General features: G+C 47.3%; 2 protein-coding genes across 2 annotated transcripts; both read left to right on the top strand.

The window, feature by feature from the left end:
* Positions 1-5,881: 5,881 nt before the first annotated feature.
* On the top strand, positions 5,882-19,438 carry LOC142213490 (hatching enzyme 1.2-like). The gene is made up of 13 exons (XM_075281840.1): positions 5,882-5,950; positions 6,904-6,931; positions 7,987-8,040; positions 8,607-8,747; positions 8,832-8,949; positions 11,364-11,542; positions 14,430-14,517; positions 14,668-14,795; positions 15,112-15,212; positions 16,703-16,913; positions 17,052-17,170; positions 17,839-18,041; positions 19,369-19,438. The coding sequence occupies exons 1-13, from the start codon at positions 5,882-5,884 to the stop codon at positions 19,436-19,438; spliced, it is 1,509 nt and encodes a 502-aa protein (XP_075137941.1).
* Positions 19,439-22,487: 3,049 nt separating this feature from the next.
* Positions 22,488-117,293, top strand: LOC142212756 (transmembrane protein 263-B-like). Its single transcript, XM_075280785.1, has 3 exons — positions 22,488-22,599; positions 26,548-26,632; positions 115,093-117,293. Exons 1-3 carry the CDS (start codon positions 22,594-22,596, stop codon positions 115,377-115,379), a joined length of 378 nt encoding a protein of 125 aa, XP_075136886.1. The 5' UTR covers positions 22,488-22,593; the 3' UTR covers positions 115,380-117,293.
* Positions 117,294-120,457: the final 3,164 nt, after the last annotated feature.

Below are 120,457 nucleotides of genomic sequence, written 5' to 3'. Positions count from 1 at the left end.
TAGTTGATGTCACAGTACAGGTATAATACAACAGTGATGTCAGCAGTACAGAGATAATACACACAGTGATGTCCACAGTACAGAGATAATACAGCACAGTGATTGTCACAAGTACAGAGATAATAACACACAGGTGATGTCACAGTACAGGAGTAATACATACAGTACAGTGATGTCACAGTACAAGGATAATACACACAGTGATGTCACAGTACAGAGATAATACACACAGTGATGTCACAGTACAGGATAATACATACAGTACAGTGATGTCACAGTACAGAGATAATACACACAGTGATGTCACAGTACAGGATAATACACACAGTGATGTCACAGTACAGAGATAATACACACAGTGATGTCACAGTACAGGATAATACACACAGTGATGTCACAGTACAGGATAATACACACAGTGATGTCACAGTACAGGATAATACACACAGTGATGTCACAGTACAGGATAATACACACAGTGATGTCACAGTACAGGATAATACACACAGTGATGTCACAGTACAGAGATAATACACACAGTGATGTCACAGTACAGAGATAATACACACAGTGATGTCACAGTACAGAGATAATACACACAGTGATGTCACAGTACAGAGATAATACACACAGTGATGTCACAGTACAGGATAATACACACAGTGTAGATAATACACACAGTGATGTCATAGTACAGAGATAATACACACAGTGATGTCCACAGTACAGAGATAATACACACAGTGATGTCACAGTACAGGATAATACACACAGTGATGTCACAGTACAGAGATAATACACACAGTGATGTCACAGTACAGGATAATACACACAGTGATGTCACAGTACAGAGATAATACACACAGTGATGTCACAGTACAGAGATAATACACACAGTGATGTCACAGTACAGGATAATACACACAGTGATGTCACAGTACAGGATAATACACACAGTGATGTCACAGTACAGAGATAATACACACAGTGATGTCACAGTACAGGATAATACACACAGTGATGTCACAGTACAGGATAATACACACAGTGATGTCACAGTACAGGATAATACACACAGTGATGTCACAGTACAGGATAATACACACAGTGATGTCACAGTACAGGATAATACACACAGTGATGTCACAGTACAGAGATAATACACACAGTGATGTCACAGTACAGGATAATACACACAGTGATGTCACAGTACAGGATAATACACACAGTGATGTCACAGTACAGGGATAATACACACAGTGATGTCACAGTACAGGATAATACACACAGTGATGTCACAGTACAGGATAATACACACAGTGATGTCACAGTACAGGATAATACACACAGTGATGTCACAGTACAGGATAATACACACAGTGATGTCACAGTACAGAGATAATACACACAGTGATGTCACAGTACAGGATAATACACACAGTGATGTCACAGTACAGGATAATACACACAGTGATGTCACAGTACAGGATAATACACACAGTGATGTCACAGTACAGGATAATACACACAGTGATGTCACAGTACAGGATAATACACACAGTGATGTCACAGTACAGGATAATACACACAGTGATGTCACAGTACAGGATAATACACACAGTGATGTCACAGTACAGAGATAATACACACAGTGATGTCACAGTACAGGATAATACACACAGTGATGTCACAGTACAGAGATAATACACACAGTGATGTCACAGTACAGAGATAATACACACAGTGATGTCACAGTACAGAGATAATACACACAGTGATGTCACAGTACAGGATAATACACACAGTGATGTCACAGTACAGAGATAATACACACAGTGATGTCACAGTACAGAGATAATACACACAGTGATGTCACAGTACAGAGATAATACACACAGTGATGTCACAGTACAGGATAATACACACAGTGATGTCACAGTACAGAGATAATACACACAGTGATGTCACAGTACAGGATAATACACACAGTGATGTCACAGTACAGAGATAATACACACAGTGATGTCACAGTACAGGATAATACACACAGTGATGTCACAGTACAAGGATAATACACACAGTGATGTCACAGTACAGAGATAATACACACAGTGATGTCACAGTACAGAGATAATACACACAGTGATGTCACAGTACAGAGATAATACACACAGTGATGTCACAGTACAGGATAATACATACAGTACAGTGATGTCACAGTACAGGATAATACACACAGTGATGTCACAGTACAGAGATAATACACACAGTGATGTCACAGTACAGAGATAATACACACAGTGATGTCACAGTACAGGATAATACATACAGTACAGTGATGTCACAGTACAGAGATAATACACACAGTGATGTCACAGTACAGGATAATACACACAGTGATGTCACAGTACAGAGATAATACACACAGTGATGTCACAGTACAGGATAATACACACAGTGATGTCACAGTACAGGATAATACACACAGTGATGTCACAGTACAGGATAATACACACAGTGATGTCACAGTACAGGATAATACACACAGTGATGTCACAGTACAGGATAATACACACAGTGATGTCACAGTACAGAGATAATACACACAGTGATGTCACAGTACAGAGATAATACACACAGTGATGTCACAGTACAGAGATAATACACACAGTGATGTCACAGTACAGGATAATACACACAGTGATGTCACAGTACAGAGATAATACACACAGTGATGTCACAGTACAGAGATAATACACACAGTGATGTCACAGTACAGAGATAATACACACAGTGATGTCACAGTACAGGATAATACACACAGTGATGTCACAGTACAGAGATAATACACACAGTGATGTCACAGTACAGAGATAATACACACAGTGATGTCACAGTACAGGATCAGTACAGGATAATACACACAGTGATGTCACAGTACAGGATAATACACACAGTGATGTCACAGTACAGGATAATACACACAGTGATGTCACAGTACAGGATAATACACACAGTGATGTCACAGTACAGAGATAATACACACAGTGATGTCACAGTACAGGATAATACACACAGTGATGTCACAGTACAGGATAATACACACAGTGATGTCACAGTACAAGGATAATACACACAGTGATGTCACAGTACAGAGATAATACACACAGTGATGTCACAGTACAGGGATAATACACACAGTGATGTCACAGTACAGAGATAATACACACAGTGATGTCACAGTACAGGATAATACATACAGTACAGTGATGTCACAGTACAGGATAATACACACAGTGATGTCACAGTACAGGATAATACACACAGTGATGTCACAGTACAGGATAATACACACAGTGAAGTCACAGTACAGAGATAATACACACAGTGATGTCACAGTACAGGGTAATACACACAGTGATGTCACAGTACAGAGATAATACACACAGTGATGTCACAGTACAGGGATAATACACACAGTGATGTCACAGTACAGGGATAATACACAGTGATGTCACAGTACAGAGATAATACACACAGTGATGTCACAGTACAGGGATAATACACACAGTGATGTCACAGTACAGGATAATACACACAGTGATGTCACAGTACAGAGATAATACACACAGTGATGTCACAGTACAGGATAATACACACAGTGATGTCACAGTACAGGATAATACACACAGTGATGTCACAGTACAGGATAATACACACAGTGATGTCACAGTACAGGATAATACACACAGTGATGTCACAGTACAGGATAATACACACAGTGATGTCACAGTACAGAGATAATACACACAGTGATGTCACAGTACAGGATAATACACACAGTGATGTCACAGTACAGGATAATACACACAGTGATGTCACAGTACAGGATAATACACACAGTGATGTCACAGTACAGGATAATACACACAGTGATGTCACAGTACAGAGATAATACACACAGTGATGTCACAGTACAGGATAATACACACAGTGATGTCACAGTACAGAGATAATACACACAGTGATGTCACAGTACAGAGATAATACTCACAGTGATGTCACAGTACAGAGATAATACACACAGTGATGTCACAGTACAGGATAATACACACAGTGATGTCACAGTACAGGGATAATACACACAGTGATGTCACAGTACAGGATAATACACACAGTGATGTCACAGTACAGGATAATACACACAGTGATGTCACAGTACAGGATAATACACACAGTGATGTCACAGTACAGAGATAATACACACAGTGATGTCACAGTACAGGGATAATACACACAGTGATGTCACAGTACAGGATAATACACACAGTGATGTCACAGTACAGAGATAATACACACAGTGATGTCACAGTACAGAGATCCTCCTCTAGCGCCTCCTGGAGTCTCTGGGTTGTTGGTGTATTACTGGATGGATCTTCAGGACTGAGAGCCTTTAAACCACTTTCCCTTTATGAGGGACAGAGTTTCTCCTTCTAATAGCTCAGAATTCACTAATAAGATGTACGGTGATGACGTTTTCTACACTGGACAACCCCTTTATAACCAGTAAGACACAGAGTCAGAGTCGGCGGTTCCTCCAGAAGTTCCGGTTTCCTCGCAGTAATATAATCTGGAGATGTCCCGGCCCTTCGTGTCTTGTACAGAGGTGACAGAATGTTCTTCGTGGTGCCATCTGGGGCGGTCATTGTCCCCGTTGTTTACTTATAGGCTGCCCGGGGCGATGTCCTTGTCCTTGATTCTTCTATTGTCCCCCCACCCTAATCTGTAGGTGGCGCCGTTTTCTGTTCCTTCTTTATCTTTGGATGAGTAAAACAAGAAACTGGTGAATCCCAAAGATGCGTCAGATCTGTAAAGCCTGGAAGTGGGGGCCAGCATGGAAAGGGTTAAAGGGAATGGGGCGCAGATACCAAAACGTGTCACTGATTTCTACTGTTGACATTTTCTGATTTTTTTATTCTATTTCCTGTACTTTATTATGGGGCGGCCATCTTGCTTGATCTTCTCCAGGGTCCAGGACTCAGCTGAGGACTGGAGACATCAGTTTTGTTAATAACACATCTCTTTCCTTGCTATACTCCCCGCTCCACAACCCCCGGCGGCTCCTTAAGTTTCCGCTCTCTGACCTCTCTGTGGTTGGCGTCTTTTCCAGGTGATGTATAGAACTTCTGTGACTGACCTGGACAGGGGCGATGCGAGTGGTCGCAGATACGTGATAGATAAGCAGGGAAAGGTTCAGTCATTTTTATTAGATGGGTCCGCTGTACATTCTGTTCTGTCCTGAGACTTGTAGTTCCTCGGCCTTGTCTAATATTGCTGAGTCCATGGCAGAGTTTCTAGATGTTCTGTGCAGAGTCCTGCAAACCTCCTCCATGTGAGTCACCCCCTAGGATAAGTCTAAGGGGCTCTTGGAGACCCCGTATTCAGGTAAGTTATGTCCTATCCAGGGGACAAGTGTCTGAGCCCCGGAGCCCCACCCGAGACCCCCCATCCATGAGAACCTGACCAGTACTGGACTAACTGGTTTACTGGCCAGCAGGACAAGCTGCAGGGACTGGACAGAGTCCCCATAGTGATCAGCTACTCCCTAGGAGGATCCCCCTTAGGCTGTCCTCACACATGGCAGCCATGGCAGGGATACAGGAGCCGCCTTTTTCTTTTCGGTGTTTGCAGATAATGGCTCCGTTCCATTTCTGTCACCCCGAGGTGAAAATGTGGAATGTAATCTGTCCCGTGTGTAAGGCGAGCCGCGGCTGGTGTGTCCCGCGCCGGCTCATTGGACGCTTTTATGTTTTGTCCTCACATTATTGTTACGCTCCTAAAATAGGTTAATGTAAAACAGAGATCGGAGGATCCGGAGAAGATGGAGGCCGGCAAATACCTGACAGTCCTGTCCTATCTGCTGAGAGCCGGCCTGTCCTTACCCTACCAGGTGAGACGCGGACCAATGACTTGTATAGGGTCTATATACTCCTTGTATAGGGTGTATATATTCCTTGTATAGGGGTGTATGGACTTGTTGTATAGGGTCTATATACTCCTTGTATAGAGGTCTATGGACTTGTTGTATAGGGTCTATATACTCCTTGTATAGGGTCTATATATTCGTTGTATAGGGGTCTATAGACTTGTTGTGTAGGGTCTATATATTCCTTGTATAGGGGTCTATGGACTTGTTGTATAGGGGGTATTTATGGCCAAAGGGAAGGTGAAACATCAACTTGGGAGACCCTTTTGTGAGGTGATCCCCAAGGATTGAGGTCACGGCAAAAATGGGAATGTTCTTTAAATGGGGTGTGGCTAATATTATAGAGGGCGGCTCAGGCAATGGCATCGAACCTCAAAGAGCAAATCCAAAAACATTCCTAGCAGATCCATATATATTATATTAACCCCTGTGTCTGTCTTTTCATTGTGATGATCCCTGTGTCCCCTATACATTGTAATAACCCCTCTGTCTCTCTGTACATTGCAATATCCCCTGTGTCCCCATACATTGGAATAACCCCTCTTTCTCTGTATAAATTGTAATAACCCCGTGTCCCCTATACATTGTATAAACCCTGGTGTCCCCTATATATTGAGATATACCGTGTCCCCTATTCATTGTAGAAATTCCTGTGTCCCCTATACATTGTATCAATCCCTCTGTCTCTCTATACATTGTAATAACCGCTGTGTCCCCTATACATTTAACCCGTGTCCCCTATACATTGTATCAATCCCTCTGTCTCTCTATACAGTATAATAATCCGTGTCCCCTATACATTGTAATAACCGCTGTGTCCCCTATACATTGTAATCACCGCTGTGTCCCCTATACATGGTGTTTCCTATATTTGATAACACAGGTCGATGCTATAATGTGTCTGTTTTTCTTCTTAGACCGCAGATGAAATAGAAAGTCCCAATGGTGAGTGCTGACCTTATACAATTCTATAGGGTACAGGGAGCCAAAACACAACATAAAGGGGCCGAATCACTGAGACCTGCGCACAAGAAAACTGGCGAACAAGCCTGGAAAAATTAGGGAGATTTTTTGCACAAGTCTGAAGTTTTGTGAAAGTTTTAACTTTTTAAGTTTTGTGTTCATACACCACTTTTCACGGAGAGGGCACAGAGGGGGTGTGGAGGGACACAGAGGGGGTGGGGAGGGGGCACGGAGGGGGCGTACAGGGGCACGGAGGGAGCGGGGAGGGGGCGTGCAGGGCCACAGAGGGGCACGGAGGGGGCATGGAGGGTCTGTCAGATTTATAATACTGGAAATCTACACTAGGAAGGAGATGGCCTAGATACCGGCTTAGACGCACCAATGTATAAGGAACCTCATCAAAAACGAGGCACAAGATCCCAGCGGGAATATCAGGAGCAGAAGCGGAAACTCCGGCCTCATAAATCAGCCCCAAAGATTCTGAATCCTATAAAGACCAAATGAAGAAAAAAATGTAAATGCCCTCAATATTTGGTGTGACCTTTGCTCTTTGAAGGAGGAGTCCTGGAATTGATGATCCGGCCCCCACAGAATTAGTCCAGTCTGTCTTGGATGACAAGAAGAGAGAGACGGATTGGAGCAAGCAACATCCAGAGAAGATCTGGGCTTAGCTCTCCAAGATGGCGGCGGGAACAACCTCTCGGCCCAGGTCTGCCAAAAACGGTCTGTATCAAGAAGAAGGCAAAGGGCAAAGGTCACACCGAATATTAATGGGATTTACATTTCTCTTTTCTTCATTCACTTCATAAAATAAACTATTAACCCTTCTATTGCTTCCCGATCAGCATTTTAACCCACACCTGCCTAAAACTTTTACACAGTACCACATAGTAAAATATGGTGTAATCAGTTACCGCAGGAGTCCCCGACCCGACCCACTCCATGCAAGCACAGACCTTCTGCTCCGGACCCGAGTTGTCAGACTGGTCACTTGTATACACTGTAACCTCTTTGATACCTCTTGTCTGTTTCTGCAGGGTCTGAGAATTCGGAGGACGACATCTTCAGTATAAACATCAAACAGGACAAAGGTAACACCGAAAACACCAAATACCGAACCCATAGAACAACCGCCGGGGTGTAACGGGGTAAAAGACAATAAACAAGAGAAAAAACCCTCAAATATCTATAGAACTATTATACCCATCTATAGGGTCAGCAGAGAGGGCGATGGACTCAAATAATAGTATGGGGTATGTATGGGATATATATGGGATGTATTAGATATATATGGGATATGTTTGTAGCGTATGTGATTTATATGGGATCTTTGGGCTATATATGGGATATGCATGGAGTGTATGTGATTTATATGGGATATATATGGGATATGCATGGAGTGTATGTGATTTATATGGGATATATATGGGATATGCATGGAGTGTATGTGATTTATATGGGATGTCTAGTATATAGGGGGTACGTCCCACTCTTGTATATTCTTAGGACACTATTCGATCTTGTATAGTCTCCTGTCTGTCTCAGTCCCGTAAGCCTGGCCCATCCTATACGTACCTCTCCCTATAGCTGCAGCTCATGCCCTGCTTGATCTCCTTATCTGTCCTTCTAATCTTTGGCTTGGTCTTGTTATATACAGGCAGTAAGAGGCTGCTCCGCCATGGAGATATCGCCGTCCCCTTGGGCCGCAGTGCCCTGGGCTGCCCGGGTCTAGGATGCTTCTGGCCAAAATCCAGCTCTGGAGTAGTTGCCGTCCCCTACACGTTGTCTTCTGACTACTGTAAGCTGTTGTAGATATCTATGAGGTGGCTCCTAAGTCGTTGTACCTCTGGACTGACCTCTCTACCGTCTCTTGTTCCCGCAGCCCCTGCCAACGCCGCCATCATCCAATCGGCCATATTGGAATATTCTGCCCTGACTTGTATCCGCTTTGTGGAAAGGAAAACGGAGACAGATTATATCCAGATCCGCTCAGTGGATGGGTGAGTAATATGGACGCTCTGCCGAGCACGTAGGGGCCCTTATTAATGGGAGATATATCAATGTTTAGAATGATACATGTATATAGGTTCCTATTCGGCACTGTATATATATATACAGTTAGGGCCAGAAATATTTGGACAGTGACACAAGTTTTGTTATTTTAGCTGTTTACTAAAACATGTTCAGAAATACAATGATATATATAATATGGGCTGAAAGTGCACACTGCCAGCTGCAATATGAGAGTTTCCACATCCAAATCGGAGAAAGGGTTTAGGAATCATAGCTCTGTAATGCATAGCCTCCTCTTTTTCAAGGGACCAAAAGTAATTGGACAATGGACTCTAAGGGCTGCAATTAACTCTGAAGGCATCTCCCTCGTAAACCTGTAATCAATGAAGTAGTTTAAAGGTCTGGGGTTGATTCCAGGTGTGAGGTTTTGCATTTGGAAGCTGTTGCTGTGACCAGACAACATGCGGTCAAAGGAACTCTCAATTGAGGTGAAGCAGAACATCCTGAGGCTGAAAAAAAAAGAAAAAAATTCATCAGAGAGATAGCAGACATGCTTGGAGTAGCAAAATCAACAGTCGGGTACATTCTAAGAAAAAAGGAATTGACTGGTGAGCTTGGGAACTCAAAAAGGCCTGGGCGTCCACGGATGACAACAGTGGTGGATGATCGCCGCATACTTTCTTTGGTCAAGAAGAACCCGTTCACAACATCAACTGAAGTCCAGAACCCTCTCAGTGAAGTAGGTGTATCTGTCTCTAAGTCAACAGTAAAGAGAAGACTCCATGAAAGTAAATACAAAGGGTTCACATCTAGATGCAAACCATTCATCAATTCCAAAAATAGACAGGCCAGAGTTACATTTGCTGAAAAACACCTCAAGAAGCCAGCTCAGTTCTGGAAAAGTATTCTATGGACAGATGAGACAAAGATCAACCTGTACCAGAATGATGGGAAGAAAAAAGTTTGGAGAAGAAAGGGAACGGCACATGATCCAATTCACACCACATCCTCTGTAACACATGGTGGAGGCAACGTGATGGCATGGGCATGCATGGCTTTCAATGGCGGCACTGGGTCACTTGTGTTTATTGATGACATAACAGCAGACAAGAGTAGCCGGATGAATTCTGAAGTGTACCGGGATATACTTTCAGCCCAGATTCAGCCCAGATTCTGCCAAGTTGATCGGACGGCGCTTCATAGTCCAGATGGACAATGACCCCAAGCATACAGCCAAAGCTACCCAGGAGTTCATGAGTGCAAAAAAGTGGAACATTCTGCAATGGCCAAGTCACTCACCAGATCTTACCCCAATTGAGCATGCATTTCACTTGCTCAAATCCAGACTTAAGGCGGAAAGACACACAAACAAGCAAGACCTGAAGGCTGCGGCTGTAACGGCCTGGCAAAGCATTAAGAAGGAGGAAACCCAGCGTTTGGTGATGTCCATGGGTTCCAGACTTAAGGCAGTGATTGCCTCCAAAGGATTCACAACAAAATATTGAAAATAAAAATATTTTGTTTGGGTTATGTTTATTTGTCCAATTACTTTTGAGCTCCTAAAATGTGGAGTGTTTGTAAAGAAATGTCTACAATTCCTACATTTTCTATCAGAGATTTTTGTTCAACCCTTCAAATTAAACGTTACAATCTGCACTTGAATTCTGTTGTAGAGGTTTCATTTCAAAACCAATGTGGTGGCATGCAGAGCCCAACTCGCGAAAATTGTGTCACTGTCCAAATATTTCTGGCCCTAACTGTATATATATGACAGAATACGCCATTGTGTTGCCGCACAGTGTGAATAGGCTCCTCTTCCCATTCCTGTCATGTTGCTTCTATTTCTGATCGGTTCGAGCTTCTTCCGTCTTCACTTCTTTTGGAAATTTCCCTCCTTGCCTTAGAGGCCACAAGATAAGGGTAAAACGAAGACAGTATAAGGAGTAGGGGGCCGAATCCTGGAGCGGCGGTGGCCATGGGCTCATAGGTTACCCAGGACTTGGGGGTCACGCATAGAAAACAATGGAGTCGGGGGATGGTGTGAGGTGTGGAGAGCAATAAAAAATTATGTTTGGAATGTTCCCCTCTGCCCCGGCCAGTCAGGACAGTTGGGTGGAGGCCGAGCCCAGCTGGTCTGGAGTATCATGGAGAAGGTTATGTGTATCTGGAGAAAGCAGGGCCAATCATACGGACAATCAAGAACAACAAGTGTTGAGTATTTTTCTGGGTCTACCAGGGTCCCAGCAGGTCTTCTCTCCTCGAGGTTCTTCTTCTAGACGTCTTCCTTCTTCCTCTCTCTCTCACGTTCTCCCTGTTCTTTCTTTATCTCTCAGTTTCTTTCCATTTCTCTCTAGAATTTTTCTCTCTAGAAAGTCCTCTGATGATTCGGATGCTCCTTCAGATGCTGGTCCTATCTAGGCAGGATTGGAGGACCCCAGGACCTTTCTCTACTCAACCCTGGCTGTCTATCCAAAGGGATTGTACAACACGAACTCAACCACGTCCTGGGACTTGTCCATGAACACATGAGGAGCGACCGCGACATCTACGTGGACATAAACTGGATGTATATATCAGACGGTAATGTCACATGTACGGTACATATTATATGGGATGTACTTAATGTATGTACACAGTGACTGTACCAGCAGAATAGTGAGCGCAGCTCTGGAGTATAATACAGGATAAGTAATGTAATGTATGTACACAGTGACTGTACCAGCAGAATAGTGAGCGCAGCTCTGGGGTATAATACAGGATAAGTAATGTAATGTACGTACACAGTGACTACACCAGCAGAATAGTGAGCGCAGCTCTGGAGTATAATACAGGATAAGTAATGTAATGTATGTACACAGTGACTGTACCAGCAGAATAGTGAGCGCAGCTCTGGAGTATAATACAGGATAAGTAATGTAATGTATGTACACAGTGACTGTACCAGCAGAATAGTGAGCGCAGCTCTGGAGTATAATACAGGATAAGTAATGTAATGTATGTACACAGTGACTGTACCAGCAGAATAGTGAGCGCAGCTCTGGGGTATAATACAGGATAAGTAATGTAATGTATGTACACAGTGACTGTACCAGCAGAATAGTGAGCGCAGCTCTGGGGTATAATACAGGATAAGTAATGTAATGTATGTACACAGTGACTGTACCAGCAGAATAGTGAGCGCAGCTCTGGAGTATAATACAGGAGAAGTAATGTAATGTATGTACACAGTGACTGTACCAGCAGAATAGTGAGCGCAGCTCTGGAGTATAATACAGGATAAGTAATGTAATGTATGTACACAGTGACCAGCAGAATAGTGAGCGCAGCTCTGGAGTATAATACAGGATAAGTAATGTAATGTATGTACACAGTGACTGTACCAGCAGAATAGTGAGCGCAGCTCCGGAGTATAATACAGGATAAGTAATGTAATGTATGTACACAGTGACTGCACCAGCAGAATAGTGAGCGCAGCTCTGGAGTATAATACAGGATAAGTAATGTAATGTATGTACACAGTGACTGTACCAGCAGAATAGTGAGTGCAGCTCTGGGGTATAATACAGGATAAGTAATGTAATGTATGTACACAGTGACCAGCAGAATAGTGAGCGCAGCTCTGGAGTATAATACAGGATAAGTAATGTAATGTATGTACAGAGTGACTGCACTAGCAGAATAGTGAGTGCAGCTCTGGGGTATAATACAGGATAAGTAATGTAATGTATGTACACAGTGACTGTACCAGCAGAATAGTGAGCGCAGCTCTGGGGTATAATACAGGATAAGTAATGTAATGTATGTACACAGTGACTGTACCAGCAGAATAGTGAGCGCAGCTCTGGGGTATAATACAGGATAAGTAATGTAATGTATGTACACAGTGACCAGCAGAATAGTGAGCGCAGCTCTGGGGTATAATACAGGATAAGTAATGTAATGTATGTACACAGTGACTGTACCAGCAGAATAGTGAGCGCAGCTCTGGGGTATAATACAGGATAAGTAATGTAATGTATGTACACAGTGACCAGCAGAATAGTGAGCGCAGCTCTGGAGTATAATACAGGATAAGTAATGTAATGTATGTACACAGTGACTGTACCAGCAGAATAGTGAGCGCAGCTCTGGGGTATAATACAGGATAAGTAATGTAATGTATGTACACAGTGACTGTACCAGCAGAATAGTGAGCGCAGCTCTGGGGTATAATACAGGATAAGTAATGTAATGTATGTACACAGTGACTGCACCAGCAGAATAGTGAGCGCAGCTCTGGAGTATAATACAGGATAAGTAATGTAATGTATGTACACAGTGACTGTACCAGCAGAATAGTGAGCGCAGCTCTGGAGTATAATACAGGATAAGTAATGTAATGTATGTACACAGTGACTGCACCAGCAGAATAGTGAGCGCAGCTCTGGAGTATAATACAGGATAAGTAATGTAATGTATGTACACAGTGACCAGCAGAATAGTGAGCGCAGCTCTGGAGTATAATGCAGGATCAGTAATGTAATGTATGTACACAGTGACTGTACCAGCAGAATAGTGAGCACAGCTCTGGGGTATAATACAGGATAAGTAATGTAATGTATGTACACAGTGACTGCACCAGCAGAATAGTGAGCGCAGCTCTGGAGTATAATACAGGATAAGTAATGTAATGTATGTACACAGTGACTGCACCAGCAGAATAGTGAGCGCAGCTCTGGAGTATAATACAGGATAAGTAATGTAATGTATGTACACAGTGACTGCACCAGCAGAATAGTGAGCGCAGCTCTGGAGTATAATACAGGATAAGTAATGTATGTACACAGTGATTGCACCAGCAGAATAGTGAGCGCAGCTCTGGAGTATAATACAGGATAAGTAATGTAATGTATGTACACAGTGACTGCAACAGCAGAATAGTGAGCGCAGCTCTGGAGTATAATACAGGATAAGTAATGTAATGTATGTACACAGTGACTGCACCAGCAGAATAGTGAGCGCAGCTCTGGAGTATAATACAGGATAAGTAATGTAATGTATGTACACAGTGACTGCACCAGCAGAATAGTGAGTGCAGCTCTGGAGTATAATACCGGATAAGTAATGTAATGTATGTACACAGTGACTGCATCAGCAGAATAGTGAGCGCAGCTCTGGAGTATAATACAGGATAAGTAATGTAATGTATGTACACAGTGACTGTACCAGCAGAATACTGAGCGCAGCTCTGGAGTATAATACAGGATAAGTAATGTAATGTATGTACACAGTGACTGTACCAGCAGAATAGTGAGTGTAGCTCTGGAGTATAATACAGGATAAGTAATGTAATGTATGTACACAGTGACTGCACCAGCAGAATAGTGAGCGCAGCTCTGGAGTATAATACAGGATATAACTATACATAGCTAATACAATGTATATACAAAGTGATTATTATATAATTTTCCTTTTTACATATACACAGCCTACAAAAGCAACTTTGAGAAGTCGCAGCCAGACACCAATAACCTGGGCTTGCAGTACGATTACACGTCTGTGATGCATTATGGAAGGTAATTGAACAAGTCATTAAGTCCTTTACGTACTGACCAATCAGAAAGAGCCTCTCATTGTTATAAAGCTCTTTGGGGAATGAAGTCTGATCTGATTGGCTGCTACCTGGATGTTATCCCCTTGTTTTGTATCTCCCTCTATATGGTCAGATTTGCCTTCACCAGTGTCCCCGGACAGCCCACAATAGTACCAAAGCCGGATGCCAGCGTCTCTATAGGGCAGAGGAACGGACTGAGCAGCCTGGACCTGATGAAGATAAATCGTCTCTATCAATGTGGTGAGGAGGTGACACCTTTACTATGAGATTATATACACACCTCTAAGCGCTCGGACCCCTCCAATCTGTTATTTCCTATCCTGTGCACAGAGGGGTAACTCCTTTAACCATTTGGACCACAGATCAGTTTTCCCCACCTAACATGTCTGAGATTCGTTCAGGTCTCATCCACTTTCCTGCTGTTCTAGTCCAGATATCTGACCAGTAAATCAGCAGCGTTTCCATCCAGTGTGAACGCCCCCCCAAGTCACCGGTGTTCATGCCGTTCACGTTCTTGACCTCTCTACATTTGTTATCTCCGTGTTTTTTCTCATAGACGTCTGTAGTTTTCTTCTCTGTGACACTTCGGGGACATTTCACCCCCCATCAATGAACCGGCCGGACTGTGTGTGGCTCATCCGTGTTCCAACAAACAAGGTATGTCATGGACATGTGATCCGGTGCCGCATGTCTGGGGCGTATTGACATATCATGTGTATATTTTAGAGACCTCCTTGTGGCTCCAGCGCCTCCATTATTATACTGAACCCGGTCTATGTTTGTCTCAGTAGAACCTCTGGAGGATCCTAAAATGGGGTCCTGTTATAGTCTTGTAACCTACAAAGGGTTTTCAGGGACTTCTTAGTGGTGACTTGTCCTTCTCTTCTTCCATCTTAGTGATGACTTGTCCTTCTCTTCTTCCATCTTAGTGGTGACTTGTCCTTCTCTTCTTCCATCTTAGTGGTGACTTGTCCTTCTCTTCTTCCATCTTAGTGATGACTTGTCCTTCTCTTCTTCCATCTTAGTGATGACTTGTCCTTCTCTTCTTCCATCTTAGTGGTGACTTGTCCTTCTCTTCTTCCATCTTAGTGGTGACTTGTCCTTCTCTTCTTCCATCTTAGCGGTGACTTGTCCTTCTCTTCTTCCATCTTAGTGGTGACTTGTCCTTCTCTTCTTCCATCTTAGCAGTGACTTGTCCTTCTCTTCTTCCATCTTAGCGGTGACTTGTCCTTCTCTTCTTCCATCTTAGTGGTGACTTGTCCTTCTCTTCTTCCATCTTAGTGGTGACTTGTCCTTCTCTTCTTCCATCTTATTGGTGACTTGTCCTTCTCTTCTTCCATCTTAGCGGTGACTTGTCCTTCTCTTCTTCCATCTTAGCAGTGACTTGTCCTTCTCTTCTTCCATCTTAGCAGTGACTTGTCCTTCTCTTCTTCCATCTTAGCAGTGACTTGTCCTTCTCTTCTTCCATCTTAGCGGTGACTTGTCCTTCTCTTCTTCCATCTTAGTGGTGACTTGTCCTTCTCTTCTTCCATCTTAGCAGTGACTTGTCCTTCTCTTCTTCCATCTTAGCGGTGACTTGTCCTTCTCTTCTTCCATCTTAGTGATGACTTGTCCTTCTCTTCTTCCATCTTAGCGGTGACTTGTCCTTCTCTTCTTCCATCTTAGCAGTGAATTGTCCTTCTCTTCTTCCATCTTAGCGGTGACTTGCCCTTCTCTTCTTCCATCTTAGCGGTGACTTGCCCTTCTCTTCTTCCTTCTTAGCGGTGACTTGCCCTTCTCTTCTTCCTTCTTAGCGGTGACTTGTCCTTCTCTTCTTCCATCTTAGCGGTGACTTGTCCTTCTCTTCTTCCATCTTAGTGATGACTTGTCCTTCTCTTCTTCCATCTTAGCAGTGACTTGTCCTTCTCTTCTTCCATCTTAGTGATGACTTGTCCTTCTCTTCTTCCATCTTAGCGGTGACTTGTCCTTCTCTTCTTCCATCTTAGTGATGACTTGTCCTTCTCTTCTTCCATCTTAGTGGTGACTTGTCCTTCTCTTCTTCCATCTTAGTGGTGACTTGTCCTTCTCTTCTTCCATCTTAGTGGTGACTTGTCCTTCTCTTCTTCCATCTTAGCAGTGACTTGTCCTTCTCTTCTTCCATGTTTTAGGTGTTTTTGCAGTTTCTCACCTTCACCATGTCTGGCTCCTGCTATAGCGACTACCTGGTGGTTTATGATGGAGTCAGCAAGTCCGCCCCGATCCTTCTGAATGCGACATGTCGGACTGGAGCGCCCCCACCAATGGTGTCTACTGGGAACACGATGCTGGTGGAGATGTGGAGCAAGGAGAAGACAAGTTTCTCAGCCTCATATCACACAGGTAGAATGAGAGGGTCGAAATAGAAATTATAGCCCAATATCGGGAGCACATTTGGGATCTGCTTGAGATGGATCCAGGGTCAGACTTTATTGTCTCCCTTATTGTGGGTTTATTAAATCCTTTTACTTCTTCTTTAAGTGGTTTGTGGAGAAACTTACACAGCAGTTAAAGGGACATTGACGTCTCCAGGATATCCCACCAAGTATTTTCCATCTACTGACTGTAAATGGTCTATTGTGGCCCCTCCGGGGTACAAGGTGAGCAGCTGTAATACACAAGTTCTAATACACCCCCCCCCCGGGGTACAAAGTGAGCATCTGAAATACACATGTACTAATACACACCCCCGGGGTACAAGGTGAGCAGCTGTAATACACATGTACTAATACACACCCCCGGGGTACAAGGTGATCTGCCCTAATACACATGTACTAATACTCACCCCCCCGGGGTACAAGGTGATCTGCCCTAATATTTTCAATGATGATGTATGTAATAAAGTGACCTCCAAATATAAAACCACTTGTCATATATAAATAGTCCAGGTGAATATACGACAGTTTTTATAGATCTTATTAAAGAAATCGGTTTCCTTCTCCACTTATCAGTTACTTTTTACATAGAAGTGTCTGGAGAGGGAGGGGGACCTAGAAAAGACACAACTGCACGCAGCTCTCCTGACACTGCTGTATGTATAAGATACGACTACCTGCAGCGGCTACAATCTGTATACTGTGACTAAGCTCTCCCAACACTGCTACATCTATAAGTTAAGACTCCACTTCTGCCCAGAATGAGGCAATACATCATCCTCCTCCCACTCTCTATAGACTTCTATGCAAAAAGGAAACAGATTTCTTTCTAAACTTTCATCTATTCCCTTGGACTTAATAACTTGATGATTTGGACCTAATACCCCCCATAGGTGCAGCTGAGTTTCACCTCCTTTGCCCTGGAGCTCTCCCGTAACTGTATCTACGACTACCTCTCCGTCCTGCACGGGGACTCCTCAGCGTCAGCAAAGTTTTGTGGATCCAAAAAGATGCCGCCGATGGTGTCTCCAGGGAACTGGGTGCTGCTAGAGTTTCACACTGATAGATCGGTGCAGAGCACCGGCTTCCAGGTCAGGTATATTTGGGGTAAGTGAGGAACCTGAAGACTAACAAGACCATTGGCAAGTGACAGATGAAGCAGAGTTAACGTTGTTGTTTATTCCTTAGCTTGAGGTTAGAGAGGAGACAAAGATGGAAAAGTGCCCAAACTCTAATCTATATACATATATTCATACCCTTCCTATAGAAGACCTACTGAAGTGCCTGAAGCTTCTCCTATAACTTCAAGATCTTGTTCAGCTGACAGCTATTCCTGCTAATCCCTTTTCTATACCTGCACACTCATATATATAGGCAGTCCATGAATTATAGCAAACTCTGGGGCAGTCAGGGTGGGCATAAAGCAGGAGACCCCATCATACTGACCTACCCCAGCAGTGCGTTGTACAGTCCTGCTCCTCCGTCCCCTAGGGTAGAGGGGCTGACATGGCTGCTGACCTCACAGACACCGATGACATCACTCACATACATCACCTGTGTCCACTAAGGCCTAAGGTCTCAGGGTTATGTGAGCCCCTCCACTCCCAGCCTGGTAAGTCCCAGTACAGGAGATAAAAGGGGACCAGGGCTGTAGATCAGGGGACCAGGGCTGTAGATCAGAGCACCAGGGATAGGTGAGGGGGGCTTTATTCTGTTTTACACCCACCCTGAACACTCCTACATTTGCTTTAATTCACAGACAACCCCTTTAAATACATACTGTTGAGTAAAGCACAGCCCAGACTCCTCTGACATGGGCCTAACTCCTGGGGGTAGAAAGGACCGTGCGTGCTAAAATACGTACACAAACCGCTCCCCACTGTGGCAGCTGTGATGTCACATCCCCTGTATACAATCTGTATACTGCAACGTGCCATCACTGCTAAAGCTGATCCGTGCACAGAGCGGTGGAAGTGATGGCCGGCCCAGGGCAGGAATGGAGGGGAAGGGGTGCAGGTCAGGACCAGGCACATTTAATGTCTAACCCTGCTGCATACAGTAACATGCCCAGACACCTGTATAATGTAAGGCTGGGGTCACAAGGGTCGGGCACGCTGCTGAACTTCCATCAGGATATTCCGAAAACCCATCACAGCAAAAACTTCCAACCTGCAGGAATTGCTGCATTGCAAATGTTAAATCTGCCGGTGACACCCCGAGAGCCGGAGCGCAGGAGACTTTGTGTATCAGGATCCAGTTTGCAGCCTTGGGGCCTTGCAGTAGGATGGCCGCGGTGCGCTGACTGACTGTGACTACTGTCCAGTGTCCCCGACCATAACCTGTATCTCATGTATGACAGTGAGGACAATATGGAGGACACGGAATGGACAATGCGTCTAATGTGGTCTATTTTATCTTTGTAGTCTGAGTGGAGACCTGAGGACACACCTGTGCGGGGACCACAAGACGCAGCCTCTGTACTGTACCCAATAAACCCAGTAATGAGAAACCGCTGGCGTCTGTCTCTGCTCTCACTCCTGGCGGCGTCCCCTGGACTAATATAATCTATATACAGATATACAGAGACTGCTGAATATACAGCCACCACTGAAGGGTTAAAGGGCTAGTCTCATCCTTATGACACATCCACAGCAGCGTATACAAGAGATAAACTGAATACACACAAAATAAGCCGAGTATACAGGAAGTAACAGGAGTATACAGGAGATAAGCTGAGTATACAGGAGGTAACAGGAGATAACAGGAGTATACAGGAGGTAAGCGGAGTATACAGGAAATAAGCCGAGTATACAGGAGATAAGTGGAGTATACAGGAGATAACAGGAGTATACAGGAGGTAAGCAGAGTATACAGGAGGTAAGCCGAGTATACAGGAGATAAGCCGAGTATACAGGAGATAAGCGGAGTATACAGGAGATAACAGGAGTATACAGGAGGTAAGCAGAGTATACAGGAGGTAAGCGGAGTATACAGGAGGTAAGAAGAGTATACAGGAGGTAACAGGAGATAACAGGAGTATACAGGAGATAACAGGAGTATACAGGAGGTAAGCAGAGTATACAGGAAATAAGCAGAGTATACAGGAGATAAGCCGAGTATACAGGAGATAAGCGGAGTATACAGGAGATAAGCGGAGTATACAGGAGATAATAGGAGTATACAGGAGATAATAGGAGTATACAGGAGGTAAGCAGAGTATACAGGAGGTAAGCGGAGTATACAGGAGGTAAGAAGAGTATACAGGAGGTAAGAAGAGTATACAGGAGATAAGCAGAGTATACAGGAGATAACAGGAGTATACAGGAGATAAGCAGAGTATACAGGAGATAACAGGAGTATACAGGAGATAACAGGAGTATACAGGAGGTAAGCCGAGTATACAGGAGATAAGCTGAGTATACAGGAGATAAGCAGAGTATACAGGAGGTAAGCCGAGTATATAGAAGATAAGCAGAGTATACAGGAGATAAGCGGAGTATACAGGAGGTAAGCCGAGTATATAGAAGATAAGCAGAGTATACAGGAGGTAAGCCGAGTATATAGAAGATAAGCAGAGTATACAGGAGATAAGCGGAGTATACAGGAGGTAAGCAGAGTATACAGGAGATAACAGGAGTATACAGGAGGTAAGCAGAGTATACAGGAGGTAACAGGAGTATACAGGAGATAACAGGAGTATACAGGAGATAACAGGAGTATACAGGAGGTAAGCAGAGTATACAGGAGATAAGCAGAGTATACAGGAGATAACAGGAGTATACAGGAGATAAGCAGAGTATACAGGAGATAACAGGAGTATACAGGAGATAAGCTGAGTATACAGGAGGTAAGCGGAGTATACAGGAGATAAGCTGAGTATACAGGAGGTAAGCAGAGTATACAGGAGATAAGCAGAGTATACAGGAGGTAAGCAGAGTATACAGGAGATAACAGGAGTATACAGGAGATAACAGGAGTATACAGGAGATAAGCCGAGTATACAGGAGATAAGCAGAGTATACAGGAGATAAGCCGAGTATACAGGAGATAAGCAGAGTATACAGGAGGTAAGAAGAGTATACAGGAGGTAACAGGAGATAACAGGAGTATACAGGAGATAACAGGAGTATACAGGAGGTAAGCAGAGTATACAGGAAATAAGCAGAGTATACAGGAGATAAGCCGAGTATACAGGAGATAAGCCGAGTATACAGGAGATAAGCGGAGTATACAGGAGATAAGCGGAGTATACAGGAGATAATAGGAGTATACAGGAGGTAAGCAGAGTATACAGGAGGTAAGCGGAGTATACAGGAGGTAAGAAGAGTATACAGGAGGTAAGAAGAGTATACAGGAGATAAGCAGAGTATACAGGAGATAACAGGAGTATACAGGAGATAAGCAGAGTATACAGGAGATAACAGGAGTATACAGGAGATAACAGGAGTATACAGGAGGTAAGCCGAGTATACAGGAGATAAGCTGAGTATACAGGAGATAAGCAGAGTATACAGGAGGTAAGCCGAGTATATAGAAGATAAGCAGAGTATACAGGAGATAAGCGGAGTATACAGGAGGTAAGCCGAGTATATAGAAGATAAGCAGAGTATACAGGAGGTAAGCCGAGTATATAGAAGATAAGCAGAGTATACAGGAGATAAGCGGAGTATACAGGAGGTAAGCAGAGTATACAGGAGATAACAGGAGTATACAGGAGGTAAGCAGAGTATACAGGAGGTAAGCAGAGTATACAGGAGATAACAGGAGTATACAGGAGATAACAGGAGTATACAGGAGGTAAGCAGAGTATACAGGAGATAAGCAGAGTATACAGGAGATAACAGGAGTATACAGGAGATAAGCAGAGTATACAGGAGATAAGCAGAGTATACAGGAGATAACAGGAGTATACAGGAGATAAGCAGAGTATACAGGAGATAACAGGAGTATACAGGAGGTAAGCAGAGTATACAGGAGATAAGCAGAGTATACAGGAGATAACAGGAGTATACAGGAGATAAGCAGAGTATACAGGAGATAACAGGAGTATACAGGAGATAAGCTGAGTATACAGGAGGTAAGCGGAGTATACAGGAGATAAGCTGAGTATACAGGAGGTAAGCAGAGTATACAGGAGGTAAGCAGAGTATACAGGAGATAACAGGAGTATACAGGAGATAAGCCGAGTATACAGGAGATAAGCAGAGTATACAGGAGGTAAGCAGAGTATACAGGAGTATACAGGAGATAACAGGAGTATACAGGAGGTAAGCAGAGTATACAGGAGATAAGCAGAGTATACAGGAGGTAAGCAGAGTATACAGGAGTATACAGGAGATAACAGGAGTATACAGGAGATAAGCAGAGTATACAGGAGGTAAGCAGCGTATACAGGAGTATACAGGAGATAACAGGAGTATACAGGAGGTAAGCAGAGTATACAGCCGGCAGGAGCCGCAATCCCTGTCCATGGTGCTGAAGACTTCTCTGCCACACACAACATGGTCGCCGCCTCCGTGACGTCACTTCCGCCCTCCACTAAATCTGTGTTTACATGCTGAGCTGTGCATGAGCGACCCCCGAGGACACAGGAGGGGCCCCTGAGACAGCCCAGCACCAGGAGCAGAGCCAGGGGCCACACTGCGGCCATGAAGGTGAGACTGGGGGGTGTGGGGAGATCTCCTCATACCAGGTCCTGTCTGTGAGATCCCAGCAGAGAAGCCCAAGTAGTCAGTCAGAGCTGTGAGAACTACAACCCCCAACATGAGAGGAGAAGTAATATACCACAGCGGGGGAGACGGGTCTGATGTCAGCCAAGCCCACATGTACTAAAGGGGGCATCTAACTATAAGGCCTGTATGTACACATAGGTAATGGGGTGATAGAGAAGACCCCTATATATACCCCTATATACCATAGAGCTCAGCTTCTCTATTATATACACCTATATATCACACAGCTCAGCTTCTCTCCTATCATATACCCCTATATATCACACCGCTCAGCTTCTCTCCTCTATTCTATACCCCCATATACCACACAGCTCAGCTTCTCTCCTCTCTCCTATACCCCTATATACCACACAGCTCAGCTTCTCTCCTATTATATAACCCTATATATCACACAGCTCAGCTTCTCTCCTCTATCCTATACCCCTATATATCACACAGCTCAGCTTCTCTCCTCTCTCCTATACCCCTATATATCACACAGCTCAGCTTCTCTCCTCTATCATATACCCCTATATACCACACAGCTCAGCTTCTCTCCTCTATCCTATAACCCTATATATCACACAGCTCAGCTTCTCTCCTCTATCATATACCCCTATATACCACACAGCTCAGCTTCTCTCCTCTATCCTATACCCCTATATATCACACAGCTCAGCTTCTCTCCTCTCTCCTATACCCCTATATATCACACAGCTCAGCTTCTCTCCTCTATCCTATAACCCTATATATCACACAGCTCAGCTTCTCTCCTCTATCATATACCCCCATATACCACACAGCTCAGCTTCTCTCCTATTATATAACCCTATATATCACACAGCTCAGCTTCTCTCCTCTATCCTATACCCCTATATATCACACAGCTCAGCTTCTCTCCTCTATCATATACCCCTATATATCACACAGCTCAGCTTCTCTCCTCTATCCTATACCCCTATATATCACACATCTCAGCTTCTCTCCTCTATCCTATACCCCTATATATATATCACACAGCTCAGCTTCTCTCCTCTATCATATACCCCTATATATCACACAGCTCAGCTTCTCTCCTCTATCATATACCCCTATATACCACACAGCTCAACTTCTCTCCTATTATATAACTCTATATACCACACAGCTCAGCTTCTCTCCTATCATATACCCCTATATATCACACAGCTCAGCTCCTCTCCTCTATCCTATACCCCTATATATCACACAGCTCAGCTTCTCTCCTCTATCATATACCCCTATATATCACACAGCTCAGCTTCTCTCCTCTATCATATACCCCTATATACCACACAGCTCAGCTTCTCTCCTATTATATAACCCTATATATCACACAGCTCAGCTTCTCTCCTCTATTATATAACTCTATATACCACACAGCTCAGCTTCTCTCCTATCATATACCCCTATATATCACACAGCTCAGCTCCTCTCCTCTATCCTATACCCCTATATATCACACAGCTCAGCTCCTCTCCTCTATCCTATACCCCTATATATCACACAGCTCAGCTTCTCTCCTCTATCATATACCCCTATATATCACACAGCTCAGCTTCTCTCCTCTATCATATACCCCTATATACCACACAGCTCAGCTTCTCTCCTATTATATAACCCTATATATCACACAGCTCAGCTTCTCTCCTCTATTATATAACTCTATATACCACACAGCTCAGCTTCTCTCCTATCATATACCCCTATATATCACACAGCTCAGCTCCTCTCCTCTATCCTATACCCCTATATATCACACAGCTCAGCTTCTCTCCTCTATCCTATACCCCTATATATCACACAGCTCAGCTTCTCTCCTCTATCCTATACTCCTATATATCACACAGCTCAGCTTCTCTCCTCTATCCTATACCCCTATATATCACACAGCTCAGCTTCTCTCCTCTATCCTATACCCCTATATACCACACAGCTCAGCTCCTCTCCTCTATCCTATACCCCTATATATCACACAGCTCAGCTTCTCTCCTCTATCCTATACCCCTATATATCACACAGCTCAGCTTCTCTCCTCTATCATATACCCCTATATATCACACAGCTCAGCTTCTCTCCTCTATCCTATACTCCTATATATCACACAGCTCAGCTTCTCTCCTCTATCATATACCCCTATATACCACACAGCTCAGCTTCTCTCCTATTATATAACCCTATATATCACACAGCTCAGCTTCTCTCCTATTATATAACCCTATATATCACACAGCTCAGCTTCTCTCCTATTATATACCCCTATATATCACACAGCTCAGCTTCTCTCCTATTATATACCCCTATATATCACACAGCTCAGCTTCTCCCCTATTATATAACCCTATATATCACACAGCTCAGCTTCTCTCCTATTATATACCCCTATATATCACACAGCTCAGCTTCTCTCCTCTATCATATACCCCTATATATCACACAGCTCAGCTCCTCTCCTCTATCCTATACCCCTATATACCACACAGCTCAGCTTCTCTCCTCTATCATATACCCCTATATACCACACAGCTCAGCTTCTCTCCTATTATATAACCCTATATATCACACAGCTCAGCTTCTCTCCTATTATATACCCCTATATATCACACAGCTCAGCTTCTCTCCTCTATCCTATACCCCTATATACCACACAGCTCAGCTTCTCTCCTCTATCATATACCCCTATATATCACACAGCTCAGCTTCTCTCCTATTATATACCCCTATATATCACACAGCTCAGCTTCTCTCCTCTATCCTATACCCCTATATATCACACAGCTCAGCTTCTCTCCTCTATCCTATAACCTTATATATCACACAGCTCAGCTTCTCTCCTATTATATACCCCTATATATCACACAGCTCAGCTTCTCTCCTCTATCCTATAACCCTATATACCACACAGCTCAGCTTCTCTCCTCTATCATATACCCCTATATATCACACAGCTCAGCTTCTCTCCTCTATCCTATACCCCTATATATCACACAGCTCAGCTTCTCTCCTCTATCCTATAACCTTATATATCACACAGCTCAGCTTCTCTCCTATTATATACCCCTATATACCACACAGCTCAGCTTCTCTCCTCTATCATATACCCCTATATATCACACAGCTCAGCTTCTCTCCTCTATCCTATACCCCTATATATCACACAGCTCAGCTTCTCTCCTCTATCCTATACCCCTATATATCACACAGCTCAGCTTCTCTCCTCTATCCTATAACCCTATATATCACACAGGTCAGCTTCTCTCCTCTTTGCAGTTTTCTAGCACATTCTCAGTCTTTCCTTCTTCCTGACGCATTGTGTAGATTTTATAAAGGTGAGAATTTCAGTTTGTTCTGGGCAGATGAAGCCGTCGTCCATCTCTGTAAAAGTAGAAATAAATCCGTTATGTCAGAGATAATAATCATTCTTATGGACGCGCGACTCCTCCTTCATGTGCCAGTTCTAGACTTTTGTTACCGACACATTGCAGGACTTAGGCTCTTGTCCCAGCATTTCACCCTCGGCTATAAGTGAGAGCTTCAGTTTCTGCCTGCAGATCAGGCCCCGCCTCCAGTGCACTTGCAGGCTGATTTGCATGACCATAAAATAATGAAACTCTCTCCAAGGCTTCATCAGTTTGTGGCCACAAAGGTCTATTTCTGCCCCTATTCAGGGCCCCTGTATGGCCCTATTATTGGTTTGGGAGACATTTCTGTCCTGACACATTCCCTTTAAAGCAGTCTTCCATTTTTAATTTCAGTAATCCCCGCACCTTTAAATTGTTAGATGTAAACTTGTGACATGTTCCAATATGTCAGCCCTTCGTTGTATTTTTTTTTATATTTACTGTATTTTTTTTTTTTATATTTTTCTTCAAGGGATCAACATCTGAAATATTGGAAGATGAAACTGCAGTGACAGATGAAGAGGAGACTCCAGGCCCCGCCCCCGAGGAACCTGCAGGTAAGACGCAATGAGATTAATAAGTCATCCTGCTAAAACACAGTGCACCGTTCCTTCCTTTCCTCTGTCAGTAGTTACAGGGCTAGCGCCCCCTGGATTTGTCTGCTTGAGGTTGTGTCTCAATGGTAACAAACTGCAAACACTTTGTAGTCAGACTCGGCCGTGGTAATTCCTTATGTCTTTCCCCTACTTATACTAATGCAGATGGGCGGACGTCACGGAAGGATGTGTGACCGCAGGATCAGACAGCAGAATTTGCTTGCAGGTTGTTACCGTGCGGACACATAGGGTGGAATATTATCTGTATATGGAGAGGGATCTGATATTTGTAGCACCAGTTTAGGTGCACCGGAGCAGTAAAATATCCAGATTACTGGCAAGGTTTGATGCAGGGTCAAGGGATGGACGTTCGGCAGGTTTCGATTGTGGGGTTCATTGTGATGTGAATCAGGGGTGCATGTGGTCTGAGAGTCGTGGTCTCTATTCTGGGGTGAGGGGGTTGAAGTCAAATTCTAATCTTATACATATCTACCCTTATACATACAGTCCTATGAAAAAGTTTGGGCACCCCTATTAATCTTAATCATTTTTAGTTCTAAATATTTTGGTGTTTGCAGCAGCCATTTCAGTTTGATATATCTAATAACTGATAGACACAGTAATATTTCAGGATAGAAATGAGGTTTATTGTACTAACAGAAAATGTGCAATATGCATTAAACCAAAATTTGACCGGTGCAACAGTATGGGCACCTCAACAGAAAAGTGACATTAATATTTAGTAGATCCTCCTTTTGCAAAGATAACAGCCTCTAGTCGCTTCCTGTAGCTTTTAATCAGTTCCTGGATCCTGGATAAAGGTATTTTGGACAAACAATTCAAGTTCAGTTAAGTTAGATGGTCGCCGAGCATGGACAGCCTGCTTCCAATCATCCCACAGATGTTCAATGATATTCAGGTCTGGGGACTGGGATGGCCATTCCAGAACATTGTAATTGTTCCTCTGCATGAATGCCTGAGGATTTGGAGCGGTGTTTTGGATCATTGTCTTGCTGAAATATCCATCCCCGGCGTAACTTCAACTTCGTCACTGATTCTTGAACATTATTCTCAAGAATCTGCTGATACTGAGTGGAATCCATGCGACCCTCAACTTTAACAAGATTCCCGATGCCGGCATTGGCCACACAGCCCCAAAGCATGATGGAACCTCCACCAAATTTTACAGTGGGTAGCATGTGTTTTTCTTGGAATGCTGTTTCTTTTTGGACGCCATGCATAACGCCTTTTTTTATAACCAAACAACTCAATTTTTGTTTCCAAAATGAAGCTGGCTTGTCCAAATGTGCTTTTTCATACCTCAGGTGACTCTATTTGTGGCGTACGTGCAGAAACGGCTTCTTTCTCATCACTCTCCCATACAGCTTCTATTTGTGCAAAGTGCGCTGTATAGTTGACCGATGCACAGTGACACCATCTGCAGCAAGATGATGCTGCAGCTCTTTGGAGGTGTCTGTGGATTGTCCTTGACTGTTCTCACCATTCTTCTTCTCTGCCTTTCTGATATTTTTCTTGGCCTGCCACTTCTGGGCTTAACAAGAACTGTCCCTGTGCTCTTCCATTTCCTTACTATGTTCCTCACAGTGGAAACTGACAGGTTAAATCTCTGAGACAACGTTTTGTATCCTTCCCCTGAACAACTATGTTGAACAATCTTTGTTTTCAGATCATTTGAGAGCGGGCTGTCCATGCTCGGCGACCATCAAACTTAACTGAACTTGAATTGTTTTGTAGAAAGAAATGGTCCAAAATCCCTTCATCCAGGATCCAGGAACTGATTAAAAGCTACAGGAAGCGACTAGAGGCTGTTATCTTTGCAAAAGGAGGATGTACTAAATATTAATGTCACTTTTCTGTTGAGGTGCCCATATTTTTGCACCGGTCAAATTTTGGTTTAATGCATATTGCACATTTTCTGTTAGTACAATAAACCTCATTTCAATCCTGAAATATTACTGTGTCCATCAGTTATTAGATATATCAAACTGGAATGGCTGCTGCAAACACCAAAATATTTAGAACTAAAAATGATTAAGATTAATAGGGGTGCCCAAACTTTTTCATAGGACTGTATATACCCTTATACATATACACCCTTATACATATACACCCTTATACATATATACCCTTATACATATACACCCTTATACATATACACCCTTATACATATATACCCTTATACATATATACCCTTAGCCTTGCACTTCCTGTTCTGCAGAGATCACTTCTCAGGAGGGATTACAATGGCTGGTGACACTTCTGTATAGCAGCAGATCCACCAATAATAGTAAGGGATTCTCAGCTCTCCTCCGACCCCTGCGCAGGTCACAGAGCATGCCCACAACACCCTCCTTAGTAGCCAATGGAGGGGATTTATCAGGAGCAGCATGTTCCACTCCAGTCTTTCTGATCCCTGCACTGGCGGTGAATATGGCCAATGTATTGATTTACTTTTGTGTCTGTAAATGGACAGAAAGGGATTTTTTTTCCATTGATCTCTATGCAAGCAGATGTCCGTGGCGTCCAATCACATCACATACGTTTAATGGATCTGTCAAACGGGTGTAAAATCTCAATGTGAGTGGACCCTAAATCTGGCAGGGTTGATGGCTCCGCCCGCCGCGAGTCCTCCTCACACCCCTCGCTGACTACAAGTCACTTTTGCTGCCACATTTTGTCACAAATGGAGTTTAAAAAGTTGCATCTTAAAGATATTGGGGGAGGGGCACTCTATAGGGCTGGGACTAAGTGAGGGATCCATTTATACGGAATCGACATTAAGTAATGGGGTATCGTGCGCCCCCCTCGGATTCTCTGAGCCATGGGGTGGGGGATGACATAAGAAGTCCCATTACTGACTGAGTAAATTTAATTTTTATACTTGGCCCCCATCTAACATGTGACTAGTGATTGGCTGCGTCTCGGGGACCCCACAATCCTAGGTGAAGGTAGTGATTGTACAATAACTTAGGTCTGGGGTCCTATAAGGACATATTGTTGGGGTCTGTAATCCCTTATTGAATAGTGACTGTCATTGTATCCGTTAGTGGGATAGTAACACAGTCACAGTGTCTGATCTCTGGGGGTCCTGTCACAGTGTCTGATCTCTGGGGGTCCTGTCACAGTGTCTGATCTCTGGGGGTCCTGTCACAGTGTCTGATCTCTGGAGGTCCTGTCACAGTGTCTGATCTCTGGGGGTCCTGTCACAGTGTCTGATCTCTGGAGGTCCTGTCACAGTGTCTGATCTCTGGGGGTCCTGTCACAGTGTCTGATCTCTGGAGGTCCTGTCACAGTGTCTGATCTCTGGAGGTCCTGTCACAGTGTCTGATCTCTGGGGGTCCTGTCACAGTGTCTGATCTCGGGGGGTCTTGTCACATTGTCTGATCTCTGGGGGTCCGGTCACAGTGTCTGATCTCTGGGGGTCCTGTCACAGTGTCTGATCTCGGGGGGTCCTGTCACAGTGTCTGATCTCTGGGGGTCCTGTCACAGTGTCTGATCTCTGGGGGTCCTGTCACAGTGTTTGATCTCTGGGGGTCCTGTCACATTGTCTGATCTCGGGGGGTCCTGTCACAGTGTCTGATCTCGGGGGGTCCTGTCACAGTGTCTGATCTCTGGAGGTCCTGTCACAGTGTCTGATCTCTGGGGGTCCTGTCACATTGTCTGATCTCGGGGGGTCCTGTCACATTGTCTGATCTCGGGGGGTCCTGTCACATTGTCTGATCTCTGGGGGTCCGGTCACAGTGTCTGATCTCTGGGGGTCCGGTCACAGTGTCTGATCTCTGGGGGTCCGGTCACAGTGTCTGATCTCTGGGGGTCCTGTGCACAGGAGTGGGGGGGTCTCGGGTCTCCTTTATGAGGTTAGACATACACAGTCTATGGCATTCAGTCCCTACATTCTTGTATATATGATTGAAGTGCCATAGAGTTGCATAGTATATAGTTATATACTATACAGTTACACTATAGACAGTATACAGGCATAGAGTGACACTATAGACAGTATACAGGCATAGAGTGACACTATAGACAGTATACAGGCATAGAGTGACACTATAGACAGTATACAGGCATAGAGTGACACTATATACAGTATACAGGCATAGAGTGACACTATATACAGTATATACAGGCATAGAGTGACACTATATACAGTATACAGGCATAGAGTGACACTATAGACAGTATACAGGCATAGAGTGACACTATAGACAGTATACAGGCATAGAGTGACACTATATACAGTATATACAGGCATAGAGTGACACTATAGACAGTATACAGGCATAGAGTGACACTATATACAGTATATACAGGCATAGAGTGACACTATATACAGTATACAGGCATAGAGTGACACTATAGACAGTATACAGGCATAGAGTGACACTATAGACAGTATACAGGCATAGAGTGACACTATATACAGTATATACAAGCATAGAGTGACACTATATACAGTATACAGGCATAGAGTGACACTATAGACAGTATACAGGCATAGAGTGACACTATAGACAGTATACAGGCATAGAGTGACACTATATACAGTATATACAGGCATAGAGTGACACTATATACAGTATACAGGCATAGAGTGACACTATATACAGTATATACAGGCATAGAGTGACACTATATACAGTATACAGGCATAGAGTGACACTATATACAGTATATACAGGCATAGAGTGATACTGTTTATACAGGCAGAGGCGCCCGGCTGTCCCAGCTTACTATATGGCGGTTTTTCTTTCCTCGGCTCCATTGCCGTCACTTTCTTATTAGTCTTATTATAAAACAAACATATTGGGTGAGTGCGAGCGCGGAGATAAACGTCAGGGATTATTAATTGCTTCTGGATTAAAAAAGTACAAATCCTGTGATTCTGAATTAATTCCTTCTGAAGCTTAGAAAGTAAATTCTATAGAAAGGCAGAGCCGGAATTAACTCTGAGCTCCGAGACAACAGAAGATTTACCTCCGCCCCGTGAAATCCCACATATCATGTCCCTGGACCGAGTCACAAACCCAGCTCTGCTACATCTGTACAGAGGACATGGCGGCCTGTGCGGCAGCGTGTGACCAGCAGAGGGCAGCAGCACTCCATATAGGACCAGTCACCGGAGCGGCTCCGGCAGGCCGGGGCATTGACTGCAGTCAGATATCAGATCAAAGTCTCATCAAGTACCAAGATGGTGTTTGCTGGCACGTACGTGTAGTTCAGGGGCGACCTCCACTAAGACATGGCTGCCGCATATCCTGCACCCCAAAGGCAGGTCGTTTATTGCCGAAATTATCTCTTTTAAGTGATTTTATAGTCCTTTGTATGCGGCACAATACGGGATTCCCTGAGCAGAGCGGCCGATCCCTGCCCGCCCATTCTACTAGGGAATGGCGCGGATACAAATTGCATGTACTTAGGTGTGTACAAGGGAATGACATCGATTATTTGGTGACAATGGCGCAGGCGAAAAGTGTGAAGTCACTTCGTGAAGATGATGTGTAAGGAAAATCCGAGCAACCGCGACAAGGGCCAAAATGTGATGGTAACGCCCGGGGCAGAGAAGTTCCAACATGGCAGATTGTGGGGTGTCAAATACAATACCTTTGAATTTCCCTACAGCGCCTCCGCAGAAGAAATGAAGCATTACACGCAGGATGATCCGCTCTGTATTTAATGTGTGGGGCCCCCTGGAGTCATTGCACATGTTATAGTCTTTATTATTAAGCTCTTACCCTGGCGTTCCATATAACAGCGACGGCAACACTCAGAGGCTGTTTTTGTTCGGAGGACTCCGGAGCCCGGGATGAATTTTACAAGGGTTGAAGCAAGATAAATTCTATCACATTTACTGACCGCTTTATGAAAGGATGAAATTGTCATTTTGTCTTTTTATTGAGGTTGTCGGGAGGTTTTGGATGTTTGATAGTCGCGGCACATTCTGTAACACTCAGACTCGCAGAACGGATACAAATTGTGTAAAATTAATGGCGCCATTTTATGTTAAAACAATGAAATTTGGCTCTTCAGATCCGGAATAAAAGATTGTTTTTATGCTGCAGTTATTTTTAGAGCGGCGGCGACCAGGACTAAGGTCTTAGCAGATTTTTGGCGTAACGTTTTTAAAGCGGTTTTCCTATCGAGGAGGCCACGTCCAGATGTCCTATTAGGGCGTAAGAATGAGTCGTCTCCCCCCACCACCACGGACCAAAGACCTCTAATGAGCCAGAGTTGACAAGCAATGGAGTTCACTATGGAAGACTGAAGCCGAATGGCCCCCCGTAATGCTACTACAACAGCAGCGGCCTGCCGGGGGTCAGCCTTACAGATTAACCCTTTCCTGCTTTGTACTGTGCCACTGTAATAGTACGAAGCAGATGTGAAATCCCCCCACCAATGTGATGACAAGGTGATGAGGAGTTGCTATAGCAGGTTGGAGCCCTGACAATGGCCGCCAGGATGCCTATTAGACCCAGCTATACACAGGACCTAATGGGCACCTGGAATGTACAATAGACTGCAATACAGAAGTACATTGTACAGGCGATCAAGTGCTCATATAGTCACGTTCCCTTGTAGTGAAGGCTTTTATGGCGGCACATCCGTGTAAGGGCATCCTCGCCAGCATTGGGGGACGGGTGGTGCCACTTTCCAATCCAACATAGATATGCTAAAGAAGAACTGAATTTTGGTGGTATCGGTCAGCTCTGTTATGTGTACGAAGACCTTTCCACTCTTACCCGGTAGCCAATCTTGGGAGAAGGAAAGATCGGACATGTTGAATGTTCTGCCGATCCTTGGTCCCACTCTCGAGCCAAGTGTGCATGTGTTTAGGGTTATCAGGAGGACAGGCAGTTGGCCATCAGCCATTGATGACGTATGGGCACCTATAAAGATAATGGATGTGTAGATATATATACACCTAAGGTTTGTATTCCGTATATCTGGAATTTTTTGGCGTTGGTGTTAGTTTTGGCCTCCTCCTGGACACGGAGCCTTGTCCTCTGGGTCTTCAGAATGGAATTTTACGTGAGTTTGGTGTAAGCCGCCGTTAGATAGTTGATCTCTAGCTGCAATATGTGGCGAGTACATGAGACGTCCTCTCACATAACGCTGGGGTTTTCTGCGCTACGTCTAGGCTGGTGGATCACAGCTACTTCGGGCAACTAAGGTTTCTGCAGGGTGTCTCAGATACCGGTCAACATCCAGAATCCTTAAAACAAGCCTTGTTCTGTCTTCCCGGAGAGGCCACGGCGGAGCCTGAGACAGACGCGCACGGGGAGAGACACATAAAGGGACGTGAATGGAGAGCAATCTGATCCAGGCCAAAGTCTCTTGGCTTCGCCCTCTACAAAGTTCATTGCCACCCAGGACCAAAGAGAATGAGAGAATCTAAAAGGGATAACCAGACTTCTAAGGTGCCCGGCTGACCTTTTAAAGGGCCACAGATTTAATGCACCTTCTTCTCCCGTTCAGCTACCTGATCCACCGACATGATGTCCTCTATTGTCCGCAGGTCACCCTGTTATCTTATTATCTGGTATTGGGTAACATTCATGGCCAGGGCAGAAAACAGGACCTTAAATGAGATCTCTGGGAACATAACAACCCCCTACTGGTGCACGACATTCATCTCCACGGCTTCTAGATAATATCGGGACCAATCTGAAGGACCTTGGAGTTATGTTTGGTGAAGGTCACCATGTATCTGACACACGCAGTTGTAGGCATAGAGTATACGGGTGCTAATAGGATAAAATTCTTCAAGACAGTTATTCCGTATGCACAGTTAGGGGTGAACTTGCAGATCACTGGGGTCCAGATTGGGTGCTCCCACTAAAATGAATGGAACAGTGTGCACGCTGTCTGACCATCGCGCCATTCAGAACAGAACCTTGCCAGCCCGGGGCTATCAAGGTTTATTTCCATGTCTTCACTCTGAATTGTGATGGTTTTCACGGTAAGTGATCTGCGTTGCAATTCCTCGCACAGTACATGGAAAAACCGTGAAAAGACCACAGGACTGAATCTTCATTTCTCAATGTCCATAGGGCTCCTAGCAGTCTGACCCCACAGATAAAGAGATGGTCTACCCTTGTGATATTCCATTACCTGGTTCATCCGTGGGCCCACTGGGTCACCAATGGATTGAGTCTAGACTAAACGAGAGACAAAGGGGTGTGCAACTTCCCACCAGAATCACTGTACCCTTGGTTAGTCTCCAGGACGCAGTACAGGTAGGGAATGGGATGGTGGATGTCTTATATTGTACTGGTGGATGGCTGTGGTAAGTGATCCTACTGGCCTGAAGCCCACACACAAGGCCGGTGATGGAGAGCTGAGTGGTGGAGGAGATAGGAGGTTGGACGGTGTCACGAATCCCTTCAAGTCCAGTAGAAGCGCCCAGTAAGTGGGTTACTAGATAAGGAGATGTTAAGGTAAGAAGTCCTTATCTCTCGCCACTTCTGTTGTTGCTGTACAGTGTACTGACGTCTTTTCCCGTCTTCATTTTTGATGCGTAGACATTCTCTCACTAATCCTCAAACTGCTCGGGTCCCGAGGAGTTCTAGCCGCAGATTACAGACTATTGAACCAAAGTCCAGAATCACAAAGTGGATGCACAATGTGTCTGTTCTCAATCCTAACCGGCAACGTCTTGGCATCTGCTTACTACAGATTCCGTCTCCTGTCCTCCGGGACTCGCTATGAATAACTTGCTTCCAAAATTAAAAAGCAATTAGAGAAAGAAAATCCTCCAATAAAGAAAGATTTCAATAAAATATCAGCTCCTGCGACAATGTAAATACCCAGGAGATCACAGTTTCTAAGTAACAAAAGAGAAAATATAGATTTAATACCCATGTTTTTCTTTCGTTGCGATGTGTATGAATGTATTATCCGTATCAGCAAATATTCATTAACGTCTCTTCTGGATCCTGAGGTTTGATGTGTTGAGTGAAGAAGAGTCAGCCCTGCGTGAACAACAGTCCTCCATCCAGGGATGTAGCCGGGCTCCCGTTACGACTCAGTTGGATGTCCATTGGGGCAGAAATGGCCAGAGTACGAGAATATTCTAGAAATGTCCAGAATACGAGAATATTCTAGATAATGTGGGGTCCTGGATTATGGCTGGATCGAGCACCATGACCCAAATGTCAAAGCAGAATGTTCACCCCTCATAAGAAAGGTCTGAACAATGTGACCACCTCTACAGACGTCATAAATGGCCAACTAAGAAGACAAGTCTCTGCCAGACACTTATGACAACAACTTGGTATCTCAAAGGTCAGACATTATGTTTCCAAATTGTGCGATTTCCCTAACATCTACCATGGATGGTTGGGTGGCCGCTATATGATCCTGCCAATATTACTATCATGTTTATGGGCAGGTACTCCATGATCTGCACTTGCTTATGTTAACACATCGGGCTGCTATACCCCTCATATGTTGCTCCTTCCGGTTTCTAATTTCTTGTTTGTTCTGACCCAAGTCACTAATCTCAGATCCCAACATTACACCAGCTTTCTTTCTTTACATTTTCATAAATGGGTCCCCTAAAGACAGTCATACGATGTCAGGATGGACTTGTTGGCTCGGGGCCCAGATTGCACCCCTACAACAAGCTGTCAGAAAATAAGAGCACTTGCAGAGTAAGGAGCAAACCAGAAACATATTGAAGGCAAAAGAGTAATATACAAGCCAGGGTTAAAAACCAGGAGAGACCGAGTATGGCCAAAATGAAAGCAGAGGAATATCGGAAGTCCAGGACATGGTCAAGTCCAGGCGGTCAGAGATAAAGCCAGATCTACAAGAGAAGGGTAAACCAGGAGAGATCGAGTATGGCCAAAATGAAAGCAGAGGAATATGGTCAAGTCCAGGCGTTCAGAGATAAAGCCAGATCCACAAGAGAAGGGTAAACCAGCAGAGCAAGACAACGTCAGTAAGTGTACACATATCTGGACATCAGGAAAGGTAAGGAAGGACCGGTGAGCAGGGTGAGCCCTCAGAATCCCAAGGAATCAGTCCGACACTGCCTACAAGTACTTGTTATTCTGGATTCCAGACTTTGCCGTCCCCGTAAGCCCATGATCTGTACAAGGAGTCAGTCTAAGTCTGTGGTGCGATGGTGCAGCCTCGGGGGCGCTGTCCTATTATAAAGCCCCTTTGATCACACAAACAACAACACTTTATACATAAATCCACTTTGGTCTGCAATAAACAAGACATGCTATCGCGTCCAGCAGCAACTATAGATCTGGAGAAGAAAGCCGCCGTTCCTTGCCCAACGCTAATTGCTGGGCCGGGTTTCCATGGGTGACATCCCCTTTAATGTAACATAGACACTTCTTTATGCCTTGTGGAATTTCACCTATAAGGCCATCCTAATAATCTTCTTAGAACAGGAGGGATACATGATACAAAGTTTCAAGGAGAAAGAAGATTTTTTTTTTCCAGCAAAGCGAGGATCAAAACAAAGGCAATGTTTGTCCGGACCTTTCATTTCCATTTTTTTTGCAGTGAAGAGATATCGGCGCCGACTTTACAAAGGCAAGAAAAATCCACATTAAAAGTAATCAAAGTTCTTTCTTTGATGCATGGACTGCTGATTCCTACAGTGTAAAAACTAGGACAAAATGTACTTAAGGCAACTTTCTCCACAAGCTGCAACCTCCTGCGAGAAACAAAATGCGGTATACAGATGGAGCGGAGTTGGCGGCGGTCAACATCCTCCGTGGTTCAAAGGTCGTCTGTGAAGAAGAGGATTAACACAGACTGACCCACATCTGCATGGGGCACCTCTGGAATATTTCCGTCTGCTCAGAGTTTGCTCCTTGGTATCTGTTTCTCAAGGGTTTCTCCCATTATCAAAGCTAGCTACCTAGATGATATATGTCTGATCGGCGGGGGTCCGAAGACTGGGGGCTCCACTGATGTGCTCGGCTGTCTTTGGTGCTGCCCTAGAATTCCACTCCATATAAACCTGGGGATATGTTACTCTCTCACTCTTGTGGTGGGTTTAGGTCCCAACCATTGGATGCCACCGATCAGCTATTTATCCGCTGTCCTGTGGGGGGTGATACATTTTGATGATAGGACAACCCTCTTATGTGTTTGCGACTTTGGACTGATACTTACTATTACTTTGCTTATTGACCACTGCCTGCCCTGATCTGTATCTGTCTGATGTGCTGCACAAACTCTGCCTTCCCTGATCTGTTACTGCCTAATGTGCTGCACAAACTCTGCCTGCCCTGATCTGTATCTGTCTATTGTGCTGTACAAACTCTGCCTGCCCTGATCTGTATCTGTCTATTGTGCTGTACAAACTCTGCCTGCCCTGATCTGTATCTGTCTATTGTGCTGCACGAACTCTGCCTGCCCTGATCTGTATCTGTCTAATATGCTGCACAAACTCTGCCTGCCCTGATCTGTATCTGTCTATTGTGCTGCACGAACTCTGCCTGCCCTGATCTGTATCTGTCTATTGTGCTGCACGAACGCTGCCTGTCCTGATCTGTATCTGTCTATTGTGCTGCACAAACTCTGCCTGCCCTGATCTGTATCTGTCTATTGTGCTGCACAAACTCTGCCTGCCCTGATCTGTATTTGTCTATTGTGCTGCACGAACTCTGCCTGCCCTGACCTTGCATATGTATGACCACACTTCTGAACGTCAGTTCGGGTACAGTGTTTTGGAATATCATCTTCCATTGTTGCTATGAGAGTACTGAATACTTGTCATACAGTATTATGGCTAGAAGTGGCGTCACTTCTCATGTAAACACACACAACAGCGTACCCTGAAAAGGTTAGGTGCACTTTATTTTTCTAGTGACAAATGATTTTTGATATTTTGTGCAAAAATGCCTGCCGCTCCGGCCTAGGGTAGCTCCAGTCTCCATAAACATGTCCACTTGGATCGGACAGACAAGTCTGCCATTCTATATTCACATATATGACACAGCTTATGTTGGTCAAAGCAAAGATATCAGAGCAACCCACCCGCCTCCTGTTTGCGTCGATACACAAGATATCAGGAGCTGATCTGTTTACCATGGACACAAAATTAATGATCACCCAACAAAAATCGCATGTCAATGTCTAGGCCAGAATGATGGGCATTACAGATGTCCTCAGATGGTTGGTGTTCACCATAGACATTAATTCATTGATGGACCCTTACCAAAATCAGGAGACCTTCCACCAAATATCAGACGTTGAGCCATTAAAGACACTTTGTAGGATAGGGGATAAGTATCACATCACTGGGGGTCCGACCACTGGGTCCCAGAGTGATCAGGACAATGGAGGACCGAAAGTCGGCCATGTGTCCTCCTCGCTTGTGTGATCGGTACTCCATTCACTACTATGGGGTTGCCACAGATTAATGGGACAGACAACCCCCTTTAAAGGGAATGGGTCACCAAAACATTTTTTAAAATCAACTTTTTATATGAAACCTATTTTGTAAGAACTTTTGATGGTTTTGCTTTTCAATAAATTGGTGGTAAATTGGTTCCCTTTTAAGATGACTTGAATTATGGCTGAGATGTTGCGGGAGCATCGAGCCCCAAATCTGAGTAAAGGTGGGCGAATCTCTCCACCAGATACAAGTTCTGCCGAGCTGATCGGCCCACCGGGGAGAAGCGATTGTTGGGTCGTCGAATCGCTTTGTGCAAATGAATCTGAGAATTTAGCACATCGGTTCTCCCTTTGCACCCCTTGCCTTGGCAATTTGATGGATTGAGTTGGATGGGTTTGCTCATTTCTGCCGCTCTCGGCCCGGTCTGAAGGTCACATCCCAAGCACAGTAATAACCAAATGAGCTGCGGCTAAAAATGGAAAAGTGTCTGAATGAATTGCTCCCTTTAGCCCCAGAAGCACTTACCATCGCGCACCCTTAAGAGACTGAATTGATTAAGTGAAGGAGCAGACGCGAGGCACAGCTTGAAAATTAGGCCAGTGTGTTTAAGATTCTTCGCCCGTTTGTCAAACTCAGTTTGTTCGCGACCCTGCCATCACTTTCCCTGCATCCTGCTTGCTTTGTCATGTAACATTGCACCAGGGAATTGTGAATGAATGCAGCAAGTCTTGTCTAGAAAAAAAAAAAAAGTTGGAAGCGGTGACATCCCGGGCACTCGCAGAGCGAGCATCACATTCTTCTTTCTCCTTTTTGTTTGTTTTCTTATTTCACAACATTTTGATCGTCTCTTGTTTGGCGATCCCTCAGGGTCATGTATTTGTTCAACACTTATACAGCCCAGAAGGGGAACGTAGGCGACAGCATTTATGGAGGTGAGGTGCAGATGGGAAATTGGCAACATGAGAGGAGAAGCTTCGCACTGGACGGGATTGATGAGGGAAGAAGAAGCTGTGTCGTTTTGTGGGCCAGTGAATTGTGGGAGAGGTCAAGGTCAAGATCTTCTGATGTTGGGTAGAAGCAAAAGTAGAGGAGCTCCATGGAAACCAAGCTTTGGAAGGGCCGTCTTGGTCTTCGAACCCATTATTATCGAGCAACATCCAAGAACAAGACATTGTTGGAAAAACAACTGATGTTAAAGGCAACGGAGAAGCTGCATTTCAGTGCACTGAGGTCATGTTTACCCTTAAAGGGGTTGTCCAGACATGTCAATTTGGAAAAATACAACTTGAACCATTATAAAATAATACATTAAGTAACAGCCGTCAACTTATCGATCCCCGCCACTCCGATTTCGATGCCTCTGAATCTCCACTGGTCTCTGGCTCCAGTAATGACATCTTGGCTCGGAGATGTGACCATAGGAGTCAATCATTGGCCGCATAGGTGACCTCAGTGGTGTTGACCAGTGTGAATGGCTGTGGCCGTCACGTGTCCTTGTTGGGATGTCCTCATTGGAGGTGAGGACCCAGTGCCTGGCAGGAAACAGCATCAAAACATAAGGGTGATCTGGATGAGATTCGGTAGCTTCGGCCTCCCCCCACTGTTTATCTTGCAGACTATGGTCAGTAGCTGTTCGAGACCTGTTATGTGCCGGACCAGGTGCAGATATTTTTGTAGACTAGGACTTTCCACCAATGTCCAGTTGGTCTGAGTCCGACATGAGTTTTTTGCTGGAATAAAGGGGCTGTAGCCCACTACTGTCAGTGGCTCGCTACATGACCTAAAAACCATAGACCAGGCCCAGATGTGCGGGGGGAACACCCCACCATTTTGTTTTAGATATCCCAGGTTGGGCAAACTGGACCACCCTTATCTATATATCTTGTTAGGACCAATTGACACAAATCCTCACTCAGGACAGTAGATCGAACCATTGGATTTGCATGTCAGAAGTAGCGCCAAGTCTGTCCATAGGCCATAGGTGGTATTGCAGCTAATAAAGTGTGCAAAAACTGCACTGTGTGAGCAGGTCCCTTTAAAGAAAATAAAGACAGACACTGTCTCCATGTAAAGGATCTTCCAATAAGCTGAACTGTCTCCGGGCCGGGTCCGCCACGTTTCTCTTTATAAGTCCGTCCAACATCACCCCTGACCATGGCGGCCGATCACTACACACCTCATTGGCGGTGACCTTCCATTTTTGGCCATTTCCACCCTCTGTCTAAGCCTTTGTTCCCCTGGCTATTTGCTGTACGTTGTAAAGCAGGACGGAGTATTCCCCTGGTCTGACTGTAACATTAAGTACAAAAAAAGAAAAGAAAAAGAAAATCTGCTGACGTTGGCGAACTCGTCGCCATCTGGGGAAATTAGGAGTTTATCAAGAGTAAGGCAAACCTTAAAATCTCCCAACCCTCAGTAAATCGTCCCCCGTGTGTTGGTGCACGCTCGAAGACAGGAATATCAGGCTGAATGGCAAGCACAATTGGCTGGGGCCGGAGAGGCGCGCTCCATTAGTCAGGATGTGACTGCTTTATCTTATTACCTCCTGACAACCTGCAACAAAAAACATCAAGCAAATAATCTCGCCAGTTTTCTGCCATTTTTATCTTGTCACAGATACTTTATCTTTCTCATCTTGTGACTCGGTGGCGCTGAGGTATCGCGCAGGATATTCTGCAGACAGTCCCGGGTTACGTTGTCGTCATCACCTTTATACTTTACGGCTTATCTTGTGATCAGGTTTTTTGTATCAATAAAAGATTATCAAGTAATTTTCTAGTCTTAGCTCCTTCTGTCTGTCCTCCTAAGGGTCTGTTCACACGGAGTTTTCTGACAGCAGATATTGACGCAGAATCCGCCGGCCAAAAACAGCTCCCAATGACTTCAATGGAGCCGCTCGCTTCTTTTTTCTGCTTTCTAGTATCGGAAAAAACAAGCGAGCTGCCCTATCTTGCCGCGGATTTTGCGACTGACTCAGCTATGGCATACGTGGCACGAGTCTCCCTACTAATGGGCCCCTTCATTCGGGTCTAATCCGGAGCAGAATACCGCGACACTGGCATCCCATTGTGCATAGCCGCGCAGATTGTTCACACGCAGAATGCAAATTCCGTCACATGTACATACCCTAAGCTTTACAAGTAGAATTTGGAGTATGACCGCAGGATCAGACTACACGGGGTTTGTTTGTAGTCTGTTGGATATACTTAGGGAGACTACGCACCTGCCATGGATGGTCCTGTATTATTGTTGCGGCCCCCGTTCTTGGTTTTTGGTTCTCTGGGGTCCCGTTCACTTGTCCGTACACAGTTAAAGGGTTTGTATTGTACTAACATATCACTATAAGAGAATGAAGTGACTGCAGATAATCTGGTAAATATTTCCTGCCGTTACGCGTTTCCAGCTCCGGTGCAGGCCGCCGCGTCTTCCCATCTGTCCCCTAATATTTCTCTTCTAGACAACATATGTAAGTGACATAGGACAGAAAGGGATATTATTTGGAGCGCGGCGGCAGGGTCAGACTACACGGGGAGTGTCTGTAGTCTGTTTCCATGGAAGCACAAAAACCAAACACTGTGAGTTATTTAATCAGATGTTTTAGCGCCGCAGCTTTGGCGGCATCTGTGGCGTCCGCGTGCACGAGAGAGACTGACAACACCTCTGCTTTATTGGGACTATATTAGGGAAGGGCTTGTTGTCAGACGATGGCCCCCTTAAAGGGACATGACCGACACAGTGTATACCACGTGTTATGTCAGGCACAGGTTTGGCGAGGAGTGGTGTGTGATGCGGTGACCCCATTTTTAGTGTCTTTGAATCCCTTATCCCCCTCCTCAGACCCAAAATAACACACTGGGCAGGTTTATTAATAATGTCTAGAGGACCCATCGTAAATGTCAAAGAGACGAACAGAAGACGCGCCAGATTTACCGCCATGGTAGACGGTTTCCATCCGTTTTTCAACCTTGCGCCCCTTGGACAGCTATTTTGTGCCTAATATATAAAATTTGCCAGCTACATCCGAGAGGTAATCCAAAAAATTCCACGATAGTAATAAAATATTATTTTATTTTTTATTTATTATTTTATTACTATCATGGAATTTTTTGGATTACCTCTCGGATGTAGCTGGCAAATTTTATATATTGGATACATTTCGTGGACGGCGGGTTCTGAAGTCACCTGCGAGCCGGGCTCCCTTGAGGCTCCTTGTATACGTGTTGATACGGTGAGCTGAAATTTTCTTCTTTTGGTTTTTTGGATATTTTGTGCCTAAATTGTGACGCACATGTTACAAGTCTACTTGGCCACGCCCCCTTGTCTATACACTTCTGAGTCACAAATATCATCTAACACAAGTCCTACATCCGCCATGCAGTCTGGTCGCCCCTTTATTTGGCACAGTAGTGACCAGAAAGCTTTGCCAATCTGCACTGGTGCTCTTCTCTCCTTAGAGTGCTCCTTTAACCCTGCGTTGGCTGTTTGCTCAGATGACAGATGGTCAATCGATCGATGAAACTTTTTGCGTTGCGTTTCTGATTTGTAAATAGGCCTTCGTTGAGCGTGGATCTCCTCGCCTGCTGCCGGCCGCCATCCTGGTTGTTTTTCCATCCATTGACTCAGAGATCATTTAGACCCCTGCTCGTCTATACCCATGAATATCCAAAAGTGTCGGCCGCCTCGTCAACAGCAGCCGCGAGATAAGCAGCGAATGTGAACGCTTTACACAGTCAGGAAGGAGAAAGCAATCTAGAATTCACAGCAGAGCCGAGAGAGCGCTCCCAGCTGTGCGGGCTCCAGTTCTTGCCTCTACCTGTAGACCCCCTCCCCATTCATGCTCTATATTCTCATCACGCCAGCCTATCACCCCCTCACCCCCCCGCTCCCGCTCCATTCTCCCTGCCAGCGAGGCCAGCTTGTGAATTGACTCATCAAACTGCTGTTTCTACTGTTGCAGACGGGAAAGTGAGGATTCTGCCTCGGACAGTTCCCCAGCAGGGAACTGCTCTTTGGCCGCCTCTCCTGCTCACTATGCACTCCCCATGCTAATCACATCCTCGGCAGAGTTACCGATTTGCCAGTATAGGTGCCTCCCGAATACTAGTGCAAAACCCTGCCCAAGCTGTAAATGTTCCTCCGCTATTCGGGGATATTTTCTCCAAAAATGAAGGAGAACTAAGAGGGCCGACCTTCCCCGTCCGCCCTTCATGTCCATGCTGGCACTTTTCATCCGGTTATTTAAGATTATAGAGGAGACTTCTCTGGTTCTCTAGAGCCCGGGAGGTCACTCCTTCTTCTGGGAGTATACCAGATGTTTTGGGAGACTTGGAACGTAGGACTATAGGAAGGACCCAAAGCTAAAATTCTACCACCTGGACAATTATCTCGATCCATTAAGCCATTTAAAGGGAATATTTCATCACATCCACAAACTCCAACTCTGTACATCCATCAATAGCCACGATTTCACACATTTTGACACAGTTGGAATTTTTTCTCTAGCCCCCACCATTCCTAAGCAATTGACACTGATATCTTCAGCACCAGATCTCCTTGTAAGGCTCTCTACTCTCATGTGGGCGGTCCCTGACTCTCTCCTCCACTCCAGCACCGCCCACCTGAGAGTAGAGAGCCTAAGTAGCAGAACTAAACTAAGAGCACCATAGCTCAGGAACAATGGGGGCTAGAGAAAAAATTCCAACTGTGGCAGAATCAGTGGGGTGACACCTATTTAAAGATGGAAAAGGTTGGAGTTGCTGAAGTTAGTGAGAAGTCCCCTTTAAATGGCTAAATGGATTGGGAGGACGGCCCATCTGCTATATGGTTACCCTTGGCTCCTCCTTATAGTCAGACTTTCCATATATTCCAGAATCTTCCAGGACTGCGTAGAGAGTTGGAAGATTTCCAGAGAGCAGGAGAAGCCTCTAAATTCTTTAGACATTTTATATGAATGGTGGGTTGGAAGGGCAGTGCCATTAAGGTGTGACCCACAAAAGCAGCATGATGTGTTTGATCTCTTCTCTGGTTATGTTGGAATGTCAGCAGATCTAAAACCTTCTAGAAACAGCACCACTCGTATCTCCAGGTTGTGTCTGGTATTGCAGTTTATACTCAGCTGAGCTGCGATACCAGACCCAGCCCTTGTATATAGAGTGGCGCTGTTTCCATATAATAATGCAATGACTAATGTCCTACGTCCTGCTCCATCTGTGTGTCGGTTGCATCAATTCCATTGTCAGCACTCGCCACAGATCTGAGATTTACAACGTGGCATGGCTGAGCCTTTCAGTTGACTTTTTGTTCCGCTGCGCTGCCCCTGGCATTTTCTTTCTCCTGAAATTATTTATCTGCGCCCTTCAAAGGGAACGATGGAAAAACAGAGAGGTGAGGTGCATTAGCCGGAGAGTACAGCCTGGGGGCGCTATATAATGATTGCTGGTGTGGTATTGGTAGCGGAGGGTTATCTGAGGTTTCTTCAGCGCTTTGTATCATCCACCTTCAATCCTACGGACTGGATATTCACCTCTAGTGGTGTGTCAAGGCCAGTGATTGGCTGTGGCAACCACATGGGGGGGGGGGGGCAATGACCTCATCCATGGAGTGATGGAACCAAAAACGAGTCCTGAGGATTGGAGAACAACGGCCGGGATGGTGGGGCAAAGGATAGGTCGGGAGGGGCAAAGGACAGCTCCTTCTTTCCTGGTATTAATATTTTGGGGTGGCTGGAAATCCCCTGTAAGATGATCACCAGCCGTCCGTGTTCCATCTGTGACGTTCGGAGACGAGGAGGGAAACTTTCCACTTTTTCGAGTGCAGTCATTTGCAGTAATGAGTAGAGATAATATCCATTATAGAAATCTCCTGAAAGTCCCGGATTCTGACCATTTTGGACATCATCCCATAATTTACTGATCCTCTTGAATTCTGTCTCTTCTGATTTTTGTACTTCTTACGAGGTGACAGTAAGAGGACATCGGAACGTCTTCAGCTCAAGTGTTTTTCACTTTATACTTAGTCTTGAGTTTTTGGGTTTTTACGCACTTCTAGATTTATCCTTTATAAACTCTTCCTGCTCCTCGGAGGGTTTAACCCTTTACCCCTCGTGGTCGGCTGTTTGTCTTCAGATGCCAGAGCTGTGTAACAAGGAAAACATTGGCCAAGATGTGGCGGTAACTTCTTACAGGGGCAAATTTTTGCAAGGCAGGAAACGGGGGAAATTTGCAAAGATAAGGCATTGGCCATACACATTAGATTTTTGTTGGGTGTCTAACACATAGATGTTGTGAATGGTGTCTTCTTCTCGAGCATTGTTGTGTGAGCTCCTGGACCCACTGGAGGATCTTCTGGTGGGTCACTCCAAGATTGCTGGGCATCATCAATGAGATCACCAGGCAAACCTGGGCAATCCCAAGATGTTGGATAAACATGAAGTGCTCTGGTCAAGCCAAAGATGGGAAGGTTAAAAGTTGAATGGAAGATGCCAATGTGTCCAAGGATCCTCTTACATCTGGAGATGGAAAAACAAACTTATTGGGTCGTAGGACATCCCAGTGCTGTGATTGATGCCTATACCAAGGCATCCCCAAAATACATATTACGATCATTTATGATGTGAAGCAATTTATAATAATAAAAACAAGTAACAAAAACCCAACGATGAAGACATTTTTGGTGAAACCTCCCTTGACTTTATGGAGTTAAAGGGATCCTATCATAGAAACCCTTTTTTATGAGTAACACGTCGGAATAGTCTTAAAGGCTATTCTTCTCCTACCTTTCGTTGTCTTCTCCGCGCAGCTGTTCGCCTACAATCCTGGTTCTTGTCGGTATGCAATTGAGTTCTTTCGCAGCACTGGGGGCGTCCCCAATGCTGCGAAAGAACTCTCTCCAGCGCCGCCTCCATCTTTGTCAGGAGCGTCATCTTCCTCGTCTTCTGCTGGCGGTGGGTTGTAACTTCTAGGCCTCGGGCCTTGGGCAGAGCAGACTGCGCATGCCCACAGGCCACAAGAAAATGGCCACTTCCAATACTGTGCGAGCGTCCATTTTCTCGTGGCCTGTGGGCATGAGCATTCTGCTCTGCCCGAGGCCTAGAAGTTACAACCCAGCGCCGGAAGAAGACGAGGAAGATGACGCTCCTGACGAAGATGGTCCAGGCGGCGCTGGAGAGAGTTCTCTCGCAGCATTGGGGACGCCACCAGTGCTGTCTGAGTGCTCCTGCCCGCCCCCAGTGCTGCGAAAGAACTCATTTGCATACTGACAAGAACCGGGATTGTAGGCGAACGGCGGTGCGGAGAAGACAACGAAAGGTAGGAGAAGAATAGCCTTTCTTAAGGCTATTCCGACGTGTTACTCATAAAAAAAAAATGTGTTTCTATGATAGGATCCCTTTAATAATCACTAGTTTACTATCACAGAATTTTTTGGACTTGGAGTGTTGTCATACATCAACATTTGTGTCCTGTGTGGTCAATTTACAAGAGGAATCACAGCGGAGAAGCCTGAGCGCCGGCCGAGGAGTCTTGTTAGTGGATTGACAGACGGATATCTAATTGGTGCGATCTCACGTATTTGGCCAGAAAACAACATTCTGCAAATAATTCAGATTCTAATTGGTTTCCCTAAAGAAATCTAATTGTGCTAATAGCGGAGGCCTCGCCTGCTCTCATTTCTCTAGAAATTAATTACCGGCTGTATTTCTCAGGGACAAGCGAGCCGGAGAGCGTCCAGGGCTTTCCCTTTTAACCCCGTGATTGGTGACCTTTGTTACTCAATCTCTTTATCAATTGCTAATGACCCTCTGCATACAGATGAGGGTGTCGCTGTTTACCCGTCCCTGAGGCTGGGCATAGCCATGCCAATTTTTACTAGAATCTAAGGGTGACAACTTCGGGACTCGAGAGACGTGACCAAAACAGAACCTCGGTGTACGATTAGAAACATGGTTGGTATCCATCAGGATGAGACCACATGGTCCAGGCTAGGATGGAGCCAAAACAACACCTGCTGACTGTGGCCAATGGATTACCCTCTAAATCATATGGTCATTGGCCGCTTCAGGTCTGCAGAATTCTGTTCACACGACTGGGTAATTTTACTCCACATGTCCAACTTGGTCCAATTCCTTGCCATTGACTTTGTGGTAAATGTTATGGGTTACCAAAAGTGATCTACATCAAGAGTTTCTTCCAAGTTTCTCCGTGATCACTATATCGGTGACTTGTAAGGTGTGACTTGTAAAGAACCTCCATTATGGCGAACGTAGGGTATTTATGCACCGAAGATAAGAAAGTGCAATCTCTTTGTCACAATCAGATTGGGATAGAACAATGATATGGAGCCTCCGGATCTTCTCCCAACTGCAGGGATCGAGGGAAGAAAGACTAAGACTGTTGAACAAAGGGATCAGGATCTGAGGAATAGTATAGAAGGCGGAAATGGTGAAGATGTGGTTGTAGGGCATGCATAAAACTGTACATGTAAAGAACTTGTCTGATTGTCCAGGGTAGAGCATTCCAGAGAACTGGTGCAGCACAAGGAAAGTCTTGGAGACTGGGATGGGAAGTTCAGTAAATGGAGAAATCCAGACTTGGGTCAGTTGCAGAACATGACATAGAGCATGGACATGGTGGCAGACAGAAGGTAGAGAGGAGATATAGGGCAGTAAAGCTCTGCGGAAAGCTTTGTGTATGACAGGCGGGTTGTCATAAAATTATATGGGGCTGGGAAACCAGTGGCACGGAGTGGAGACATCAGTGGAGCTGACAAATAGATGAGCCTGGCTGATTCAGGATCAATTGGGCAGAGGAGAAGACCAACCAGTAATGAGTTACAAAGATCAAGACGAGCCAGTCAAGTCAACAAGAACTAGAAGTTTTGGCCGTTTCCACAGTAAGAGAATGGCAGAGGCTGAAGATGTTTCTGAGGTGCAGAAGACACGAGGGGGCAGAGAACAAATCTGAGTCAAACATAAGCCCAAGACGATGGACATGCTGCCCGGAGGGGTGGTGGTACCACACACTGAAAGGGAAATCGGTTTAGGTAGGTTCATAGATAGCGGAAACCCAAGAAGTTCAGTTTTGAAAGATTCATTTTCGGATAGAAAGCAGACACAAGATAGAGACGTGTGATAGACAAGACTGTGGGCTGGGCTACGTGATAGATACGTGACTACCATCCTACAATCCGCATCTAGTCCTTGGGGACAGACAGATGCTGCTTGTTGGTGGACGTCGTCATCGGTGTCTTCGCCTCTTCTGTCTGACTGTGCTGATATAAATACTCCGCAGATACGTCTCCGTTAATTGTGTCATATTACTCATACTTAAAAGGACACAATCTGGAGCTCTGAGGGAGGTGAAAGATCTTCGACTTCACTTGTAGGCATCTTATCTCCGCACCTTCCACGCGGACCTGACACCTTTCTCAAGAATTCTTCCCTTGCAGCCGTTTATTAAAAACATTCTTGTCGGCTCCACGAGATGACTCCTACACAGAAATGAGCAAGACTTCCGCATGACGCACCAAGACGCCGACAACAAGCCTTGTACGGGGGACAATTATTGGGGATTTACCTCCGGGAGGGACAAAACTCATTTAGAACTTTTTCTTGTGGACGGTTATTAAAGTCTTAGATGTAGTGAAGTGTCGCGTTGTTGTTGTTGTGTCAGACGTGCTGCTGTGGTTATTTCTTATTGACCTGCCTTGTATAGGCCGAGGAATCTTTCTGTAGATATGAAGGGTTTACTCCGCTCGTTTCTCCAGTATTCCACTCTCCGATAGAGATGGCACGGCCACCAGGGGAGACAAAGATCCCTCCATATTGGAGTCCTCTATACCCAGTCCTTCTTTCTCTGCTCTGCCGCCATATTGCCCCTAGACTCTAGACTGTCGGATAAGACCTAATGTGGACAACCCACAACACTTTCTTGTAGTTTGCATCAATCTTTGGGAAGTCCCGGCACTGGACACCATTTTTGCCTGGTTAGATGATTGTTGGATCCATTAATGGTCCAGTAGACCACCAGCTGTCTTCTTGTTATTTTCTGTTATGGCGGTATTACATTCCACCATTATTGGTTGATGCATTGTATAGTTGCCCAACGTTGCTGGTGTTATTGTAGCTTATAAGGACATGATCAATTATCTGCTCTCGACAAGAAATGAACATGTTCATCGGTCACCTGGTACAGCAGTCCAATGACAATGAGTAAGGATGAGCTGCAGTACCAGATAGGGCCACTGTATAATGTATGGCGCTGTGCTTTGTATTCAGTGATGATTTTACAGCACTCACTGGAACATTGTGGCCTCTTTAACCAGCTGACCCGTGTGGGGTAATGTAAAGTCCCTGGACGACTCTCTTAAAAACAGGTCATCAATATATTAGTCTCGGAAAACCCCTTAAAAGGGGGATGTGGGGGAATCGAAAATAAATAAAATCTTCCTCTCACTTCCCTAACACTCAATTACAGGGGTCCTCGCTGCTCTTCACTCCCTGGTGTGTTTTGCCTGGAGATGCCCTCACACATACCCTCTTTAAAGAGCACCTTTCATTGCCTCCAAATCTCCAACTCTTTACATCCTTCAATAGCCTTCTTTTCACTGATTCTGGAACAGTTGGAATTTTTTCTTTAGCCCCCACCATTCCTGAGCAATCAGTGCTGTTACTTTCATCACAGTTCTGCCCCTGCTGTCGGGTAGGCGGTCCTAGACTGGAGTCAGGGACCGCCCACGAGTAGAGTGTCCACTTGTACTGAAATTATCAAAGGATTGCTCGGGAATGGTGGGGGCTAGAGAAAAAATTCCAACTGTGCCGGATTCAGTGGAGCGACGCCTATTAAAGGATGCAAAGAGTTGTGGAGGTGGTGAGAGAGCCCCTTTAAGTAAATTTTCATTTCCCTTACTCTTGTAGTTTCTTTGTATTCGGACAACCCCCTCCTCCCGATACGGATCTTATTAGTACACAATGTTCACTTAGCACATCCCCTATAAACGAGGACTTTGTATCTTGTAATATTCCCAGGTTTTCTTAAGCTAATAAATAAAATATGAAACAAAGTGACTGCGGTGAGGACCGCGTGTTCCCCAGGAATTCGGAGAGGTCCATTCATCATAGTCACAGTGGAAGTAACCGCTTGTTCGGCTGCTTTTGTTTTTTTGCCCATTTTCCGGTGTTTTTTACTATTAATGTGACTTTGCCGCTCGGTTTGTCGCCGGATCGTTATTATTATTATTATTATTATGTGTTTGCTTTGTTGGATGAATTCTATAAGATCTGATGAATCGCCGCTTTTTTCTCTCTTTGCTTCTACTCCAGACTTTAGTAGAGCGGCTGAATATATTATGGTGCGTCTTAAGCTCTGTTCAGACTTGGATCGGGCCGGAGCTTCTTTATAACATTCATTATGTTCATTATTTTATCTTCATACCGAGGCCTAAGCTTCTGGACCCCGATGCTAAACCGGTCACAGGACCCCCAGTGACCGTGTACCACTTATAATACTCCTGTCTACGTACTAGGGAAGAGCGCCCCCGCATTGGCCTGGCTGACTGCTGGCCCTGCACCCCGCAGCATACCAGGGCCTATGTTGAATACAACACAAGTTTTCGGTTCTATTGTGCCCTAACCCTATTGGAATCGGACCTCCCGAGCCTGCACTGATAGAGAATGTCGTCAGGACCCCGATCCCTGAAACCCCGATAGGAGGAAAGGCAGTGCTGGAGACGACTGTGCACCGGACCTCACATGGAGCATTCAGGGGCGCACAAGGAGACGAGACAACCCCTTTAAGGACCCGACCAATGAGCACTCACTCCAGGGATCAAACTACTTAGATGTCTCAGGGAGCACAGACCAGGGCAAGGGGTTAAATGGCCAAAATTTTAGTTATTTCAGCTCTTCTTTTACACCGTTCCATAAATCTCCCCCATCAGTTTTGCATTCAATTTCCTGATTGTAGATTTTTTAAAATCTATTTTCTGTCCCTGGTTATGGGGGCGGCCATCTTGTCTGAGCTTCTCCTCTGCTAACAGCATTTAGTCATCTGCTTTACAGCACAGTCATGGCCATAGGCAGTACTAGACTGGATCCGACTCATTAAGGTCTTTGGAGAGTTTTCAGCATATGCTCTGTGCAGGGAGGGGGAGGAGCTAAGCTATGACATCATCTGTTAGTTCAATGGTGTTAGCTATATAGGTGTTATCTTTAATTGTAATCTTGTCTGTGATGTAAATAAGGTGACTGCTGCCAAAAAAGTCCTACAGAATTGGCAAGCGGTAGTCTAATTTTAGGCTTAGTGGTCAGAGTGAAAATTGCAGGAAAGTGTAAACTATATCAGAACTATGTTTAACATAAAAACTTGTTGTCCATTGTGAAGCCCCTCTCAGCGGTCATGGCCGGACCTACAGGGCGGTACTGGAATATGGTGAGTCCGTTCTGCATGATTGTTCCACTGATCGGTCCCTCCGCCCATATTCGCCGCTTCTTATAATTGATTGTTCTCCGTCGCCATCTTAGCGCTTCTCAGCTCGCTGCTTTTTCTGGATTCCCGATAATTTCAGAAATGTCAGGCTTGTTTTCCGGCACCCACAAGCCGCTAAAAAACACTGACATTTAGCGAGATCGCTCACCTGACAACGTAACCCGTGATAAATAAACTAGAGATGGTGATGAACGAGGCCGCCAAGCGCTCCGCACACAAGGCTCCGCACACAAGCGCTCCGCACACAAGGCTCCGCACACAAGCGCTCCGCACACAAGCGCTCCGCACACAAGCGCGCCGCACACAAGCGCTCCGTACACAAGCGCTCCGCACACAAGCGCGCTGCACACAAGCGCTCCGCACACAAGCGCTCCGCACACAAGCGTTCCGAACACAAGCGCGCCGCACACAAGCGCTCCGAACACAAGCGCTCCGCACACAAGCGCTCTGCACACAAGCGCTCCGTACACATGCACTCTAGTTTTTAAAGGGCCCTCTAATGCCCTGACACCTGGTGGTATATACCTCCTGAGTCCTCCAGCACCCTGACACCTGGTGGTATATACCTTCTGACTATGCCAATGCTCCTGGTTTCTCTTTGTTGCTCATCATTACATAATGACTACAACCAATCACTGGCCTCACTGGTGGACTGTCCATTGTGACGTGACCACTACAACCAATCACTGGCCTCACTGGTGGACTGTCCATTGTGACGTGACCACTACAACCAATCACTGGCCTCACTGGTGGACTGTCCATTGTGACGTGACCACTACAACCAATCACTGGCCTCACTGGTGGACTGTCCATTGTGATGTCACTGCTGCAGCTTTCAGAATCCCCGGAGAACCAAAGTGCTGAGGCCACGACCATGAGGACCAAGTTCTGAGTGTGAAGGCCCAGCGGTTGGAGTATGACGCTCACAATGACCCATGGGGATAACGTAGTAGGAGCTCGGCCATCCCTACAGCCAGCCCTTTTTGGGTGTAGGCCTCTGGACAACTCATGTGAATTGGCCAGATGTGACAAGACCTTGTGATGGAGATCTTTCCTCTTATGACTTGTCTGTGCTTTCTGGTGGGTCGTGCCCCGATCTGCCCACACCGCGGAGGAACCGACAACATATGGAAGATTATAGAATAGGGATGAAACATTGGCTGCATAAACGTCAGAAATATTAGAGATAAAGGGCGAGCCCGGGGGTGCCGCAGACACGTGCGGGAGGCTAAGAGAGGGTAACGTGGAGGTGGCCGAGGTCTCCAGGACCCGTCAGGCTGGAGGTGAACAATACCCCGTAAATGTTATCTCCGAGGCGGACAGAACTGTGCACAGCCCAGCAACATGGATTCAGTCATTTCATTTTGCAGCAGAGACGTGACTCCCCCGCTGTGCCGAGGTGACTGCTGCAGCAGGAAGGAAAATAACGCGCACGCCATCGGGCTGGAGGAAAATTTCATCTTCGTCTGTGTCAACCTTCTACAGATACAAATTGAAAATATAAAGTGGCCTCTTTGTAGTTTATCGCCAGAACTTCTACTGGTCTATTATAATATTCTCCACGAGGTCAGGACTGGGGATCTTTAACTTGGGCTCCGCTGTCTGGAAGACGCAAGATCCCCGCTGGAGGAGCGCGGTGTAATGCTACCAGGCTGTCTGACTACACCTCCCCCACTGTTGTCAGAGGGGGGGGGTTATATGGTATATAGTGATTGGTATATTCCGGGGGAAATGGTCTTTAAAGGGAACCTGTCAGGAGAAATTGGGGCACTAAACCCCCAGCACGTCCTTGTGGATTAGTGTCCTAAATAAGTGACAGCGTGGGCCCAAAGGAGTCTATGGGGTATAGAGGTATGGTATGGATACAAGTGAGTCTATGGAGCACACAGAGGTAGAGTATGGGCCCGGAGGGGTCTATGGGATATAGAGGTACGGTATGGACACAAGTGAGCCTATGGAGCACACAGAGGTAGAGTATGGGCCCGGAGGAGTCTATGGGGTATAGAGGTACAGTATGGACACAAGTAAGCCTATGGAGCACACAGAGGTAGAGTATGGGCCCGGAGGAGTCTATGGGATATAGAGGTACGGTATGGATACAAGTGAGCCTATAGGGCACACAGAGGTAGAGTATGGGCCCGGAGGAGTCTATGGGATATAGAGGTATGGTATGGACACAAGTGAGCCTATGGAGCACACAGAGGTAGAGTATGGGCCCGGAGGAGTCTATGGGATATAGAGGTACGGTATGGATACAAGTGAGCCTATAGGGCACACAGAGGTAGAGTATGGGCCCGGAGGAGTCTATGGGATATAGAGGTATGGTATGGACACAAGTGAGCCTATGGAGCACACAGAGGTAGAGTATGGGCCCAGAGGGGTCTATGGGGTATAGAGGTACGGTATGGATACAAGTGAGCCTATGGAGCACATAGAGGTAGAGTATGGGCCCAGAGGAGTCTATGGGATATAGAGGTACGGTATGGATTCAAGTGAGCCTATGGAACGCACAGAGGTAGAGTATGGGCCCAGAGGAGTCTATGGGATATAGAGGTACGGTATGGATACAAGTGAGCCTATGGAGCACACAGAGGTAGAGTATGGGCCGGAGGGGTCTATGGGATATAGAGGTACGGTATGGATACAAGTGAGCCTATAGGGCACACAGAGGTAGAGTATGGGCCCGGAGGAGTCTATGGGATACAGAGGTACGGTATGGACACAAGTGAGCCTATGGAGCACACAGAGGTAGAGTATGGGCCCGGAGGAGTCTATGGGATACAGAGGTACGGTATGGACACAAGTGAGCCTATGGAGCACACACAGGTAGAGTATGGGCCCAGAGGAGTCTATGGGGTATAGAGGTACGGTATGGATACAAGTGAGCCTATGGAGCACATAGAGGTAGAGTATGGGCCTGGAGGGGTCTATGGGGTATAGAGGTATGGTATGGACACAAGTGAGCCTTTGGAGCACACAGAGGTAGAGTATGGGCCGGAGGGGTCTATGGGGTATAGAGGTACGGTATGGATACAAGTGAGTCTATGGAGCACATAGAGGTAGAGTATGGGCCTGGAGGGGTCTATGGGATATAGAGGTACGGTATGGACACAAGTGAGCCTTTGGAACGCACAGAGGTAGAGTATGGGCCCGGAGGAGTCTATGGGGTATAGAGGTACGGTATGGATACAAGTGAGTCTATGGAGCACATAGAGGTAGAGTATGGGCCTGGAGGGGTCTATGGGGTATAGAGGTACAGTATGGACACAAGTGAGCCTGTGGGGCACACAGAGGTAGAGTATGGGCCCAGAGGGGTTTTTAGCACCTTAGGAGCCCATAGTAGTCACCATATTATACACAACCATAACACGCCTGTGTACCAGAGTTCCTCAGACTCTCCCCTTATGTCCAGTGTCCTGTAATTCCTGTAATATACCGTATGATGTGGTCTTTGTTATCACAGGGGTGTCTATGAGATACAGGCTCAGTCCCCTCCAGTCAGTCCTGCAGCGATGGCGTCACATGGATCAATCACGTGACAGCCGCCATTAGTTCCTTCCATACCGTCTATTTCCACATCTGGCGGTATAATAGTGTTTTGTGTTGTCAGGTTATTATAAATGTAATAAACCGGTGACCAGGAATAAAGTCATTAATAATAAACCCCCCATCACCTTCCACCCCCATCACCCTCCACCCGAGGACCAGGAGACTTCAAGAAGACCAAATCTTAGATAAGCCCCAAAGAACAGACAAGTAGTGAGAAGTATAAAAGCCGTAATTCTGCAGCTCCCGGCTGTGACTCACTGACACTGTCTGAATAATGGCCGTGTGGGGGGGGGGGGGGCGACCAAACTGGGGAATCCGTACGAGATAATGGAGATTCTTAAAAAACATTCCAAACTCAGAAGTCGAGAGAAAATCTTTCATTGTTTTTCATTTCCAATCAAAATGATCATTAAATCAAGTTGTTTCGTTTTTATTGTTCTGGGAGAAATTTATGTGAATATGTATAAACCGAAAACCTACAGTAGTATGACCGGGCCAAAAAGCAACGTAGACCCCCATGTGAGAGTACAGAATATACTGCCATACTATGCTGTATAGGCCTATGCATAGTACTGCCTATCAGTGCCCAAAATATACTGTCATACTGTATGCAAATAATATTACCATACTGTGCCAATATAATACTGCCATATACTATGAAAATAATACTAAATATTGTGCCAATATAATACCGCCATATACTATGCAAATAATACTACTATACTGTGCCAATATAATACTGCCACATACTATGCAAATAATACTACTATACTGTGCCAATATAATACTGCCATATACTATGCAAATATTACTAAATACTGTGCCAATATAATACCGCCATACAGTATGCAAATATTACTAAATACTGTGCCAATATAATACCGCCATACAGTATGCAAATATTACTAAATACTGTGCCAATAGTATGACACCATATACTATGCAAATAATACTAAATATTGTGCCAATATAATACTGCCATACTGTATGCAAATATTACTAAATACTGTGCCAATATAATACCGCCATACAGTATGCAAATAATACTAAATATTGTGCCAATATAATACCGCCATACTGTATGCAAATGCTTATACAATACTACCATTTATTAAATTCTTATACAGTACAAAAATAATACTAACACTGTGTCAATATAATGCCGCCAAATGTCTCCATGATACAGAATTGACGCAGAACAATATGTAATGCTGATACAATGCTGCCATTTATAGTATTCCTATACAGTGCAAAAATAATACTGCCATACCCTGCGTATATAAAACCACCGTATACGCTGCGCTCGCCCCATCACATACTACACAGGACTGTGCAGAAGTTATTCCATCAAAAGACCTTGAGGTCTTCCAGAAATGACTTTGACTCTGTAACTTTCCGGCACTTGCAGACACCGGCGGGTCCTGCTCTTTGTAATAGAAGGTGCACACTGAGAAAATGAGTGATAGTTAGCGGCGGCGACGGCTCTGTTGGCTCTCGAAATGGAAACCGCCATTTAAGGAAGACGATGACTTCACGCACCACTATGTAGAATAAAAAGTACCGTCGGAGAGAGAATAAGAGCCCTGTGTTACTGGCGGCCGCTCATGTGGGGGGGCCTAGACTTGTTTTTACAAATATCTACATATTCCCCGTCATAGGGAGGGGCTTCCGTGTCTCTGTTTTCTGTCATGTCCGCGGTTATACATACACGTTACGTTACACCGTCCAGCTGGGTTATGTCCGTCTTTATTTCCATTTGACGGTAAACAATCTGTCATTGCGGCCCGTTACATTGTAGCTGTTTTCCAGGATTGTAACATTGATGACTTATCCCCCAATATAAAGGGGGGTCTAACACCCAGGACCCCCACAGACCAGCTGTAGAAGACATTGCAGCGTTCCGGTGAGATCTGCTGCCACTTTAGTGAATACCAAGCACAGCGCCCTAAGTTATATAGTGGATGTGATTGGTATTGCAGCTTGGGACTGACCTGTGAAGGGGAATAGGTGCTCGCCCAAGTGGTGGTGCCACATTGAGCAGCTGATCTGCGGGGTCCCCACTGGTCAGATATTGATGACCAGAGGACAAGTCATCAGTATGCAAAACGTCAGACCCCACAATCTGATATCCATAGGCCGGCAGGACCCCAGACTGAGGATGAATCATCCCCCAGATATTCAGCTCCGACAATCTACAATCCGGCGCATTAGGGGATTGCCGATCGCGAGGCGAAGGTTAATTATCCGGATAATTCCCAGTTCTGTTTTATAACCGGATATTGAAATTTAATTTTAGTAATTTGATTGTAAGAAGAGAAAAGATTCGGAACTTCAGTCCTGGAGACGGTCACAGAACGGGCTGAAATCTCTGCAAATCCTCCACAGATCACAAAGGTTAATAAGAGCCGTGAACAGGAGATAGAAAGAAAATATCCCGGAGCCGAGAGCATTGATGGCCCCTCTAACCCCCCCGAAACCTCGCATAATGGGACTGAGCCTGATTACCGCTGGAGAGACGAGGACGGAGAGAGAAGATCAGTCTGCACCTTATAGTTACCTATAGGATGTCTGGGAGATGAAGGGGGGGCATAAGAGTCAATCCCCAAAATATCAGCACCTGCAAAAAGTCCGTCGGGGCCTCTGACAACCCTTCTGGTCACTCTCCCCAACTAGGACTATGAGCACGATGTAAGGAAACCCTAGAAGAGTCTGAGCATCCACAAATAGTTGGCTTGGGGGGCTGCAGCCACCTTGTACCCCCCTACCCCGCCCCCAACTTCTTGATCGGATGGATAACCCCCTTTAAGGCTGGCCGTGTAGCTGAAGCAAGTGAATGGCCGACCTTGGAGGTTTCGCAACCAGCCTTGTGTTCTGTGGCCCCTTCCAGGCACACAAACAGTTAACCCAAAGCGGATGGAACGCCGCGCAGACGCTAAGTTGGTTTATTCACTTTCGCAGCGTTGACCTAATAGATGAAAGACACATTTAGTCTTCCCCAGTGATCTGACAAGCTGTGCGTTGCGGCGCCTTGTACAGACCGGGGCACTTTGTAGCTCGCAGATTTGCATAAGGTTATTTTTACACCTCACTAGTTTAAATATTTATTACTCCATCTGCACCAAACAATCGCTCGTCGTCTCGGGGATCGCAACTTCTCCGGGGCAGGAGGGAGACGAACGTTGTAGCATCAGCGTAGGAGACGACTCCCTCACCGCAGTGTCGTTGTTTGTTTCGCTTACCTGGAGGTAATTTTTGCAGTAAGTGGCTACGTGATTGGAACACGTGGCCTTCACTGGCCTACACTCAGATGTGGCCACCACTCAGGGGACTCGTGGACCCCAATTTCTCATTCTGTAATCCACAACACAACCACTGAGTCACCTGGTGTAGACACAAAGTAGCCATCTCGTGACAGAGTATCACAGAATCGTGTTGTTTTGCATCGTTGGTGGTCTCATGACACAAATATCTGGACACGTCCAGCCAAGAGGTAATGGAGGGAACGTTTATACTGAATGGGACTGAGCTGGATGACGAGACACAACCCGTGAGCAAGAGCGGTGCTGTCAGTACATACAGGTACTAGTACGACCGGTCCTTCGCTATCCGATAATTATACAGTATCGATCATTGTAGAATAGAATTACAGGCATTTGTCATCTCATTTTGTAGCCGGAGTTGGTCACTTCTTACCAACTGGTCCTGACTCCGACCCCAAGAACCTGACTACGACTACACCGCACTGAGCATGCCCAGGTGCAGGTCCATGTCCGGGGTCGGCTTCTGTCCACTTGTGTTTCCATCTGACTACTTTTTGTTATTTGGCCGACCCTTGGTCAGATTATAGTTTGGTCTGTTCGGCGCCCCTGATGGACAGTCGTCCGTTCTCCTATCACTGCGGCCGCACACTGGGCTCCTCCTCTGTACACAGCAGACTCCATTGTCGCCGGGGCGTTCCGTCCTCTTTAAGACCTTATATTACGCTCTAATCTCTTCATTTCAGAGCTCTGTGCACCGGGCGTCCTCAGGGACCGCGGCAGAGGATGAGGTTTCAGGAACACCTGTCTGGACTCAGGATTTAACTCTGTCGCTGCTCTGCTGTGGTTTGGAGAGACCTTAAAGGGAACCTGCACCATAAAGAAGCCCTCCGGTCTCCGAGGATCCGGTTCTAGAGCAGGAGGAGTCGGATCTATAGATTTGTAGGAAATACTGAGAATTACTTGTCATTTATTCATTGGAATTCCTGCTTTTTGGGGGTTTAGGAGTCCAGTGGGCGGTCCTAATCAGTGACTGGCGGCTTCTCATGTATGAGCATGCATAGAGACAGCTGACAGTCACTGATTAGGACCGCCCACTGGACTCCTTCTGGTGCGGACAGGGTGATAGGTTACCTATAAGTAACTTATTAGGGAATTGCAAAAAATATATACATGGATGGAGAGGATTTCAGCTCTGGGGGGGATTTGGCCACAACACAACTTACACAATGGGGCCTCAGAGATCAGGAGAACAAAAAGAGAAGCCATGACACAACCCAACAAGTAACAGGATAGACTCTCTGATCCCCGGGCAGGCCTGACTCTGCTATGGCCATCGAGACTTATGCGGCGCCCCCTGGAGGACAAAGAGGAGGTGTCTGGACTGGAGTAGTGAATATCTGCCACTGCTTGTTGGATTATTCCACTAGGTGGAGGCCTAATGTGTGGGGGCCAAAAAGGGAATAGTATACCATGTGGGGGCCAATAATGGAGGATTTTTGGACCTGAAAATAGGGGGAGGCTCTAGTAAAGAGGGGTGCGGCCTAAAATTTTCGATTGGGATGAGCCCCAAAATAATTTTTGTTTGGGACAAGTCCATTCCCTGGGAATTTTGCATCAAAAAATGGAAGCTCAAGGAATCCATATCCCAAAACTGTGACACGATTTTCGGGGGGTTCTTTTCATTGCAGGAGCCTCGGTGTCGTTGCCCTGATGGGACATTTTTTGTAGACACGTCCGTTATACTCCACCATCCCAATAGGCGTCTTGATCCACTCTCAGAACATTGAAGCAAGTAAAGGGTTAAACAGCAATGTAAATAATGCGAAGTGGAAATGGGCGAGTGGGCACTGAAACATAAATAGCTGCAGGTCCCCCTCGGGCGCAGGACGTTGGCAGCCGGGCTATAGGATTAGCGAGAGACACAGCCGCGCCGCAGAAGCGCTAATAATCCTGATTTATGTTTTCATTTTAACAGACCCCGAGCGTCGTTACAACGAGAAAATTGTGCGTTGGCACCGCGGGGACCCTCAGGTTATTAAAGCCATAAATCGCTTTAGGACACGGCTCTGCTGGAGCAGCTGAAGACTTATTTGAGGGGTTTGGTTCAAGTACCCCAATAATGACACGCTGCCAAAAATATCCGCCAGCTTCCAGCCTGGCTCCGGAGCCGCCCACACTGGAGCGCCGCCTGCCTGCTGGATGGGCACAGCGGGCGGCTCCTTTCTTCGCTTTCGTCCGCTTCTCTTTTGTATTAACAAATATTTTTTGTGTTATTCACTTGACATTTCGGCCCATTAATCTGAAACCTCGGCCACTTTTAACACATTTCAGAATATATTTTTACGCCGTCTCACGTTTGATTTATATTCTGCTTCCGTTCTCCGCTCCTCCACTTATCCTGTGGGATGAATGAGGAAAGTGATGGACGTCAACCCTGACCCCCTGGGGGAACCGCGAATACATTACTTGCTGAATGGCAAGATATCTGCAAAGTCACATGACCTATGGACACCCCATAAAGCCGACCATTCCTACCTGTACAGACTGATGGGACACAATGACTTTGTGGGTTCAGTTGATGATTTGGGCTGAAATCCATCCAAGGTTGGTAACTTCATTTGGAGTGTCATGGCCCTATGCCGCAAAATCACGGGCGCAAAATAACGCGGCGTATACACTCCTAACCCATTGAAATGAATAGGAGCTTTTACGGCACGCAAACTCTGGCATGCTGTATACATGCCAGATCACGCTGCACGTTACATTGTGTGAACGCACCCTAAAACGGTGATACTAACTCATAAAATGACCCATCTCTTGGTAAGTCCGGCCTCTATAACCTGTAGATAGGACACTATATACAATCTGCTCTATATAACCTGTAGATAGGACACTATATACAATCTGCTCTATAACCTGTAGATAGGACACTATATACAATCTGCTCTATAACCTGTAGATAGGACACTATATACAATCTGCTCTATAGCCTGTAGATAGGACACTATATACAATCTGCTCTATAACCTGTAGATAGGACACTATATACAATCTGCTCCTCTATAACCTGTAGATAGGACACTATATACAATCTGCTCCTCTATAACCTGTAGATAGGACACTATATACAATCTGCTCCTCTATAACCTGTAGATAGGACACTATATACAATCTGCTCCTCTATAACCTGTAGATAGGACACTATATACAATCTGCTCCTCTATAACCTGTAGATAGGACACTATATACAATCTGCTCCTCTATAACCTGTAGATAGGACACTATATACAATCTGCCCCTCTATAACCTGTAGATAGGACACTATATACAATCTGCTCCTCTATAACCTGTAGATAGGACACTATATACAATCTGCTCCTCTATAACCTGTAGATAGGACACTATATACAATCTGCTCCTCTATAACCTGTAGATAGGACACTATATACAATCTGCTCCTCTATAATCTGTAGATAGGACACTATATACAATCTGCTCTATAACCTGTAGATGGGACACTATATACAATCTGCTCTATAACCTGTAGATAGGACACTATATACAATCTGCTTCTCTATAACCTGTAGATAGGACACTATATACAATCTGCTCCTCTATAACCTGTAGATAGGACACTATATACAATCTGCTCCTCTATAACCTGTAGATAGGACACTATATACAATCTGCTCCTCTATAACCTGTAGATGGGACACTATATACAATCTGCTCCTCTATAACCTGTAGATAGGACACTATATACAATCTGCTCCTCTATAACCTGTAGATAGGACACTATATACAATCTGCTCCTCTATAACCTGTAGATAGGACACTATATACAATCTGCTCCTCTATAACCTGTAGATAGGACACTATATACAATCTGCTCCTCTATAACCTGTAGATGGGACACTATATACAATCTGCTCCTCTATAACCTGTAGATAGGACACTATATACAATCTGCTCCTCTATAACCTGTAGATAGGACACTATATACAATCTGCTCCTCTATAACCTGTAGATAGGACACTATATACAATCTGGTCTATAACCTGTAGATAGGACACTATATACAATCTTCTCCTCGTTTTCGCTCCCTGCCCAATATCCATGGCTCGCCCCTCCTATACCACATTGGGGCACTGCTTTATATTCTCTATGTCTCCTGGCAGATCTTCTTGAGCGTCTCCTCCTGAGTCTTGAAACTTCTTTCCTTGCTTTAAACTCGGCTCTTCGCTCTTCGGAGTAGAAACACCATTAACCTTCAGTAGATGTTCTGACATGATCACAAGATGGCACAGGCGAAAATCACAGCCGCGTCTTCCCCCCATCAAACTAGTTCTCATTTAATTCTCTCTTGAAAACAATAAGAGGTGTCTCGTACCTTCCTTGAACACCCCCCCCCCCCCCCGGCACCACCAACCCCCCATCTCAGGATGACAAGACACGTCTTTCCTATAATTCACTCCTTCTAAGATGAGAATAAAATTGCCACTCATGTACCCGTCTGACAAATCCTCGGCTCTTGTCTGTCTTTCTAATTGCGAGGTGACACCCAGTCGGCACCGGCGAGATTTCTACCCCCTTGACACTCGGGGAAGGCGCACACAAGGTTTTCACTGGCACTGATTGAGATCGCTGACTTAATTAAATTTTTCGAATGCTGAGAAGCGACAAGGGCTGCGGCGGGGTAAGAGGAGCGATGGTGGAGGACAGGGGGGCGATGGGTGACAGCTGAGTGTACCGCCACTAGACAGCGCAGATTTCAGGTGCCTTGACAGCTATGTGGGTGCTGTACTAAAGAAGGCGACGCTGCGCTCCACGTGACAGCTGTGTGGGTGCCGGAGACAACGGGCGACGCTCATTGACAGGAGATGAAATGTAATTAATATGATCTCTCAATGTGTCGCCCCTCCAGCCCCATTCTGTGGCCCCGAGTCCCGGGGGATGGGCGCGCTAGGACTATTTTAGACACCTGGTATTGCTTCTGTGTTGGAACTTCTGGAAAGAATCCACCAGACAGCACCATTCCCCTATAGGACCCCCCTTGACTGAGGTTTGGGACTTCTCCTAATCATAGTCCACAGGGCAGGGGTCAGGACCAGCGGACGTGCCCCTCCTGTCATCTCTGCCCCCTCCACCGGCGAGATATGACATTGGAAGTGGCGATTTTTATATCGTAGATGACGGTCATCAGGTGTCCCAATGACAAGTGTTTTATTTCATCTATAGCCACCTTAAAGGGTGTGTATACGTTTGCTACCATTTCTTAAAGGGGTTGTCTACTTTGTCAATTTTTCTACACTCAATAAACCAGTGTCCCACCAGAATGGTAGAGGTATCTCCAGTAGGCGCCAACACAATTGGGTCCATCCAAAGACTGGATACTGTGGTGGGGGGGCCCCAGAATCATTCCAACTGGTGGGTCCAAGGAAACTCAGTGCGACAGTCATACCGTGGTGTGTCAAGGGTTAGGGAGGTTTGCAGAGCTTCAAGGTTTAGTTCACACTTTGCAACTCCTTCCTTGGGGGTCTGTGGATTCAAGCACCATATCCATAGGGTCAGAAGATGGTGGCGGCCATTGCTACTACTGAAAGTGTTCAGTGCAGGTGCAGGTATAGGACATCCATGGTGCAGCCTCCTTGTCTGTTGCCGCCTCCCTGTGCCATTACCAGTAACCGGCCTTCATTAAATTTGGTGGAGAATGCGGAGCCCCACTTTAACTGCTCCAAAATGTATGTAATAAAAACTGAAGTGACCTTCTAGATCTTCTACATTATAATATTAATATCTGACCCCGCAGTCTTACCTCCATATGTCACCTATAGGTGCCGGGCATTATATCTGATGTATGGTGATATTAGTGACCCGTGATGTCATATATATCTATAGGTGCCGGGCATTATATCTGATGTATGGTGATATTAGTGACCCGTGATGTCATATATATCTATAGGTGCCGGGCATTATATCTGATGTATGGTGATATTAGTGACCCATGACTAGTCTGCGGCCCCGGCTGTATACTGGGCATTGTCATATGGTGCCTGTATATATATCTATAGGTGCCGGGCGTTATATCTGATGTATGGTGATATAAGTGACCCGTGATGTCATATATACTGTATGTATAGGTGCCGGGCATTATATCTGATGTATGGTGATATTAGTGACCTGTGACTAGTCTGCGGCCTCGGCTGTATACTGGGCATTGTCATATGGTGCCTGTATATATATCTATAGGTGCCGGGCGTTATATCTGATGTATGGTGATATTAGTGACCTGTGACTAGTCTGCGGCCTCGGCTGTATAATGGGCATTGTCATATGGTGCGCGCGCGGTGTTAATGGCGCTGTAATGGCTGCTCATTGTGACAGTGGAGCCGTCTCCAGCGCAGCTTAGAACAATTTGCATCTCCATTAATTGAATTACTAATGTAATTAACGTAGGTGAACCACTTTAATTAGAAATAAGACAGGGAGAGTGACGCGCGATAGAAAGCATCTGGAGTCAGACTAATCTTTCATTTTAATTTAAGAAGCAAAATGATTTCAGTACAATTAGTGCAAGTCCCCGGGGAGGTGTCTGATATCTGCCTGACGTGTGCCACCGCCACCGCCGAATCATACCGAGCAGTGACCTCCGAGCAGGGAGTGATGTCATAGCCTGTGTGTGATGTCATCTGTGATAACGGGTCCGTCTGTAGGGTAGTGGTGACCGGGGTCTGATATCTGCCTGACGTGTGCCACCGCCGGATCATACCGAGCAGTGACCTCCGAGCAGGGAGTGATGTCATAGCCTGTGTGATGTCATAGCCTGTGTGTGATGTCATCTGTGGTAAGGGGTCCGTCTACAGGGTAGTGGTGACCGGGGTCTGATATCTGCCTCAGGGAGGTCTGAACCCTTGTAAATCCCAGAAGTCATTTGGCCTTTGAGGTCCCTTTTATATTACACAGGACCCCTGTACAGTCCTCGCTGCAGCCACCTCCACTGCATCTGTGTCCTGGCCGCGCAGTAGCAGCGCCCTCGCTATTGTTGTCGGCCATGTTTTGTTCGCTGGCATACGCTTGCTTGATTTTTAATCTACATTCTGGCAATTTGGAAGCTTTTGTGTCTTTTCTGTAATCAGCGCAGAAGATGCCAAATGTGACGGACGCCAACAACGCGGGCGCCGAGCAGAGAACGTTCTGGAAATGTTTGTAAACCGCTCGTGGAAGGTCTTATGGACACGTCTGTATCTAGGAAGCCACGAAAACCTGCCCCGCAATCTCGCACTGGCCGCCATGTTTCCTTCAAATACTTCACCTAATTTTGGGTTTTGCTCCTCTCCATGGCGGCCACGTGGACATTCAGCGACCGCAGTGTTATAGGGGCCGCAGCGTTATAGGGGCCGCAGTGTTATAGGGGCCGCACCGTTATAGGGGCCGCACCGTTATAGGGTCCGCACCGTTATAGGGGCCGCAGAGTTATAGGGGCCGCACCGTTATAGGGGCCGCAGAGTTATAGGGGCCGCAGTGTTATAGGGGCCGCACCGTTATAGGGGCCGCACCGTTATAGGGTCCGCACCGTTATAGGGGCCGCACCGTTATAGGGACCGCAGAGTTATAGGGGCCGCACCGTTATAGGGGCCGCACCGTTATAGGGGCCGCACCGTTATAGGGGCCGCACCGTTATAGGGGCCGCAGAGTTATAGGGGCTGCGGTGTTATAGGGGCCGCAGAGTTATAGGGGCCGCACCGTTATAGGGTCCGCACCGTTATAGGGGCCGCAGAGTTATAGGGGCCGCACCGTTATAGGGGCCGCAGAGTTATAGGGGCCGCAGTGTTATAGGGGCCGCACCGTTATAGGGGCCGCACCGTTATAGGGTCCGCACCGTTATAGGGGCCGCACCGTTATAGGGACCGCAGAGTTATAGGGGCCGCACCGTTATAGGGGCCGCACCGTTATAGGGGCCGCACCGTTATAGGGGCCGCAGAGTTATAGGGGCTGCGGTGTTATAGGGGCCGCAGAGTTATAGGGGCTGCGGTGTTATAGGGGCTGCAGTGTTATAGGGGCCGCAGAGTTATAGGGGCCGCACCGTTATAGGGGCCGCAGCATTATAGGGGCTGCAGTGTTATAGGGGCTGCAGTGTTATAGGAGCAGCACCATTATAGGGGCCGCACCGTTATAGGGGCCGCAGCGTTATAGGGGCCGCAGAGTTATAGGGGCTGCAGTGTTATAGGAGCAGCACCATTATAGGGGCCGCAGTGTTATAGGGGCTGCAGTGTTATAGGGGCTGCAGTGTTATAGGAGCAGCACCATTATAGGGGCCGCAGTGTTATAGGGGCTGCAGTGTTATAGGAGCAGCACCATTATAGGAGCCGCAGAGTTATAGGGGCTGCAGTGTTATAGGGGCTGCAGTGTTATAGGAGCAGCACCATTATAGGGGCCGCAGCGTTATAGGGGCCGCAGAGTTATAGGGGCTGCAGTGTTATAGGAGCAGCACCATTATAGGGGCCGCAGTGTTATAGGGGCTGCAGTGTTATAGGGGCTGCAGTGTTATAGGAGCAGCACCATTATAGGGGCCGCAGTGTTATAGGGGCTGCAGTGTTATAGGAGCAGCACCATTATAGGAGCCGCAGAGTTATAGGGGCTGCAGTGTTATAGGGGCTGCAGTGTTATAGGAGCAGCACCATTATAGGGGCCGCACCGTACTTCCCTCGTGACTGATATTGAGGGAAGTTATTAAGGGCTTGTGATGGTAAAAATGTTGTTTTTCTGTTCCCAGTTGACTTGCTGACACATTTTTAGGGTTCAGCACCGTGGACAGAGCTGTGAGCGCTGCGGCGTGTGCGGAGTCATCCTGGTATACACATAGTGGGGGGTTTATGAAGAGTCTTCTGTCCCGAATCCTTCTCTACATTGGATGAGACTCCGGACTCTTGATGATTCCGGCACATCTCAGGAGGTTCCGCACACTCCGCTCGGGCACAGATTTCAGCCGTGACTCTCGACACTTTACTGATGTGAGTTAAAGTAAATTTTGCAGAACAAGCGACCCCCCCCCCCCCACCCACCTGAATCCTCCCACGTCCTGTAACATGGTGCACTGTTGGCAGGGGTCAGCTTTGCAGGTTGCATCACTTCTAGGCCAGGTTTCAGGGGAGGCTTTTGTAGCTTTTTCACTTATTCATACATTTCCAGGAAGAACAACCAAAGATCTGCACAATATGGAGTTCATGAAGCTGTGACCAGGCCCATAAGCCGGGGGCCCCCCCGACCCCTCACCACTCTAGGGCTGGAGAAACATCTTTGTTCCCCTGCTTGATTCCCTTTGGCCGTAGTTTGAGCATCATAAATGAATTCCCTCCTGAGTTCGGAGAAGGTGCACAGAAGGGCCCGAGCGGAGATTTTGCAGCAGTGCCCATGGACCTTTAGTTTACACCCTTGGTACTAAGACAGACATGACAGGACGGCTGACGGATCCTCTTCGTCACTTGCTCATTCATTCGCCAGGTCCGTTGACCCTCAGGCTCGATACATTGAATCCCATTGACCCTCTTAGATCACAACTGAAGGGCCAAAACGACTCTCTGTACTGAAACGGATCACAGGTTGTAAATGTCGCGCACAGTATACATATACGTACAGGCCAGCGCAGCTCTGGCGGTGACTAGAGAGAATATAAGTAATGGGGTTTTATATCCTCCGCAGGTAAAAGCTTCCAGTAATGTAATAGTATACAGGGATCCCCTATAGCAGCTGTCAATGTCTGTAAAGCGCCGCGGCATATGATGGCGCTATACACATACACATAAATCTAGGAGCTCCATGATGTAGCAGAGCTCAGACGGTTGTCACGTATCCGGTGCCTCTCCCAGGTCAGGTGTATTCGCCAATAGACTGTACAGTTCTGTTCCTACAGATTGCGCCGCTCTCGCACGCTCTACGATACATCCGCGTACTCTTCGTCTTCCTGTGCGAGCGGTCGATTTTTGCCAATGATGAACAATATTTTTATAGATCCTGGTCTTGTCCACGTGCGCGGTGCTATTATCTCGCTCTGCGCTATATGGTGTCACATGGCTCGGCCTCATGCAGTCCTACAGTACGAGCATTTTCCACCTATAGAATCTGTAGGGTTCGTCACTATTGCAGGGGCCCCGATCCCTTCCCCTCCACCTGCAGTGACTCCAGAGCTTCGTGTCTGCAGGTGCACTGAGAACCCAGAGACATCGCGGGCCCGGGGGGGGGGGGGTTGGCTCGTGTACCCCTCAAAGTCTCGTCCTTGTGACTATTACTGACAGCGAGCGAATAAACTCGTATCGCCCACCATCATCACCAGCGCCTCCTCCCCCCTCCTCCTATTCACAGGCCTCTGAAGATAAGCCACGGGATGCCTCCAGGGTGGGGAGCACAGCTTGTCGGAGCGGGGCTACGGATGTGCTTGCATTGCAGTTGTTGTATTTGGAATAATTAGCCTCCGGCAGAGAATGCGTGGCTGTCACAAAAAACACAACCAAGCAAGGATGTGACCAAGGGAGAAGGGGGAGGGGGCCGGGTGCATGAAAGCAGACAAGCAGCCACATAATGGTGTGTCAGGGGTCCTGGGAGGACAGGGCGGGGGGCCATAATGACTGTAAGTGGGCTAGTAAGGGTCCGCTCACACAGATAGGTTTAAAGGGACTGATATACACTGTGTACTGATTCTGGAGGGATGTGGGCGCTCCTCACCGTATATTCACCAAAAGCGAAGAAGTAATTCCAGCACCGACCAAGCAAAGATGTATTAAAAAATATCTTTTATTCTTCTTCCATTAAAAAATCGTCATATCCACAGAAACTACAACAAAGATGCGAAATATAACATCACATTCTTCGCATCTTTGTTGAAGTTTCTGTGGATATAACGATTTTTTAATGGACGAAGAATAAAAGTTATTTGGTTGGTTTGGGGTATAACAGTCCGTGGAGTCTCATCTTCCTCTGGTTTGGTGACAGCTGGACACGTATTGGGCAGCGATCTCCACAGTGGCCTCTTCTTCTCCCAGTAGGATGTAGAGTTTCCTCTTCTCCCAGTCTGGGATGTGGGCAGAGAGTCTTTGGTAGTAGACGGCCCTCATATCTGAGTATTTGGTGCAGTGTAGCAGGAAGTGGATCTGGTCTTCTAGGGCCCCCTGGTCACAGTGCTGGCACAGTCTCTTCTCCCGTGGCTTGTACGTCTGTCTGTATCGCCCCGTCTCTATCTCTAGGTTGTGGGCGCTCAGTCTGTATCGGCTCAGGGTCTGTCTGTGCTTGGGGTGGCGTATTCTCTCCAGGTAGGTGGCCATGGTGTAGTCCCTTTGTAGGGATTGGTACACATTGGTGAGTTTCTTGGAGTTATTTATTTCGTTTCTCCATTCTTCAATGTACCGCTCTCTGTTTGCCTCTGTGGTCGCCTTTATTTCGGCCTTGGTTATCATCTGTTGGTGTTTTTGGTTTGGTGGTTGGCTGCTGTTTGGTTGGTGAATGTCTGGTTTGCTCAGGTGGCTTAGCCAGGCTTGGTGGTGGTAGGAGTCGCTCCCCTGGATGTGTGCCTGGAAAGCTAGCGCCCTCTTCTGTATGGTGAGCCATAGGGGGAGTCTGCCTAGCTCTGCCCTGCAGGCCATGTTGGTGGTGTTGCGATGGACATGGAGCAGGTATTTGCAGAACTCCAGGTGGAAGGTCTCTGTTGGGCTGGAATCCCACCTTGACTGGTCTGGGTAGGTGGCTGGGCCCCAAACCTCACTGCCATAGAGAAGGATCGGGGAGATGACAGCGTCAAATATCTTCAGCCAGACCCTCACCGGTGGTTTGAGATGTTTCTCCTCAACTCCAACTCTTTCCCTATCTCTCTCCATACACTTCCAATCTGACACCTCTGGTATCTGCAGTCTGTCTGGTTTGAGCAAGATGGATTCAGCTGAAATTTCAGAGTGAGAGTCAGTTTAGTCCTGCCTGTGATGTAAATGAGGGAACTGCTGCAAAGAAAACCCTTACAGAATTGGCAAGTGTCAGTCTATGATTAGGCTTAGCGGCCAGAGTGGAAAAAATGTATTAACAAAAATCTTTAAAAATGTTCCATAGAAAAAGTGAAACCTTTTCCCTTTAAGACGGAAAATTTAGTGACCCAAAATCTGCTGAGTTTTTTGTACCAATTTGGGGGGGGGGCTGTTCCCCCCTGACCTGCTGTATCCATAATAGCCCCCTATTCTGGCCGTATATCTGGCAGGTGACGGGAGAGAGATGTGAAATGTGGGCTGTGTATAATTGTGGTGAGCGGGGTCGCGGTGCTCGGGTGAAGGTCCCGCCGGGTTACTCACATCCTCTATTAAGTGGAAATTGCTATGGGATTTAATAACATGATTTCTCACCACATCCCCTGCTGCAAATTGCTTTATATCCCGCTAAAACATGTAGCATCTGAGGCTGCGGCGAGGCGGGGGCAACGCTCCTAACCCCGGCAGCCGAGCCGCCAGGCCTGCAAATTAGTGGTGGACATGACAATCACACATATTAACAGGTGCACGGACATCTCGCCTGACTGCCGAGACCTTCGCCCTCCGAGAGCCCCTGTATGGGAAGGGAATGTATGGCTGTATGTGGTGCACACAGTATGGAGGACAGGGGGGCATATGCACATGTGCTACAGGAATTTCATACGGCATTAATGCAAATTGTGGAGCAAGAAATCGCCGTATGAACGTTTGTATGTGTTCACCTTACATGGGCGCCGCTTATCTCTCCCTACAGAAGAGCGCTCCTGTGCCGACCTCGGACGTGTAGTGCTCCTTATCTCTCCTGACGTGTTATGTAATGTATACATTCTTCATAAAATAACCATTTAGGTTGTGTTCCTCTACCACACCTCCTGGAAATTTGCAAAAGCTGTGTGCAGAAGGATGCTCTCCCTCCTCAGAAACCCCTTAGACATCGTTGGGTCTTAGACATCGCACAATGGGAAAAGGGTTTTGTGCAAAAATAGGTTAGTGCAAAAAATTGCAACTTTTTTTTGCCCCAGACTTGTGTCTTTTGGGGGATGATGAATTCCCCCCTTGGCGCTGTAACCTGCTGCTTATAATGAGCCGTATTACCACCGACTAATGGAGAAGATTTATCACTGTCTAAATTAACATCAGCCCTTGATAGATTCGCTGTAAAATAGCAAAATCATCATCGCGACGCCGCGTTATCCGGAGTACGAGATCCGACGCCGCTGTTTAATTCAGATGCCCTTTAGCGAAACTCTTCCTCGCCACCGGTGTAACAAGCGACGGCCCTCATTATTACAGTGTGAGTATAAAGTCTTCTGCCCGCGACATCTGCAGGAATTAGCACAATTTGTACAAATCCGCCATTTCCTAGGACGGGTATTTGGACGCCATCGATTTTAAATCGAGTTCAGGGCTAGACGGGCACTTTGGCGTTGACTCCTGTCTTCCCGTCACGTCTGCATCTATGGGATGTTACTGCAACTTCTGGTTGTGGGTGGAAAACTGCTGAATGTGCTAGATCTCCCCAAATCTCAATGTGACTCCTATCACTTACTCCAGAGGAGGAGTCGCAGGGCGAGATGTTCTGCTTGTGCAATGGGAACCAACGTCTCCGTATAGCCCTCGCCTAAGGTGCTAGATTAGGCCACCAAGGAGGGCCCATGGTTTGTACCCATGACCCTTGGAACAATTCCTCATCCTCTACTATAAAATCTTACACGTAGTGGATCTCGAGAGATCAACGGGGATCGTGTCTTCCTTAGGAGGGTGAGAACCCCAATGGGGCACAGTCTACAGATGGGACTCTCTTCCTTCTATGCCTTGCCTAAAATCACTACTTGTGTTTTTAAAGGGACTTCACAAGGGTTAATACTGATGGCCTACAATTAGCAGTGACACCCGGCACCCCAACGATCAGCTGTTCGGAGCACAGTATACTGCACAATCTACTCCCGGCTCCGGTTGATCGTGCAGGATTTTACGAACCGCCGCCCATTTTTTTGGTTTTCTTTTTCCCATTGTGATGACACTTGCACGTTTCCTGCAGAATCTCTCACGGACTGTCGTCTGTCTCTTCACGTGTTCATTGGGAGGACTCTCTCACAGCGCTCTCGCCACTTATTATTCACTTCAACTCGGCTAATAAGAAAGAGACAAGAAAATGTTACCGACTTTATAAAAATGTCAAAAACATAAAAAAGCATCTTGAACGCTCAAAGAGAAGTCGCAACGTAACGCGGATTGTATTAAAGCACCTATGACACAGCTCATTAGAGCGCTCACGATCCCGCTGACAGGTCTATATGGGGCTTGTTAGCGTCGCTGGTTGTTACTATTGCTCAGAAGCTTTAGGTGCCTTCAGTACTGGTAATTTGGGCCTCGGGGCATCCAAACGCCGCACATACGAGGAGCCCCCGGGAGTCACCGACTGATCGTTCCTAAGTGCTCCGATTCCTTTGATGTCAATAAATGTTTTTCTGATCTTCCCCGAAGTGTTTATCCGCGTCATCAATTATTTATGTGGTTGCAAATGAGATCCAAGATCGGTCCTGGAGGAGCGGCTCCGTCTTTAATTAATCTTGGCTTGGTCCACTCAAGCCAAAGCCAAGGCTGGAGGTCTTGTCCTCCGAGCCACCGGCCTTGGGCTTAGTTGTCGATGCGTCTTCCAGTCTAGTCTTTCTTTGTTATCTGGATCTTCAACTTGCCCATTCATGTATTGTTATTCTTATTCTTGAGCTCTGTCCAAATGTTGTCACAGCCCCTCGTCCTCCTCCACACGGCGCACTCCCTGCGGGACCGAAGCCGGGGAGATGAAAGACATCACAGCAGATTCTCCGTGTCTCTAATGAGGCTCCTGTCTCCGGCTGACATGTCTGCAGATACAAGAGAACTGTCAGACAGCTGACTGAGGAAAAGGAGGAGATGTATTGATCACAAACTGTCTCATCGAACACCTTCTCGGGGAGGGGGAGGTGGGGGGCGCTGGCGTTTGAAGTAGGCGACTAATAGCAGGTAGTTCTTCGGGTGTTTTTCTCTTGTTACGTACGGGGAATATCCCACTTACCCACAATCTACCGGAGCGCTCGGCGCATCATTTACTCTTTTTGATGTCATTGTTATTGGCGCACCGAGTCATTAAAATATATATACTGCTGGTTACCGGTGTAGAGGTGAGCCGTGTCATCCGCCAATTACGTCCCGTTCACCATCGCTCTTCTCAGTCTCATTCGCTTTTCTCGTTACCTCTCTCAGCTTTCCGGTTCTTTTCATGAATTTTTCTGGTTTTGCAGAACAGATTGGGAATAGAAAAGATGGGCTCGGGCGGCCGCGGATTGTGTCCTTAGTTATATTTCTGGCTCATGTCGTAACCTACTGGTGGCCATGACAAAAAGTACAAAAATAACACCCTGCAAAGCTGCTCCGTTCCACCAAACCCTCGCAGGATCAAGTAAAGGGAACAATAATTCTAAAGGATTAAGCAGGGGCGGACCCCATGGAGGCGGGATCTTGTATGTTAATGGTTTTGTTAAGCAGGGGTGTGGTTTTAGTTACTATAGGCAGTACCACTGATGGTGACAGAAGAAGGAGCCTGGATAGGGAGATGACTACAGGGAAAATTTACTATGGCTGGATTTAGTCCATGCTAATGTAATCCTTAGTTATATTTCTGGATCGTGTTTTAACCTAGTGGTGGCCGTGAGGAAGAGTGCAAATATGAGTGGACTAAGCTACTACAATCCACCGAACCTTCCCCTTAGAAGATCAAATGAAGGGAGCAATGACTTTGGGCAGGAATTCCCACATTTATTGTTGTCTGTGTAATTGTAAGAGATTAAGCAGGGACGGATCCCTATAGAGGAGGGTTCATGTATGTTAATAGTTTGGAATTAAGCAGGGGCGGTTCCCTATAGAGAAGGGTTAATGTATGTTAATAGTTTGGAATTAAGCAGGGGCAGTTCCCTTTTAGAGGAGGGTTCATGTATGTTAATAGTTTGGAATTAAGCAGGGGCGGATCCCTATAGAGGAGGGTTCATGTATGTTAATAGTTTGGAAGGAATTAAGCAGGGGCGGATCCCTATAGAGGAGGATTCATGTATATTAATAGTTTGGAATTAAGCAGGGGCGGTTCCCTTTTAGAGAAGGGTTCATGTATGTTAATAGTTTGGAAATAAGCAGGGGCGGTTCCCTGTAGAGAAGGGTTCATGTATGTTAATAGTTTGGAAATAAGCAGGGGCGGTTCCCTATAGAGGAGGGTTCATGTATGTTAATAGTTTGGAATTAAGCAGGGGCGGTTCCCTATAGAGAAGGGTTCATGTATGTTAATAGTTTGGAAATAAGCAGGGGCGGTTCCCTATAGAGAAGGGTTCATGTATGTTAATAGTTTGGAAATAAGCAGGGGCGGTTCCCTATAGAGGAGGGTTCATGTATGTTAATAGTTTGGAATTAAGCAGGGGCGGTTCCCCTTTTAGAGGAGGGTTCATGTATGTTAATAGTTTGGAATTAAGCAGGGGCAGATCCCTATAGAGGAGGGTTCATGTATGTTAATAGTTTGGAATTAAGCAGGGGCAGATCCCTTTTAGAGGAGGGTTCATGTATGTTAATAGTTTGGAATTAAGCAGGGGCAGATCCCTATAGAGGAGGGTTCATGTATGTTAATAGTTTGGAATTAAGCAGGGGCTGTTCCCTTTTAGAGGAGGGGCCATGTATGTTAATAGTTTGGAATTAAGCAGGGGAAGATCCCTATAGAGGAGGGTCTATGTATGTTAATAGTTTGGAAGGAATTAAGCAGGGGCGGTTCCCTATAGAGGAGGGTCCATGTATGTTAATAGTTTGGAAGGAATTAAGCAGGGGTGGTTCCCCCATAGATTTTACTGCTAAGCAGGGGCGTGGCTTTTGTTACTACTGGTTATAGTACTGAACACAACTGATGATGCCAGAAGAAGCAGACTGGACAGCGAGGTCTATATCACCAAAACCTGTATATATGAAGAGAATAGTGTATAATAGTATAATATGCTGTCCCTATAAGGCCTTTCCTAAGGGCCAACCTACCCAATGATATGTCCCTCCCTATCCTTCCTAATCTCACTGACTAACACTAGCCAGCCCCTTCTTAGCCCATAGTGGCTGCCGACTGGGAACCATTTACATTCCACTACATGGCAGATATTGTAATAACTTTGGCTTTAGGTTTAGTGTTCTATATGGCAGGTTACTAAAGATTAGAAAAAAAAACATCTTATTGCAACATTATAACAGCGCCCTCTCTTATTCTTAGGCTGTTGATGGTATTGCAGTTCAGCTCCATTCACTTAAATAAGGCTATGCTGTAATACCAAGCACTGCATTTGGTCTAGAGTGGCGCTGTGGTTGGGCCTACTTTTACTATTATAAGACCGTCAGTGGTCAGTGGTCGATACAAGGGATGGACTAATTATGGGACATCTTGACTCTCCTGTTTCTTGGGCCAAGACTGAATTGATATGAATGTGATCTGTGGGATTGGACAGTTCGGACAGAGGTTTCGGTATCTTCGGCACCTTACACCTGACCCCGGCCTAGAAGCTTCTGAACCGTCGCTCCTCGTCCCCGTAGAAAACTCTTAATTAGGTTCTTGAGGGAGGAAAACCAAGAATCGGTGAAGGAGATTGATAAGACGGCACATGAGCATTGGCAAATGAAAGAATCCTGTGTAGTGGCGACGTTCTCCTCGGCAGCCGTGAATAGAACAAGCACTCGAGGCATTATATGTTTAGCAGCGGTCTTCAGCATGGGCGCGCTTTGTGTAGTATGATTACTCCGCCGTCTTCTGCAATCTCTAATGGTATCTGAAGTGTATTACATGTTACTGAAGAGTTCATCTCATCCGCTCCGCTTTGTCTTCTGTCGGTTTCTCCTCTTTACTTCTTTGTCGGCCCCCGATCACGGACGCGGGTCATTACGGAGTCAGAGGATGAGGCCGACTAATAGGGATTCTTGTGTTGCACTTCATGTAAAGCGGATTGACTGGTTTCCCTGATTTATCTGATGCCTGGTGAATAAAAGGTCCAGGTACCTACCGGTAAAGTCAGAGGGAAAATCCACTGTATACTGTGCACATGTTTGTTTCCGAGGAATCGTCTCTTTATATGGCCGGTGTGGTCCTATGGACGTTGTAGAGAGGAGACCTTATGTAGGATCCAAAATGGAGAACAGAACCCCCAACCTAAACATGTAATATAAGGAAAAGGAATGGCCAACAAGAATAACAGCAGACCTGTCCTGGCTCCCAGGTGGTGGACCACCCTCTAGGACAGCCATATTCCCTACCTAATAGGGTGGCCGGAGAAGGGTTGTCCTCATCATCACAACAATGGCTGCCATTGAGTTTCTCCTGCAGTGTATATGGACACAACTTTCCCTGGCACAGTCAGCAGCTTTAATGGGTTTTTATAGTAAGAAGACCCCTTTAAAGAGGACCTTTCCACCTCCACCAACTTCAACTCATTACATCCTTCGATAGATGCTGCAGCATTGGTTGCAGTTGGAATTTTTTTTCTAGCTCTCACTGTTCCTGAGCAATCAGTGCTGGTAGTTTCAGCACAATCGTACTCACTTCTAACAAGTGGGCGGTCCTTGGCTGGAGCAGAAAAACAAGGACCGCCCACCTGAAAGTAGAGCATAGACTGTGCTGAAACTAGCAGAAATGATTGCTCTGGAATGGCGGGGCTAGAGAAAAAATTCCAACTGCGCCAAAAGCAGTGGAGAAGAACCTAATGAAGGATACAAAGAAGCGCAGGAGGAGACAGGTTCCCTTTAAGTGACTCTACCTGCAGTATTAGATGGAACCCTGTGTATGGAGTGTGTATAGCCATATAGTCTACACGTACGATTCTTGCATGTGCCATATGTATGAAGCTAATCTCCCGCCATGCTTCTAGGCTAGAATACTTCCATTCATCTGATGAAGCCATTTTTTGTAGGGCTTTTTTGGAATCTGACAGATGATATCCTCCGTAGGAGTTCCTGACCTCACATGGCTCCATTACTGTAGCATCTTGGACGGCAGCCACAACTGGATGCTTCCTCTTCTGCCGCTCCAGATCCCATTATCTGCCACGTCCCTGGTGGATCCTGCCCTGGCTCTCCCGCTCCGGCTGCTCGGTGCTCTTGGGCTGCTAACCGAGGATGAGGCCTGACCTATTTACATAGGAGCTGCCCCGCCACTCCTTGCCTGTTTGTTGAGTTTTGTGTCCTGGCGTTCATTCCTTGTACTATCCTGAATGACCCTGAGATTGGCTCTGGCCCCATCTCTGCATAATGCTTCTGTCTTACCCTTTGGATTGTTTGGTACCCTTTGCACTACTCCTGTTTCTGACTACACGCCCATCTGATCCTCTGGCCTGTCACGTTCCGACTACTTTTCTGGTGACAACCCTTGGCTCCATTAATGCTACTCCTCTGCCTCTTGTATTTTCTGGCCCTTGGGCTTTCTGCCACAGAGTTCACCTGCTGATCAGCCCCAGATTAATGGGTCCAGTCTACTGAGTGTCTCTCTGCAGGTTCTTTGGCCAATGCAATCCCTGGCAAGCTCTAGCCCAGGGGTAGGGAACCTTCAGCTCTCCGGCTGCTGTGAAACTACAAGTATGCATGCTGGGAGTTGTAGTTTTGCAACAGCTGGAGAGCCGTACGTTCCCTACCCCTGCTCTAGCCGGACACAATAATTGTATGAAGTTGGAGATAACTGGAGGTCTGGTCAGGGTCTCTGCGCCTCTACGGGAAACCCTCTATGACTTTGCACCAAAAAGATCCTTAACGTGCCTGTGTGCATGAGGCCTAGAAGAGAACACTGCACGCAACCTCGTGCTCAGTCCACCACTCTTTGGTCCTGTTCTACAACCTGGGCCCCGACTACCTTTATCTGATGTCCCCTCCTGCCTGTCAAGGTCACAACACGACATTGATTCTTTCCATGTCCCTGGTTATCAGATCCAAGGCATAAGGTGAAGGTCTTGGACTCCAAAGCAAGATCTGTCCTGGGGCCGCCGCCTAGAAGGTGTCCTATAGAATAGCGGCCGCCACCTAGCAGGTGTCCTATAGAATAGCGGCCGCCGCCTAGCAGGTGTCCTATAGAATAGTGGCCGCCGCCTAGCAGGTGTCCTATAGAATAGCGGCCGCCGCCTAGCAGGTGTCCTATAGAATAGCGGCTGCCACCTAGCAGGTGTCCTATAGAATAGCGGCCGCCGCCTAGCAGGTGTCCTATAGAATAGCGGCCGCCGCCTAGCAGGTGTCCTATAGAATAGCGGCCGCCGCCTAGCAGGTGTCCTATAGAATAGCGGCCGCCGCCTAGCAGGTGTCCTATAGAATAGCGTCCGCCGCCTAGCAGGTGTCCTATAGAATAGTGGCCGCCGCCTAGCAGGTGTCCTATAGAATAGCGGCCGCCGCCTAGCAGGTGTCCTATAGAATAGCGGCCGCCGCCTAGCAGGTGTCCTATAGAATAGCGGCCGCCACCTAGCAGGTGTCCTATAGAATAGCGGCCGCCGCCTAGCAGGTGTCCTATAGAATAGTGGCCGCCGCCTAGCAGGTGTCCTATAGAATAGCGGCCGCCGCCTAGCAGGTGTCCTATAGAATAGCGGCCGCCGCCTAGCAGGTGTCCTATAGAATAGCGGCCGCCGCCTAGCAGGTGTCCTATAGAATAGCGGCCGCCGCCTAGCAGGTGTCCTATAGAATAGCGGCCGCCGCCTAGCAGGTGTCCTATAGAATAGCGGCCGCCGCCTAGCAGGTGTCCTATAGAATAGCGGCCGCCGCCTAGCAGGTGTCCTATAGAATAGTGGCCGCCGCCTAGCAGGTGTCCTATAGAATAGCGGCCGCCGCCTAGCAGGTGTCCTATAGAATAGCGGCCGCCGCCTAGCAGGTGTCCTATAGAATAGCGGCCGCCGCCTAGCAGGTGTCCTATAGAATAGCGGCCGCCGCCTAGCAGGTGTCCTATAGAATAGGGACCGCCGCCTAGCAGGTGTCCTATAGAATAGCGGCCGCCGCCTAGCAGGTGTCCTATAGAATAGCGGCCGCCACCTAGCAGGTGTCCTATAGAATAGTGGCCGCCGCCTAGCAGGTGTCCTATAGAATAGTGGCCGCCGCCTAGCAGGTGTCCTATAGAATAGCGGCCGCCACCTAGCAGGTGTCCTATAGAATAGCGGCCGCCGCCTAGTAGGTGTCCTATAGAATAGCGGCCGCCGCCTAGCAGGTGTCCTATAGAATAGCGGCCGCCGCCTAGCAGGTGTCCTATAGAATAGCGGCCGCCGCCTAGCAGGTGTCCTATAGAATAGCGGCCGCCGCCTAGCAGGTGTCCTATAGAATAGCGGCCGCCGCCTAGCAGGTGTCCTATAGAATAGCGGCCGCCGCCTAGCAGGTGTCCTATAGAATAGCGGCCGCCGCCTAGCAGGTGTCCTATAGAATAGTGGCCGCCGCCTAGCAGGTGTCCTATAGAATAGGGACCGCCGCCTAGCAGGTGTCCTATAGAATAGCGGCCGCCACCTAGCAGGTGTCCTATAGAATAGTGGCCGCCGCCTAGCAGGTGTCCTATAGAATAGTGGCCGCCGCCTAGCAGGTGTCCTATAGAATAGGGACCGCCGCCTAGCAGGTGTCCTATAGAATAGCGGCCGCCGCCTAGCAGGTGTCCTATAGAATAGCGGCCGCCGCCTAGCAGGTGTCCTATAGAATAGCGGCCGCCGCCTAGCAGGTGTCCTATAGAATAGCGGCCGCCGCCTAGCAGGTGTCCTATAGAATAGCGGCCGCCGCCTAGCAGGTGTCCTATAGAATAGCGGCCGCCGCCTAGCAGGTGTCCTATAGAATAGCGGCCGCCGCCTAGCAGGTGTCCTATAGAATAGCGGCCGCCGCCTAGCAGGTGTCCTATAGAATAGCGGCCGCCGCCTAGCAGGTGTCCTATAGAATAGCGGCCGCCGCCTAGCAGGTGTCCTATAGAATAGCGGCCGCCGCCTAGCAGGTGTCCTATAGAATAGCGGCCGCCGCCTAGCAGGTGTCCTATAGAATAGCGGCCGCCGCCTAGCAGGTGTCCTATAGAATAGCGGCCGCCGCCTAGCAGGTGTCCTATAGAATAGCGGCCGCCGCCTAGCAGGTGTCCTATAGAATAGCGGCCGCCGCCTAGTAGGTGTCCTATAGAATAGCGGCCGCCGCCTAGCAGGTGTCCTATAGAATAGCGGCCGCCGCCTAGCAGGTGTCCTATAGAATAGCGGCCGCCGCCTAGCAGGTGTCCTATAGAATAGCGGCCGCCGCCTAGCAGGTGTCCTATAGAATAGCGGCCGCCGCCTAGCAGGTGTCCTATAGAATAGCGGCCGCCGCCTAGCAGGTGTCCTATAGAATAGCGGCCGCCGCCTAGCAGGTGTCCTATAGAATAGTGGCCGCCGCCTAGCAGGTGTCCTATAGAATAGGGACCGCCGCCTAGCAGGTGTCCTATAGAATAGCGGCCGCCACCTAGCAGGTGTCCTATAGAATAGTGGCCGCCGCCTAGCAGGTGTCCTATAGAATAGTGGCCGCCGCCTAGCAGGTGTCCTATAGAATAGGGACCGCCGCCTAGCAGGTGTCCTATAGAATAGCGGCCGCCGCCTAGCAGGTGTCCTATAGAATAGCGGCCGCCGCCTAGCAGGTGTCCTATAGAATAGCGGCCGCCGCCTAGCAGGTGTCCTATAGAATAGCGGCCGCCGCCTAGCAGGTGTCCTATAGAATAGCGGCCGCCGCCTAGCAGGTGTCCTATAGAATAGTGGCCGCCGCCTAGCAGGTGTCCTATAGAATAGCGGCCGCCGCCTAGCAGGTGTCCTATAGAATAGCGGCATCTCCTCTGTGGCTGAGGGACGTTTGCTGGTAGCTGCAGCCTCGGCCTCCCCTATAGATATGTCCCTATTCTATAGTAAGTAATAGCGTAAATGTTAGCGTAAATTGTGGATATTTGCAGACTCGAGGACACTTCAGTAACAATCGCTTTGTCGGGGTGCGATCACTTTACATTTGGGCGGCCGCCAGCAGTATTGTGTGTTTCGGATAAGTGGTTTAGGTGGGTGGTTGTGCTGAATTTCTGGTGTGGGTTGGGTTTTTGTCTGTGTACACTGTACGTAGGCCGCCATAGTGGAGGCCTCTTTATTACTCTGTAGATTGAAGAGCCCTCTCTGGTGAGACCTGGGGGGGGGGGAAGGGCTCAGGACATTTAGTTTGTGACTGATGAATCAACAGCAGTCGTATCGTGTAGTGCCGCAACAATGGCAAGACAAGCAACCCCACACCATGTGTGTACACCGCGATCCTGCACAAGGGACTGAGGCTATTGTGCGAGCTCACCACATGACACGTGTTGCCTTTGAAGCAATTTTGTAAATGTTTTTTAAACATGTATTGTGTTGTGTACAGAATTCTGTGTCTCAATGGTGACAGACTACAAACCCAGTGTAGTCTGATCATTCTTGTGTCACCCTCCACTTCTTACCCCACAGACATTAGAAGGTTCGATCATTTGGAAGGTAAGGTACCCTATAACATTTGGCTTTTCCCTATGAAGCCAGTGCAGGATTTTTATAGGTTTTCCATTTGTATTGGTGCCGTGATTGGCACTGCAGTTTCTCCTCGTCCTCCACTCCCTTTAGTAGGTTCTCCATCTCCTTTCTTGTACATTACATGCAGCGTTTTTAGGGGTTAGTGAATCCTTAAGGAGGTCAAAACTTCACACGACCACCCTAACCTTTAGTCCTCCTGCGGCCACCACTATGGGGGTCTTATTGCATTGGGGTCACCTTTGACCTTGGAACACACAGGACATCGCACCTTGCTGCCTATGGGGCTGTGTAACCACACGCTGGTCCATACTGGCCCCTGTCCACTGCCGACAACACCCAGCAAGTGGTCATCAGTAATGGCCCACAAGGCAGTAGGAGAGGCCACTGACCCATGGATTTCACATCATGTGGATGGCCGTTCATGTGCATCACTTACCTTGGACGCTTCCCAGGCTTCTTCATTGCCGACCTACCTTTAGGATTGGTCATCCCTTGGAGATCGGTGATTATCTGACACCCGGGTCCCTACAATCAGTGCTGCTAAAAAACCAAGAACAGCGCCCTACATTGTATAGTGGTTGTGCTTGGTACTGCAGCTCAGCCCCATTCTTTTGAATGGTAATGAGCGGAGATCAGGCCATGTAACTAATGAGTTGATGTCACATGATCTCTGAAGTAAGAAGCAGTGGTCAGGGTGGCCACTACATACAGCCGATCTTTGGCGGGCGCAGGTGACGGAGCCCGCTGATCCTCAATTGATCTATTCTATGGGTAGGTCATCAATGAGTAAGTCCTGGACACCCCTTTAACCACAGCCCCTCCCCCCAGCCCCTCTCATTATGGTTCTTCCTCAGTTCCTTGGACTCTCCTTCCCTCGCTCCTCTGTATATCTTGCTGTTTTCTCCTTATATCTCTGTCTCTCAGCCATTCTCCGTCTCTGCCTTCTCATTATTTCGCGGATCCCTCCCCCGCCCGCCACCCCTCTCGTTGCTCACTTTTTTCTTGCCTGTCTCCCAGGACCGGCTTTCTTACTGCTAGGCAAATGAATTGCTGTTCAGTTATCAAGTCATCACTAGCCCTCGCATTTCCACCGTCTATATAAGCAGAGCCGCAAGACCCAACGCTCCATTTGCTGACGATAAACAGAAAATTGGAAGTGACTTGAGGACTGTGAAGGCTGAAGGTGCAGCCAAGATGGCCATTACTGCGCTCTTGTGTAAAATCGAAGCCTGACGGAGATTGACATCTTCACCTTTCAAGAGGTTCTGAGACAGCTGCCGGAGAGCTGGATGGGGCCGATGTCATCATAGGGACAGAACCCTGTACTGACAGCACTAGACTGCAGGGCTGGAGTTACTTAGACCTACCACCAGGGGACAGGTGACCCAATTGGGTTGAGGATTGACTCCCGATAGGGGTCACTCACTACAACTATAGATCTCGCTGAGCCTGTCATATAGAGCTGACTACTAGCAGAGCCGTTACTGACTCCCACTGCATTGCTGCACAGTTTAGTGCTGCCCAAGAGGGCGAAAACTACTGACCTGTAACCATATCTATCCTGAGCATAAACTCTGTTCTGGCTGTATTCCCATACCTCCACCCTGTGCCGCTCCCCTATCACTGGGCACAGTCTCACAGACCCTGCACCATCACTGCCTCTCCCCAAATCTTCTTCCATTCCTGTTTTTCACTATGTAGTCTCAAAGACAGAAAACAACTGCAGCTTCATCTCCCCTCTAAACAATGTTTTCTCTTCCATTCTTATATTATGCCGTCTCACAGACACAGGGCATATCCTGCAGCTGCAGCTCCCCTCTTACCATGCTATATTATGCAGTCTCGCAGACACAGGTTATATCCTGCAGCTGCAGCCCCATTACTACTTTTTCTCTTCGCTTTTAACAAAATGAAATCTCACAGACACTGAGTAAAATCGCAGCTGCACCCCTCTCTTTCTCCTCCTCCCCTCTGCAAATGAACCCCCCTCTTTTTCCTCCTCTTCTCCCCCTCCAATCTTCAGCTGCATCCCCTCTTATATATCTTCTTCTCCCTCTCCCCTCTGCAGCTGCATCCCCCTCTTATATATCTTCTTCTCCCTCTCCCCTCTGCAGCTGCATCCCCCTCTTATATATCTTCTTCTCCCCTCCCCTCTGCAACTGCATCCCCCTCTTATATATTTTCTTCTCCCCTCCCCTCTGCAGCTGCATCCCCCTCTTATATATCTTCTTCTCCCCTCCCCTCTGCAGCTGCATCCCCCTCTTATATATCTTCTTCTCCCTCTCCCCTCTGCAGCTGCATCCCCCTCTTATATATCTTCTTCTCCCTCTCCCCTCTGCAGCTGCATCCCCCTCTTATATATCTTCTTCTCCCCTCCCCTCTGCAGCTGCATCCCCCTCTTATATATCTTCTTCTCCCCTCCCCTCTGCAGCTGCATCCCCCTCTTATATATTTTCTTCTCCCTCTCCCCTCTGCAGCTGCATCCCCCTCTTATATATCTTCTTCTCCCTCTCCCCTCTGCAGCTGCATCCCCCTCTTATATATCTTCTTCTCCCCTCCCCTCTGCAGCTGCATCCCCCTCTTATATATCTTCTTCTCCCCTCCCCTCTGCAGCTGCATCCCCCTCTTATATATTTTCTTCTCCCTCTCCCCTCTGCAGCTGCATCCCCCTCTTATATATCTTCTTCTCCCTCTCCCCTCTGCAGCTGCATCCCCCTCTTATATATCTTCTTCTCCCCTCCCCTCTGCAGCTGCATCCCCCTCTTATATATCTTCTTCTCCCCTCCCCTCTGCAGCTGCATCCCCCTCTTATATATTTTCTTCTCCCCTCCCCTCTGCAGCTGCATCCCCCTCTTATATATCTTCTTCTCCCCTCCCCTCTGCAGCTGCACCCCCACTTCTCCCCCTCTCACAGCATGCAGTCTCAGGTGTACCCCCCTTTACCTCATCTACCATGTACTTTTACTACTCCTGTTTTTATAGTAATTGAGGCTTTTTTCCTGAATATTGGGGAATTCTGCTGAAGGAATATTACAAAATAAAATCCGTAAGGCAAATTTTACCTAGAGTGGATTTTACACTTGATCCCCATAGTCTGTGGTACTGGACCGTTCGATGCTAGAAATCTGATTGTTACTATAGGGCCCGGCCGTGTTCTGTCATTTTCCTGGATATTTAAGCTTTACCTCTGGCTAAAGCCAATAAGATTGAGCCTCGGGCCTGGCTGGGGGAGCCCCGACCTCCTGCCATCAATCGCTCTGCCCTATAGGGAGTATTCATGTGTTAGGTAGTGTCCCCTCCCCCCCCTCGGTCTCTTCATCCTTCGGGTGTCCCTGTAAATTATTCTATGCAAAAATATGTTTATCCCAACATCAAAAAAGTGGCCGAGAATAATTCATAGAAGAAGGAGATCTTTTCTTGTGTCTGACTCTCGGCCCGGCGTTCCCATCTCCGTCTCGTCTCATCCCGTGTCTTCCTTATATATTCCTTTTCTTCCTGCGTCTAGCCCACTTTCTGTGTTTTGTTCCCCCGGCTGTCCCCAACTCCCTTTGCTGCTTCTCTCCCTCGGCAGCCCCGCGTCTGGCATACAGATGGAGGAAGCCATTGGCTGCTTGTGGCTCGGTGCCTGCCTCAGCCCCAGGCCCGGAGCTCGTGATCCCCCTGTGCTGACTTCAGAGGTGCCGGCTGAGGCTGCTAATCCTCGTCTGATCCGCGCCCCGCGGCTGCTCCAGCTCGTCAGGAGAGGATATGAAAGGAACACGTTGTGAATAAGTAACTCGGCTCCTCCGCACCGCTCTGAGCCCGTGCAAGCTCCTTTTCCTATTAGAGTCCTGCCCTGACCCTGCTCCATCCGTGTCGGTATTAAAGGACGGATGTCCCCCCCCTCCCCTCCTCGTAAGCGACGCCGCCGCCGCACTTCACAAGTGACAAACTCATTTGGCGCATTAACCCCTTTTACAGGACTCTGCGGCGCCGAGGGGCGGCGGGTTTATTTAACACATCATCGCTTGTCCATTAGCCCACTTTCGCCTAATGTGAAATAGACGTGGTGTGCGCCGGATGCCTGAGCGCGCCCTGCGAGGACGCTTGGGGTACGTGACGTGGGAGAAGCATCCGCAACAATTTTGCAAAGATTGATTAGCCTTATTTAGTATATCTGCCCCTCCATTGCACTTTTACAGTTGCCATGGACACAATGAATTTGCAAAACAGCTCTTTACAATGTTACGCTCAGTTGCAGGTTTGCAAAGTTAACCCTTTAGCGGAGAGGCTCTCGTCGCGCTCTTCGTGTCTTCCCGCTCGTGGTAGATTTCTCTTCATGGTGGATTTAAAGGGGTTCTCTACCTTTTGACGTGTGGAGAGGATCCGTGTCCTGTCACCCCCAAGGCCTGTAGGGTCCATAGAAGAAAGTGGGGTCCAGGGCGCAGACCTTTCCAGGGCGCAGACCTTTATTACGGTGCAGTTTTACCAACTTTGACAGAACCTCCGTGCCCTTTCCACGATTCGGGGGACAATTTCTCACCTCTGGGAATACAGCCCTGCAGCGGTCACTACCCAAATATAACAAAGCCCTTTCTCCAAGGACCTGTGTCAGCCATTTGTCGGCCTCTATAGTACTTACCTCTCCGCCTCATCCGAACAGCTGTAGTACTTGGTAATACTCCACATTAGAGGTCAGAGATCACTTTAAAGAGGACCTTTCAGCACCGTCACCAGCTCCAGCTCATTCAATAGCCGACACTCTACTGATTCCAGCACAGTTGGAATTTTTTCCCTAGCCCCCAGCGTTCCTGAGCAATGGTGCTGTGCGTTTCATCCTCCGATGTGCTAGTGACAGTTAAGTGGGCGGGTCTCAGACTATCTGCCTCTTTCCAGGACCGCCCACCTGACTGTAGAGAGCCTACTTAGCATGTTGTGTGCTGAAACTAACATCATTGATTGCTCAGGAACGGTGGGGGCTAGAGAAAAAATTCCAACGGTGCCAGAATCAATGGGGGGGGGGGGGGGCTAATAAATGGTGCAAAGAGGTGGAGTTAGTGGTGGAGGTGAAAGGTGTCCTTTAAGGTTCTGTTCACATAATGTTTGCAAACTAAGTTTGGTGTATGCTTGTGTGAGATGTATCTGTAAGTCCGGGCCAGCAGGTAACGAGGATCCGCGACTAGGAGACAGACGCACACTGGCAGGTATATAACACAATTTACTTATGGAAAATGGGAAGGAATCAACAAAATAAAACTAAGTTACATATAACAGTATGAGGATAACGCACGCTATAAACTGGCCCTAGCTGTCCCTGAGATACTTGTACGGTACCGGGTTTATACAGTCTCTCAGCTCTCTGTGGTGCTCCCTCGATGCAGGCCTGTCCAGGAACTCAGCAGACTCTGTCTTGCTTCTGTCTTGGGTGAAGGTCTGAACAAAGTCCAAGGCACAGTCCGGCTTTAGTCTCCAGAACAATCTCCACAACACTGCCGCTTTCTCCAGTCAGTCTCTGCAGTGTTTCAGGCCTTCTACTATGGCCTACAGCAGCAATGGCCTCTCACAGGTCCTCACAGCACACACTCTGGATCCACACCACGCTGCTCTGTGCTTCCTGCTCACGTCACTTCCTCTGGACCGCACCATTTACCAAACAGAACAGGGTGATTATTGTCTCACAGTAGTACAGTCCCAGGCTATATTTCTTCACACCAGTAGATGGCAGCAAAACACCACTGTTAAGACAATAGGGGCTACTACTGACTGCTACATACCCCCCCAGTCGAATGTTGGCAGTCCCTGACAACAATAGCCCCATCAACACATTTCTGTAATCGCAATGTTGTGATGTAACGATGGACCGCTGGCCAAACAAACTCATTCTGGGCATAACGCACTGGCGGTACACCCGCTGTGGAGCGACTAGTCCGCCGCAAGCTTGTCATATCATCAGCAAGTGTAGAGGTCGGTCTCTCATTAGGACGGTCAGATATGGCAGTCGGGGGTGTCACTACTGTTGCAGGCCCAGTTACTGTCGGGGTGGTCACAGCTTCCACAACACCCCCGTTATCATCATCGTCATCCCACAACCAGGGCTCACTTGTGGAGGGGTGTGTCATAGTCACTTCCTCTCTGTCATTCTGAACTGGTCCCTGAGACTGACATGGGCGTAACATGTCACGGTGTAGCGTCCGCGTCTGCTTGGTCAGGGTATTTTGGACTTGGTAAACGGGACTATCAACATGAGGGTGGGCCACAATGCAGTAAGGGTCAGGTTCCCACCTACTGTCCAATTTCCCTAGTGGCTTCTTTACTCGTACCAAGACTAAGTCGCCCACTTTAAGAGGGGTGTCCTGCACCGGCCGATGATTAGGGTGAACTTGTTCTTGTAGTCTCTCACGTACTATCCGGTGGACAGTCTCTAATCTCTGACGGTGAGCCTGAATCCAAGTGGGCAGGCCTCGATAAGGAAATTCATCGGTGTCTTCGAGGTTGAGGTCTCCCACACCTTTTCCGGGTCGCCCAAAGAAGAGAACATATGGGGCGTACCCTGTGACAGAGTGGACTTGATTATTATAGGCCCATAGCAATTCAGGCAGGTACTGCGGCCATTGTCGCTTCTTGTCGGCTTCCAAGGTACGGATCATCTGAAGTAATGTGCGGTTAAATCGTTCACATGCCCCGTTCCCCTGTGGATGGTATGGGGTGGTGCGTGACTTTTTCATTCCATAAATACGTTGCACTTCTTGCATGACTCGCCCCTCAAAGCAGGCGCCTTGGTCAGAGTGAATGCGTTGAGGGCAGCCGTACACTCGTATGAAGTGGTGACACAGGGCCTCAGCAGCCGACTCAGCAGTCTGGTCCTTTGTTGCAACGGCTACAGCAAATTTGGTAAAGTGATCTACCATAACTAAGCAATACTGATGCCCACTTGCAGAATATCCCACGGCGAGATAGTCAATCATCAATACTTCAAGTGGCTCTTTCGTCACTATGGTCTGTGTTGGAGCCCTCTGTTCAACTGCTTTGTTGATTTCGCATGCTCTGCAATCACGACATACTTCTTCAACAATGAAGCGGAGACTCGGACAGAAGATCAATCGTTGGAGCCACCTAAAGGTCTTCTCAGCTCCAAAGTGACCATTCCTACGATGTACCTCGGCGGCTAGTGGACGGGCCAGATCAGTAGTCACTACAATTTGATAACAGGCGTCAATTTCAGTTGGCAAGTATACACGCCGTCGTAGGATCCCGTCCCTCATCTCCAATCGGTTCCACTGCCCCAGTACCGCTAATACTTCGGGTGACAGCTGGTCTCTTTCATCAGTAGTAGGCTTGCACCCCTTTTTAACACAACGGCATAACAGTGCCAGGCTTGGATCACGTTGCTGGAGCCCAATCCATTCTTGGTGGGATGGGCCCAGGAAGGGAGCTACTTGAGTTCCCAGTATTTCGCTCTGTCGAGCAGTCACCACCTTCTGGGAAAACTGGGTGAAATCAGGTACCTCTGTTGATTCTAATTCTTGATCTATGTCCCCGACCGGTGGTTGGGTGGTGACTCGGGACAATGCATCGGCATTCTGATTCTCATTTTTGGAGCGATATTTCACACTGTAGCGGTACTTAGAAAGTCGGGCCATCCACCGTTGCTCCAGGGCACCTAGCTTTGCATTATCCAAATGTGCCAGTGGATTGTTGTCTGTCAACACTTGTACTTCTGCCCCGGTGAGGTACCCCGCAAACTTCTCAGTCATTGCCCACACAAGGGCTAATAACTCCAAGCGGAAGGAGCTGTAATTAGCAGGGTTTCTTTCAGAGTCTCGTAATGACCGGCTGCCATATGCGATCACTCTTTCTTCTCCATTCTGGATTTGGGAGAGTACTGCCCCAAGACCATATTGGCTGGCGTCTGTATAAAGCTGAAAGGGTAGATGGTAATCAGCATATGCCAGAATTGGAGGGTTGGTCAAAGCATCTTTCAGAGTTTGAAATGCTCTCTCTTGTTCGATACCCCAAGGCACGCATTGAGCCTTCGGACCCCTAGCGGTATTCCTCAATAGCGCATTCAGTGGTTCAGCTTTGTGTGCAAAGTCTTTCACAAACCGCCTGTAATATCCAGCAAGCCCTAAGAAGGCACGGACCTCTCGTAGGGTGGTAGGAGTGGGCCAGTCTCGCACAGCCGCAATCTTCTCACTGGATGGCTGCACTCCACGTCCTGATATTCGATGTCCCAAATATTCAATTTCTTCCTGTAACAGGCGACACTTACTGGGCTTCAACTTCAAACCGTGCTCTCTCAGTCTCCTAAAAACCTGCCCCAGCTTCTGAAGATGATCTTCGAATGTAGCGGAATAGACAATGATGTCATCAAGGTAAATCAGAGTGAATTCGAAATTGAAATCGCCCAGACATTTCTCCATGAGCCGTTGGAATGTACCCGGGGCATTGGTCAGACCAAAAGGCATACGGTTGAACTCATATAGACCCATTGGGAGGATGAAAGCCGTCTTCCCTTTGTCTTTCTCACTCATGGGGACCTGCCAGTAGCCACTTGCTAAATCCAGGGACGAGAAGTAACGGGCCTTGCCTAAGGCCGTAAGCGATTCTTCAATACGGGGGAGCGGGTAAGAGTCACGTACAGTGCAGGAGTTCAGTCTACGATAATCCACGCAGAACCTTAAAGATCCGTCCTTCTTTTTGACTAACACCACTGGTGCAGCCCAAGGGCTTTGACTCTCTCTAACAACTCCATTCTCCAGCATTGAATTCAGCAGATCTTTCACTTCTTGGTACTGTTGGGGTGGTATCTGCCGATATCTCTCTCGGATGGGAGCCGCATCTCCAGTGGGTATTTCGTGATAGATTCCCTGTGCGCAGCCAAAGTCATTCTCATGTCGTGCAAATGAGGCCTTGTGTTCTCCTAGCAACTGGTCTATCTTTCTGACTTGATCAGTGGTGAATCGGGAAACATTTAACTTCATCCGCTCCCGCAGCAACCGCCCTTCTTCATGGGAGACAATGCGCCCTTCTGCTTCTGTGGACACGGTCACTGACCATTCCCCCTTCCCGGACGGGGTCAGTTCTAAAGGTGTCGCCTTTCGTATTTCAGCTGGGACAGCATAGACCTTGGCAAGGAGGCTACCTGGAGTCAGATCTAAACTCTGGTTATAGGTATTGACACACCGCACCAACACTCTCCCCTGGGTTACCACAGACAAGGAGCGAGCCACAAGCACATTAGTGCACCCGCTCTGGTTAGATAATGGGTCAATCATGACAGAGAGGCCTTCTAATTTCCGGGTGGTGCCCAGTGGGAGCGATATAATAGTCTCTCTTTCAGCTGGTAGTGTTATCTTGGTGTGATGAGGAACAGTAATACAGCCCACGGGCTGTTCTCCACCGGTGGCTCTCTGTAGTCCACACATCCTTATTAATCGCTGTAAGGCAGCCCGAGTGGGTTGGTGAGCAGTAGCTTCTCTCCAATAATTATGCCCATCTCTAGCAAACAGCAGGTGGTCCATGTCCTTCAGAATATTCATCCCTAAAATTACGGGGATCTGTTTATCATAGCCCTCCTGGACTACGATAATACCTCTTCTGCCTAAGTCTCGGCCGCATATGTTCACGTCCATCCAGACTACTCCGCATACCGGGACAGGTAGGTTATTGGCTGCCACCACACTCACAAACATCTCAGGGTCATACTGGGCAGACTGTTGGAAGTACCGTTCATAACATTCTCTTCCCATAGTGGTAACCTGTGATCCCGTATCTATCATTCCAGTAACAAGAACATCATTCATCTTGACCTGCAATACTGGGCTTGCTGCAATCAGTGTATCATCAGGGCTCTTAACTTCCTTCACTCTTTTATTCCCTTCCAACGCATGCCCCGCTGCGCTGGAACCTTCTAGTTTAAAGGCGGCTGTCTTGGGAACTTGTCTGGGCATTTTGCAGCGACATGTCCCAGTCTTCCACACACCCAGCACTGGATCTCTCGCCGAGGTGGTCGTCTCTCTGGGCCCCCTCGGTAGGCCCCTGACACTCCTCTCTCAGGTACTTTATTCACTCTTCCTCCTTCATAGCCTCTCTTGGCCTGCTGTGCATAATCTTCGCAGCGCTTTGTTAGGTATTCTACTTCTACCTGTAGTTTCTGAATAATGGACTCCAGGTCTCTGGCTTTTCCTATAGCTGCTGCTTCGCCTTGACTTAGTGTGACACTCTCTCTCACCTGTGGCTCTGTCACTTTACTATTCGCACGGTAAATTGCCTCCACCCGTATGTCACTGAAGGTAGATTGTGGCCGTCTCCTTATCTCATCTTGCATTGCCTCTGCTATGATCTTGTCACGTATTCCTATGACAAACTGGTCTCGGAGAGTACGGTCATAGTCGGCTATAGCGTTGGTTCCCCCTTTTTCCCTAACGTCATTGAGTAGTTCTTGTAGGGCATTGGCATACTGAGGGAGAGTTTCAGTTTCTGACTGGGTTCGCTGAAAGAACCTGACCTTTAGGGAACCTAATGATGCTGTCTCTCCATAAATGGTCTCTAACAAAGTCACTACTTCATCAAATGTCTTTTTCTCATTAGCTGGTTGTAGCCTGACAGTCGTCTTGGCGTCCCCTGTCAGCGTCAGTGTGGCTAACTGTACTATCACATCTGGTGCAATGTCATATATCTGCTGTAAGCCTCGTATCTGATCTGCCCATTCAGCTACCGTCATATTACATCCATTAAATTTTGTCACTTGGCTCATCACTGAGCCCGGCGGCACCATTCTCCTTCCTGGTAAAACAGCTACATTGGGACTATCAGCTGGGGCGCCTGAGCTTGACCCGGCAGAGGTTCCCTCTTCCCTGTCCGACATGTCTCCTGAGCTACGGATCCTGCCGACTACGCCAAAATGTAAGTCCGGGCCAGCAGGTAACGAGGATCCGCGACTAGGAGACAGACGCACACTGGCAGGTATATAACACAATTTACTTATGGAAAATGGGAAGGAATCAACAAAATAAAACTAAGTTACATATAACAGTATGAGGATAACGCACGCTATAAACTGGCCCTAGCTGTCCCTGAGATACTTGTACGGTACCGGGTTTATACAGTCTCTCAGCTCTCTGTGGTGCTCCCTCGATGCAGGCCTGTCCAGGAACTCAGCAGACTCTGTCTTGCTTCTGTCTTGGGTGAAGGTCTGAACAAAGTCCAAGGCACAGTCCGGCTTTAGTCTCCAGAACAATCTCCACAACACTGCCGCTTTCTCCAGTCAGTCTCTGCAGTGTTTCAGGCCTTCTACTATGGCCTACAGCAGCAATGGCCTCTCACAGGTCCTCACAGCACACACTCTGGGCCCACACCACGCTGCTCACGTCACTTCCTCTGGACCGCACCATTTACCAAACAGAACAGGGTGATTATTGTCTCACAGTAGTACAGTCCCAGGCTATATTTCTTCACACCAGTAGATGGCAGCAAAACACCACTGTTAAGACAATAGGGGCTACTACTGACTGCTACATATCTATAGGGCGGCATTCACCTGACATATACCACACAGGTGTCCTTTATATATATACGCTGGGCCAGTATACATGGGCATATCGTTATTTATCTGGTTAGTGGTAATAATCTCCTACCATTTTGTGTACACAGCTCTGGTGCTGAAGCATGTGTCTCCATTGTAACAGACTACAAGTAAACCCTGTGTAGTCTGATCCTGCGCTCACATCCCCCGCCATGTCTCACCGACAGGTAAAGGAATTATACCTGCGAGATCCGACTATAGGATGTGTATACATGTGCCGGCACAAGAGCTGTAGACGTCAAACACTTACAGGATTTTAATCTGAATACCGTCCCTACGTGCTCATGTGCGCCTATGGCGGGGTACTGCAGGGGACATTGCACCCCGCTGTACGGAGATATTCCTCCCTTGTAGACATGGCGTCCTTAGGCCCACGATGTCCAGCCCCGTAGACCGGAGTATTAGGGCCCTGGATCACCCGCAGTTTGTATATAAGTAATACCGCCACGTGTGCTGGAGCCGGTCCGCTCCTTCTCTGGATATAATTGCTCGCTCTCCAGTATACAGAACGGTCTCATTTATTTTTGTGGCTTCCTAATTGCAATGACCTCCTTGGGCGAACGTCTCCAGCGACTCCTTGATGATTATGTTTAGCTTGAGGAGCACCTGTCACCTCTCTGCACCTAGCAAACATGGCAAGGACTCTTAACTCTTTCATGCCTGCACTGCTCTGACCACTTGTAGATGAGGGCCGCCGCACTGCGGTCATTATACTTGTTTGATGTAGTGGGGTTTTGCAGATTTATTAGGGAGACAATGGGGCGGTATTTTTTAGTATTTGCGCATGTAATTGCTTCTATTCAGAATTATTGGCTTTTTAATGTGCGCAAACATAGGAAAAAAATGGGAAAAGCCCTAGTGGGATCGATGGCGGCAGCGACACTGCATTGTACGCGCCGCGCTCGTCTCCGCCGTCCATGGCTGCACCATATACATACAGTATATACATATACTGCAGCTTTGGATGTGTGCGGTGCAGATAACATAACATTGTTTCTTAGATTCCAGTTCAGACCTTTGCTATAAATATCTGATCAGGTTTTCTCGTTTACGGTATTTAATGACGATTCGCCATTACAAGATTCTTCTCATTATCTTGAGACAATCGCATCCCTGAGAACGTCGCCTGCGGCGCTGCCGGAGGGTAAATAAACATATTTCATATGTCTGTACATCTACAATAGATTTCTGCAGAAGAGCGACATACGGATTGAGGTTTCTGTACCTCGGAGGCTTCACATTGAAGAGGAATTATACAAAGTGGACAATCCCTTTAAATGCATTACCCGCTGCTTGTTATAGGATTTTATTTGTTATTTCTGCACCTTCTAAGGGTAAAATTCACACTTTATGGTCAAAACCCCTGGTCTCTACTTTGTGGCTCTCCAGCTGCTGCAAAACTACAACTCCCAGCATGCCCTGCACATCCCTAGAGACATAAAACACCCGGAAATAATAGAATAATTGTCAACTCTCCAGTAAAAAAAAAAAAGGGCTGACCTCGCGGACCCCTGGAAGAGACTCCGGACCCAGCATCATATGTGCCAACAAAGAGACGTGACCAACTCATTTCATGTCCAGAAGGGGAATGGTAATGTCCATAGGGAGCACGGTAATGTCCAGAAGGGGGCACGGTAATGTCTAGAGGAGGTACAGTAATGTCTAGAGGAGGTACAGTAATGTCCAGAGGGGGCACGGTAATGTCCATAGGGGGCACAGTAATGTCCAGAGGAGGTACAGTAAAGTCCAGAGGGGGCAGAGTAATGTCCATAGGGGGCACTGTAACGTCCATGGGGGGCACGGTAATGTCCAGAGGGGACAAAGTAATATCCATAGGGGGCTTGGTAATGTCCATAGGGAGCACGGTAATGTCCATAGGGAGCACGGTAATGTCCATAGGGAGCACGGTAATGTCCAGAGAGGGCACGGTAATGTCCAGAGGGGGCACAGTAATGTCCATAGGGGGCACGGTAATGTCCAGAGGGGACAAATTAATATCCATAGGGGGCACGGTAATGTCCATAGGGGGCACGGTAATATCCATAGGGGGCACTGTATTGTCCAGAAGGGGAACGGTAATGTCCATAGGGGGCACAGTAATGTCCAGAGGGGGCATGGTAATGTCATGAGTGTTCCTTATTCAGTCCGCCATGTTGCTGGTTGGATTGTTTGTATGATAGATCTAAGAGGCAATTGATTGTCCGTATTCTAATCAAAATAAATCTTATGTGCATGAGCCTTAATGGGGCCTGTGAAGTCTGGCCAATGACAACCCCTTTATTAGTCCTAGCCTGTGTTGATCATATGTCCTGTGTGATTCATGTGGGGTACACCTTGGCCTCCATACTTGTACGGTAGGATCTCGACTGAAATTCACTACCCTTCATACTGCAAACTGGTCGCCCCCCTGCAATCTACAGTTAGCATAGTGGTTAGGGGTACACAGAAGGGTCCACATTTATGTCACATAAAGGGGCATGGCCCGGCATATTTCATGTTCACGTCATGAAAGTTGGGCCCGACACACAACACAAAGTGGTCAAGTCCCTAAATGGAGCGAGTCTTTGTTGGTCGGTGGTATGGCTACCGAAGCTTGCCTGATCCCCAGGAGGCCTGCTGACAAGCTCTGGATCATCCAAAAACTGGGTTTTTTAATATGTTTTTGCAAACCAAACTCGTTCTTATTGGGGACTTACCCAAATTTTCCGGGATGCTTTGACAATCTTCACACTATTGTAGTGATCTTTAGAGGAACGCGTCGGCCTTAGCACAAGTTTAGTTTTAGAAGTTCCCCTTTAAATGACTAATCTGTATATAAACAAGCAGTAACCCTGCGGGGTCTATCGGGGGCTACAAAAAAACAACAAAAAGGGAAAAAATTGGAGTAAGAAACCAGAGCGAACCTTTCCTTACATGCGGAGAAACAATATCCAAGTAACCTCTCTGCTCATCTGACGACTAAATAAAACATGAGTTCTCCGTTTTTGCTGAGCGGCGCGGAAGAATTATCACTTATTTATTTGTGTTAGATTTATCAAGCGGCAGGAAGGTTAAAATAAAATCATGAGACCCGGAGCCTATAGTGAGCGGCGATAGCGTACGTGTGACACCATCGATCGGAGACAATGTATACGCCGTACGTGGTGCATATTATGTATAGACCTCAGTATTAAAACCTTCAGCGATAGTTTATAGAAAGTTGTGGTCGTCGATTTAGGGAACAGAACGTTCCATTCAAGTCTTACTGGTAAAGTTACATATTTTTGTCCATAGGGGGCAGTGTTCTATTTATGCAGTACATGTCTGATACAGAGGTGTAACTCAGAACAGGGGGGCGCAGTTTAGCAAGTCAAAGCAGAGAGATGGCCGTGCGTGTGCGCGGATCTTTGGGACCAGGAGAATGGGACACCCATTATTCCACCAAATTGGAATCCCTGAGGTAGGACCGAACTTCCTCAGACCCACCATCCAACCTTCTAGAAGTCCAGGAAGCTGAGACACAGGGTGCTGCCGGGAAGGGTCATCACATTGAAGAGCCGCGACCACGGGAGATTTTCACCTCCAATGATGACTCCAAAAAGCAAATTCAAAAATGCCTTTTAAAGGGATTTTTCCAGGATATGGTCTGTCATCTATCAGAGTATAGTAGATATGTGTCTGATCGTTGGTGCCCCCCAGTAATCAGAAGAACCAGGGTCCACAAAGGTTCCCAGTGCCCTATGTGGTGCCCATACTCGACCAGTGCTCCGTTCACTCCTACAGTCTCATAAGGAAAGGAAACCAAACAGATCTCAGAGGCCATTACAGCTACTAAATCTCTTCTACCATGGGATCCAAAAAAGTGACTTGTTTAAAGGGGTCCCCTACTTTGGACATCAGGAGAGCTGAGTCTTCTTACCCTTCTTTCTTAAGCCAAACCCCTAGCTAGGTCCATATAGAGGAGGAGACAAAGTGGAGAGCTGGCGCACTGACCTGTGTCTATAGACTTCTATGGAAAGAGCCGTCCTTCCACTTTGTTATCTACTGATAGATGGGTGCCCACCTGTTATATATTGTAGGATTCAGACTGATCAGACATTTCTAGTATTTCCTGACTATTCCATAAAGATCTGTGGTGGGAATACCCCTTTGAGACCAATTTTGTCCACATATTTGTATATATTTTTATAACAAAATCTTCAGAGGGCGCAGGATGATGTGAACCATCAGTGTTCAGGTAGTAATGGGTGAATGTAATGTTTTTATGGGATTACTCATAGGGAATGAGCAGACCCGTGGTGATTGCCCTTCAGGTTTTCTGTTTCTTCCCTTTCTAAGCCGTCCCGGATAATTCGCCCTCCTTCCGCTTGGTGCACGCTGAGCGGTAACCATGAGAGGCCGGGAATGAATCCATGTACAGTATGCGCTTTCCCTGTGACTGCGGCTTGGCAGGTCTTTCCCAGTATCTTCATCCTATTGTGAATTGGAACAGACTCGTCCTCCCCATAATCCCGACCAGCTGTGGATTTGCCGCCTTCTCCGGTGATATTTTATTGTTTTTTTCTGGCCGGCGTTTCGAGGACTTCTGTGTCCCTCAACAGCCTGCCGGTGCGATAGCTAAATGTCAGCAGAATTCAAGAAAAGCCGAAAATTATCAGGGGCACCGACTGTGAACCCCGACCCTGCTGAGAACAATTCTGGAGATATTGAATAGGGATTTACGAGAGTGCTGAGCGCCGCAACGCGTGAGTGCTTTATAGGACTGAACATAGGACGGCCCAAATGTATAGGACATGGGTCATCGTAGAGCGCCCCCCAGTGTCTCTATTACATGCAGTCTATTAGACAGTAGGAAGTTGCAGGCTTCTCTACCCACTAGGCCCCTGCACAAGTTGCACCAATGGTCCAGTATGTCCACCCCTAGGAGGTGCAGTATATATCGTCCCCCCTAGAATGGCCTGAATATACTGGACCCATCTCAATGTTTCCGTGACTATAGATCTATATATGAGCCAGAAACCGAACCCAGCGATGAAGTTTCCAGACAAGGGTGAAATTATCTGTAGCTAAATATTCAATGTTGGCAAAAATTCATCTTCCTTGCTCGAAACGAAAAGCCCAGTGGGGACAACCATGACTAAAAGCGCTTCTCTGTAAATAGCTTTAACCCCCGGACTGCTGCGCTGGGTTGGCTGGATGATGTGTATATCGCCTATAGGGACAATCTATGGAAGGCTTCTTATTGTTCTAGCGAGGTTTTCTAATGCCTCTTGGCAAAGCTTGGTGAACGTCCTTATGAATCTTTTATCAGCCGTTCTTTATAGAAGCTTCTTCTCCGTAGACCTCGGTTGTACATTTGACATTTCCTCCAATGGTTTCCACGTTTTATAGCCTTGTAATGACTTATTTATCAGCTGCTATTTGTATAGCCAGAGGAGAAGACAGGTGGGCGATGTCCGACCCCCGGCCACGTCTAAATGGTGAAAGTGAAGAAAGTCCTTACCCTGTAATACCAGCGCAAGTACACGGGGGCGCTATGGTGGGGCGTCACTGGTGTCAGGACATAGGAGGCCACCATGGTGGTCATGTAGCCTGGACCAGGCCTGTTACTAGCCAAACTCATTAACCCTCTAAAGGGTAGAATAGAAGGAGCATGGATAATTCATTGTGGAGCCCGGAATATTCCGTAGTGAGAGCTACAGATTTCAGGACAGGAGGTTCTCCAGGATCTGCTCCTTCCCGGGCTGAATTTGATGGATATACTTTCTACCACGGTAGAAAATGGGGGGGGAATATAAAGCTGTCCATCATGGAGGAGCACTGAGCTCTATAGCCGCCATCACTGCGCCCGTACCGCACCAGTCCACCAGTTCTCCATCCATTGGCCTGCATTCGGAGACGACTTTCCAGAGCGACTTTTTCGTTAGATTTGATGCAGATATTGACTTTCTCATTTCCACCTTTAATTTGCGTCTGCGCCATTTACAACACGGCTAAGTGACTGTCACATGTTAATCTCGATAAGGAATCCGCGGCCGTTTATCCAGATATGAGACTCCGCTCTCGATATTCTCTATTTTATGTCGCCATCTGTCTCTGCAGCATCACATTAAATTGTAAGATTTTGCAGGCAAGGAGTCTCCATTGCACGTAAATCGGCGCTCGCACATTCCCTCCATCAATCACCGATGCCCATCTCTGCATGCTTGGCAGAGTTTGCTTTGGGCACTACTGGAGGGAAGTGCTGGGCTCAGCATCATTAACCCCTCACTGCCAGGGAGAGCCGCCGAGCTGCAGTATTGACAGAATCTAGAAAGCAAAATCTGTGGTCAGCAAGAACCATCTGTGCGAGAGCCGTGTTCATTATAGAAAGATTAATGGGAGTCTGTGATCCTGCAAATAGAGTATTAAAGCTAATGGAAAGTGACATGTAGAACCCCCCACTTGGAAATGTGACCTCTTGTTGCGTGCCGGGGTCTGTGCTGTTTATTAGTAGACATGCTTAATCTCACGCCTATTAAATCAGCCCATTTAATGGACATTGATCATAGAGATTCTTCAGCTGGCTTTGACATCCTCAGGTTTTTGTCCAATGTTTCTGCAGTAAGGTAGTCCAGACTGGTAGTAGTCGTGACTCTTTCTGGTTGGGTTCACGTCGGAGTCGCAGTGCTGTTGGAAATCGACAGATGAAAAAGTTCAGAAAAACCGGACTGTGCAAGTTAAAAAGAAGCAGACTCCATCACCATGATACAACTGATCAGACAGAACATGCCAGAACCTCTCTGCCTGATCATGGAGAGAACCGTGCAGCCAGACCATTACAGCTGCACAGTTCTCTCTTCCGCTCCCAACTTTCATGATCATGGCAGGGAGGAAACTTCAGGATTGTGTCGGCGTGAGCAACCTTGGGCCTTGGGATTGTAGCATTTCACAGCCCCCACCACCAATATTATCATTAACCCTTACACTGCCCTAGACCACCAAGGATCCTCCAGACTAATAGACAACCACCTTTTCTGCACCAGACCTGACTGCCGTTTCATATTTATTTTTGCCTGGGGGCCACATGGTCCCGACCTGGAGAAAGCAGCACCCTGGTCCCGAACCCCCCAGTTCACTAGCTACAAAGGTTTAGAGGGAGCCATGCCCAGTCCCTAAATGATCTGCCCTACTAGCTACAAAGGCAAAGTGACCTTCAGGTCATAGTTGTTCGGCGTGAACCATTTACAGGGAATGGATTGGAGGTTTGGTAAGCTGAACTTTTCCACCAGAGTCCATGAGCCTTAAGGCTAAGTTCACATGGTGGATTTTGCAGCGGGACCTCCCATGTATATCTGGTGCAGGTTCAGGTGGAATCCACCTAAAGACGAGGCAGGAATTGTTGGGGCGGATTCCACTGCAATAATTGTACCCAGTGAATTTCCCCTCAGGCACACCAGCCGGCTCTCGTTTCTGCTGAATGGAACCTGGACAACCCTAGGGGCTCGGTGACCTCGGGACACGTCAGTATAACTTTGGTTCTGTGGACGAGTCCGAAACTATGAGCATAAGATATAATATGACCATGTGAAACCAGTTGGGTTGGCCCATGAAGACATTCACCTTCCATGTGCGGCGTGATGATGTAACGTTGATGATGACATCATATCATGTGATCGCAGGGACCAATCCTGACTTGCCAGGGTGATGTGTTATCCATAGGGACATCAGTGTATTGGTTAGAGTAGACTTTTCCATCGACTTCCCTTATGGATCCTCGCCCTTCTGCATAGCGCTGAGCCTTTGCTCCTCCTGCCGATTCTTCCAACGTGATGACGTTATCGTCCCTGATTGTCACCCAGAAGTGATGGGAGTCTAATGAGACAAGCGGCGCTGGAATGAATGTGATTTAGTAAGAGGAAAATATTAGAAAATGTCTTGTTTTTGGATTTTAGGCCTTGGGTACGCTTATCAGACAGACACTTTAATCAGTGGAAAATCCAAGTAATGAAGGCAGAGCCGCCATGTAATGCAAATGCAGATAGGCAGGGACGGCTCGCAACCGCTTCATATACAATAAATGACTCCGCTTTCATCTCAGATTTTCCTTTTTGCAGAGGAGTGACCTCCCAGGATGCCTCGCACCTCCCAACACACTTTTCATCAAATTTGGAGACACCCACGCAGCAGAGTAGCCTTTAGTGTGCAAATGAACATAAGTAACAGTTTACGGTGCGTGGCCGGGAACGTCTCGTTATCAATGCCGGAACGGAAACACACGCGAGGTAATATAGTAATATAGGACATGGGTAAGGACGGGCCGGACCACAAGTACTCCCTAAAATAAGGTCAAATCTGATCACTGGGTGGGGGGTGAAGACGCCGCAGGGTTTATTATTTCTATACAGCTCTTATTTTACCGTCCATGAAGCAATAGACGGGATTATTTACATTACTGGTATTGGTTTTTTGAGGTATAAACAACAATTCCAATATATATATTTTTTTTTTTTGGGGGGGGGGTTGTATTTTTTGATGTTCATCCTCTTATATAAGTAATGTCAGGATATCTTCATTGTCTGGGCCACAGTCTTGACAATACTGGTTAAGCTTGATAGCTTCTGTAATACACTGCAGCACTTCTATATTTCACTGTATTATATTTGTCAGTGTGATACTACAGGTAGCCTATTAGATCCTGATCCTTTATGACATCAGTAATACCTCATAATATGTCTGTATTTCAGTATATTATATTTGTCAGTGTGATACTACAGGTAGCCTATTAGATCCTGATCCTTTATGACATCAGTAATACCTCATAATATGTCTGTATTTCAGTGTATTATATCTGTCAGTGTGATACTACAGGTAGCCTATTAGGTCCTGCTCATTTATGACATCAGTAATACCCTACAATATGTCTGTATTTCAGTATATTATATCTGTCAGTGTGATACTACAGGCAACCTATTAGGTCCTGCTCCTTTATGATATCAGTAATACCTCATAATATGTCTGTATTTCAGTATATTATATCTGTCAGTGTGATACTACAGGTAGCCTATTAGGTCCTGCTCCTGTATGACATCAGTAATACCCTACAATATGTCTGTATTTCAGTATATTATATCTGTCAGTGTGATACTACAGGTAGCCTATTAGGTCCTGCCTTCAGTAGATCTATTAGGTCCTTGTACGTGTAAAATCTAGTGGTTTTTATTAAGCCCTTGGCTGTCCTGGTATAACTAGGCTGTATATTTATATAGGATTGTAGACAGACGCCTCTGGTAACGCTTATCTTCCCAGGGAATAAAGGATCTGAGAAGATTCATCATACCCAATCTAATATATGCCGAACAAGTTTTAGCCAACCATCATATACATTACATGGCCGGCCATTCCAGCTAAAACGAGTGGATTCAGCCAATCTTGATCTGTCGTGTATGGCCACCTTCAGGATTCCATTGAAAGTTCACTCACATCGTCTTGTGAGAATATCAGAAGGTAAATTTAGGTGGAGTTGTCCTTTTACTGGAGCCTGATATCTACAACAAGGTGTGATAGCCATTTTGGCTCTTGCAGTATCTCTACCAAGTAGCCATTTGGTTTGGCGAGAACCATTGATGACATTACAAGGCCATAACTTCCAGATCTTACCAGCCTCCTCCATTTGGTGAGAAGCTCCTTCACGGGGCCTCGGCTGCTTCCAGATGCAGTTTCTTGAATATCATAGTCGTTCCTCTTCTTAATATTTTTGCATTGCCTCTCCTATTACACCCGGTGACATTTGGATAAGTTTTCTGATTGGGAATGTAATGTGTTTGGTTTGCTTGGATCGCCTCCGACTATGGAAATGCTGCAGACTGTACTGGAGTTGACCTCTTGGATGTGGGCAGAGTAGATTTGCTCACCTTTAGCGGTTCCAGCGTCTTCCCCTCCCCAGCTGACAGACATTTCAGCCCTTGGATGCGCTACAAGAATAATTTAACCTTTTCGTCCATCTCTAAAATGTCATTTTTTCCACTGGCTGCTCAGGCCAAGCGCTGACCTTTACAAGTCGAGGGACAGGGTTGCCCTTTTGTGCGGAGTCTTCCAGATAATATAGACAATAGAACTGTCTATACAATGCGGCCATCTCCTGTCCTCCGAGCAGAGTCCTAGATAGAAGCTACTATTCGGAGCCTTTCTATGGCTTCCTGAGTGACAGCTGCAGGAGATTACATTTTTGTGTCCGGGGAAGTCTACAAAAGATTTGTCGAATTAGAGAGATTGCTGTCTGGGTTGTCGACCTGCGTTAGATTCATAGGTTGATTGCCATGGCTCGTGTGGTTTCGATCTAGGACACAAAGACCTAAAAAATTGCTAGTTTTTTGCCAAAAATTAAAAAATAATGTCCCGGATTGGTTGTGACATCTTTTAATGAGGTTCTTCTAGCAGGACGAGATCCTTCCTATGGACAAGTTACAGGGCATCTGCAATGGGCGGCACCGATCAGGGTCTACTCTAGTGGACAATCACTAATGACCTCCATTATAGACTTCTTATTAGGTCATATTAATGTCAAATAGGAAGGCAGACTCGGCCCGTCCAGATCACGGAATCTCTCATTTATTTCACATGAGTGGCGGGCGGCCTCCTCTTCTGCCGATGCAGCCGATCCCAGAGCCGAGCCTACGACCATCAGCCATCACTTAGACATCTTATCCTAGGCAGCTTGTTTTAGTCTTGGCCGATGTAATGGTTGGAACGTTTCGAAAATTCTAAAAACTGAGTAACCAACCATATTGTGTTTGACTTCATTCCTTCTTGTGGTGGTTTTTGTCCGGCCTCCTACAAAGGGGCCACTGCCGAGCAATCACTCCACTGCCAGCTGTCTCCTGGTGTGACCTCCCTCCTCCTCCTCCTCCATGTTGTGTCCTATATGTGAGTGGTGTGTGTTATATGACAGGTCCTGCACCTAGCTGATAGTAGTAGATGGAGATTCAGTCTCACTATCATTGTCTGCCTCTATGGTAGGATCGCAAGAAGTTTGCTACATGTATATTGTCTGTGGCTCCGCCTCTGAGTATAAGACCCTCCCCCTAGGAACCAGAACACAGTGGGAGACAAAAACTAGCCCCTTTGTCTAGCATTGGTCGTAAAGTGAGATGCTGTAAAGCACTATCTGTTCTGCACATACAGATGAATATCACTTGCTATATTTAGTTGCACGGTTGAGATATTTGTTGCAGGTGCATGGAGGGTTAAAGTAAATGAGGCGTCTGATTATGTTGCGGCGCGCTGATTGCTGCATGGCTGATGAAGGTTCGCACCAGCGGTGGCCGCGCCGGCTTTATCTCCGTAGGATCCATCTTGGCTCTTCTTGTTTATGAAACTTCTTCTCATTCTGCTTCAGCCCTCAGCGAGTGAGTTTGTATAACAGGCATCCATCACGGCGTACGTCAAGTCACAGCTCAGGGGAGGCGGCATTCATCAGTCATCCTGACAAGACAGGTACCCACTGCAGGCGCACTTAATGAGGCTACCGTCAGCTGCCCTGCCACCCTCGCCAGCTCCCCCAGGCATGAAGCAAGAGTTACCAATCTCACAACTGCCAACCCAAACATCGCCATGCAGCGTCCTCCCCTATGTATGTACAAAGTGCAAGCTTCAGCGGAACGCCGCGGCTGAACCGTCACTCACAGGAGTCTAATTGCAGAACTTTAGATTTGATGCAAGTAGAATGTGCAGAGAGCAGCTTCTCTGTATATAGGCTACAGCATCACTGTATATAGGCTGCAGCGTCCCTGTATATAGGCTGCAGCGTCCCTGTATATAGGCTGCGGCGTCCCTGTATATAGGCTGCAGTGTCCCTGTATATAGGCTGCGGTGTCCCTGTATATAGGCTGCGGCGTCCCTGTATATAGGCTGCGGCGTCCCTGTATATAGGCTGCGGCGACCCTGTATATAGGCTGCGGCATCCCTGTATATAGGCTGCGGCGTCCCTGTATATAGGCTGCGGCGTCCCTGTATATAGGCTGCAGGGACCCTGTATATAGGCTGCGGCATCCCTGTATATAGGCTGCAGGGACCCTGTATATAGGCTGTAGCGTCCCTGTATATAGGCTGCAGGGACCCTGTATATAGGCTGCGGCGTCCCTGTATATAGGCTGCAGCATCCCTGTATATAGGCTGCGGCGACCCTGTATATAGGCTGCGGCGACCCTGTATATAGGCTGCGGCGACCCTGTATATAGGCTGCGGCGACCCTGTATATAGGCTGCGGCGACCCTGTATATAGGCTGCGGCGTCCCTGTATATAGGCTGCGGCGACCCTGTATATAGGCTGCGGCGACCCTGTATATAGGCTGCAGCGTCCAAATGAATGGGCCGAGACTGGAGGGGGCTGTCGCGAGGCGGACACGGCGGCTGATTCAGCCGTGGAATCCACCTGAAGAAAGAACGCTAGTGCTCTCCATAGACCTCCATTGTGAGGGGGCAGATTATGATGTGGATTCCGCACCAAAATCCTCCCCCTCTTGCCCTTGTGAAAGGCGCCTTAGTGCTCCCCGAATAGTATGATTCCCCTTAGTGCCCCCCAGATACTAGGATGCCTTGGTTGGCCCAGCTCTCACCATTGTTGCCTTGCAGTTGTGGGTTTGAGTCCGGCCTAGGAGGACGTGTACACGGAGTATGTTGGCGATATATAAGCTCCCTATATACAATACTAAGTGACGCCCCCGCGGCTTGATGCCCTCTATGTGGCCCCATACACAGCATGTAGTGTCCCTGGGACAGCTCTAGGACGGTGGGAGGACATGATGCTTTGGCCTAGTCTTGATCCCTAAGTTTCGGCACTTTCCTAATAATGTGACGCCTCTGAGCCCGGCCTATATGGTCACTACGTAATATATGTGCTGCGGATGTAGCAGAGCTGAGTGAGCGGCCGCGCTCCATATCACTGTGTGAGTCTCTGCTACATCCGTCCTCGTAGCCTAGGCCGGAGCCGTCTGATGTGATCTTTCCTCCGATCCTTCTTTATCCGCCGTCGCCTTTCCTTCGCCCCCCACCGCAGCCCGCTCTTGTTTACTGTGCAGACATGGCTCCGCACCCGACCCCCTCAGACCCTGTTGTATTTTTCAGAGCCCCGGAGGCCTGACAGAAATCCTCAGGGAGCCACTGCCAGGGACGGTGTGGGGGGGACACCACGGCAAAATAGCTGTTTCCATGGCAACCGTTGGCGCAGAATAAGCTAAAAGGATCCAGCCATACAGAGGAACAGGCCTGGAATACAGACGGCTCCTTAACCCCTTCATGGCTGCAGCCGGATCTTGTGCGCCAACAACATTATATCAAGGAAAAAACTTTTTCTTGTTTTTACGACGGCTTCGCGAAAATCAGAAGTCATTGAAAGGGTTAATAAATCGCCATCGCTTTGTGGTGAAAGTTCCCCAAATTTATTTTATACTTTGATATGTTTTTTTTATCTTTGTCCAAAAATAATTTCTCATCTGAACCTCAAGAATTTACGTTATTCAGGCCGCGGCGTTCTGGGTCACATCTTTATCCATCCCCCGCCGGTGTGCGAGAAGCTCCGCCTCCTAATACTTCTGGTGCACCAGGGCTGGAATCAAGGGACTGGTGGACATGGCGAGTATAAGACGCGCCACTTATCTTTGGTGAGTTATAATGGATATGATAGGCCCAGAGATCCCCACCCAGCCCGACCTGCTCTGGATCCCCAACCGGCCCGACCTGCTCTGGATCCCTGCCTGGCCTGCCCTGAATCCTCGCCCTACCTGCCCTGGATCCCCGCCTGGCCTGCCCTGAATCCTCGCCCTACCTGCCCTGGATCCCCGCCTGGCCTGCCCTGAATCCCCTCCCAACCTGCCCTGGATCCCCAACCGGCCCGACCTGCTCTGGATCCCTGCCTGGCCTGCCCTGAATCCTCGCCCTACCTGCCCTGGATCCCCGCCTGGCCTGCCCTGAATCCTCGCCCTACCTGCCCTGGATCCCCGCCTGGCCTGCCCTGAATCCCCTCCCAACCTGCCCTGGATCCCTGCCTGGCCTGCCCTGAATTTGCACCCTGCCTACCCTGGATCCCCACCTGGCCCAACCTACCCTGGATCCCCTCCTGAACTGCCCTGGATCCCAGCCCCCCTACCCTGGATCCCCTCCTGAACTGCCCTGGATCCCAGCCCCCCCTACCCTGGATCCCCTCCTGAACTGCCCTGGATCCCAGCCCCCCTACCCTGGATCCCCTCCCGACTTGCCCTGGATTCCCGCCTCGCCTGCCCTGGATCCCCACCCCGCCTACCCTGAATCCCCTTCCTAGCTGTCTTGGATCGCTGCCTCGCCTGCCCTGGATCCCCACCCCGCCTACCCTGAATCCCCTTCCTAGCTGTCTTGGATCGCTGCCTCGCCTGCCCTGGATCCCCTCCCGACCTGCCCTGGATCCCTGCCTCGCCTGCCCTGGATCCCCTCCCGACCTGCCCTGGATTCCCCTGCCCCCACACCTTCCTTGGTCCCTGCCCCGCCTGCGCTGGATCACTGGCCCAGTTTGTCCACTTTCTTAAAAATGATTAGTGGGGCACAAGAAAGGGGTCGTCTCTTGGGCATAGATATGTCCTCATGCTTAGGTGGTTTAGTATCCCAATCCTGCCCATATCCATCCCAACTTTCGACGTACATGGACGGCACTGTCTACTAGGACGAGAGAGAGTTGTTTTTGGGAACCCTTGCAGGAATCTCCATCTATGAGGTTCCTGTTCGTTAAAGGGAACCTGTCACTAGGTTTGGGGCACTAGACCAGCAGCCTGTCCTCCAGCCCGTCTGTCCGCCCCAGCTTTTATAGACTCACCAACATTTCCCGGGAGTTGAGGTCAGTGCACCTTACTCTGATGCGCATGCGCTGCCCCTCATGTCAATGCCCCATGAAGCTGATCTGTACTGACCTTACTGAGGCACCCGGGACAGAATTTCTGAGTATCCCACAAACATCCCCGGGGCAGATAGTCAGGACATGGGCAAGTTTGGGACGGTAAACCATCAGTATAAGGACATATTGTGGTTTAGGGTCCCCAGACCTGGTTCAGGTTCCCGTTAACCTAAATCTGGCCTGTGACATCTACGGTGACCTGAGCCCGTCCTGTCTCCTGGATAACGGAGAGAGTCAGAAATGCAAAGAGAGCGCTCGCTCGGTGGAGTCGTCTGGAGGAAGACATGGAGCCTTGGAAGCAGCAGAAGATCCTGAAGGAATCCAGAAGTGCAGAATGTTTGTCGTCCTCCCCATCCTATATGACTATACATGGCACGCCATATGTAAGACGCGCTCTATACCGTACGCTATATCCTTCCCCTGGGAGACGTCTTCACATCTATGATTTTACATTAGGAGTTGAGCGCCGCGGCTTTTATTCGGCACAAATCTTCATCATTCTTCCTTCTTCTTTCTCGTGACTTTTTTCTTAGCACAAATTGTTGCTGCGCGGCGGCGGCGAGGTTATTATACATGTAGGAATGAAGCTCTGCCTTGGCCCCAGCATGCCTGTAAATGGTGACAGATTGTGTCTCTCACCAGTTCTGACAATGTCTGCTCCGTGCCGGTAGTGGGACGTCTGGTTCTGGAGTGACAGAGGAGGCTGTCGAATGCCCTGCATGATTCTTTCGGCACATACATCATCCTGTCACATTATGCAGCGCCCACAATACCAGCCATTTGTTGTTATCTAATTGGTAGTGTGGAGGCAATTCCAGTGCCCGGGACCCTCCGCCGTGAGAAGCCGGGGGCCGGTCACTGCCGACCACAATGAATTTCACACTCCATTTGTCGAATTGAGCCAAAAAAATTCTCTCCTTGCTGACCAACCAACTTTTTGGAGGGTTCTTTCCTCTTCTACATCTGACGGTGGTAAAAACTGAGAATTATTTTTATATCAGAGCTCAGTACTGCAAAGTTTGTGTATTTTTCCAGAAACAGCGCCACTCACGTCTTCAGGCTGTTTCTGGCATAGCAGCTTCTCCCCAGTCAAGTCAATAGGGCTGAGCTGTGATTACCATCCTTGAATTTTCAGATGAAATCATAATTTTGGGGGTTCACCACTCACAAACCTTTATTATACTGGAGGGTGATGCTTCCTAACATAATTGGGGCACCCCTGGAAAAACAAACAAAAAACAGTGTCATCAGGGCTCCCCTGCCAAATAATTCTCATTGAAAGGCAAAAACATCCTAAGGACGCAGATAAGGTTGCATGAAGGCATCATCCTCCCAAATGGAGCGTCACGGCCCCCGGGAAGGTGTCTATGGCCCATCTGAGTGTCGCACCTCCCCATTGGGATTCGCTGCTCTTTGGACCTATAGTATAATAGGTGGACGCCCATAAATACTCACCTCTCCTCTCCCGGGGTCTGGTCTCCATCCACAGCCTCTTCCAGCATCTTCTATAACGTCACGATCATGCGGGGTACCCAACGCCAGGAGACGTGTTTTTATTTTGTATTGTGTTCGCACCTCCCCTGGGTCTTGGTTTATTCTTCTCTGGGGTCTTAAGAGACCCCCAGGTCTGACATTGACACCTCCTGCCAAACCTGGCGACTATTGGCGACATGAATCTCGTGAGGTTCGGCCATCGCTAGTTTTAGTAACTCTTCGTATTTCCGGTGTTAGGACAATTTGGGGGAGTGTTAAAGCTCCGCTCTTGTCGGGCCGGTATTTCCTACCAGTAGATTGTCTGCCTAGACCCGGCTGTAATATCCTTGTGCGCCTTGTGAACAGCGAGATAAGACGGGGCCGCTCTGCCGCCTGTGAAGTCTCCTGCGCTGTTGTGATCGCTGTCAGACCATCGCCGTCCCTCAGATAGATGGAGACTAAATGTTGGGTATAAATAACATTTTATTTGGTGTTGCGTCGGCTTTCATCTGCTTCGTGTCTGCTGCCGGTGTGACGGCTCCTCCGTGCTGACGCCTTCCAATTCATGCAGATTTTTTTTGCTGTATTTCATATTTCCACAATTTCCAGCGTGACCCAGTTCAGGCATCGAAGAGTCTGTGCTAGACGAGGGGCCACACAGTCGTGTGATGGGCCACAGGGAGAGTGAGTGCACCCGCCATCCACACGCCATTGCTTCCTGCACCCAGGATAAGAGGGGCCCTGCTACAGATTTGCATTGGGGCCCATAAGCGCACACACGGCATCTGCCCTTACGTACACAATGGGTGCAAGTTCTCGGGCATAAAAGTGGCACTTTACTGGCTCACGATGGTTTTGCACCAAAACATTCTCCATTTTGTTAATTTTCTGACTTCTGTGACTCCTCGGCCCATCTTCTTTACTGTAACACCAGATTATATTTGTGGTGCCCGGGCCGTCCTGTGGCCTGACCCTCTATAATTCTGGTGTATCCGCAGTCAGTGCCGCTCTTTCGCGTGCTGTATACCTATCCTGACTCACCGCCTTTGCTGTCCATTCCTCACTAATGACAGATGTTTGGCCCCATGGTTGCTGCGTACTACGCCTCCGCCTTGGACACCGAGGTGCATCGGCTGTGATGGATTCTCCATAAGGCGCGGCAGAAGTGGCTGGGTCAGGCAGCGTGTCCAGGAGGTGGCCCCGGCCTCAGTGTTTCGGTTCCTCCCTTACTACTCACCACCTGGCTACGGCGACTTTCACTGACACGCTCTCCTCCTCCAGTCAGGCCTCTGATCCTCCTGCCGGAAGCGCGGTGATATTTTCAGACTTAATTGCTAGGTAGCGGATGAGGACGACACCTCACGAGGAGATCAGGATCACCTTCAGACGCAGCTACGGAGCCGACACGAGTTACCAGGCAGCTGCGGCAGAAACGTCAGAAATAAAGGAAACTACGAAGAAACGACTGAAGGAGACATCACTGAGGCTCCCTACAGAGTGGGCAACGCCGAGCCTGGGGTACAGGAACAGTCCGTATACTCTACATATATATGTGTATAGAGGGGTCTCACCTCTGGACTAGAGGGTCTTTACCTCTCGAGGGCTTGATCTGCATTATACCCTCATCCCATTGGTTTTAATGGCCACTGTGTAATGCTTAATTTCCCCTGTGGTGGCGCTGTCGGGAAATTGAAGACTTACCCGGTTTACCTATAGATCACAACTGATCACAGGGGTTCTAAGCAGAGGAGGGGGCGCATTGTGATCGGCTTTAGTAGATCCTGAAGAACCTTGTGAATAGTGACCAGGGGGAGCATATTAATCCAGCCATACAGGTAGATCGGTCAGACCTGAATATTACGCCTCTCGCCCCACGAAAATTCCTTCCATTGTGAAGATAATTGGGAGCACCAAGGGCAGCACCAAACTGTTACACCCCAGCGCGAACGTGAGAAGACGGGGCCAGGTGATATTTCCGCACAGCCCCCGGCCTTGTCATTCAAAGACTGCAGGGAAGGGTAATTATAGCAGTGTGGGGCGCAGCGGTTTGGCGTGACAGAGCCGCCACCAGACTCCTCATACTGGGAACAAGAATCCAGTGCTGAAACTTAACATTCCCCCAATACCATCTATGGGGAAGACTTAGGGCCCCCATATATATAACATAGTTGCCCAGTCGTGTCCGTGCCTTGGTGGACCTTGCTGTTGTGTGTACGGCGGCTGATAAATACAGACATAGCAGGCGGCGGAGTCAGAGGACGGAGCGACACGTCTGAAATCTCCCTGTAATAATTTCCATTTAATTCCCCCTTTGATATCGGCCCCGCGCCCCGCAGAGCTTATCTCGTTCATTATCAAAGTATTTCCTTTGCTTTCCATATTACATAACACTTTGCCACCAACATCCTCTTTGTAGTCGCCGTCGGCCGGGCCGAGCGCTTTGAAGTGATGCGAATTTGTATAAAATATCCATCGGTATGAATAGACTTTCCTTACATGAAACTTTAAATTGTCTGTTTTTCATCTTTCCTTCTTCTTTCCACTTTACGGAGGGTTTCTATTCCCTGCCGAAGGGAGATTGCTGCGCCTCAAAAACATCCAAAAATAGCAATCACTTGATGGTCCGGCAGCGAAACCCTTCCCCAATAATCACCTGTTATTGCTAGAGAATAGGGTGTGCACATGGGGTGACTGCTCGCCCTCTCCAATCGCCCTGCGGTGCCTTTACATGCATTTGACTGTCAGTGGAGTCCCCGGCTTGGTGGTCTCATAAACTCCCATAGTCAAGCACTTGTTCCGACCACCCGAAGGTAAGATGGTGGCCCCAACACTACCTATCACCAAGACAGCCCTGCCCGGGAAGTCCTCCAGCAGCCACTAATGTCTTACTACATGACACCAATCTCCAAGATTCCTGAAAATTCTTAAAACCATTCGGGACCCCTCTGTGGGACAACCATTTACTCTAAGAAGGCAGAAAGAACAAAAACTGATCCGGTGGACGACCCTGAATCTCGGCTTTTGCATTTTTAAATGGGTAGCCCACAAGTAATATTTATCCCCCTCCCCGGCAGTCGGTCATCCTATGAGAGCCTCGCTGTTCCGGCATCATTGAAGACTTATGGCCACTTTGAACAACTAGTGGCCAATATCCGCTACAACGTGTGCGGTCCGTCACCAGATGATAGTTCATCCTGGTTGTTTGACCATCAGCCTCCTTCTGTCTCCTTCATAGCCGGTCCTTCGTGTCTATTTCCTGACAAATACCGGATTAGACCAAGGGACGCTCTCGTAGGCGTTCACGATGACTAATAGTTGAGGGTCCGGAACGTGTGACCCTCCCTCTGTTAATTATTGGATAGTTGACAACGGGGTCTCTAAACTTGATCATCCCTTAAACTGAGGACCGTATTACAATAAGACGTCTTCTAGCCCCAATGACTGCAGTATTGTTGCCTTGTATGACCACACAAGTCCTGTCATTCGAGTAAAAGGGATTGTGCAGACTTAAAGGGGTCTTCAAAATTGATGTTTGATCAGATAGGATGTCAATATTAGATGAGCGGGAAACTGATAGCTATCTCACCCAGCTCGCCCTGATGTAAGCTCAGCACGAGGAGAAAGTCAATTTCAACTTCCCAATCCTTTCATCTTACGTCTGCCATCGGGGAGGGTTGGGGAGACCTTATTGATATTAGAAAAATCCATTGGAGATTGGTGGATTCACCGGAAATAACAGAGCTCTGTATATGGAAGTCCAATAGACCAGAGACCTGGGACCCCTGTTCTCGTGACTGGTGGAGATCCCAATGGTAGGTCAGTGATCACTTATAACCTATCCTAGCAGTAGGTGGCCATGGTCTAGCTCTTGTCGTAGCTCCTGCAAACTTGGCCACCACTCATAACCTTCAGTGGAGGAAACCATGTCGAAATGTGGCCACCTCTCTATTGAACAGTCTGGAGAATACAGTTGTTTGGGAGTTGGAGAATGGAGAGCCGCATTCTCCTAACAATCCTTGGAGGTAGGATCCTCATCTATCAGGATTTTATGGGATATCCCATTACTGTTCTGTAGAAACCCAAGACTAGAATAGCGAGAGCGCTACTGACGTCGGATGTGTGCTGCATGTTGGTGGGACTTGCGATCATCAGTGTATATTTGGTGGGGAAAATGGGCACCTGTGATGGGCGAATGTATGGGAGTAGTGCAATGACCTGGTCCATCGGTCCCCTCTGGGTTACAAGAAATCTTATCAATAACATGTTTTTCTCTTTTTTTTCTCTCCTGCCCAGACCCTCTGAAGGACCACCCGGACCCACCCGCTGGAGTCATCTGGAGAGTGACAGGAGGACTATACAGCATGACAAGAGGAGCAGTCGGAGCCACCCTCGGAGGTGTCGCATGGGTGGGAAGCAGGAGCTTGGAGCTGACAAAGACGGCGGTTACCAGTGTGCCGGCTGCTGGTGTGGGACTGGTTAAGGGCGGAGTGTCCGTAGTCACTGGCGGAGTTGGGGCCGTCGGATCTGCTGTTGCCAGCAAAGTGTCCTTTGTCCCCAAGAAAAAGGACAAGTTTGATTAATCAGATTATTGCTTATCGTCTGCTTGAGTCAGGAAGAGCGCCCCCTCTCCACCATGTCCAGGTCCCCGCTGTCAGCCGTCAGTCACCTGTAGTATGTGATGAGTACCAAAGCTGATGAAGAACCTCCAAGTAAATCTATTGTAGAAGCAAAAAATAGCCGCCCCTCGAAAACCGGCCCAATGGTGGACAGTCTAGACTAGGTTGTACCAGGTGAAGCCGTGTGTGATATGTATGTATAGCCATTATATACATTGTACAGGACATGTGCTGGTGTCTGGCCCTCTCAATCTCCTCTGTCCAACACGTTCATGTCATGGCCGGGGCATTGGGTAGGCCATAGAGGCAGATGCCTAGGGTGGAGCATGGCCTCTAGATGATGACAGTAATCTTATATAGTGGTAGGTAATGTGATATATACAGTACTATGATATGGAGATGATGTCATCAGGTGCTTATAGTGGTAAGATATGGCCTCTTATATGGCTTGTACCGTATATTGTAGCACTGGTGGCTGCGATTGCAACTGGCCATAGACTTCTTGGGTAGGCCCATACAACTGGCCATAGTCTTCTAGGGTAGGCCCATACAGCTAGCCATAGACTTCTAGTGTAGGCTCATACAACTGGCCATAGACTTCTAGTGTAGGCCCATACAGCTGGCCATAGACTTCTAGTGTAGGCCCATACAACTGGCCATAGACTTCTAGGGTAGGCCCATACAGCTAGCCATAGACTTCTAGTGTAGGCCCATACAGCTGGCCATAGTCTTCTAGTGTAAGCCCATACAACTGGCCATAGACTTCTAGGGTAGGCCCATACAGCTGGCCATAGACTTCTAGGGTAGGCCCATACAGCTGGCCATAGTCTTCTAAAGTAGGCCCATACAACTGGCCATAGTCTTTTAGGATAGGCCTATACAACTGCCTGTAGACTTGTATGGTTGAACCATACAACTGGCCATAGACTTCTAGGGCAGGTCCATACACTTAGCCATGTGTTTCTAGGATTGGCCCATACAACTGGCCATAGACTTCTAGGGCAGGCCCATACACTTAACCATGGGTTTCTAGGGTTGGACCATGCAATTGAACATAGACTTCTAGGATTGGCCCATACAGCTGGCCATAGATTTCTAGGGTAGGCCCATACAACTGGCCATAGACTTCTAGGGCAGGCCCATACACTTAACCATGGGTTTCTAGGGTTGGACCATGCAATTGAACATAGACTTCTAGGATTGGCCCATACAGCTGGCCATAGATTTCGAGAAATGGACTGTCTGCACCTTCCCTGATAAATCCAGTGGGTTGTCCTACTCATGTAACTGGACCGCCTACTGGACACATAAGCCCAGAAACATCTCGTACAACCCCTTTAAAGGTGATATCCAAGACGATGATGATGCTGAGCTCCACTTCATCTTCTCAGGAAGTGACATCGCGTCCATTGGTGACAAAGCCATGATGTAACCAACAGTTGTGATGTCACTTCCTGAGAAGATGAAGTAAATCTCATCATCATCGTCTTGGATAGACACTAAGTATCGATGTAGATGTGACTGTGCCATGAAGCAGAGCCTTGTGGGAATCCTGACTGTACTTCACGAGTCTGACAACACGAGGGAGCTGAGTCAGGAGATGGCACCGCACCTAGAGCGTTATCTGCGCTCACATCAGTCTGACAACCCGGCTCGCAACTGCTTTGATCTTAATAAACCACATGGAATCTAGAAGTGTCATTGCCTGACAATGGCGGTAATAACATGGCCGACATCCTCTGTGTCTTAATCTGCAGTGACATCGACGTCTCCGCAATGAATATCTGGAATCAGTTTAATTTATTTTCTCTCATTGTGGTCTTTATTAAATTGTCATCTTCTGTTAATATTGCGTCTCGATCGCCAATATCGCGTCTTCCGGATGCTGCAGACATAGCCTAGTGCTAGCGATAAAGCCGGAGGCTGCAAGGCAGTGACATAGATAGTAAAATATGGCTACTTATGTACAAAAACAGCGCCACCCCTGTCCAAAGGGTCTATGTGGTATTGCAGCTTAGCGCCATCCACTGTAATGGTGCTGATCTGCAATACTAGAACCAGCCATTGGTCTGGGGTGGCGCTGTTACTGGAAAGGAACATCCAAGTTTCTTTAAAAATCTGTGCAATTCTTAGAAGGGTTATCCAGGATTAGAAAACATGAAGTGACATCACCAATGTCTGTGATGTCACTTCCTGATCTGTCGGCCTGTCTCATTAAAGGGGACCTTTCACCACCTCCACCAAATCTTTGCCTCCTCCAATGATTCTGGCACGGTTGGATTTTTTTCTCTAGCTCCCAGTGTTCCCAGTGGTACTTCGAGCATACAGTATGTTATTTAGGTTCCCTATTGTCAGGTGGGTGGTCTCAGACTACCTACTGCAGCCCAGGACCGCCCACATGACAATAGAGAGCACAATTTAGTATATTGGATTGGATTGAAACTAACATCACTGATTTCTCAGGAATGGCGGGGGCTAAAGAAAAAATTCCAACAGCTCTGGAATCAGGGGGACAAATCCTATGAAGTGATGCAACGACTTGGAGTAAAGATGTTTCAGACCAGGAGAAGGATCTTAGACTCAGTAAGACGTAAGACACACAGGCATTGTGCTGGAAACAGTCAGGATATCGCCCACCGTGTGATACATTGGAGAGATTGTAGCCTTGTATCTGCCTCGTGTGTCTGGGTCTTAGAGACTTGACATTCGAGAATTCTTCTAGACAACATCCTTGGCAAAAACTCTTGACTTATGTCAGGCTGTACAATAAGATCTTGATCCAAGGCCATGTGAGCGGAGAGAAGTGTCCATTACTCAGCACTAGACCAGACATATAAAGCCTAATTCAGACACCTCGAGATGATTTAATGGTATCCGGCCTTCTGTTGGGCTGTCAGTCCGAGACGCGAGTCTTCGAGGTCACGATAACCTTCAGATTATCCTGCTCTTCCAGCTGTCACTGGCAAGTTGACCATCTTCTCCACAAGAAGTCGTCGTGCCCTCCTCGGAAGTCGGTGCCGGTTTTGTCAGAGATAATATACGTAAAGATGAATAAAACCTAAAGAGCCGTGAATGGAAGACATCGGATGTTTTCTCTTCGCTCTCGGACAAGTTAACCGCATCTTACGAGACGTCCTGGTCCATTATTACCGGAGATGCGGCGCCCGCAATACCTGAGAAGACGTGAAAGCCCCAATTATTCGCCTCTTTTCATGCGCTCATGGCAACGATTCCGCTACTTATTCCGATACTTTGTATTTTATGCAAATAGAGAAGAAGATGGCCGGTGTGCTCGGTCTCCGCGCAGGAGCTTCTTATCTTCTGGCTGAGGGCTCCTTTGTGAAGGAAGCGGCTTTCATTGTAGGATGACGGATTCTTCTGTCACTTGTCTTCTCCGAGCTCAGATTTTAATTTATAGGGGATCAAAAAGCAAAGAACCGACGCCGACAATTTTACTTTGGGGTTTATTTTACTGTATTTTAAACTCAGGAGAAGTAAAAAGAGAAGTGATACCCCCCTGCCCTGTGTTGTGGCATCGGCTCCCCACTCCACTGGTCAGGTGACCGCTACGGCCAATCACTGTGCTCGGCCTTACGTGTTGGGTCCTGGTGACATCACTACTAATACATCACTGGTAACCAAGACGTCACCATCACCTCCCGACATACCAGTGCCGTCATAGGATGGGGGTGAGGGTGGGAGAATATCCCTTCTGCTTTTTTGATTTTACCCGACCAAGTTTTCCCGTTTGCCGTCAGATAATCTATTGGTTTAGGTTCATTTATTATATCTTTGTTTCCGTGGATATTTCAAGGGGTTGTCTAGTCGGAACAGCCCACTCTCATATCCCCTACTACAGATTTCTGTGTTGTGTTCGGGATCCTTATTTTTTGCTTAGATCGGGTATAAAGAGTGTCTTCCTCTCTGGAGGACCGGCCCTGTCCTACATTCCATAGACAACCCATTACTGTGAATGGACATTGTGTAATACCTCAGTTCACCTGTGGTGGTGCTGCAGGAAAAGTAAACACTTACCAATAGGATTCCCCACACGTTATAATAGAGATTGCTAAAAGTAGCGAACACCTTAAAGGGCCATGACAGTGAGGCCATTATTTAGGAACCCAACATTGGGACGGGAAAGCCGTAACATTTTTAGAGAATCTGCCTTCCCCAATATTCTTCTGTGTTGTAAGAGACAATTTTGTCTTAACAGAAGTAAACGGGGTCATACCTAAGGGGTTGTCTCTTGGTGACAGCCACATCTTCCCTGTGGACATCCTGGGGGGTACTCTATGTCAGGACCCCAGGGAGGGCGGCATTTTTGATTACCTAAGCCAGTCCAGGACAAGCTGTCCTGGACAGGCTTAGCACTGAGCGGTGGTTGGGGGAGGCCACTGGCCACTGCTCCAGCAGCCTCCCCTCACGCTCAGGCAGAGAGCAGGTCATCTCCGTGCCTGCGAACGGCGCTAAGCCCCGTCCCTTCACTCCACCACGCCCCTTCGCTCGGCCACGCCCCCTTCGCTCCGCCCCCTCCTCCGGGGGGGGGCGGCTTTCTGTAGTTCGCCTCGGGTGGCAAAAGGGGTAGGTTCACCCCTGTCTGGGACCACCATGGTTACACCACAATGAAGGGCACATCTCACACTGATGGACTTGGCCAACCCACCAGAATGGCCACATGTAATACCCCATGTCCTGACTATGCGACTCCCCCAACAATGCCAGAGGTTGCCCCCCCCCCCCCCGATGGTCGGCCCTAGAACTGCACCTGGGGAAGAAAGACCAGTGATAACAATATTTATATAGAATAAGAAGTCATTGTCGTGACTAAGGACAAGAGTGTTGTCTGAAACCTGGTGACCAGAAGTAGCCATGATGGAGTGAGGCTGGCAGGGCTAGCTGATGTGTGTGAGCCCGGCACTAGCGGTATACAAGTCTTGTTGTTGTTGAGAACTCTCTCACTAGTGACGCCATGCACAGATAGCTCCCTTAAAGTCAATGTCCGATTGTTTTGGGGGTTGTTAAGAACACTTCACACTGAC

The sequence above is a fragment of the Leptodactylus fuscus genome, chromosome 7 (assembly GCF_031893055.1).
Source record: "Leptodactylus fuscus isolate aLepFus1 chromosome 7, aLepFus1.hap2, whole genome shotgun sequence".
NCBI classification, from domain to species: Eukaryota; Metazoa; Chordata; class Amphibia; order Anura; family Leptodactylidae; genus Leptodactylus; species Leptodactylus fuscus.
Note: the sequence above shows the minus strand (reverse complement) of the source record. Positions and strands in the feature narration are given on the sequence as shown.

Excerpts from the sequence above, each read along its gene's own strand:
- LOC142213490 (XM_075281840.1), top strand. The coding sequence starts at position 5,882 with ATGGAGGCCGGCAAATACCTGACAGTCCTGTCCTATCTGCTGAGAGCC. Across the intron at positions 14,796-15,111 it reads AAATCGTCTCTATCAATGTG|ACGTCTGTAGTTTTCTTCTC; the intron begins GTGAGGAGGTGA and ends TTTTTCTCATAG. Across the intron at positions 17,171-17,838 it reads TGGCCCCTCCGGGGTACAAG|GTGCAGCTGAGTTTCACCTC; the intron begins GTGAGCAGCTGT and ends TACCCCCCATAG.
- LOC142212756 (XM_075280785.1), top strand. Across the intron at positions 26,633-115,092 it reads CGCCCCCGAGGAACCTGCAG|ACCCTCTGAAGGACCACCCG; the intron begins GTAAGACGCAAT and ends TCTCCTGCCCAG.